Source organism: Chamaea fasciata, unplaced genomic scaffold (assembly GCF_029207755.1).
Source record: "Chamaea fasciata isolate MVZ Bird 193981 ecotype frontalis unplaced genomic scaffold, bChaFas1.0.hap1 SCAF_27, whole genome shotgun sequence".
In the NCBI taxonomy this organism is placed as follows: Eukaryota; Metazoa; Chordata; class Aves; order Passeriformes; family Sylviidae; genus Chamaea; species Chamaea fasciata.
In genome coordinates this window covers 656,967-771,436 of record NW_027094112.1, presented here as the reverse complement: position 1 = coordinate 771,436, position 114,470 = coordinate 656,967, and the positions used below count along the sequence as shown (strand labels likewise).

Below are 114,470 nucleotides of genomic sequence, written 5' to 3'. Positions count from 1 at the left end.
CCAGGGGACCGCCTGCCCGGGCAGGTGGGGACGTGGCTCTGGGCTGGCTGTGGCACCCGATGGGACGCGGGGAGGTGGAGGGGAGGTGGGAGCCACCCTGGCCAGCGCCTCCCCGGCAGTGACAGGCCACTGGAAAGAGCAGCGGGACAACTGCGAGGGCGGGGGGGGGGGGCACTCGGTGCCAACGCCGCTGCCAGCGCTGTCCCCGAGCCCGTGGCTCTTTGGGAGCGTCAAGCCCATTGTTCAGCACCCTGGAGCAGCCACGCTCCTCCCCTTGCCGGCAAACGAGGGGTGTCTGTCACTTTTTTGCCCCCCTCCACCCCCCGCCCGCCCTTTTGCACCAGAACATCCCGGGAGGATCCGATGGCCCCCGTGCCCCCCATGTCCCGCCCGCAGGGAGCCCCGTGAGCCACAACCGGGGTGACACAGAAAGAGGGGTTTGCCCTGAGGTTGTCGCCCCTTCTGTGCTTCCTGATGGGGCCTTTGGGTGCTCCTGCCAAGCCCAGGCACTTCTGGGGTTCGTGGGGTGCTCGGGGTGCACCCAGCGTGGGGAGGAAGGTGAAGGGGCACCCATCTTGCAGGGTCACCCCTTCGGGGGGCTCAGGGCTGTGTTGGGGATGGAGCAGCCACGCCAGCACTCAGCCCGGCCAGAGGGCTTCATCACCTCCCCAAAACCACTGTCTCTGTGAATCATTTCAGCTTTTTCAGTCCCAAAACACCCTGGAGAAACTTCCCAGTGTTGGGGTGGCTCCAGTGGAGCTGCAGCCCCTGCCTTTCCCAGCCTGGAATCCCATGGGAATCCCCTTCCCTGCCCAGCCCCTCAGCCCTGTCCTCTCCAGCATCCTCCACAATCAGCACATCCATGGCCAGGCCTGCAGCCCTGACACCCAGGGAAACAAGTTCCTTGGATTGATTCTGCTTCTCCCTCCGTGAGTTTCCTTTCCTGTGTGAGGCTGAGGGAATAAGGCAGAGCAGGAGCCATTTCAGCTCTCCAGGGAAAACTGGTGCAGGATGAGCTCCATGCAGGGGGTGCCAAAAGTGTGCTTTGGGAGGCATAACTTGGATCTCTTCAATTAAAAACCAGGGCTCTTCTGGCTTGGAGGGGATAAAGGCGAGGCAAGGAGGGAGGGAAGAGCCCAGAGCCATACCAGGGATGGGCACAGGGCAGGACTGGCACTGGGAGCCCACGGGGAGCTCAGCCGCAGAACAACAGCCACGATCCAGGGGCACAGAGTGTTCCCTGTGCATCCCAGGGTCACTGGGTTTGGCTGGTGGGGACAGCAGGGACAGGGACAGGGACAGGGACAGGGACAGGGACAGGGACAGGGACCTCCTTCTGCTGTGGCTGCAGGGACTTTCCACTTGCTCTGTTGGTCACAGCAGGGAATTCAAGGGATGTTTGGTGGCTCCCAGCAGCTGCCCCAAGCCCAGCCCTGTCACCTCGGGAAGACTTTTCAAGCTGCACAGGTCCATTTTTGCTTTTCCCAGACCAAGAGCAGGCCTGGGGGGAGGCTGGAGACCCTGGGATGTGTCTCCTGCCCTGTGGGATGTGGGGACTCTGAGGATCCCCAGCAGGGCATAGGGGCACAGTTCTGTCTGCAAAACCAACTAAATCCCAGTGGGAGCACGGGGCGTCCAGAGGTACTGACAACACTGATCAGGGTGGGGAAATGTGTCCTTGGATTTCCAGGGTGGAAGTAGGGGAATGCTTGGTCCAGCCTCGGGGACCCTGGGGTATTTGAGGTGCCTTGGCTTGTGGTGCTGGATCCACCACAGGGTCACAGGATCCTGGAATAGTTTGTGTTGGAATGGACATAAAAGCTCATCCAGTCCCACTCCCTGCCATGGCGGGGTCAGCTTCCCCTATCCCAGGGTGCTCCAAGCCCCATCCAACCTGGCCTTGGGCACTGCCAGGGATCCAGGGGCAGCCACAGCTGCTCTGGGCACCCTGTGCCAGGGCCTGCCCACCCTCCCAGGGAGCAATTCCTGCCCAATCTCCCATCCAGCCCTGCCCTCTGGCACTGGGAAGCCATTCCCTTTGTCCTGTCCCTCCATCCCTTGTCCCCAGTCCCCTTCCAGTTCTCCTGCACTGCCAGCGCTGTCCCTGCCGTGGGACTGGCAGTGTCCCCTGGGCAGGCAGGGACTGGGCAGAGCCGGAGCTGCCGCACAGGGAAAGGTGGGAACTCCCGGTGTGCTGGGACACGGGGAGGGCGAATTCCCCGAGCTGTAGGGCCGGGACCATCCCGGAGCGGGATGAAGGAGCAGACGGAAGCACAGGGCACCCTCTGCACCCAGGCAGGGAGTCGTGGCAGCTCCGGAGGAGGGGCAATGCAGGCACGGAGAGCAGCATCAGGCACGGCGCTCCCAGCCTTCGGCCCTATTCCCGTCCCATGGCGGATTAACCCGCACGTGGCCGGCGCTGCCGGGCTGTCCCAGCTCTTCCCGAGCGGCCAGAGCAGTGTGACTCTTACCTCGCCCGCTGGGGCTCTCGGAGCCGGGGTCAGTGGCCGCTGTCACCCCCGGGTGCCCCCGCTTGTGTCGTGCCCCGCGGGGACACGGCGCTCAGCGCTGCCACCCCGGGCCGCTGTCGCCGCTGTGGAGGGGCCGCAGTGCCACCCTCCGGCTCCAGGCAAAACACCCCGGACAGCGCTCCGGCCCTGCGGGGACACTCGGGACATCGGGGACTCGGTGGGTGAGGACGACGCCCGGCTGGGGCACTCCGGCCATGCTGGAGAAGGGATGCGGGAATCCTGACCTCGCTCGGCCTGGGCTCAGCCTTCCCGAACACAGACTCAGGATGGTTTAGGTTGGATAGAACCTCTAGGATCATGAGGATCTTTGGAAGAAATTCCTCCCTGTGAGGGTGGGCAGGCCCTGGCACAGGGTGCCCAGAGCAGCTGTGGCTGCCCCTGGATCCCTGGAAGTGTCCAAGGCCTCGCTGGCCAGAGCTTGGAGTAGCCTGGAATAGTGGAACGAGTCCCTGCCCATGAGCTTTAAGGTCTCTTTCAAGACTTTAAGATCTCTTTCTGTGATATTTTGCAGCTGCAGGGCGTGGTCCATGCTGGGAGCCTTTGGAAAACCTTCCCTGCAGGCTGAGGGTGATTCCCAGTCCCCTCCTGGACCCACACTGGGTTCTTGTCCTGCAGGTGTTCAAGTCCCATGGGGTTCCTGTCCCATGGGATTCAAAGCCCAGCACACTCCAGAGGTTCATTTGGGGGTCAGTTATCACCCCAAAACCCCATCTGCAGCTGGAAATTGGTGCAAATCCAGAGTTTTTCCAAGTTTTATGGAAACAGACATTCCCACTGAGCATCCCCAGTCCTGGCTCAATGTGCTGCTGCCTCATCCCTGCCAATCATCCCATCCTCATTATGATGGAGGGATTCTATTCACCTCTGGTCCCTTCCTGGCTGCAGACAGGAATTTATTTGGCAGCTCCCAAGCTCCTCTGGAGGGTTTCTGGTGATTCAAGATGTGCTGGCTCTGGAGGGTTTTTTAACGGAACATCTCCCATCTCACCTCAAATTGTTTCCCTCTCCGTGCCCTCCCAGATGGGATCTCTGGAGATCCTGCAGTCTGGACAGGGACCAGCGTGTGGGGTTTATTTAGGGAAGGACATGTGGCACCACGGAGAAATGACAACCCAGGCAGGGTGAGCAGCGAGGCCGGGATCGGGTGGCTGCGGTCTCAGGAGCATGGGAGAGGCCAGGAAGTTTGGAAAAAGGGCATTTGGGGCCTCTCTCGCTCCTGGAGGCACCGTCTGCCAGGCCAGGAGCTCAGTCTGGGACCATGGAGGATGTTCACGATGGTGGAACAGGCTGTGGGGCGGTGGGGGCAGCTGTGACCCAGAGGGGACAGGGCACCCCAGAACCTCTGGGACAGCTCGTGCTGCCCCCAGCTTGAGCTCTTCCTCACCTTCCTCCTCCATCGCCTCTCTGTGAGCTTCACCAGGCAGGGGAAAAGCAGAGATTACCTGGGACCTACTTCCAGGCATTCCATCATGGGCGAGATTTTCCTCCTGCAGTACCCCCAGTCCCAAATCCTCCAGGTCTGTGGAGCAAACCAACCCTCTGAAAAGCGAGACTGGACCTGGGAATGAGATTTTATTGGCAAAAGCCTTCCTATCCCTGGAAAGTGAACCCCAGGGATGCCAGGTGAGTCCCATTCCTCAGTGCAAAGGACTGGGAGAGCTCTCCTGCCAAGGGAACATCTCCAGTTCAATCAACTGACACAGGAGAAAGGGAAGCGTTTTGGGAATTGGGGAGGAGCTGGCTCCTGAGGCCACTGGGGGTCTCTTGTAGAGGTGTGGGGTTTTGCCTCACTCTGTATCCTTCCCCCGTCCCCAGGGTGGCTCCTGGCTGTGTTTAGGAATCTTCTCAGAAGGGAAATGATTTTGTAAACCAAGGAAGGGGGAAATCATCCATCAGTGCATCCCTTCAGTATTGGGGCCACTCATTTTCCTTCAGTGCAAACAAAAACCACCAGCTGTCCTTTGGCAAAGGAGTTTTGCATTTCCTTCCCAGTTTCAGGCAGAAAAGTGGAGATCTTCCCTTCCCTTTGCCTGACACTCTGCCCTGAAGCAGTGAGAGCTGCGGGGGTGAGGTGCCAGCACAGGGTACAAGATCCACCAGCACTGAGCAGGCAGAGCCTCTCCCATTGTTGTTCTCACCACCCTCTGAGGGTGTTAGATCCAGAACCTCCAAAATCGGGGTGGGGTGGGTCTTTCTGGGACCTCAGCCATGGAGCTGCTCCTCCAGCAGCAGCACTTCCCTAGAATGCTGTCCTGCTCACGCTGTGAAGTCCTGGGTGGCCAGGTTGAAGACGTTGCTCTCCATGGACCTTTGCCACTTGCCCCAGTTCCTCCTGATCTCAGTCTGGACCTGCACCAACACCACGGGCAGTGCTGGCACCCAGGGACACCAGGCAGCACCCCAGGGAGGGGACTGGGGGGGCAGGGGGTGGAGGAACTGTCCCTGTGCCCACGTGTGGCTTTGGGACACTCTTGGGGTGGCCCTGTGCCCACTGTGGTGCCCAGGGTCAGGGTGGGGACACACACTCACCTCCCCATTGAGGAAACAGTAGAGCAGAGCCACCAGGAAGCCCTGGAGAGGACAGGAAGAGCAATTTTCACCCAGAGGAAGGGGCTGGACCCCTCTGTGCTCATCTTCTCCCTGGCTTTCCCTCCTCCCACTCCTCTGACCCACCGCAGGGCAGAGGAAATCTGTGCCAGGTTCTCCAGGCCCAACTCTTGTGGCCTGCTCCAGGTGTTTGGGGCCACCCTCTCTCAAAAGAGGCCAAAGCCCCACCTCCCAGGGGCTCCTGGTGGGATTTGGGGTGGGCCCACGGGGACTTTCCCTGCCCATCTCACCTGGTAGGAGCCGAGCACCAGCTCGAAGTAGAGCCGGGCATCCACACCCACGTGCCTGGGGAAGAGCGCGAACACCACGTAGTGCACCCCAAAGAGGGGGATGAGGAGCAGTGTGGACTTGGTCAACCTCCTGTGGAGAGCGACAGAGGTCTGGGTGCTCCTGCTGCCCCACGAGACCTCCCCAAAATCTTGGTCTTAACCCCAAGTAAGTTCTCTGTGAAAGGCAGGTCTTGGAGGCTCCAAGGTTGTCCTCTGTGCTCCTCCAAGGAAGATCCCTCTGCCCTGGGACCCCAGACCCCAGGGCTGGCACAGCCCTGTCCCCTTACATGTACTGCTGCTTGTGGGTTTTGCTGAGGTCTGGGCATCGGATCTTCTGTGCCAACATCCTGGTGACGTTGAGGAAGATGAGGAAGTTCACCTGTCCCAGGAAGCCACGTCTCAGGCTCTGCGCAGCCCCTGGCTGGGTGCCCAGGCCGTGTGGGAGCCCTGGCTCTGGGGCGGGACTCTCAGGGAACACACTCACAAATATGGCCAGGAGGATGGGAGCCTTGATCACCCACCAGTACAGGCTGGAGTAGTCATCCCAGCACCTACGGGACGGGAGAGGTGGCTGTGGCACCCACTGGCACCTGTGTGTCCCTGCTGACCCCCTGCCATTTCTTTGGCCCAGCCCCCTGACCTCTTCGCACCCCTCTTGCCACGGGACCCACCAGAAAACAGAAATGACATTTAAATAAAGTGCTGGCCCAGTCCTCCCCTCCTGAGCATCCCATGTCACAGGTTCATTTCCCAGGACTTGGACGGGGGCACGTGGCTGAGGTGGCCTGGAGAAGGCCAAGGGACAGCTGCTCTTACCCGTGGTTGTCGTACCGGAGCCTGGTGAGCACCCACACCCCAACTGTGACCATGGGGACACCTGCCAGGACAGCACACAGCCACAGATGGTCCCTGCAGTGCTCTGGGAAGCCCCTGTGCCACCCCTCTGTCCCTTGTCCCGAGAAACATGTGTCCAGCTCAGTTCTGGATATGGCAGGAAGGTGACAACCCTCCCACCTTCTCCGGGAGAAGGAAATGGTGCCCACTGATGGTGCTGTGTCTGTGTCACCTCCTGGCTACCACCCAGCCCCCGTGCCCTGACATCACACCCAGGCACCTGGGCTGGGTGTTCCCAGCCCCAGGAGGGTGTGGGAAGAAGGGAAGACCCGTTCTGGGCCAGGCCATGCTTGCCCAGCAGCTCTAGAGTCTGGGAGGAGCAGGTGGGTGCCCACCAAAGCCACGCAGGAGATGTTGGGGTGGGGACCTGCTGGGAGCAGCCCTGGGGACCTCTGGGCAGGTGTGTCTCAGATCAGGCCATTCCCAGGTGGTTCCTGCCCGTGGATGTGCAGGGATGTCCGGGACATCCCCAGGCTCACCCCAGCCGATGAGGATGTAGCCCCAGGTGTAGCTCCTGTCACAGGTGAAGGTGAGCAGCAGCAGCGTCTGCAGGTACAGCCCCTCCACCAGCAGCCAGTAGAAGTTGGCCAGCACTGAGTACTGGAAGAAGGTGATGGCTGCTTTGCAGGTCACCTGCCAGGGGAGGACGGGGGCTGGTCAGAGTGCACCACACCCTGTCCTGGGGGCACTGGAGGTTGTCACCCCCAGCTCGGGGTGCATCAGACCCTGTCCTGGGGACACGGGGGATTATCACCCTCCCTGTCCACCCTCTTGAGGACACCTGTGATGACCTCTCAGTGATGACCTCGCAGTGCAGCCCCAGGGACTCTGCCCCGGACCCTCGTGTCACCTGCACCAGGTTCTGCTGTGCCTGTGGCCCACGGGCAGGTGACCACAGGCTGGTTTCGTAGGACCTTTAAAAACCCTCTGGTTGTGTCCATGGTGTTCTCAGTGTTGTTATCTTCATTCAGGGATTCCTGTTTTGATTGAAAACCTCAAATCTGAGCGGTACCTGGTGCTGGTGGGGCTGTGCTGAGCTTTAGCCCCACTGGGGCCACCACTGGGGCCACCACTGGGGCCACCACTGGGGCCACCACTGGGGACACTCAGCCTGAGGCCAGCAGCAGCTTTGAGGACAGAACTTGTTCTCTGCACAGAGGGAAATGCAGAAGTGCTGAACCCCCCCCAGGGTCACTCATGACAGAATTTCCTCCATCTCACAGCCTCTCTCTCTCCTCTTTGCAGTGACAGGTCCACCCCAGGTCCCACCAACCCCTTCCCAATGAGCCCCTGTTGCTCTTCCTGCCCCATTCCCAGGCTGTGGTTTGGGATTTACCGTGGACATTGTGCAGTGGTCGATGGACTCGTCCGAGAAGAGGACGCTGTCCTTGATGAACACGGCGGTGCCCCGCAGGATGAAGGAGGTGAAGAAGTGGATGTGGATGGAATTCCTGGTGCAGTGCAGCTTCCTGCAGGAGGGAGAGATGGGCTGGGCCCGAGCAGGGCAGAGAAGGTGTTTTGGTGTCCCCTTCCCTGGCTGGAGCCCAGCCCAGGGATCACTGCTGGTGATAGTCACAGAGCCATGGAGAAGCTTTCCTGCTCTAAAACCAGGAAGGGCAGGGTTGTGCTGTCCTTGGGGCTGCTCCGGGACAAGGGAACTTCCCAGAAACCTCTGGAGAGCCCAAATCTGAGGGACAAGGAGATCTGCAAAGCCAGAACTCAAGAGGGCCTCCAGGGAAGGATGATGCCCCCATTCCTCTCCTGTCTTCCCAGTTTTCCTGTTGGCAGGGATGGGTCCTGGCTGCTCCAGGAGGGGACAGGCTGAGGACAGCCATCCCTGCTGGCATTTATGCCATGTCCCTCCAGCCCAAGCAGCTGGAGCAGCACCCAGCCCTACCTGAAGCAGGAGAAGATGCCGATGGCCAAGAGCAGCGCTGCCATTGACGTGGAGTAGCCGCAGGTGTAGAGCACCTTCATGGTGACAAAGTGGCCTCTCTGGAAGGGACAGCACCCGCAGAGTGAGGGGACGTGGACTGGGAGTGCTGGTGTGGGACAAGCAGGGACAGCCTCTCCCCAAGGACGGGGTAACCCCAGGAGCAGCCCCGTGGTTCTTTGCCCGGCGGGCAGCGTGGGGAAGGGGGACATGGGGACAGCTCCCCACAGCCCTGGGGGTCCCACGTGCCTTGGCCTCAGTGTCGTTGTTGCTGCCAAGCGTCTCCAGCTGGCAGGCGCTGTGGTAGGGGGGGCTGGGGAGGCTCCAGCCCCGCTCGGTGCAGTTCCTCTGGATCAGCCCTGCAGGACAAGGAGGGACATCAGCGGAGCCACGGGTGTCACCTCTGATGGCACCCCCAAAACGCCCGGCCTGGGACAGACCTGAGTGTCCTGGCTGTCCCATTCCTCCCAGATCCCACTGCTCCTTCTGGATCCCCTCACTGCCCCTTCCCTCCCCCATCCCTTCTGGATCCCATCTCCCCCTCTGGCCCCGTGCCTGGAGCTGCCAGGAAAACTTTGGGCAGGTTGTGAAAACAAGCACAGACCCCTCCAGCGGACATGAAATGGGAATTAAGGCTATACGAGACTTCTTTCATCCTGTAAGGGCTCCATCGAGTCTCTCCTGAGCTATTCCTGCCCCAAAGGAAACGTTTCCCAACCTTTTCCAAATTGCTCCTGTCTGAGGAAGCACTCGGGGACTGTGGAAGTGCTGGGATGCTCCGGGTGGGAGCTCTCCTTCCCAACACTCCGACGGGGATGGAGACAGCTCAGGAGCATTGGGATGGTGTGTGGGAAAGGAGGGCACCGAGCAGCAAGGGCACTGTCCTGGTGTCACCAGGATGGAGGATGAGGTCCCCAAGTGCTCCACCCACAGAGGGATGGAAGGATTTCCCCAGGTGCTCAGCTCGGGATGTGTCCTGCTGTGGCAGCTCCCCAAATCTCCGCTTTCCCTGTCCCCTGCTTGGGCGGCAATTTACACCCAGGACATTCGTTTTGGAGAGGCAGGAGCTGTGGGGTCAGGGGGAAGGTCTGGGGTGGCACAGGAGGCCCTGGCAGAGTGGGTGGGTCCCATGGGACGAGCGATCCCCGCTGGACTCAGACCTTTGGACTTCTTGAAGACGTTCAGGATGTCGGGACAGGCGACAGCTCGGGACTGGCCAAGGGGCAGGGCGGGCCAGCAGCTCACCCCGTCCCACTCCGTCGGGCAGCCTGGGGAGGGAGGGACGGTGGTGACACCAGGAGGGGACGTGCGGGTGACACCGCAGCCCCCTGCGGGTGACACGGCTCCGCGGCCGCCGCTGTCCCCCCGGGCCGTGCCCCGCAGGAACCGGGAGCCTCCTGGCTCTGGTCCTGGGAACATCCTCTCCTGGCCCTGGGATCCTCTTTTAGGACCTGGGAGTTCCTGGGGCTGCATCAGACCGACCTCCTGCGGGAATACCATGGGTGTGGGATGGGCTGGGATCTACCCATGGCTCCTAAAATAATCCAGATTTCTGCTGGATTTTTGTGCCTGGAGGCTCAGCTCGGGATGTGTCCCAAGGACAGGAGGAAGTCATGCAAGGCTTGCTGCGAGTGGTCAGCTTAAACAACTTTTGCTTCCCTAGCCAGCACAGAATTTCTGTTTAAATCGCTCCAATTTTCCTGGGAATGAGCATGGCCAGGCAGATTCAGGGCCTGGAGGAGTTTGTGATGCAGCGGCCCAGGATGGGACAAGGACATCCCATTCCAGGCCAGCTTCTGTCCCAGCACAGCTCCATCATTAACCATGCAGATCCACATTATTCACCCGGAGCCACGTCCATTCCCAGACAGGGAATGTGGAATTGGACAAATCCGATGAGTTTCCTCTGATTTCAGCCTGGAGCTGTCAGCCCAGGCAGGGAGGGATTTGCATCCACAATGCCAAAGTGAGGCTTGATTTTTGCTCTGGAAAATCAGGGAAGTGAGCACAGGATTGGGATCATCACTGAGAGCTGTCACTTCATTTCTTGGGGTCTTGAAAGCAGGGAATCATGGAATGGTTTGGGATGGAAGGGACCTTAAAGTCCACCCATTCCCACCCCTGCCATGGCAGGGACACCTCCCACTGTCCCAGGCTGCTCCAAGCCCCAGTGTCCAACCTGGCCTTGGGCACTGCCAGGGATCCAGGGGCAGCCACAGCTGCTCTGGGCACCCCGTGCCAGGGCCTGCCCACCCTCCCAGGGAACAATTCCTGCCCAATCTCCCATCCAGCCCTGCCCTCTGGCAGTGGGAAGCCATTCCCCGTGTCCTGTCCCTCCATCCCTTGTCCCCAGTCCCTCTCCCGCTCTCCTGGAGCCCCTTTAGGCCCTGCCAGGGGCTCTGAGCTCTCCCTGGAGCTTCTCCTCTCCAGGTGAGCACCTCCACCTCTCCCAGCCTGACTCCAAAGGAGCCTTTGGAGCATCTGCAGGGCCTCCTGTGGAATTTGGAGCCCCCACAGTCCAGAGGATGCCACAGAAATGGTGCAAGGAATAGAAGAGCTCTGCCATGAGGAAAGGCTGGGAGAGCTGGGGGTGCTCACCTGGAGAGGAGAAGCTCCAGGGAGAGCTCAGAGCCCCTGGCAGGGCCTAAAGGGGCTCCAGGAGAGCTGGAGAGGGACTGGGGACAAGGGATGGAGGGACAGGACACAGGGAATGGCTTCCCACTGCCAGAGGGCAGGGCTGGATGGAGATTGGGAGGAATAAGGAGATCCCAGAGTCCTTCCACCCTGTCCATGGGATCTGAGCCAGTCACACTCCCCATGCAGGCACAAGCAGGGAGAGGGATGAAGGCAGCTCAGGTGGACGGGGGGCAGCAGGAACCCCAGGATTAATCCAGATTTTAATTATGCATTCCCGCTTCTCGGATATTTTCCTGCAGTGATAGTCCTTCCCCTTGGCTGGCAGAATTCAGGTTGCAAAATGGACCTTTTCCAATCAATTTGGCTTTTCCCTGCTAAGCTGAAGGATAAATTACTTTTCTGCAGAGTTACTTAAGCAATTATGCACCTTCATATGCATTTATTGCTTAATTTTTCCAGAGCTATGAGATGAAACCCCTGGAATGACGCATTCCTTATTCTCCCGGGGACAGTTTTTGCCCAGGATTTGGGCCATTCCACTTTAGGATGGCAACTGAGATGCAATTTTAAAAAGGATGTCCAAAAGCAGCACTTGAAAATTGGTTTTTCAACCAAATAATTTGTTTAAAATCCCAGATATGGGAAAATTGAGTTCTTAAAAAAAAATGTTTGGAGTAAAATTTACTGAATTAGGAAGAGGAGCAGATGTGAGAAGGTGACACCACAGAGTGACCCCAGTGCCAGTGGCCACAGCCCTGCCATTGGTGCAGGGGGATCGAGGGGGCTCTGCCAGGGGCATGGACCCATCCAGCACTGCCACATTCCATGAATCCCACCCTGTGGGGATGAGAAGGATCCAGGGAAACCTCAGAGCCCCTTCCAAGGCCTGAAGGGGCCCCAGGAGAGCTGGAGAGGGACAAGGGATGGAGGGACAGGACACAGGGAATGGCTTCCCACTGCCAGAGGGCAGGGCTGGATGGGAGATTGGGCAGGAATTGTTCCCTGGGAGGGTGGGCAGGCCCTGGCACAGGGTGCCCAGAGCAGCTGTGGCTGCCCCTGGATCCCTGGCAGTGCCCAAGGCCAGGCTGGACAGGGCTTGGAGCAGCCTGGGACAGTGGGAGGTGTCCCTGCCATGGCAGGGGTGGCACTGGGTGGGCTGTAAGGCCCGTCCCAACCCCAGCCACTGGGATTCTGTAAATCCACCAGCACTGAGTTCCCTCTGTTGTTTGTGTTCCTCAATCCCCTCTATCCCATTCCAACAGCATTTTTTGGGCTCTCCAGGGATTCTCCTTGACCTTTGCCTTGGTGCTGCTCTCCATTTCCCTGGAAATCCCTCCTTTTCCATATCCATGCGCACTCTGCAATCCCCTGCCATGGGTCACCCTCCAAGGAGCCCTCAGGAATTCCTCCCCTGCTCCCATGGGAGCTGATCCCAGGTTCAGCCTCACCTTCCTGCCCGGGGAGTGCCGGGGTTTGGCTCTCACTCTGGATCCTCTCCAGACATTCCACTTCTCGCTCCTGGAAGTGGAGGACGATGGAGCAGTCGGGGTGAGTCCCTCGCACCTTGGGAGAGGGGGGATAGGGCAGGCAGGAGAGTCACAGAATTGCAGAATTGGGTTCATGGAATTGTGGAAATGGAATCAGGGAGTCGGGTTGGAAGGGACCACAAAGCCCATCCTGTTCCTTCCAATCCCAGTGGGATGTGGGCACAGCAAACCACACATTCCCAGCTCTGGGGTTTGTCAGCACAGGGGATGGAACACTGGGGGGAATGTCCAGATCCCAAAAATGCGAGAGATGGGGTGGCTCAGTGTGCAGGAATTGGACTGTCTGGGAATCCCTGCTTTGGGATTTGCCTCCCCAGCTCAGCTGGAGAACCAGGAGACTGAATCTGAACGGTGAGCAGGCCAGAAACTTTGCCTGTCCATTCCCATGTATCCCTGCCCACTCCCAGACATTCATGTCCATCCCCAACTATCTGTGCCTATTCCCAAGAATCCATACCTGTTGTCAATTACCCATCCATGTCCATTCCCACATATCTTCCCATTCCCAAGCATCCCTGCAGCATCTGGATTCAGGGCTGGCTGGGACAGGGGTCTGGGGCCAAGGCCTGGGCTTGGGTTGCCGATTGTTTTAGGTGAGGGGGCCAGAGGTGTAAAAACTGGAGAAACGGAGGGATGAGGGTGGATCCGTGAATTTCCCAACAGAGGGAAGTGTGGGGCATTGGAGCATCCCCTGGCCCCCATGCAGCCATGCAGCCCCTCCTCAGGGTCCCTTCACCTCCCCCAGGAGATTTTGTTTTCTTTTCCTGCTGAACACAAGATTTTAAGGGAATTTCCAGCCTGGAAAAGGCCGGAATGGGGATGGTTCTGGGCACAGCACTGGGAAGGACCAGGAATTCTCCTCCTCCGTCCTGCCAGTAATGAAGGACATGGACGGGACAGAGGGGTTTTTCTCAGCCCGTTTTAGCTGCAGAGCTGCTGAGTTTGATTTGTTATTTCTGGCAGCAGGGCCAGGATGCTGGACCAGGAACAGGGAATGTGCAGGGCCCCCTTACGAGCTCCCTGCAGGGCAGGGAATTCCTGCTGTGCCTCAGTTTCCCCCCCGGGAAGAGGCCTGATGCCATCACTCTCTAAAACCCTCCAAGCCTCCAGTGCTCTCACAGCCCAGCTTCCCTTCCCTTCCCTTCCCTTCCCTTCCCTTCCCTTCCCTTCCCTTCCCTTCCCTTCCCTTCCCTTCCCAGCCCATTCCCTTCCCTTCCCAGCCCATTCCCCGGAGCAGCCTGTCCAGGTCAGGGGTGTTTCACTCACTCCGGCAGCACAACCACCCCCCGTTCCCGCCATTCCTGCAGGGATTTGGTGCCAGCCATTCCCATGGCTCTGTCCTGGGATGGGGCTCACCCACCGTTGTCCTTGTCCCCTGCACCGCCAGCCATCCCTGTGCCTGTGGATGCTCCCCAGGGAGTTCAGGGCTCCTCCAAGGGGTGTAGGACACTGGGCTATGTGGGATGGAGGATCCGTTCCCAAGGGACCATCCCCAGGACCTGAACCCGCGGGACCTGACCCCACGGGGGCTCCCTGAGCGCTGCCCAGTCCTGCGGGCTGCCAGCACCACCCTTGTCACCATATTGTCCCCAGGAGCTGTGGGAAAGTCCCCAAGGGGAGCCCGCAGGTCATCCCCCGGGTCAGGAACATTACAGGTGGGGATGGGATGGGATGGGATGGGATGGGATGGGATGGGATGGGATGGGATGGGATGGGATGGGATGGGCAGGAGGACCCTTCACTGCTCCCGGGCCCTGGGGTGGCTGCCCTGGGGCCACTGCCAGTGCCCCCCACCCTGTCCCCGCGTTGTCCCCAGGGCCACTCACCTGAAGCGTGGGGAGGAGCAGCAGGAGCAGCAGCGAGCGGAGCTGGGGCGGCTGGCAGGGACCCCCCATGGCAGCACCCAGGGAAGTCCCGGTTCTGTCCCCGAGGGGTTGGGGACACCCTAGCTCCTCCTTCACGAGCCGGGGCTCCGGGGGTGCCCCAGCACCTTCCTGCCCTCTCCCCTCCGCCCTTCCCAGCCCCGTGTCCCTCAGGACCCTTCCCTGCCGCGGGTCTCGGCGCCGCCCGGGTGTCCCTGGCCCCGTGGCCGTGTCCCCGGCGGCGCTCGGCTCCGTCTCTCCGCGAGCCTGGATGTCACCGCTCCGGGATGTGGGAGCTGGAGGCTCCTCCCTCCGCTCCCCCTGCCCACGCCGGGGTTGGATGGAGCAGCTCGGGAGGGACCCCCCGGCTGGCGCTGTCCCCCAGCAGCCCCCGGCCCCTCGGGGCCCCCCAGGCGGGGACACCGAGCCCTCCCCGGCTCCTTGGGTGCCGCCGAGCTGGAAAACCGCTGGAGAAAGGCTGTGGGAACCGGGGGTGCGGCCGGGCTGAGGTGCAGGGCTCCAAGGGTCACAGCCGTGCGCACGGCGGGGACACGGACGCTCCAGCCCTGCCGCAGCGCCGCTCTGCCGGCCCCGGGGTGACCGCAGTGCTGCTGTCCCTGTCCCTGCCCTGTCCCCTGCCTGCCCCATCCTGCCTCTCCTCCCTGGGACACCCCCGAACCCCGCTCCGATATTCCCAGAAAATCCTGGGCTGGGCTCTGGGTGTGTGACAGCCCCACGGCCTCTGCAAATTGACCCCAACCCTGCCCAGCCCTGCGCTTGGGGCCGCGACTCGGGTGTTTCCGTGTGTGCCAGGTGTTGTCACCTCCGTGCCAGAGCAGAGCAGGGAAGATTTTGGGGAACGCCAGGAACAACCTGGGGTGGACACAGAGCAGGGAACACCTGGAGCTACATTCCTGGATCTCCCCCAGAGATGGGGCTGCACTTGGATCCAGACCCTGGATCACCTGGGCTCTTCTTACAGAAAAAAATAAAATAAATTCTGTGTCTGTAAATATATAAATATGCATAAAATAGATATAAATATGTATTGTGGATATGTAAAATAAATCTATTTATAGAATTCTCCCTTCTGGAAAGCCCCAGCCCCCTCAGCAAGGGGAATTTTGACTCAAACGTCACCATTTTAATTATTTAAATAATGGGACCCCAATTTCCGGGGAGACTTTAGGGGTCCCATCCCCGATGTTGGGGGGGGGTCTCTATAGGTCCCATCCCCCGTTTTGGGGACACTTCTGGGGGTTTCTGGGAGCTCCATCCCCAGTATTAGGGGAGATGTTTAGGGGTCCCATCCCCAGTTCTGGGGGAGTCTCATTAAGAAGTTCTCTGTAAATGAGATCACCCTAAAGAAGGCGGATGGAGGAACCGGGTCCGCAATAACTGTCGTTTGCCGAAATGCGGAGGCAAAGGCGGAGCCCGAGGTTCTGTTGACACCAAAGCTGCCGAGGCCGGGCCAGGTTCATTAACATCTGAAATGGAACCACTCAAATGAATCGTTTAGTTTTCCAGCAGCCCAGAAACTCTTGGGACGGACCCTAAGGCCCGAATTAAACCGTCCCTGCTGGAAGAACCCCCTTGGCACCACCCCCCGGGGCTGCTCTGGGGGGGCGCTGGCCTCCCGGTGTCCCAGGTGTCCCCACAAGGCCCCTTTGGGGCCGTCTCGTGGCAAAAGGGCTGCGGGCTTTGTCCCCAGGCTGGGAGGAGGCCGGCCTGGTTGGAAGGCCAGAGGAAATCGGGAAAGCATCGCTGTGGGATGGGAACCCCTCTCCCCTTTCCCAGGAGGATGGAGAGCCCCAGGGCTCCTTCGGGTGGTTCCCAACCCACACATTCCCGAGCTGCTCCCGAACTTCCTCCAGCGAGGAGGAGCTGGGACAGGCGGTGGTGGCCTGACCTCCTTCCCGGTGCGGGGTGACCAGCCCAGCCCTGCTGGCCTTGGGACGTTGTCCCCTTTGGCAGGAGCAAGAGGGAAAGAAACGAGGACAAGCTCTGGATTGCAAAGCCCGGACCCAAATCCTGCCCGCTCGGGGGGTCCCATATGGGGTGGCGGTGTCCATTCATGTGGCAGTGACAGTGGCAGTGGTGACAGGGAGACAGGACAGGAGGATTCGCCTCGGGCACACGGCTGTGGTGTGGCAGCACGGCCCCGGTGGCGCGGAGCGGCGGTTGTGTCCCTGCCGAGGCCCCAGGGAATGTCCCCAGAGGCTGCCCCGCAGCCACGGGCGTTCCCATTGATCCCGCCGGGAATTAGGGATGACTCCGCTGTTTCCAAAGCAAAGGAAGTCACTGACGGGACTCCTCCTGCAGGTGACAAACGCTCATTTAGGGAGGGCTGGGATCACTGATTGTGCTGCCTCCGCCCCACCAGGCATGCATCCAGGTGAGGCCACCGTCACCGCCCCCGCCAGCTGCCTCTTCCTGGATTTTGGGCTCCGTGGAAGGAAACAAGTCTGGGAAGGGAAATTCGGAGGAAGAGGAGCCCTCGATGGCTGGGTGACAGCTTGGGGACGATGAAGATCAAAGCACTGGCAGCGCGAGATCTCCTGGAAAGGGAAAGGGGATTTTTTGTAGTTATCGTTCAAAATAAGGAGCTCAAACCCGTTCACAGTTCCGGACACAGAGAGCGTCCCCAGAGGTGTGTCCAGAGTGCCTGAATGTGACGGCGTGATGGTGAACAGCCCGGGGGACAGCAGCTCCCACACCGCCACCCCACAGCTGGGGTTCGTCCCCGTGTGCAGTGACAAACTGCTCTGGGACTGGTTTTTGGAGCCCCTGGGAGGCGGCAGGGGCTGGGGGGGGTGTGTTGTCTCAGCGGTGCTTTCTTCATCCCCGAGTCTTGGGCAAGGCTGATCCTGCCGGGGTTTCCTCACCTTGGGAATCTCTCTGGCTCCGCTTGGTCTCCTGGGAAGGGAAGTGGCACAAGGGATGTGCTGTCAGCTCCAGGGCAGCCCAGGGCTCGGTTCCTCACCTTCCCGGTGTTCCCGGTGCTCCCGGTCTGACCTGTCACCATGCCCTGCCTCTGCTCTGTTATTCTGCCTGAGTTGGTTGATGCCCCGCAGAGAGGGGCTGGATCCCACTGATCCCATTCCAGGAGCTGTAGCAGCACCCACGTGGTCCAAGGGGTGGCAGAGGGTCCCTGTCCCTCCTGTCCCCATTCCAAGGCCTTGGTCCTGAAAAGCAAAATTCCTGGTCCAAAGCCCAGCTCCTGGGACTCACCCTGTGCCCCTCCCTGGGCTGGGTGTAGGGGCGAGTTTTGGAGGGTTTCCAGAAGAAATCCCAGAGGTGCTGCAAGAGAGGGGCTCCAGAGCTTCCAAAGGGAGCAAATCCTCTGCTGGGCATCCTCAGGGTGTCCTTGGAACTGGGTGGCTCTTGCAGGGGACAGCAGGATCCATCCCCACGGAGCTGGAGAATCCTCTGATCCCTCCTGGGTCTTCCCAGGGGATGTTTTATGTGTCCCCACCAAACACTCCAAGGTGGGAACACAAACCTGTCCAGGGCTGTCACCTCTCCCAGTGTGGGTGTCACATGAGGGCTCAGCAGAGGTGGCACCTCCAGCTGGGACATCATTCCTCCCTAGGGAAGATGGCCTGGGCAGTGTCCTGGGCACAGCACAGCAACAGCTGCCATTGTCCCCGTCCCACCTGCCTCAGCATTGTCACTTCCCTCTGCTCTCCGGGCCAGTTCCTGTCCTGTCACTCAGGTCCCTCTGGCCGTGGATCCTCCTGCTCTTCCAACGGGCCTGGAGCGCTCCCTCCCTGGGACTGTCCCCACCCTGACCTGCAGCCCTAATTCTGTGGCCCTGGGCTTTGAAGAGGTTTAGGAGTTGGGCTAATGGGATGTTCTGGGGGAATTGAAAAGGGACAGGGGACAAGGGATGGACAGGGGACAGGCTGGGGTCAGGCACAGCCCAGAGCTGAGCCCGGCCTGAGCCCTGTCCTGCTGCCCAGCACACTCGGGGCCAGCCTTGCTTCTGCTTGCTTTGGCTCAAGAAAACTTCCCCAAATCCCTTCTCTTTCTTCCTTCTTTCTCCTTCTCCTTCTTTCTTCTTCTCCTCTTTCTCTCCTCCCCTCTCTCAATACTAACCCCCCAGAGGGGCTCAGGCTGCCATGGGGTGGCTGAGGACATTCCAAGCAGGTCCCTCTCACCCTGCGTGTCCCACCCCCGGCACGAAGCTCCCTTAGACTCCTCACCCCCATGCCGATGCCTGAATCCCTCCTAAGGGGAGATAAAATCGGGATCAGCCCAGCCGGGCTCTGCCAAAACGGGCAGGAAGCAACACAGTAATTAAATGGGCAAATAATGGGAATTTAGGATTATAACAAAAGGCAGAAAAGCAATCCAGAGGGGGTCGGAAAAATTAGGAACACGGAGAAAAGTCCAATCAAGCAGAAAATAGCCCGGACTGGAGCCAAGGGCTGGGGGCTGAGGCTGCTGGGCTCCGAGCCCGGGGGGAGGATTTTGGGGGGGTCTCCGGTGCCGTTCTGGGGCAGAACGAGAGTTTTGGGAGAGATCTGTTCCCGAGCAGAGCTGGCCGCGGGCTGCAGCCCTGGGAAAAGCTCCCAGATCTGCACAGGGACACGGCAGGTCTGGGATGTGATATCCATGGAAATCTCCCAGAGGAGCGACCTGGGAATTGCGGCTGCGGGGGGGACGTGCCTGTGGCTGGGGGACCGGGGGGACAGAGTGGATTTTGCTGGAATTCAATGTTTCGTGCGGATTCCCCACTCCCAGGATTTCCTGGGATGAGCCGGGGACACGCTGAGGTTTCTGCCAGGGGGAAAGCAGGAGCTCGTTGTGCTCTGCTGGGCACAAATCCCCTTGGGAATATCCTGGGAAGGAGCCGTGCCAGGGGTCTCTGGGGCTCCCGTCTCAAATACTGGGGAGATTTTGGGGGAGGGTTCTGTGGTCCCCACCCCCAATTTTGGGAAGACTTTTGGAGGTCTCTGGGGTTCCTACCCAAATTTCAGGGAAGATGTTTGGTTCCCACCCCCGGTTTTGGGGAGATTTTGCCGTGGTTCTGTGACTCCCATCCCCAGTTTTGGGGGGCTTTCTGAGGGTCTCAGCCCAAGTTTTGAGGAGGCTCCAGCTGTTCACTCTCAGGTTTCCTCGGGGAATGCAGTGGTTGGTCACTGCATCCCTGGGGACGTGGTGCAGGGAGCTGGGAGACAGCCCCGTGGGACCCGGCGGGGTGACACGGACATCCCAGGGACCCCAGGTGGCACCGAGGCTGTGACATCCTGGGGACAAGCCCTCAGGTGACACTGAGGCTGTGACATCGGGGGGAGCAGCGCTGGGGTGACACTGGGGCTGAGTGATATCCCGGGGACCATCCCCAGTTTTGGGGAGACTTTGGAGGGCCCAACCCATATCTGGGGGGAACTCTGGGAGTCCCATCCCAACCGTGGATTTAGGGGTCCCAGGCCAATTTTGGGGAGACTTTTGGGGGTTTCTAGGAGTACCATCCTCCAGTATTAGGGGAGATGTTCAAGGGTCCCATCTTCAGTTTTACAGAGGTCTCTGGAAATCCCATCCCCAGTTTTGGGGAGACCTTGAGGAGGTTTCTGTGGTTCCCAACCCAAATTCCAGTTGAGAATTTTGGAGGTCTCTGGAGTTGCCACCCAAATTTTAGGAGAGACTCTGGGGGTCCCATCCCCAGTTTTGGGGAGATTTCATTAATCCAATGTTCCCCCCCCCCCCCCCCCCCCATTCCCTAATGAGGCTCAGATCCCATTAATTACTCCTCTCACTCCCCTCACCAGGAGACACGAGGGTCGGGGACACGGCCCAGCCCCGTGGGGACACACGGACACCCCAGCCCAGCATCCCCAGGACCTTTCCCGGGGATTTCCTGCCGGGAAAACCAGCCCGGGGACATTCCTGGCGCGGCCAAGCCTCCCTCCGGGCAGGGTTTGTTTCTCCCGGGAGCCCTGGAGACGATCCCGGCTCCCGCCGCAGCTCCGCTGCCCCCGCACCCGAGCCATGGCGGGCGGAGCGGCCGGGGACCCCCGCGGGCTCTGCGGGGACCCCCCGGCAGGGCCCTTCCTTGTCCCCGGCAGGGTGAGCCCCGGAGCGCCCCTGCCTCTGGATTTATGGGATAAGGGTGGAGGGGGGTTGCGGTCGGGGGTTTGGGTGGGCACTGGGGTGCTCTGCGGACCCCGAAAGGCCATCCTTGCACAGGCACCTGTCCCCAGGGACTCTCCAGGCCTGGAAGTCACCCAGGATGGGAGGCCGGGATTCCTGGGAAAACCAGGGGAGAGCAACCATTCCCTTCTCCAGGGCTCCCGTGCTGCTCCCCCCGGGCCACCTGCTCCTCCCGCCACCAGCCCTGTCCCCTCCTTTCTCGCCACCACCCCCGTCCCCTCTCCTCCCCGCCACCAGCCGTGTCCCCTCTGTCCCTCCTGCCCCGCTGCCAGGACGCTGAGTTAACCGGGAATGTGCAATCCCGGCTTTTCCTTGCCCTCCTGCCCTGCAGCTCCGCGCCGTGGGATCGCCCCCCGGAGCCGTTCCCGTGTCGCAGCCGCCGGTGCTGATCCTGCAGCAGCTGCCCGGGCCCGGGGCCGCCCCCGCGGGACCCCCGCCCGTCCGGGGAGGTGAGTGCGGGCAGAGCTGCGGGAGGGCAGCGCCGAAGCCGGCTTGACTTCAGCCGCGCCTTGCTCCCAGCCTTTTCCAGCGTGACAGGCAGCGCGGCCGAGCCACGCTCCGGAGCGTCCGTCCCCTCCTTGGATGGATGTGCGGCCCCACGAGACGAGATTTTTCGGGGTTTTACCAAGTCCTGGCTCCTGGGGAAGAGTTTGGGGCTGGTGTTGTTTTGTTGTGGTGGTTTTTTTCTTTTCTCTCTTTTCTTTTCTTTTCTTTTCTTTTCTTTTCTTTTCTTTTCTTTTCTTTTCTTTTCTTTTCTTTTCTTTTCTTTTCTTTTCTTTTCTTTTCTTTTCTTTTCTTTTCTTTTCTTTTCTCTTTTCTTTTCTCTTTTCTTTTTCTTTTCTTCTGAAATTCACCTGTTTTTGTTCTCCAAAGCCCCATTTCCTGCAGGCATTCCCAGGGAAAGCCAGGGTGCCACGGGCCCCTTGGATTTGCGAGGTGGGGTTGAGTGGGAGAGGAAGCCTGGGCTGTGCCACTGTCCAGAGGGGCTTCACCCGACCTCGTGCCCCCAGAATCATCTGGGCTGGGGGGGCTGGCAGCAGGGCCAGGGGGCTGTGGTCACTGGGGACAGCAGGGACAGGGACTGTGGTCACTGGGGACACATTATGGGCAAAGTCACCTTGTGCTGTCGGGAGCGGGAAGGTGGAGCTGTCCTTAAAAATCCGGGGAGGAAAAAAGGTGCTGAAAATCAGAGTGGAAAGAAAACAGAGACCCAGTCCGGGCCCCGTGGGATGGGTGGGATCCATTCAGAGCCACCTGCATTCTGTGTCCCACCCCTGGGTCTGTTCCTTGCTGCTGGAGCTGGCTCAGCAGCGTCCCAGGATGTGCTGGAATGTTCCTGGCTGCAGGAGCAGCCACCTCCTGGTGTCCTGGGAGCCCAGCCTGGCAGCTCTGGGATCTGGCACATGGAGTATGGGGTGGTTCAAACCCTTTTTTACTCCAGGTCATGGAACCAGGGAATCCCAGAATGGTTTGGACTGGAAGGGTCCTTAAGGATCGGCCAGTTCCAGCCCACTGCCATGGGCAGGGACACCTTCCACTGTCCCAGGCTGCTCCAAGCCCTGTCCAACCTGGCCTGGGACACTGCCAGAGATCCAGGGGCAGCCACAGCTGCTCTGGGTGGATGAAGCCAGCAGGATCTCAGGGGAATCCAGCAGGTTTATGGGAATTTTCCTGGGGAATTTCATACCTGTAGAAAATGGGGATTTTTTGGGGGGCTGCAGAGCCCGATTTGGGGCTTCCTCTGTATGGATTGGCCTCAGCAGCCACCCTCAGTGTGGCCATCCGGCCACGGGGACAGGGACACTGCTCTGGGCACAGCTCGTGTGGAGCCAGGCAGGGGTGAGAAGGCACTGAGCACCCCACCCTCCTCCTCACCCGGATCCCAGGAGTGGGGATTGGGGTCCTGGGATCATCCACATGGTGCAGCCCCAGCTCCTGCCCCTTTGGGGTGCTCTGAGCCCTGTGCAGAGAGCAGAGCTGACCCTGGCATGCTCTGGGCCACCCCAAGGATGCTCCCTCTGCCAGCTGGTGCTTCCCAAGCCCCTGAGCACTTCAGGTTGGAGAAATTCTCCCCAGAATGGGTGGAAAGTCAGGTGCCTCCAGGCCCAGTGATCACCCCTTGTGAGCCAGCCCAGCTGTTCAGTCACATTTGCAAGGAAGAAAAGGCTCAAATACGGCAATTTTTCAAGCTTTATCCAAGCAAAATAATCTTTAAACACCACACGGGGCTTCCAAACCAGGGTGGGGGAATTCTGGCTTTGCTCCCGCTGCTTGGGAACAGGGAGGAGCCTTGGGGCCGCCCCATCCCAGGCACTCATCCCAGGCTCTGCTCCTCCTGCCCTCCCTCTGCTCCCTCTGATGCAGAATCTCCAATTCTCCGGCAGATTTGATGGAGTTGATGCTGATCCAAACCTCCCAAATGCACCAGCTGCTGATGCACGGCCTGGCTGTGGCAGCTCTGATGCCCCTCGGTGTGGGGCCGGCCCCAGCCCCCGCCCAGGTGAGGCTCAGGGGGTCCGGGTGGGCAAAGGGACCAAGGAGGGGGCAGAGGCACCTTCCCAGGGCTGTCCATGGGGGTGGGATCACCTCATCCTGCTTTGGGACCCTCTGGGTGCAGCACCCGGCTGGTCCCAGCCCAGCTCAGAGCAGCCTTTGTGGTTTTGGGGCTCTGTGGTGGTTTGAGCCCCAGCTGTGACAGCTCGGAGCCCATCCAGGGCCTCGGGCAGAGCTTTAGCCCAGCTGGGAAGAGCCAGGACCCTCTGGAAGCATGGCCCAGTCAGGCAGGAAGGCCCTGCAGGGGCTGCCATTTAAAAATCCATCTTGAACCAAACCCATATGAAACATTTCACCTCCTTGGGGAGGACAGTGCTGCTTTTGGGGCAGGGCTGGGCTGTGGCAGCCGCTGAGCTCGCTGCCAGCTGGCACCTCTGGGCCCTCACCAGTGTCTCAGACGGAGCAGAGAGGCTCTTCCCACGGGCTTTTGGTCCCACCTGTGGGGCTGCCACCCCGCTGTGTCCCCAGCAGCCGCTTTCCAAAGCCACGGCGGGGCTCTGTGTGGGGCTGAGCCCACAGGGCGGGAGCAGCCGGCTGCCATCCAAGGGAAGCGGCGCTTTGGGAGCCCCGGGGCAGCTCTGCCTCTGTCCGTCCCCGCAGGCGCTGGCGGGGCCTTCGCAGGGCGAGGAGGAGGAGGAGGAGGAGGAGGAGGCCGTGGTTTTCCACCATCACTACATCCCCTGGCCCGCCCCCGGCCCGCGCCCCGTGCGCTTCCTGCGCTCCTCACCCGGCAGCGAGGGGTGAGTGCCGGGGCTGGGGCACAGGTGACAGCACCTGAGGGACACCATCAATCCATCACTGACCCGTCCTTGCCCCTCTCCAGCAGAGCTGTGCCCCCCCCGCCGCCCCCCAGTGCCACCGGGACAGTGGGACCCGGCGTCCCCCCAGCAGAGGGTAAGGACACCCTGGGGGACATTGTCCCCACGGCCCCCGACAGCAGCAGCTTTCCCTCAAGCTGCCGTCATCCCCGGCTGAGCTTCCCTGCCCCCTGTCTCCACCCCACCCCACCCCAGGAATGGCCGTCAGTGCCCCTTCTCCCCACAGAGTACTACAGTGCAGAGGAGCAGGCGCTGTGAGCTCTGCTCCCCTCCATCCCGAAGATCTCACATGGCTGCTCCACGATTCCCATGGGTTTGGGGTGACAGGGCAGAGGTGTCCCAGCCCTGTCCCCGGCCCCGGTGACACCCCGATCCCAGCTGGGCGCTGTGCCCCCGCCAAGCCACGAGGCCGGGGTGGCACAGGCTGTGCCTTGTCCCGGTGCTTTGGCACGGGGGATGTCCCCAGCCCAGGTGGTTCCGGCCCTCATCAGCCCCTCCAGCTCTCAGTGCGGCATTGCCTGTAATTAATTTGCTTTGTTAAGAGAGCGCCCTGCTGTCGCTAATTAAGCATCTGTAATTACATGGGCTGGTGGCTCCGTGCCTGAATGCAGGGGCTCCCTCGGGGCTGGGGGGGCCCGGGGCCTCCTGCACCCTGTGGGGGGGGGTCTGTCAAAGCCTGGGGGTGCTGGGGTGGTCGGGGGGCTGGGGGGGGGTCTGTCAAAGCCTGGGGGTGCTGGGGTGGTCGGGGGGCTGAGGGGGGGGTCTGTCAAAGCCTGGGGGTGCTGGGGTGGTCGGGGGGGCTGGGTCTGTCAAAGCCTGGGGGTGCTGGGGTGGTCGGGGGGCTGGGGGGGGGTCTGTCAAAGCCTGGGGGTGCTGGGGTGGTCGGGGGGCTGGGGGGGGGTCTGTCAAAGCCTGGGGGTGCTGGGGTGGTCGGGGGGCCCTGTTAGTGCCTGGGGCTGCTGGGTGTGTGAGGGGGTGCTGGGGGGGTCTGTCAGTGCTTGGGGGGTGCCGAGAGGAGTCCTGGGGGTCCTGTCAGAGCCTGTGGGGATGAGGAGGTGCTGGGGCCGGTGCTGGAAGCTCCAAACTGGGATCTCCTGGCTGAGCACAGGTAGAGCTGGATCGTGGTGGGGATGTGGTTGGGAGAGCAGCCTGGAAGAGGGGAATCATGGAGTTTCCCAGGATTCAGAGACCCCTCTGCCCCCCAGGAAGCACAAGGAATTGGGGAGTGAATGCTTTTGGGTGCTGGGAGCTGTCCCCTGCTGTGCCCTTAGGGGGTTCCTGCAGAGCTCCTGGCAGGAGACCTCAGGGCCGGTGGTCTGGAGCTCCGTGGATGCAGAAAGGCACCTGAAACCCCCTCCTTGGCCTGCCCTGCCTCTCCTCTGCCCAGCGGAAGGCAGGATTTCCCTCCCCTGTGCTCTGCAATGGGCAGATCTTCCCCAGCCCGGCTCCTGGAGAAGCTCCCAAACGTGGAGCAGGAGGATCATGTTGGATTCCAGTGGGAGGATCCAGCTCCTCCAGCTGGGAGGGACAGGAGGAAGCATCCAAAAGCCAAGCTGGGATTATGGGAGACCAGGCAGGTGCCCCCCAAGGGTTCCCACATGGACACAGAACGGGAAGGAGGTGAGGAGTCACCTGGAATGGGCTGGACAGGAAGGGTGGGCTCATCGAGGGTGACCCAATCTTTGCTTTAACATGAGAATAATGAGAGGAATGGGTGGGTGAAGCAATGGGCATTGCAACACCCCTGGTGGATGTAACCCCAGGGCTACTGGTCAAACTGGGGCACCCTCCTGCATGGCCAGAGCCTGGGGACATCTCTGTCACCTCCAGGGAACAGGGGAAGGCGTGGGTGGGAGAGCAGCCCTGGGCACAGCAGGGACAGCCGTGCAGACATGTTGGGCTGAGGGCAGGTCCTGCCAGCTGAGGGGCAGCGGCGCTGGGATGGTCCCAGTGGATGTGACACCTTCCCAGGAGTGGCCTGGGAGGACTGGGAGACCCCCAGAGACCCCGCAGGGGTTGTCACGGGGAGGCACGAGGGGATCTCACTGCTCACAGCTCCTGACCCAGGCTCAGGTCTGACCCGATGGCTCTGGGCAGCAGCACAGGGATGTCCCTCCTTTCCCCATCCCTGGAAGTGTCCCAGGCCAGGCTGGACAGGGATTGGAGCCACCTGGGACAGTGGAAGGTGTCCCTGCCCATGGCAGGGGGTGGCACTGGATAGGCTTTGAGGTCCTTCCCACCCAAACCGTCCTGGAATTCTGTGATTCCCTGATTTGGCCCATGGACCAGCGGGGCTGGGAGATGCTGCTGGGGGCTGACACCAGCCCAGTGTCCCTGCTGTGACAAGAACTCGGTTCCAGGAGTTTCCACAGGGCTGGCCTGGATCGTCTGTGCCCAGTGCAAGGCACCAGAGCAGGAGGAGAGGTTAATTATGGCCTGTGCTAATTGCAGCCATGAAAACACCTAATGTAACACAGCCCCTGGCTGCCAACTGGGCCAAGGGCTGGCACCTCCTGCAGCCCGGGCTGGCAGCGGCGGGTGGCAGAGCTCAGCCCCCAGGCACTGTGGGAACCTTGGGGACAGATGCTGGGCCTTGGGAGGGGAAGGGCAGAGGAGCTTCTGCTTCCCAATTTGAGAAGGGATGGGGGCACTGGTGCCACATTCCTGCTGTCATTCCAGGTGGGAGATGTCTTCCAATAATCTGATGCTCTGCAGGGTGAGGTTTGGGTGCCAGCAGGTGACTGTGAACAGCCTGGCTGGGGTGATGGCCATGGACCAGGAGCAGCTCCTGCTGTCCCCACCAGCTGAGACTCCCTTTCCCCGGGCTGGCATCCCCGTGGCCAGCAGAGATTCCCGGGACAGGGACACTTCGTGTGCAGCAGATCTGATCTTATCAATCTGGAGTCACTGCAATGGCTTTTAACAGCCCAGGAGGGCCCTGTCCGTGGTGACATCTCGGGTGACTCAGGGTCCCAGTGTGACTCACAGCCACTCTCCACCCTTGGGGGGGTGTCCTGCTCCACCTGAGCCGCTCCATCCCCGGGGATGAGATGCACAGCGAGCCTTCCCCTGGGCCAGCCCCGGCCGCCCACGCAGGATGCTCCTGATTCACCCGGCACGCTCCCGGCAGCCCCGGCCACATCCTGACCGTGGGCTGAGCTCCGGGGCGGCACCATGGACCTGCTGCTGCTGCTGCTGCACGGGCTGCTGCTCCTGCCCCTGGCAGCGCTGCTGCTCTACAGGTGCAGCCCCCGCTTCCAGTACCTCTGCAAGGTGGCCTTCTTCAACTGCTGGATCGTGGCCATGGCCACCCTGCTGTCCCCCTTCGCCGCCTTCCGGGGACGCTCCGTGGAGAACATGAAGTGAGTGTGGGCTGGGGATGGGGAGAGCTGGCTGGGGCTCGGCTCAGGTGGAGGAAATCTCGTGGTTTGTGGCCACAGGCTCTGTCCTGCCCTGGATGGAGCCACAGCTGGTGGCAGAGCCCTGGGGCCACGGCGAGGGCGGTGGTCACATCCATGGGGCAGTGAAGTGCATCCTGCGGTATGGGAGGTGCTGGCTGTGCCCAGGGAGGGCCACGCCGTGATGGAGTTGGGATTTGTGGTCCCTGAGGGCTGAAATAACATAGAAGGGATCATTCCGGGTCATGGCAATGTTGAGGCCATCACCTGTGTGGGTGACAGGGAGGGCTGGAGGTACCATCAGGGCAGGGGGCAAATACACCCCCAGTGCCGTGTCGCTGGTTTTGCCCATGGGAGACCCGAGAACAGCACTTTGGCAGAGGGACTGAGGGTGGAGAGGCCCTGGCACAGGTGATTCCATGGCTGCCCCATCCCTGGCAGTGTCCAAGGCCAGGCTGGATGGGACTTGGAGCAACCTGGGATAGTGGAAGGTGTCCCTACCTATGGCTGGGGGGTGATACTGGCTGGGTTTAAGGTCTCTGCCAACCCAAACTATTCCATACTTTTATGGTTTGGGATGTCCTGGTGCCATCAGCTGTCAGGGGCACAGCCGTGTCCCTGTCACAGCCGTGTCCCTGTCACAGCCATGTCCTGATCACAGCTCAAGCTCCCGAGGGTGGAAGCAGGGAGATAACATCAGTGAGTTGACATCGCTGTGCAACACCGGAGGAAGGTCAGGGTGTTGCAATCCCGTTGCTGGATTCCTGGGCAGGATGAGCACACCAGGAGGGATGTTACGATGTCACAGGGAAAACATCCCAGCTGGAGAGACTTAGGAATTGTGTGGAGCATGGTTGGAGGTTCGGTGTTATCAGTGGGAGGATCGCTGTTATCAGTCAGACGTTCGCTGTTATCAGTGGGAGGATCGCTGTTATCAGTCAGAGGATCGGTGTTATCAGTCGCAGGTTCGGGGTTACCAGGGGTGGTGCAGCCTCTCCCAGGTCCTTCCCGGCTGGAATGCTGGGTGCACACAGCATCCAGGGCTGCTCCAAAGCCAACGCTTCCGGCCTGCTGGAAATCCCCGAGGGAAGCAGAGTGACTCACCTGCCTTATCAGCGCTGCCTTATCTCGTCCCACCAACACTTCAGTGCCCGGCGCAGCACGCTCAGCTCCCTCTCCTCCGAATCCCAAAGCCCGCGGCTGGGAGCGGCTTCCCTGTCATTAGCCCTGGCTTTGGGGCACTGCTTCTCCTCGGCTGCTCAGGGATATCCCAGCCTGCGGCTCCCGAGGGATGGGGGCGATACCACGGACCCCCATCCTCCCTTCTCACCCCTGCCTGGTGCTGAGCCCTTCCCTGCCCCCTGGGGGCAGTGGCAGATGTGGGGACCCTGGCACAGACCCTCTGTGGATGGACAGTGCCCCATTCCAACACCGACGTGTCCCAGGATTTTATCTCCATGGCTGCTGGAATCCCTGGTGCTCCCTCCTCCCTCCATTCCTCTCGTTATTCTCATACTGAGCGTCACCCGTCGCTGCCATCCAGATATTGCCCTTCCTGTCCAGCCCTCCCGGGATGTGACACCTTTTCCTCTCAGATCCATCTCTTCCCGACACTGCAGGCCCGGTGGAGAGATTCGCGATTCCCCTAAGGAATGTATCCGGGCTGGTTTTCCCTTCCCCCTGCAGCACAAGGCTGTGCAGGGGCTGTCCCTGCAGTCACCCACGTCCCTGGGGATCTGCCTGTCCCTCTGCCACCCATCCCCGGTGCTCATCCTTCCCCAACTCAGCTCCCCTCAGCCGGGATCCGGCTCTGGCTTCAGGAGTCTGGGATGTGGATTTCTGTCCACACGCGGATCCAGCTGAGCACATGGGGAAGCTCCCCCGGGAAGAGAGAGTTTGTCCTCGTTGGGATGTGAAGATCCCATCCCCTCCTTCTCTCTCTGCTTTCCCATCATCCCTGGATATCCAAATCCTGTTTTTTCACTCCCACCCTTGAGAGTGACCTCGTGCTGGTCACTCTCCCCCCCCCCCCCCCAGCAGCTCCTTCTGCTCTGAGCCAGGAGCCGGGCCCCGCTCAGGTGGGAACCAGGTGAGTTCCGAGCCTCACAGGCTGCGAGTGTGGGAGAAATCCAAGCATCCCTGAGCCCGGGTCCAGCAGAGCAGCCGCAGCCCGGCCCAGCCCGCCCGCCCCGGCCGCTGCAGATCCGCTCCCCACCCGTGTCCCTCCGCCTTATCTCGTCCCTTATCTCCGGCAGGCTCCTGCGCGCCGCGCTCCTGCCCCTCAAGCGCTTCTACGGCATCAGGATGCGGGTGCGGGGCTCGGAGCGGCTGCGGCTGCCGGGGCCCTTCGTGATCGTCTGCAACCACCAGGCTTCCCTCGACCTCATGGGTGCGTGCGGGGCAGGGGGGACCCTCTGCGGGCTCCGGGGGGGCTCCAGCATCGCTCTGGGGAGTCAGCACCGGGATTAGGGCTGAGATGTGTGGTGGGAACGGGCCAGGAAAGCTTTTGAGACAGGGCTGTGCTGCAGGGAGAGGAGGGACAGCAGGAGGTGATGTCACAGGGTGGTCCTGGGACTGGGGACAGCCTAAAGTCCTTTAAGTCAAGAGTCAAAAAACCCCAACCTGGTCCTATATTAGGGTATAAAGGATTAATTCTGTGCACTGATGTAATTTGGGCTCTCCAGAGGGTTCCTCTCTGCAGTCATCACCTCTCAGGGCTGATTGAGCTGCAAAACTTATTCCTGATATCCCGCCAGTTTGTCCAACCTGGGAAGTTTAATTCCAAGCACTAAATAATCTTCCAAAGTGATTTTTGTACTGCAAAACTTACTCCTGATATCCAGCTGGTTTGTCCAGCGAGGGGAGCTCAGCTTCCAATCAGTTTTCCAAGACGATTTTTCTGCTGCCCATCTCATGGGGCTGGGAAGGCGTTAATGTGTCATAGTTGTGGGTTGGCTGTAACATGTCTTTCGGGTTTGCTGATTTCAGGGCAGATGTAGTGCAGGAAAAGGGGTGGGTGCAATGAAGGGCCTGAAAAGTAAGATCACTTGAATAAGAAATAAAATAGGGCCAATGCCCAGAAACCAAACACAGAACTCTCAGGACAAAAGCTGTATGGGGCGAACTCCCCAGACCAGAAATGAGGGGGGAGTGGCCATGTACAGGCTTGGGGGTAGAGGGTTCTAGAAACATGATCAAATATGGAACATTGACAACCAATAGCAGAGCAGAACTTAGGTTCATTAATGTAATAACTGCAAAGGCTCCTGGGAGGAATCTTCTAGCTCACCCTACATGAACAAAAGTCTCCCAGGGCTTGAAGTCGAGACCTGGAGTGTCAGGGGTGAGACTTAGCTGGCGCTGTGCCCGTGTCAGGCTGATGCCCACGGTAATGGATGTTATCCGTGCCCCAGGAATGGTGGAGGTCATTCCCGAGCGCTGTGTGCCCATCGCCAAGCGGGAGCTGCTCTACCTGGGCACGGTGGGCTGGGCGTGCTGGCTCAGCGGCATCATCTTCATCGAGCGGCACCGCAGGGACGCGGCCATCGGGGTCATCTCCCGCACCGCCGGCACCATGCAGAGAGAGAACGTGAGCACGGCTGCCTTTGGGGGGGAACGGCCCTGGGGTGAGGGAGTGTGGGCAGGACTCATCTGGTTGAGGGCCGGGGTCACCTCTGTCTCTGTCCCCTGCAGCTCCGTGTGTGGGTTTTCCCGGAAGGTACCAGGAACCTGGGCAGATCCATGCTGCCCTTCAAGCGTGGGGCTTTCCACCTGGCCGTGCAGGCACAGGTAAGAGCATCCTTATGGTCAAAGGTTGGACTCCATGGTCTTGCAGGGCTTTTCCAAAATGATTCCTCCTTCTTTGGCTCATCCTGGATGGAGTGGGGTGGGTGTGAACCCTGGGGCAGAGGGATGGGGGGGGGGTTTGGTCCCCAGGAATGGGGGGGGGGTTGGTCCCCAGGAATGGGGGGTTTGGTCCCCAGGGATGGATGTAGTGCTGGGCAGCACCAGGGAGAGACAGGCAGGAGCAAAATTCCCTCCTGGGGAGGATTCTGTCAGTGGGACGCCCCTGACCCTCCATGTCCTGCAGGTTCCCATTGTCCCCATCGTGATCTCCCCGTACTGTGACTTCTTCAGCTCCAAGGAGAAGAGATTCACCTCGGGTAAGGGATGGACAGGAATTCCCATGGCAGAGGGCAGGGCTGGCACTGGGGGTGAGGCACCTGGGGGGTGTCTGTGGGATGCTGAGGGGTGGGGAGGCAGCTGGGGTGCAGACGGGTCGAGGGAATATCTGGGTTTTGGTGGGATCCTTGAACACATCCCTGGCTTTTCCCCCCTCTCCCAGGGACCTGCACCATCCAAGTCCTCCCCAGGGTGGAAACGCGGGGCCTGAGCCCGAAGGATGTCCCTGAACTGACCGAGAGTGTCCACCAGGCCATGGCTGAGGCCCTGGCTGAGATGTCCAAGGGCGACCACGGGGACCAGGACACAGAGCAGCCTCTGCTGCGGCAGGGGGAGGACAGGGGCAGCCCCCAGGGCCAGGGGGACACAGCCGGGAGCAGCCAATAGGCAGAGGGAGCGAGTCCCTCGGGGACAGCAGGGAGGTGTCCCTTGTCCCCTGAGGAGGTGTCCTGCAGCCCTGCCACCGCCCCGGCAGGACGGTGCCCTAAGGGGAGCAGAGCAGGGCAGGATGGGGACCAGGCAGCACCCCCGAAACAGAGCAAGGTGCCCCCTAAAGCTCCTTGTTGTGACTGTGCATTCCCTGGATCTCCCTCTGCCAGGCCTGGAGCTGCGGCTGTCCCCCAGGATGGCTCCTGCCTGCTCTCTGGGCAGGGCAGGGATGCTCCAGGCAGGGCTGGGCGTTCCCAATCCCATTTTCCACTCCTGGCTGTTGGGTTCCCCATGGATTCTCCTTCCAGAGGCTCCTACAAGCTGGAGATGCTGTTTGGGTGCAGCCAGCTCTGAGGAGGGGCACAGAGTGTGTGGCCTGGGGCGGGGGACACGTGGTCCAGGGGAGGTTGTCGGGTGGGGAGAGCATCCTTGGAGCTGAGCTGTGAGCCAAAGGTGGGACATTAAAGAGTGTGGAGCTGGTGCCGTGTCCTGGCTGTGCTGAGGGCGCTGAGGGGGGTCCATCTCCTCAGGGAGACTGCATCCCTGCACATGGAGCATCCCCATGGCTTCTCCAGGCCTGGTGTGAGGAGCACATGGCAGGGTGAGGGTTACACTGCTCTGGGTCTGTCCCTGAGGGAGAGCTCTCCCTCCCTCAGTAAATGCACAAGAAGAGCATCCTCCCATTCCCAGCAACACCTGGACTGGGCCCACCTGGAGGCGCCTCTCCGTGGGCTCTGAACCATGATCCATCTGACAGCTGGATGGTTCCCTGCCCGCAGGCAGGAATTTGGGATCTCCTGGCTCCTTCCCAGCTGAGCCGCTCCTGTGCCAGCACCCCAGGGTGGCAGCAGGACAGGGATGGGGCAGGTTGTGGCTGTCCCTTTGTGGGGGGCAGGGTGGGCAAGCTTTCCCCTCCCATCCTGGGATAAAACGTGCAAACCACGGGCTCAGAGCTCTGGTTTGGCATCATTCCTGCTCTCAGGAGCAGCTGGATTATGGAGGAAATCCTTCAAATCTGTTGCGATCGTCTGGCACCAAACAGCAGAGAGGCTTCCCACGAGGGACAACCCACGGGATCAGGAGATGTCACACGGACATGGCCAAGGACATAGGAAGGTCCCATGTCCCAGAAAAACTCCTTAATCCTTTCCTGCTTCCCAGGATCCCCAACAGGTGCCATGGTCTGTCATCTCTGAGCTGGCCTGGGGGTGCTTTGGCTGCCCAAAGTTTGGGTTTGGGGGGTTAAGCATCAGTAGAATCGTGGAGTACTTTGGGTGGGAAGGACCTCAAAGCTCATCCAGCCCCTGCCATGAGCAGGGACACATTCCACTGTCCCAGAGTGCCCCAAGCCCCACCCAGCCTGGCCTTGGACACTGCCAGGGATCCAGGGGCAGCCAGGGCTGCTCTGAGCAAACCCTTGTCCTGCCTGGAGGGCCGGGGCCCAGCCAGAGCCCTCCCTGGATTTTCCCCTGTCAGTGGGAGGTGAAAGCTTGAGGAGAAGGAAAGAACCTTGGAGCAGGGGCTCTGGGAACAACTTGCTGTTTCTGCTTCTCCAAGGCCTGCCCTGCCTGGCTGCCTTGGTTGCCCAGCCCAGGAGGGATTTCACAGCCGTGTGGATGTGGCACTCGGGGGTGGGGGTCAGTGGTGGCCTTGGCAGTGCTGGGTGGTCCATGAGCTCCTTGTCACGTCCAACCACGCCGGGATGTCTGGCAGGGCACTGACCGCGCTCACATCCTGGCAGGATGTGCTCCTGCCTCGTGTCCTTGGGGGTGGCAGGTCCAGCCCCCTCTGGCCACCCACAGCCTGTGGGGCAGGTCCAAAGGGCAGGGAGGTGGGCACAGCCTTGTGTCCAGCAAAACCTGAGCTGGGCAGGTGTGGGGACAGAGCCGTGGTCACCTGAGATCCCATGGGAAGGGTCAGCCCCATCCATGGCTTCCTGTGAGGCCCTGGCACAGATTCCCAGAGCAGCTGTGGCTGTCCCTGGATCCCTAGAAGTGTCCCAGGCCAGCTTGGTTGAGGCCTGGAGCAGCCTGGGGTAGGAAAGGTGTCACTGCCCACGGCAGGGGCTGGAAGTGCTTTAAGGTCCCTTCCATCCCAAACCTTTCCATGGTTCCCACACCCTCAAAGGGAAGGGAACTGCCAGGCCCCAGAGCAGGGGATGTGCTCAGGACACCGTGGGGCTGTCGTGGAGCTCCTCAACTGTCCTGAATTCCCACCAGGACAAAGGGAAGCAGCTCGGCCCTGCCCTGGCAGGTGTCCAGCTCCCACGTGTGGAATGGAAGCAGATATAGCATTGCCACATCCCAACACTGTCCTGTTCCTCTGCTCAGACTGGATGAAACTGGAGGAAACCGGGCAAAAATCCAGCCTGGGACGTGTGATCTGCCCAAATCTGGTTAAATTTGAAATACCGTAAATTTTCTCTTTCTGAGAAATCACCCCCAGCTCCCAGCCACTCCTGATGTTGTGCTCCCCATTTTCATTGTCCATGTGTTCCCGTTGCCTCCTGACATCATTTCCCAGCAAACCTGTGTGGAGGTGGCTCCTGCCCCAGACTGGAAGTTCAGGGACCTTTCCCAATATTGCAAAAATCCCTGGGATCCTTGACCCCCAGAAACTGTGGGCAGAGGGCAAACATTGCCTGGACTTTATCAGCGGGTGCTCGGGGTTCCTCTGCCAGCCCTGAGTTCCTCGCTGGATGGGACACAAAGGTCCCATTTCAGACGCAGACCCAGAGTGATCCAAGACCTGCAGGAGGAGGCCGTGGCTGCTCCCAACATCCACATCCAGCTGGAGACACGATGGCTCCAGCCCTTCCCATCCTCCTCACCATCCTGCTCCTCTCAGCCAGGGCCTCTGGAGCGCCGTAAGTCCCCTCTGTGTCCATCTGTGCCGGCTGGGGTGCCTTTAACCTTGGCTCCCTGGCAGTTCCTGGTGGGACTCAATCCCTGCTGTGCCCGGATCGCTGCCCAGAGTGGGAACGCTCAGGCTGGGCGTTCTCCCTGCCCAGGAGCCCTGAGGACACGGCCCTGGTGACTCTGAGGAGTTGTTGTGCCCTCACCTGCAGAGCTGAGCTGAGGAGCCAAGGGCAGCCCAGAAGCAGAGAGGGAAGGCTGGGGGGGTTCCTGTGCTCCCAGGGCTTTTCCAGGTCTCCGTGGGGCCCTGCTGGATGTGCCTCAGCCCCAGGGCTCTCCTGTCACTTGTCCTTGCCAGGAGTTATGTGGTGGTGTCCCCGGCCGTGCTGTACCACCCTCACCCTGCCACGCTCTGGGTGCACCTCAGTGACCTCCAGGGGCCCGTCCAGGTCCATGTCCAGCTGCAGGGGGACAACGGGACCCTGCCCATCACTCTGCTGAGGAGAGAGGTCCTGGAGCCTCATCTGCACCTGAATGTCACCTTCCCTGTGAGTGTCACCCCAGTGTCACCCCAAGGCAGTGGGGAGCAGGGAGGGGCGGCCCTGGCTGGTCTCCAGGCCGTTTCCATCAGCTCCACGTGGGGCTGGGAACAGACGTGACTTCCCCATCTTGTGGCAGAGTCTCCCCCCTCACTGTGACAAAACGGCTCCGATTGTCCCGTGGCTGGAATGGCCCCGCCTGCAGAGCTGCAGGGTGCTGGGGGGACGCTTCTGCCCAGCCCCTGGCTTGGGGAAGGTGTTCCTGGGGTGAGGAGTGCTCTGGGTTCCGGGAGGGAGCCCGGGCACCATCCTTGTCCTCACACAGAGCCTGCTGTTCCCCCTGCAGGCTCCAGCCCCCGCCAAAGGGAGGGAGGAGATCGTGGCCCTGCACGTCTCGATCCAAGGAGATTCCCTGGATGTCTCCGAGTCAAAGAAGGTGATGCTGAGAGCTCTGAACCCCGGGATCTTCATCCAGACGGACAAGGCTGTCTACAAGCCTGGGCAGGAAGGTGAGGGGGGCAGGAGGGACCACCCTGCCCTGGGGGACCGCCCTGGTGGGGGAGAGAGGTGAGGAGGCCCAGCCTGGCTCCTGCACTGCCTAGAAATGGGAGGGATTGTCCTGGGATATCCTGGAATGCCCAGCACGGGCACAGGGCAGTGCCAGGGCTCGCCGGAGGCTGTGCTGCCTCAGGGGCAGTGCAGGGCTCAGGGTGGATTTCCATCCATCTTCCCAAGGATGAAGCTTCCTCCTTCTCCGTTTCCTTTTGCAGTGAAATTCCGAGTTGTCTCTTTGGATAAAGACCTGACCCCCAGCAACCGGAAGGTGAGAGCGGGGCTCAGGGCTGGGACTTGGGGAGGTGACAAGGGCTCCCTGCAGTGTCCCAGCCAGCCGTGGGAGAGGTGTGGGAGTCACCTTTGCCCTTGGGAATGCCGCCCCGGCCAGCTCTGCCCGGGGAGCTGCCCCCGGGGGCAGGGATGCCCTGTGCCGATCAGGGGTGTAGCAGGATCAGGAAGGAGAAAGCAGAGGGCACGTGTGACACGGGAATGTGCCCACGCCAGCTCCCAGTTAGGGCTGCAGCCCTGGTGACTGGGACGTGGGGAATGTGCTGATATCCATCAGACACCAGGAATACCGGCAGGCCCAGCCTCTGGCACCCCTGAGCAATCACTGAGGTCCCTGGAAGTGCAGGATGTTCCCAGATTAAAGGGGTTCTGCACCCTTCCTAAGGCACTGGGAGATGCCACCTCTCTGTGCCAGGCTGGCAGTGCCCTTGGCTCATCCCTGCCACAGCCAGGCTCAAAATCCATCCCGAAGCATCTCGAGGGCTGGGAAGTTGACAGCATCCCACAGAAAACCCTCCCTCTGCCCCATCCATGGCTGCACCCACCCTGGTGAGACCCCAAGGAATGGAATCGCTCCTCTGACCATCCTCTTTTTGCCTTCCAGCTGCCCCTGGTGTTCCTGAAGGTCAGTTTGGGACACGCAGGGAGTGGGGTGGGCTGGGGAGAGGGGCACAGGACACAGCTGGGGGCTGTTTCCGGGCTCCCCGGGCGCTGATCCCGCGTGTCCCTGCGCAGGATCCCAGCGGGAATCGCATCGCGCAGTGGCGGGAGGTGGCCCCTCGGCAGGGAATCGTGGATTTGTCCGTCCCGCTGGCCTCGGAGCCGGCCCTGGGCACCTACACCATCAGTGTGGAGGGGAAAAGCCATTCCTTCATCGTGGAGGAATACGGTACGTGGGGTCCGGGAAGTGGGATCCCACCACGGGCAGCAGGCCTTGACCCTCTCCAGCCACTCAGGAGGTGTTGTCACTGTCCTGGGAGTGACCACCCCGTGTCCTTGTGCCTGTCCACCAGTGCTGCCCAAGTTTGAGGTGACCATTCATCTCCCCAGCACGCTGTGGGAGAACGATGAGAAGTTCCTGGTGCAGATTTGTGGGCGGTGAGCTGGGAACAGGAAACGGGAGATGGGGGGATCCAGCAGGGTGGGCCCCCTGGCACAGCCTCTCCACTGTCCCCACACAGCTACACCTACGGGAAGCCCGTCCAGGGAAAGGTCCAGGCCGGCTTGTGCCTCACCCAGAGGCCCTGGTATTACCAGAGGACGGAGACCTGCATCCAGGTTACTGGGCAGGTGAGCCGGGCAGGCTGGGACTGGGGGTGACCCTGGGATGGCTCCTTTCTGGGAATGCTGCTGACGGGGTTGTTCCTCCTTCCAGACAGAGAAGGACGGCTGCTTTTCCACAGAGGTTTCATTGGCTGCCTTCAAGAAGTCCGTCTCGGAGATGAGGAAGGAACTTGAAGTCAAGGCGTCGCTGGTGGAGGATGGGACAGGTGGGGATGGGGTGTGGCCATCCCTAGCTGCTCCCAAGGGATTGGTCTTCTCCAGGAACTCCCAAAAGCACTGCTGGGATTTAGGGGTGCACATGCAGGGATGGGGTTTGGGTGGGAGTGTGAGTCAGGTCAGCCTGGCAAGACTTGGAATTCCAAGCAGAGGAAAAGCACCTTTCCAAGATCCAGCAGCTCTGCCGGTGCTGGGAGCTGGGTCCTGGCAGCGCAGTGTGGTTGGGTTCACCCAGGCTGGTGGGGTGGCTTCACCTCTGAGCTTGTCCATCACTTGCCACCTCGTCACCCTGGGGGAGCCTGGCCTGGCTGGAGAGAAAGGAGAGCAGGGATTGTCCCTGTGCCCAGCGGCCCCAGGGGGCCCCTCATGGTGGTGCTCTGGTGAAGAGCCTTTCCTGAAGTGTCTGCCTGCAGCTGCACCCCGGCTTTAGGTTTGAAATATTCCACAGGGCTTCTGCTGCTCTTGTAGGAGATGCAAACCATGCTGGGAGCTGCAGGAGGAAAGCCCAAACGTCCAGGGACCTTTTCTGCGTGGGGACAGGGGCACTGGCTGCAGCTAAGCTGTGTCCTGTGTCCCTGCGACACCCTGAGCTCCCCACTCACTCTCCACAGGGCTGGAGATGAAGAGCACCAAGAGCTGTGAGGTTTTACCCAAAACAGTCACGGTCAGCTTTGAGAACCCTGACCGCGTCTACAAGCCCGGCCTCCCCTACACCGGCACGGTAACGAAGGGTCCCCTCTCCCTGCAGGGCTCACCTGCCCCCTGGTGCTCCCAGCCCCGCTCCTGCCCTCCCCCAGCCCTGCTCTGCCACGGCTGCAGCTCCCACAGCCCGCGGCATCTCCCCTTCCCTCCGGGCACAGATCCGGCTGCAGAGAGCCGACGGCTCCGGGCTGCCCCAGAGGGAGGTCCTGCTCTCGGTCCGGAACCAGGGGAAAGAGGAGACACAAACCCTCCTGACAGACAGCTCAGGGAGAGCCTCCTTCCAGCTGGTGGCCTCTGGCTGGAGTGAGAGGGTCTCCTTGTCGGTAAGTGCCCCACCCGTGTCCCCCCCTCAGGGATCCCGGAGCTGCTCCCTCCAGCGGAGAGGGGCCTTGGAGCTGCACCAGCCTCGGGGGCTGCTGGGTGGATTCACCCCCTGATTGTCACCTCAGGCTGAAGTCAACAGGACAGCTGGGAGCCAGGAGGAGGACTCGGCAGTCACCTACCGAGGTGCTTTTCTGTCGGTCATGCCCTACTCGTCGAAGAGCGCGAGCTTCCTGCACATCCGTGACGTGGAGGGGGAGCTGCCCTGTGGCCATTCCCAGCTGATCCACGTGGATTCCATCTTTGGCAAGGAGGCTTTAGGCAACGAGCCGAAGAACCTGGATCTGGTTTTCATGGTGAGCCCCAGCCCAGGGAGAGAGGGCAGCAAGAATCAGGGCGGTTATGTGGGAAGGGCCACATCTGCACACGCATTCATGGTGGTGTCTCCAGGGACAGGACGATGAGCAACCTGTCCTGGAGAGACTGAGGGACCTGTCAGAGGAGGTGGCTGCTGCCACTGTTCAGCCTGCATCCCCATGGGAGGTGTTGGGGGGCTGGAGACTGGGCATGGTCAAAAACCATCCCAGAACTCTCACTGGGGGTCTGTCCAACATCAGGGCACTTGGATTCCACACTCAGCATCCATTTTGTTCTCACCCCCTCCTCTGCAGGTCGTGGCCAAGGGGACCACTACCAGCATCTTCAGGAAGGAGATCACTGCAGAGCCTGGTACGTCCCACGGCATGGAGGGGCTGTGCGGGGCTCTGCTCCCCGTGCCTACTCCTCACAGAACCGTGGAATGGTTTGGGTTAGAAGGGGTCTCCAAGCCCACCCCATTCCACCCCCCTGCCCTGGGTAGGAACACCTTGCAGCCTCCCAGGATGCTCCAAGCTCTGTCCAGCCTGGCCTTAGACACTTCCCGGGCTGGAGCAGCTGCAGTTTCTCTGGGTAACATCTCCCCCCTTTCCATGGCCCAGGACAGAGAGTGTCCCTCTCCCTGGAGCTGCCCATCGGGCTGGAGCTGGCGCCCATGGCCAGGATTCTGGTCTATGTGGTGCTGCCCAACGGCGAGATGGTGGCTGACACCACTGAGCTCCACGTGGCCAAGTGCTTCCCCAACCAGGTGAGAGGAGGTGGGTTGTCCATGGCTGCCTGCCTTGGGATCCCTCCTGCTCCAGATGCATCACGATGTCACGGTCTCTCAAGCTCTCAATCAATTCCCTGATCCCCAAACCCTCTGAGAAGAGCCCACCCTCCCTGTGGCTCGGTCGTGCCCCTCCACGGGGGGTGACTGCCCTCTGTCCCTGTCCCCTGATGTCCCTGTGCAGGTGAAGATGGCGTTTTCAGAGGCCAGGGCCCTGCCTGGGGCAGCACTGAGGCTGCAGCTGGGGGCTGCCCCGGGCTCCCTGTGCGCTGTCCGAGCCGTGGATCGCAGTGTGCTGCTCCTGAAGCCCGAGGCTGAGCTCAACGCCGAGGCCGTGAGTGCTGACCCTGCCTGGGGCCCCCCTGCAGCCCCCGGAGCAGCCTGGGCTGGGGGTGGGAGGACACTGGTTCAAGTGTCCCTCACACAGACCCAGTGCTGCGGTGGCTCCCAGGCAGAGCCCTGTGCTCCAAAAATGAGGTTTTTGCACGTGTTTATTTCCAGGTCTACAAAGCATTGCCTGAATTCAACTACCCCCAGAGCATCCAGGATGAACCATTCTGTCACTTTTACTGGCGGGACTCCAAGATGGAAACCTACCAGTTATTCCAGGTGATTAACTACCTGGGCCTCCTGGTTCCTCCCCACATCCAGGAGCTTCTCCCAAGTGCTGGGAAAGCCACACCTGTGGCAAAGGACAGACCTGCCAAGCCCAAGCTCCTTCTCCACTTGTTTTCTGTGGCCCCGGGACTACTTGCTGCTGGAAAGGGGATATTCCTCCTGCTGGCTCTGGGAGTTGGACAACCTCTGCCTTTTCACAGAATGCAGCACTGAAGCTCTTCACCAATGCCAAGACCAAGGAAGACTGCCCGCCCAGGATGCCCACATTTGGACTCGCAGGTCCTGGAGGTGAGCACAGCCCTTACGCTGAAAAGAGCGAAGATCTGGTGGCCAGTCCTGGCTGCTGTGTCCTCAGGGGGACTTGGAGCCATCCAGAAAATACCCTTGGCATCAGAGAGGATGAAAGAGGATGGAAAAAGATTTTGGTCACCCCTGTGCTAGCCGTAGGCGAGGTCCAGCTGAGACCTGAGGCCCCCAAGTTCTGCTTCGCCTTTTCCAGGAGTGGTGGCATATCGCCATTTCTTTGTGGAAAGCGTTCCACTTGTGGGAATGGCCAGCCCAATCATTCCAGCCATGGCGGAAGAGGATGTGCCCCCAGAACCCCGGACGTATTTCCCAGAGACGTGGCTGTGGGACCTGGTCCCTGTGGGGTGAGAGAGGACAGTTCCCAAGGGAAGAGGGTTGGGGACCTCAGTACTCCTTCTCCCTGTGGGATGGCACCAGCAGTGTCACAGCGGTGCCGCTCAGGCGATGCCACCAGCCGTGGTGGGTTGGCCTCACGATGTTCTCCACGCCTCAGGGAGGGCGGCTCTGCCGAGGTGATGGTGACAGTGCCCGACACCATCACGGAGTGGGAGGCCGGGATGTTCTGCATGGCCCCACAGGGCCTGGGGCTGTCCCCTGCTGTCACTGTCACGGCCTTCCAGCCATTCTTCGTGGAGCTGGCGCTGCCCTACGCCGTGGTGCGCCACGAGACCTTCACCCTCAGGGCCACCGTCTTCAACTACCTGCGCCAGTGCCTGAGGGTGAGCAGGGACGACGGGCAGGGGACCCTGGGGGCTGGCAGGGGCGGATGGAGCTGTGGCCATGCTCTGGCAGCTTCAGGTGAGGCCAGGGAGGTGACCCTGGCTCTGGGGGCTGGCAGGGGCTGATGGGGCTGTCACCGTGTTCAGCCGAGGCCCAGGCAGGTGACCTCGGCTCTGGGGTCTGACGGAGCCACGGCTGTGTCCCACAGGTTCAGGTGACGCTGGCAGAGTCACCGGAGCTGGAGGTGTCACCAGGCGCAGGGGACACCTACAGGGGCTGTGTCTGTGCAGATGAAGCCAAGACCTTCCAGTGGGGCGTGCGAGCCACCAGCCTGGGTACAGAGCTGTCACCAGCCCACCCTGCTGCCCAGGGACTCTCTCAGGGGATGGGGTAGGGTGAGCAGGGAGGGCAGGGACCCCATGGGACCTGGGGACTTCTCCCTTGCTCCACTCCCACCCTTCCTGGGGCCCCCCAGCCCAGTCCAGGCAGCCCCACCCCAAGCCCAGGGGGCTGTGCTCCGGTTTGGGGCCTCCCTGCAGACTGAGGTCCATGTTTGCACCTGCAGGGGAGGTGAACATCACCGTGAGCACCCAGGCCCTCAGCTCCACCGAGCCCTGTGGCAACGAGCTGCCCCTGGTGCCAACCCAGGGCCGTGTGGACACCGTGATAAAGCCCCTGCTGGTGCAGGTCAGAGGGTTGTGGAGGAGGAAAATGGGGTGGATTTGGGAGCATGGTGCAAACGGCCATTGGGGGGCAGTGGGAGAGCACCCAGACGTGAAGCCAGGGGTGACCCAGGAGACAGGGGACAGGCGGGTCCCTCCTCCTGACTGACTCTGGTGCTGCTTCCTCACAGCCCGGGGGGATCCTGGTGGAGAAGGCTCACAGTTCCCTGCTCTGTCAGGAAGGTACGACTGGCCAGGAGCGTCCAGCAGTGTTGTGGGATGTGGGCCAGGGGTGCCTGGGCAGGAACGGGGTGGGTGAGGCTGCCACAGGACAGGCCGGGAACAGCTGGGCATTCCCACTGTCATGGGCCTCCGTCCCCATAGGTGCTGAAGAAGTCTCCTTGGAGATTCCAGCCAATATCCTGGAGAGCTCCCAGAGAGCCCACGTCACCGTGATGGGTAAGGGACAGGCCAGGGGGCCTGGGGACAACAGGTGCTGGTGGCAGGGCCACAGCTGATGATGTGTCCCCCTGGGACAGGTGACATCCTGGGCAATGCCCTGCAGAATGTGGACAGTCTCCTGGCCATGCCCTACGGCTGTGGGGAGCAGAACATGGTTCGCTTTGCCCCCAACATCTACATCCAGCAGTACCTGGAGAAGACCGGGCAGCTGCTGCCGGACATCCGCGCCAAGGCACAGGGGTTCCTGCAGAGCGGTCAGTGGGACCCTGACCCCCTGCCTGGGAGGGACACCACTGTCCCACAGCCCCCTCGCCACTCCACCTGGCTCCCCTGGGCACAGAAGTAGTGCCCTGTGCCCCTGTCCTCCTGCAGGGTACCAGCGGGAGCTGCAGTACAAACACGACGACGGCTCCTACAGTGCCTTTGGGAACAGCGACAGTGAGGGCAATACCTGGTAAGGGGCATCTGGGGCTCCTCCTGGCACCCAGGGAGCCCCAGTGCTGACCCTCAGCCCTCCGATGTCTCCCTGGCCCCAGGCTGACGGCGTTTGTCCTCAAGTCCTTCGGGCAGGCCCGAGCCTACGTGGCCATCGAGGAGCGGCACATCACGGACGCGCTGCGGTGGCTGCAGCAGCACCAGAGGAAGAGCGGCTGCTTCCGCAGCGTGGGCAAACTCTTCAACAACGCCCTGCAGGTGGGGCAGGGGCTGGGGTGGGGACCCAGAGTGTGGTCTGGGCAGTGCGGGTGTCCCTGTGTTGGTGTCACAGCCCGGCTGGACCCGTGTCCCGCTGTCCCCGTGCAGGGCGGTGTGTCGGACGAGCTCTCGCTCTCGGCGTACGTGACGGCAGCGATGCTGGAGCTGGGGCTGCCCACGCTGGTGAGGATGGATCTTTCTTCCCCACAGGGACTGGAGGGGTTGGGACAGCTGCTGGGACAGGGGATTGGCCATTCCAGGCCACCTTGCAGCACGAACTGGGCACAGCAGCTCGCACTGGGCAGCACTGGGGTCTCTGAGCGACTCCCATGCCCTGGGCTGGCTCCTGACTCCGCTGCCACGCCAGGAGCCGGCGGTGAGCTCAGCCCTGAAGTGCCTGGAGGATTCTCCCACGGACAACCCCTACACACAAGCTCTGCTCGCCTATGTGTTCGGGCTGGCGGGGCTGCGGGAGCAGCAGCAGGCGCAGCTGCAGCGCCTGGCCCAGCACAGCGTCAGTGCAGGTACTGCCCAGGCTGGGCACCACAGACAGTGCCACCCCTGAGTGGCAGGTACTGCCCAGGCAGGGGCAGTGCCACCTCTGGGAGGGACCCCGGCCCACAGCAGGGGCTGAGCTGCTGCCCCTGCTCCCCCAGAGGGGCAGCTCTACTGGCAGAGGGAGGGGAAGGCTCAGAAGCCCTCCGAGCTGTCCTGGGCTGCAGCTGCGCCCGCAGAGGTGGAGATGACAGCCTATGTCCTGCTGGCCTACCTGTCCCAGCCCTCCGTGTCCTCTGCTGACCTGGGAACAGCGTCCCAGATTGTCCGCTGGCTCTGCAGGCAGCAGAACCCCTACGGGGGCTTTGCCTCCACACAGGTACCGGCCCGAGGCTCCGGGGGCTGCTCCAAACCGGCCCCTCCTGGGAGCTGTGCTCAGGGGTGACCCTGGCACTGTTCCCGTGCACAGGACACTGTGGTGGCCCTTCAAGCCCTGGCCAAATACGCTACCCTCACCCACGGCAGCAATGGGGACTTCACGGTGACAGTGACATCGCCCTCGGGGACAGCGCAGGACTTTGTGCTGGACAGCAGCAACAGGCTGGTGCTGCAGCGCGCGGCCCTGCCCGAGCTGCCGGGCACCTACGGGCTGCGGGCCCGCGGGCAGGGCTGTGCCCTGGTGCAGGTGGGCGCAGCCTGGGCTCCCTGGCCTTGGCCCTGGCCCTGTCCCCTCGCTGGCCTCACCCTGCGCTGTCCCCTAGGTGACCCTGCGCTATAACGTGCCCCCTCCTCCCAGCCCGGGGGCTTTTGAGCTGCGGGTGGAGACGGAGCCGCTGCCAGGCACACAGAACCCCCAGTTCCTGCTCCGGCTCTGGGCACGGTAGGCACTGGGGCTGTCCTGGGTTTGGGGAGGACAGGAGCAGCCAGGGACGGAGGGAATCCCCAAGGCCACCCCGGGGCTCTGTCCTTGCAGGTACAGCGGGGAGCGTCCTGCCACCAACATGGTTGTCATCGAGGCCAGGCTGCCATCAGGCTACAGCCCGGACAAGAAATCCGTGGTGGAGGTGAGGAGCCCCCTGCCCCCCTCTGGGATACCCCATCCCAGAGGTCCCTTCCCCCAGGGGCTGTGGGACACAGGAGGGACACCTGCTTGGGGTGCTGGGCACTCATGGAGCAGCTGTGGCCCTTCCTGAGCTGTGTCCCTGCAGCTGAAGGGGCAGAAGCTGGTGAAGAAGGTGGAGGTGCAGCCCGACCAGGTGACAATCTACCTGGATCAGGTGAGATGGGGACAGGAGCCCTGGGACAGGGGGGGTTTCCCCATGGTGGGTGGCTGCACCTGCCCCCTGGGCTGTCTCCACAGCTGAGCAAGGAGGAGGAGACCTTTTCCTTCCGAGCCCAGCAGGACTTTCTGGTGAAAAACCTCCAGCCGGCCACCGTGTCCCTGTATGACTACTACGAGACAGGTGAGCCCTGCAGGGCCGTGTCCCCTGGCCCTGCTGCCACCCCTGCAGCCCCAGGAGCTCAGTGGGGTCTGGCTGAGCTCCCAGCTCCCGCTTATGAGCTTTGGCTCATTAAGGGAGCAGCTCCTCCCAGGCCCATGGTCACCAGCCCTCCCATTGCAGGTGACCGTGTGGATGTGGCCTACACTGCACCCCCCAGCTCAGGTAGGGGCTGAGCCTGCCAGGCCAGGGGTCCCCCCACCCTCGGGACCCTGATGGGGACCCACCCACCCTGGAGGGCCACCCTGGGCTGTGCTGAGCCCCAGAGGAAGGTGGGCAGGGAGTGAGTGGGGACAAAGGAGTTCCATCCCTGAGTCCTGCCCTGATTGTTGGGGATTTGCTGGCCAGAGCTTGGGGGCAGAGGGCAGGGAGGGCCCAGGGGTCCAGGTTGGGGCCGCAGGAGGTGCTGTGCCTCTCTGAGGGGGCCCAGCCCCCACCAGCCCTGGCCCTCCTGCAGCGACCCCCTGGAGCTGCCCACCCAGGGGTCTGGGGTGACACAGGGGATGGGACACGGGGCTCAGCCCGGGGGTCAGGGGCACGCAGGGGTGGAGGTGGGGGGTTGTGGGCACTCTCCTCTCACAGCAGCCCCATTTTCCATTTTGAAGAGGAGCAGGAAAACGTCTGACTTGGCCTGGAACCTGGCAGCCCATCCCTGCCCCGCCCCAGCTCCGGCGGCCACCGAGGACAGGGATGGCTGAGGGTCTCTGCTCCCAGCCTGGCCGTGGTCCTGGCCCTCCACGGGGGCAGGAGGTGGCCCAGAGACCCTCCCAGCACCACTGGCCCCCAGCAGGGCCCCTCTGGATAGAGCCACAGCTGCCCCATGGCAGGATGTGCAGCCGAGGGGCTCCTGCAGGCCCAAGGACACACGTGGCTTCTCCAGCCCTGCCACACCATGGACTCGGCTGAGCAGCCACAGTAGGAACTTCACAGGGACACCCCTGGGCCACCTCCTGCCACCCCTGCACAGGGGCTCTGGGGTGCCAGCTCTGGCCTCTCCCCTCCCCGCAGCACCTGAAGAGGACCCAGAGCTCCTCCCTCCCTGCCAGAGCCTTCCTGGCAGGTCCCCACCACCCCTCACCCTCCCTGGGATCCACAGTGCCACCCCAGCCTCCTCCCCAGCAGTGACACAGCGCCAGTGTCACCACGAGGGACCTGGGGACACTCCACAATGCCAGCACAAACCAGTCAGGTGCCTCTTGGAGAGAAGCTAGGGCCTGGAGGACACCAGCCCCTGGCCTGGGTCTAAATAAAGCCATAGAGTCAAGCACTTCTTTACTCTTGGTCTTTCTTTTCCTTGAGAGTCCCACCCAGAAGAGGGTGGGGACAGAGGAGACAGGGCGGCTGCTGTGGCCTGGGGCAGGAGGTTAAAGCCAGGAGAGTCATTCCCTCTCTGGGTGGGCTCCTGAGGCACAAGCAAGTGCACAGAACACACCCAGCAGTGCCCTCTCTGCCTGTCACATGGCACGAGGGGACATGGCAGTGCCAGCACGGGTCCTTCACCTCACCCAGGTGCATGACATAGCCCTGGGCAGCCTCACACTGGGGTTAAACTCTGCTGTCCCTGAGCAGCCGCTCCGGGCAGAGGCACCACTGTTCTGCCACCTCAGTGACAACTCTGGCCCCGGGATGTCCCCCAGAGCCACACCCTCCCTGGGGACAGCTGGGGCTGGCGTGGATGCTCCTGTGATCTCCCCAGGGGGGTCACGCAGCGGAGCCAGCCCGGTGATACCTGGAGCTGTGGCCAGGGCCCAAATGACCCCTCCGTGCCCCAGGTGAGGGCACCAGGCACTGTCACAGCAAGGCACAGACTGAGCAAGGCGTGGCCACGCCTCAGCCCTGTCCCCAGGGCTCCTGAGGTAGCAGGGGGGCACAGGAGCCCCGAGCTGAGTCCCTTGCTGAGGGTGGAGCCACTCCCACCTCACTTGTGGCGCTTTTTCTTCTGCTCTTTGCGCTTCTGAGCCCTGACATCCTTCTTGAGGCGGCTGTCGACCACCTTGAACTGGCCCTTGACGCCGGGGGGACGCCGCACCCGGGGCCCCACGCCCTTCTTGGCCACCAGGTAGGTGACCTGGCGCTTCTCCTTGGCCAGCCCAGCCTTCTTGTAGATGCTGCAGGAGGACAAAGGTCAGAGTTTGGCCGGGACAAAAACCAAACCCAGTGCTGGGACAACATCGAGTCCCGCCCCTCCTCTGGTGCTGCCACCCCTGGGTCAGCCTGGCTGGGGACACAGAGCTGTCCCAGTGGCTGCGGGGACATGGCCCCACCAGCCAGCCCAGACACAAAGGGAGGAGCTGGATCCTGGCCTGGCCACTCACCGGCGCAGCTGGGCCACCTTCTCCCGCTCCGAGATGTCCACAGTGCTCACCACAGCCTCGGCCTTCTTCTTCATTTGCTCCAGCTTCTTCAGCATCTGGGACACAGCCAGAGGGGACATGGGGTCAGAGGAGGGACATGGGGCCAGAGGTGGGACAGGGGAGCCAGAGAACGGATGGGGGATCAGAGGAGGGACAGAAAGTCAGAAGAGAGACAGGGGAAGCAGGAGAGGGACAGAGGGGTCAGAGGTGGGACAGGGGGGTCAGAGGGAGGACTGAGGCCCTGGGAGAGGAGTCAGGGCACCCCTGGTAGCCCAGCCCCACTCACCCTCCGCTTCTTGCGGGCCTTGGCCTCCGCCACCTTCTTGATGGGGCGGGCGTTGATTTCCTTCCAGCGCTGCCGATAGGCCTCCACCGTCTGCTTGTCCACGGGCAGCTGCCGGCGCCGGTGCTGCCGCTCCTCCTCCGTGAACCACTCGGGCAGCTCCCCCTCCTCCTCGTTGTAGGAGTACCTGGAGGGGCCCCGGTGAGCTGTGAGCAGGACATGGGGGCCCCAGTGCACCTGTCCCCGCTGGGGAACACGCCCTGCAGCCCCCAGGCCGGTACCTGTTGAAGGAGTCGTCGATGAGGTCCCGCCGAGCCTTTTTGGAGGTGGCGATGACAGAGCCGAGGGCCAGGCCCTCTGCATCCAGGACTCTTTTCACTGCGGGACATGGGAAAGCTTGGCCTGGCTGCAGCCCTGGGAGCACAGTCTGTCCCTGCTCCCATCTCCCACCCCTCCCGAGGGACCCCCATGGCCCCACACTCACCTGGGTTCTCAATGGGCACCACCTCGAAGCCACAGGGCTCCACACGGCCCCGCTTCCTCCCCACCGGTGCCAGTGGCCTGTGGAGGGGATTGGCAAGGCTGGGGTCCCTCAGCTCTCCGGGACTGTGGAGCTGGGAGGACACCCCAGAGCTCCCTCAGCCCTTACCTCTCATCTTCACTGCTGCTGTCATCATCACTGCTCTGCTCCTCCTGAGCGTCACTGGCATCAGGAGCCGTGGCTGCTGCAGGGGTGGGCTCAGCTGGAGTCTCCTCCTGGACCACCTTCTTCTCCTTCTGCCCTTTCTTTGTTGTTTTTTCTGGGAATGGGAAGCACTGGGTGAGACACAGCCAAGGCAGACCCTGCCACAGACACTCTTCTAGAGATCCTGCTCATTGACACTGCACTAATGACAGCTCATTAGTGACCCAAGCTAGGAACAGCCTCTGGTCGAGTGGGAAGTTTTCCTGCCCATGGCAAGGCTTGGAACTGGGTGCTCTTTAAGGTCCTTTCCAACCCAAACCATTCCATGCTGCTGCTCAGGGCAGCATCTCCATCGTGGCTGGACCCAGTGCCCCACACTGGGCTGGGGGACTGTCCCCTTGTCCCCTCACCTCTCTGAGCCTCACGCTGCCTCTCCGCCAACATCTGGGCCTGTCCCAGCTCCAGCTTCTCATCCGCATCATCCTCGATGCCAGCGAAGGCGTCCTGGGATGGGGAACAGTGGGCTCAGCCCCAGGGAGGGGGCTCAGCCCCAGGGAGGGGGGTCAGCTCCAGGGAGGGGGCTCAGCCCCAGGGAGGGGGCTCAGCCCCAGGGAGGGGGGACAGCTCCAGGGAGGGGGGTCAGCCCCAGGGAGGGGGCTCAGCTCCAGGGAGGGGGGACAGCTCCAGGGAGGGGGGACAGCCCCAGGGAGGGGGCTCAGCCCCAGGGAGGGGGGTCAGCCCCAGGGAGGGGGGTCAGCCCCAGGGAGGGGGGACAGCCCCAGGGAGGGGGGTCAGCCCCAGGGAGGGGGCTCAGCTCCAGGGAGGGGGGACAGCCCCAGGGAGGGGGGACAGCCCCAGGGAGGGGGGTCAGCCCCAGGGAGGGGGCTCAGCTCCAGGGAGGGGGGACAGCTCCAGGGAGGGGGGACAGCTCCAGGGAGGGGGCTCAGCTCCTGGGAGGGGGCTCAGCCCCAGGGAGGCGGGTCAGGGTCAGCCCCAGGACAGTCCTGGGAAGCTGCTGGGGCTGAGGCTGCTCCATCATTCCTACCCCACAAGTGGGACTCACCTTCCCAAACCACAGGTTGGTCTGTCGCTCCTCCAGCACTGACTTCTCCTCCAGGGGCACCAGCAGAGGATTCTCCACTTCCTGCCCTTCCTCCTCCTCCTCTTCCTTCTGCTTAAACTTCGGCCTGTGACACGGAGCAGCAGGATCAGTGTCCCCAGCCCTGGTTGGGTCCTGGAGCTGAGGAGGTCTCTCCCCTGTCCCCTCTCACCTCTTCCCACGCTGCTCCCGCTCCAGCTTCCGCTGCCGGGCCTCGATCTCCAGCAGCTCCTCTGGGTCCAGGTCACTGGCCAGGGACACGTCATCCTCTTCGTCGTGATCCGACACATAAATGTCATCATCCCCAGGGCTGACCTCCAGCAGGGCATCGGCCGAAGCCATGTCCCCCCGGGACAGCTCGTCCAGCAGCTGCAGCACAGGTCACAGTCACACAAGTGACACGGGTGACAAGGCAGGCCCTGCCCCGCCCCCGGAGCTCCCCACACACCGGGGTCCTGTGGATGCTCCGCAGGGAGAACATGCTGGTGTCACCATCGTCGGCAATGGACACTCCGGGCAGGTCCATCTTCAACTCCACACGCTCCCGCTGCTTCCGCTGCTCCTTCAGGATCTTCTTCTTCTTTCTGCAGGAGGCAGAGGAATGAGGCCACACCGTTCCCTCCCCACACAAAAACCCCAGAGGCTCAGCCCCTGCCACAGCACTGCCAAGCCCCTGTGAGGGGTCCCCAGTGCTGGGACAGCCTGGAACAGCTGCTTCAGCTGCCTGGTGGGGCAGAGGAGCCCAAGGACCCCAAATCCACAACGCCCCCTCCAGCAGAGGGACAGGCTGACACTGCCACCCTCTATCCCCACGGCTGCAGCCCCATCTCTCCTCCTCTTCCTACCTCTTCAGCTCCGCCAGCTCCTCAGCCTTCATCTCTGCCAAGGCCAGCTCCACCTCCTCTTGCTCCTTTGCCTCCTCAGCAGCTGCAGCTTTTGCCTCCATCTTCTCCTTCTTCTCCTCTTCCCTGCTCTCCTCCTCCTCACCGGAGCTCAAACTGCCAAAAGGAAGGAGCTCAGCAGAGCTGTGCAGGGGACAGTCCATCCCAGCCTGGGCACAGCCCATGCCAGCCTGGGGACAGTCCATCCCAGCCTGGGGACCGTCCATCCCAGCCTGGGCACAGCCCATCCCCGCCTGGGCACAGCCCATCCCATACTGGGGACAGTCCATCCCAGCCTGGGGACAGCCCATCCTAGCCTGGGGACAGTCCATCCCAGCCTGGGGACCGTCCATCCCAGCCTGGGGACCGTCCATCCCAGCCTGGGGACAGCCCATCCCAGCCTGGGGACCGTCCATCCCAGCCTGGGGACAGCCCATCCCAGCCTGGGCACAGCCCATCCCAGCCTGGGGACAGGCCTGCTCCTACTTGATATCCAACTCCTTTGCCTGCTCCTTCAGCTTCTTGGCCAGGAACCGCCGCAGCTTTGTCCTCCAGTTCAGCAGGGCCCTGGGTGGGGTGGCAGCTGTTAGGGACAGCCAGCAGGCCCAGCTGGGGGGTGTGGCTGTCCCCCAGGCCCAGCTGGGGGCTGTGGCTGTCCCAGTGTCCCCCAGCACCTGAGCTCCTTGCGGCCCAGCACTCGGATGTCCCTGCAGCACTGGCGCAGCTCCTCTGTGGTGGAGCTGTGATTCTCCAGCTCCCCATCCCCCAGGGTGATCTGAAAAAGGAAAGGGATTTAAATCCCAGCCTCCCCTGCACAGGACAGGGACAGGGAGCCCTTCCAGGCACGCACCTCGTTGGCCTTGGAGAGGAAGTCCACGGGGTTGGGAGCCTTGAGGAAGTCCATGAGGGTGAAGCGGTGGTACAGGGTGGTGTCACCCTCAGCGTAGCCTTCAGCCTGGGGAGAACAGGGGCTGTGGCAGCCAGGGCAGGGGACAGGCAGGCAGACAGCACCAGCCCTGAAGGCTGGATGGGGTCACCTAACTCATGTCTTGCTGCAGTGGCCACCTGAACGTGTCTGTGGGTTGTACTTGAGAACTTTAGAAACTGTTGCCAACCTCAGCCTGAGCTGGAACAAGTCACCGGCCCCAGCCCAACAGCAGCTCCCAGCCCTGCCTCAGACACAAAAGCTGACAATGACAGGTTTGTGTCAGCTCTGCGCTCAGCTGAGGCCACCTGACACAGATTTAGAGTCCTAAAGCCACCCCCGAGGAGCACAAACCCCATGGCCAACCCCTGCAGGGTTTAACTGACCCAGCCCCAGTCACAATCCCCACTTCAGCACTGCAGCAACTTAAGGCTCCAAATCTCCCCCAAACTGCCTCATCCAACACTTCCCAAAAATCTTTCATTTTTCTAAACGATTTTAATTATCACAACCTCTTCAAGCCCAGTACCATTTGTGCCTGGCCTTGCTCATACCTTGGGCTTCTTTTTGTTGACAAGCTCACTGACAGATTTGGTGGGAACCTCCACATCCTTGAAGGCGTATTTGGGGTCAAAAAACTTGCTGTCGATTTTGTCTGGAGCCTGATAACCTGGGATGGAGAAATCAGAGCCGTGAGACACATTCCTTTGGGATGGAGGAACTAGAACCAACCAGAATGGAAGGATCAGAGCCATGAGGACCATTCCTCCCGAGATGGAGGAACCAGAGCCAGGAGGGCCATTCCTCCTGGGATGGAGGGATCAGAGCCAGGAGGGCCATTCCTCCTGGGATGGAGAGATCAGAGCCATGAGGGCCATTCCTCCCGAGATGGAGGAACCAGAGCCAGGAGGGCCATTCCTCCTGGGATGGAGGGATCAGAGCCAGGAGGGCCATTCCTCCTGGGATGGAGAGATCAGAGCCATGAGGGCCATTCCTCCCGAGATGGAGGAACCAGAGCCAGGAGGGCCATTCCTCCTGGGATGGAGGGATCAGAGCCATCAGGGCCATGTCTCCTGGGATGGAGGGATCAGAACCATCAGAGCCATTCCTCCTGGGATGGAGGGATCAGCGCCATCAGAGCCATTCCTCCTGGGATGGAGGGACCAGAGCCATCAGGGCCATTCCTCCTGGGATGGAGGGATCAGAGCCATCAGGGCCATTCCTCCTGGGATGGAGGGATCAGAACCATCAGAGCCATTCCTCCTGGGATGGAGGAATCAGAGCCATCAGGGCCATTCCTCCTGGGACGGAGGGATCAGAGCCATCAGGGCCATTCCTCCTGGGATGGAGGGATCTGAGCCACCAGCAGGTTCTCCCAGCCCCATCCCAGCTGCTCACCCTGGCACACCACAAAGATCTCAGCAGACTCGTTGCGGGAGGCTTGGGGCTTGGTGGCCTGCACCTTCTGGAAGAACTGCTGGAAGATCCACAGGAGGGGCTGGTAATCCCGGGAACGGAACACCTTGGTGATGAACCAGCCACCCTTGCACAGGAACTCACAGGCCAGCTTCAGGGCCATGAGGGTCAGATTAGCTGCAGTAGGAGAGAAGAGAGAGTGAGAGAATGACACTTCCCTGGGAGGGGGAAGAGAGGCTGGAATGGGTTTCCCAGAGAAGCTGGACGGGGCTTGGAGCACCCTGGGACAGTGGGAGGTGTCACAGTGGCAGGGGCTGGCACTGAACAGGCTTTAAGGTCCCTCCCAAGCCAAGCCACCCTGGGACTGTTTAAGAGCAGTGAGATGTCGCTGTCCCCGTGTCCCCACCCTGGGAGTAGGCGTCGTGCACCCAGCTGGCTCCCACGTTGGGCGCTCCATCGTTCAGCACCACGTCCACCTTCCACGTCTGCAGCTCCTTGCGCAGGGCCTGTGGAACAGGGACACCCGTTTGTCCCTCACCAAGGAGCCCACCCCAGGCCCTGTGACCCCTCTGCCACCACAGGGGGCCCGCGGAGCCCCGGGCCAGCGGGTGACGGCTGGGACAGTACCTGGCGGCACTTCTCGGTGGTGATGTCCTCCTGCAGGGTCACCACGTTGGGAATGGGCTTGATGGGCACCAAATCCACCCCTGGGTAAAGAAAGACACCAAACCCCCTCAAATGTGGCTCCACCCCAGCCCAAACGGCTTCCCCAGCCACCCCCTCCTCCTGCCAGGATCCCCTTCACCTCTCACAGCCAGGGACTGTCCCCAGCTCCTGCCAAACGCCACCACTCACCAATGATCAGGCTGGACACTGGCATGAACTTGGAAGCCACCTGAAGCCTGAAGAGAACAGAGAGGAGCAAAGCTGCAGCAGGATCCCAGGAGAGCTCTCAGCCCGGGGCTGAGCTCCCAGGCCTTGGGAGCGAGGCCAGGGACACAAAGGAACACACAGGACACGGCCCCGGCCGGCTGGTGGCACTGTCCCCGCTGCGGGTGGCCTGTCCCCACTCACCACCCGCCGGGGGCCGCACACAGGTCCAGCAGCGCCCGGGCCTTCTGCAGGAACTGGAATTTCCGATTGAGCTGCAGCAGCTTGAAGGAGGAGCGGGAGCGGAAGCCTGGGGGGAGCACAGGGTGGGTTACTGGGGTGACAAAGGCTGCAGCCCCCCTGTCCCCAGCGCCAGGCAAGGCCCTCACCCGTCTCCTTGGCCAGGTGGTAGAACTTGTCCCGCCGGCTCTTGCCCAGTTTGCTTTTCTTGCCCATGGTGGTGGCGGGGCGGCCCCTCGGGGGGGCTGGGATGTGCTGTCAGCCAAGGGCTCGGGCCTGGGGGGGAAAACAGGGCTGAGGGGCGGCCTGGGGTCCCCGAGGCAATGCAGGGGAGGCCTGGCTTCCCTCAGTGTCCCCTCAGTGTCCCCTCCAGTGTCCCGCGTCTCTTCAGCTCTCTCTCAGTGCTCCCCTCGTTACTCCTCTCAGTGCCCCTGCACTCCTTTCCTCACCGCTCTCCCAGTGTCCGCCCAGTGCGCCCTCGTGGCTCCCGGCATTGCCCCCTCAGGCCCACCCGCACCCCGCTGCCCCCGAGGCGATCCCGGCCCCGCTGTTCTCCCCTGAGGCCTCCGAACACCCGCGTCCTCGGGCCTGGCACCCCGTGCCCCTTCCCCGGCCCGAGAGATCGCCCCCGGGGCACCGACAGGACCGATCCGGACCCGGACCCACACCCCGATCCAAACTCCGCTTCTGATCCCGGTCCCGGTCCCGGTCCCGGTCCCGGTCCCGCCGCGTGCCTGCACCGCCTTCCCGGCGTGCCCCGCGCAAACTAGCCAGCTTCCGCTTCCTCCTGCTCTGGCCGCCATTTTAGGAGTGGCGCACTCCCTCCTGCGCAGTCTGCGGGCGGAAGAGAACGGGTCCCCTCGGAGGTGCGGGAAACAATAACGGGTCCGCTCGGTGGCGTGACCACAACCCTGTCCTTCCCCTCCGGTGCTTTACAAGACGGAGAAATCACCCTTGACCGTTCCAAGATGGCGGCACAGTCCCGACACGAGTGAGCAGCTATTGCGCATGCGCGCCCCGCCCGGCGGAGTGTTCCGGAGGAGGAAGTGACGCCATCACGCCGGGTGCGCAGGGGCTGGGCGGCAGAGGCCGGCGGCCGCCATCTTTGTTGGGGCCCGATGCCGGCGGAGAAGATGGCGGTGGACGGGCCCGAGCAGGTGCGGACGGGCCGGGACCGGGCTGGCACCGGGCTGGGGATCAACCGGCGGGGCTCGGGGAGGGACCCGGGGCGCTCCGTGCTGCCCCCGGGCTGTGCTGCTGCCGGGGCTGCTCGGGGCCTGGCAGCGCCGTGACTCGGCGGGTCTGGGGAGGCGGGACGGGCTCGGGACCGCGGGGAACGGGAGCTGGGGCTGCTGTGGGCACCGCTGGGAGCACGGGACACGGGGGACCCAGGACTCGGCTGGGGGGGAGTCGGGAAGGGAGTGAGGAAAGGGGGAACTGGGGGCTGGGAACAGGCTGGGATGAGGGAAAAGAGCAGCCAGGAGCCGGCCCGGCGGTGGCGATGGGGGAACCGCGGCCCTGCGGGGCAGCCCCGAGGTCGGTGGGGCTGCGGGGGTGTCTCAGCGCTGAGATCTGTTGTCCCAGATGGAGATGGACGACGGCAAGGGCGGCTCGGGGCTGCGGCAGTATTACCTGTCCAAGATCGAGGAGCTGCAGGTGAGCACAGCTCACTGTCCCTGTGCTGCCAGCAGGGCTGGTTTGTCCCTGCGGGCTCTGGGGACACGAGGTGGGGCTCTGCTCGGAGCCGGGGCTGATGCTGCCCCTGCCTCAGGGGCTGTCCCCATCCGTGTCCCTGTCCCAGGGGCCAGGGTTAGGTGGGATATTGGGCAGGAATTGTTCCCTGGGAGGGTGGGCAGGCCCTGGCACAGGGTGCCCAGAGCAGCTGTGGCTGCCCCTGGATCCCTGGAATGCCCAAGGCCAGGCTGGCCAGGGTTTGGAGCAACCTGGGACTGTGGGAACTGTCCCTGCCATGGCAGGGGGTGGAATGAGATGAGCTCTAAAATCTTTCCCACCACAAAGCATTCCATAATGCCAACGCTGAAAGCCACAGTGTGGGGTGAGGGTGAGCCCAGGGCCCCTCAGCAAAGCCTTTCCCCTTCAGCTCATTGTGAACGAGAAGAGCCAGAACCTGCGGCGGCTGCAGGCGCAGAGGAACGAGCTCAACGCCAAGGGTAGGGCTGGAGCTGCTCCTGCTCCCTTGGGGCTGCTGCTGGGGGCTCTGGGCTGGATTTGGGGGCTCCAGCCCACGGGGCTGGTGCTGAGCTGTCGCTGTCCCTGTCCCAGTGCGGCTCCTGCGGGAGGAGCTGCAGCTGCTGCAGGAGCAGGGGTCCTACGTGGGCGAGGTGGTGAGAGCCATGGACAAGAAGAAGGTGCTGGTTAAGGTACGAGGCTGAGGCGCCCCGAGGTGACGGGGCTGCACTGGGGGCTGGGGGACTGTCCTGTGTCCCCATGGGGGATGGGACAGCCTGCAGACGTGGGGTGGGATGTCCTGGTCCAGAGGAGCTCGTTGGGGTGGCTCTGCTGGGCCTGGGGCTGCCCCAGGGTGTCCCTGGCGTTGGAGCTCCTGGCTTCTGCTCCTCCTAGGCCACGTGGATGTCCCTCAGCAGGGAATCCCCAGGGAAATAACTCCGGGGGATGTTTGCTCCTTGCCAGGTGCACCCAGAGGGCAAGTTCGTGGTGGACGTGGACAAGAACATCGACATCAATGACGTGAGTGCCCCGGGGCTGCAGGGTGTCCCCAGGGCTGGCAGGGACACCCAGCCCCTGCGCTGTCCCCACAGGTGACCCCCAACTGCCGCGTGGCCCTGCGCAACGACAGCTACACCCTGCACAAGATCCTGCCCAACAAGGTGGACCCGCTGGTGTCCCTTATGATGGTGGAGAAGGTCCCGGACTCCACCTACGAGATGATCGGGGGCCTGGACAAGCAGATCAAGGAGATCAAGGAGGTCATCGAGCTGCCCGTGAAGCACCCGGAGCTCTTTGAGGCGCTGGGCATCGCCCAGCCCAAGGCAAGTGCTGCTCTGGGGGGTCCCTGGGCTGTCCCCTGTCCCCAGGCAGGCTCTGAGGGGCCGTGTGCCTGTTCCAGGGCGTGCTGCTCTACGGCCCCCCGGGCACAGGGAAGACCCTGCTGGCCAGGGCCGTGGCCCATCACACCGACTGCACCTTCATCCGCGTGTCCGGCTCCGAGCTCGTGCAGAAGTTCATCGGGGAAGGTAACGGGGCAGGGGCGGCCCTGGGGGACCTCGGGGCTGGCTGGGCTCGGGGCCAGGCTGAGCCCTGTGCCCCCCAGGGGCCCGCATGGTGCGGGAGCTGTTCGTCATGGCCCGGGAACACGCGCCCTCCATCATCTTCATGGACGAGATCGACTCCATCGGCTCCTCCCGCCTGGAGGGCGGCTCAGGCGGGGACAGCGAGGTGCAGCGCACCATGCTCGAGCTCCTCAACCAGCTCGATGGCTTTGAGGCCACCAAGAACATCAAGGTAAAGAGGCCAGCCCTGCCTGGGGTCCTGCCAGCCCCACAGTGCCCGGGGTGGTTACAGCTGTCCCCCTGTGCAGGTCATCATGGCCACCAACAGGATCGACATCCTGGACTCGGCCCTGCTGCGCCCCGGCCGCATCGACAGGAAAATCGAGTTCCCCCCTCCCAACGAGGAGGTACCAGAGCCACCCCCAGCTGGCCCTGTCCCCACCCTGTCCCTGGGAGCCATTCCTGGGCCCCAACCCTCCCTGTGCCCTTGCTCCAGGCCCGCCTGGACATCCTCAAGATCCACTCCCGGAAGATGAACCTGACTCGGGGCATCAACCTGCGGAAAATCGCGGAGCTGATGCCGGGTGCCTCGGGGGCTGAGGTGAAGGTGAGCTGGGGACTCTGGGGACACGGGGGCTGGCACGGGGGGCACTGGCTGATCTTCTCTCCTGTCCCCTCAGGGTGTGTGCACAGAGGCAGGGATGTACGCGCTGAGGGAGAGGAGGGTGCACGTCACACAGGAGGACTTTGAGATGGCCGTGGCCAAGGTGGGTGCCAGGGGAGGGTGACAGGGACACAAAGTGTCCTGGGTGGGGTTTGCCAGGAGCACACACAAGGGGATTGTCACCATGTGAGCGACATGGAAGAGGCTGCTGGGGCACACAGCCTGGCTGGACAGTGGCTGCTGAGCCCTCCCAGTGCAGGGCTGAAACTTGGTCTTGGGGTGGTTTTGGGGCAATTAACGCTCGATTTGGGCACTGAATGTTGGACCCACCCCTGTCCTCTCCCCCCAGGTGATGCAGAAGGACAGCGAGAAGAACATGTCTATCAAGAAGCTGTGGAAGTAACCTGTGGCTGCTCCTTCTGTGCTGTCAATAAAGAGCTGCTGTGGCCAGGCCTGGGCACTGAACTGGGGACTGATTTGGGGACAGGGTGGGGGCCGCAGGACACTGCAAACCCCCAGAGCTGCAGGACACAGCACACACCCCACAGAGCTGCTGCTAACTGTTTTTATTAGAAAAGATCCAAAATAGACAAAAACTGGTTACACAAGAGGCAGAGCAGGCACCCCTGAGCCCAACCCTGGGAATCTGTAAACGCCCCCCCACCTCGGGAGCCTGCAGGGGGGCAAAGGCACTTCAGTGGGGGTGGCAGTGGTGGCACTGTCCCCGTGGTCCCCTCCCTCCGCCCCAGTATCTCCAGTTCTTGGTGCCCCCGTGCCCCCACTGGCTGCAGGCTCCTGGGGCAGAGTCATCCCCTCTGCCCCCAACCCTCGTCAAGACAAGTGGTTAATTATGGAATTAATGTAAAACAGCGGGAGGGGAGGAAGGAATAAACTGATTGTCACAAACTGAACCCCAACCCTTGGTTCCGTATCCCCAGAGCAGCCCTGGGAGCTTCCCCGAGCCCCTGCAGAGCCCAGTGCAGGAAGAGGAACTCAGTCAATATATTAATTAATTAATCAAATACAAACCCACTGTACAAAACGCTGCCTTTTTTTTTTTTCCGTGGTTTTTTTTTTATATAAAACCTGTTCACAAAAATAGTGCAAAACGTCGGGGGCCGGGGGGAGCTGGCGTTTGGAATGACGAACTTTGGTTGAAGAGGGGCAGGACGGGGCCTGCTGGGCTCGGGGTGGGGCTGGCAGCTCCTCCGCCTGGGCACGGGCAGCGCTTCCCGGCTCCCGGAGGAATTTTGGAAGCGGGAGGGGAGCGGGGGAACCCGCGGGGGCTGCGCGGGGAGAGGCGCGATGCAAAGCGGAGGAGGCGCTGCGGAGGCTTGGGGGGAGCGGGGAGCCCGCTGTGCTCGGCCCGGGGAGCCCGGGGGGGCCCCGGGGGGCGGGGGGGGCTCCAGCCCTCCAGGCACATCGGGTTTGTGCAAGTGCTGTGGCTTCCAGTCGGTACCGTCCGGCTCGGGCCCCGCCCGCCCTAAGTGAGGCGGATCCCGAGCACTTGTTCCAGTTCCTGCCGGCGCTGCTGGACCTGGGGACACCGCGGCGGTCAGGGAGGGCCAGGGGACACTGCCCGGTGTCCCAGGGATCTGTCACTGCCGTCCCAAGCCCGGCCCCACCCCCGAGCTCACCTTGGCGAAGATGTGTCTGCCCACGGCCTCCTGCGCCCAGGGCTGTTGGTAGAACTCGGCCCGCCGCTCCTCCTCGGGGTTCCCGATCACATCCGTGATGATCTGACACAAACGGGCACCGCGAGTCAGCTCCACCGCGATCCAGATCCCTCCCTCAGCTCCAAGATGGACCCAGACCCCTCCCTGCCCCTCACTCTGCCCAGCCCCGGGGCTTCAGGATCATGGAATTGATAGGGTTGGAAAAGACCTTCAACCCCTATCCCACACCACCGTGTTCGCCACCGACCCATGTCCCCAAGGGCCACATCCACGGTTGTGAACCCCTCCAAGGATGGGGACTCCACCCCTGCCCTGGGCAGCTGTGCCGGTGCTGGACAACCCCTTCCACAAAGCAATTTTCCCCGATATCCAACCTAAACCTCCTCAGCAACTGTTCCCCTTTACCTTGAGGTCTCTCCTCTGGGATTTGATCCATTCCTGGATGAAATCCTGGGGGTTGTTGCTGAAGCTCAGCATGAAGTCCCTCTGTGTCTTCAGCTGGTTGATGGACTCGATGGTCTCATGGATCTGGGGAGGTGACGGGGATCAGGAGCTGTGTCCCCCCAGAGGACACTGCTGCCCCCGCCTGCAGGGCTGTCCCCTGGCAGTGTCCCCTCCCACCTTGGCATCCAGGGAGGCGATTTCCTGCTGGTTGGTGGTGGAGGCCAGGAAATTGCTCATCTGGGCTTTGAGGGGATCGTCCACCTCCACGTCGATGTCATAGCAAGCTGTCTTCTTCTGGTCATTGGGGTCCACACTGCGGGAATGGGGTTGGGGGACCTGCTGAGCCCCCACCTGGCTGGGGCTGGATGGACCCCTGACAGCAACACCAGTGCCCCAAGGCACCTCAAACTTGGTGGTTCTTCCCCTCCCAGGTAATTCGTGGAGACCTCAAAGCCTCCTGAGCCCCCAGCCCATGGAGCCTCCAAGCCCTGGGGACACTGCTTGGCCCCCTCTCCACCCATGGGACACTCCCAGCCCTTGGGGACAGTGCCTGACCCAATACCCACCCCATGGAGCCCCCCCAGTCCTGGAGACACTGCCCACCCCACTGAGAGCCCCCCCCCGTTATGGGGACACTGGACCAGTCCCCATGGACCCCTCCAGGGACATGCCCACTCCCCCCCATAAGGAGCCCCTCAGTCCTGGGGGCCCTGCCCACCCCATGGAGCCCTTCAGCCCTGGAGAATGCCAGTGCCCATCCAGTGCCCAGCCCCCAGAGGCCCTCCGTGGCCGTGCCCAGGCTGTGCCCACCTGATGGTGTGGTTGATGATGATGGGGTCCGGGTGCTGCAGGAGCCCCGCCAGCTTCATGGGGATCTCGGAGAAGCGCATGCGGACACAGTTGAAGATCTGGAGGGCAAAGCAGAGCCTTTGGCACCCATGGCAGGGTCTCCCCTCACCTGGGCAGCCAGGTGGGGCATCCCCAAGCTGGTGGTGCAAGCCAGAGCCCGGGAAGGGGCACAACCAGAGCCTGGAGAGGCTGTGGGAGCCAGGGAGAGGCTTCTCCCAGCTGGAGGAGGTGGGAATGGGCAGGTACCTGGCGGAAGTAGCGGTTGCAGTTGATGAACTCCTTCTCATGGCTGTCCTGCAGTTTGTTGTGTTTGATGTAGAGCCACAGGGCCTGCATGATGCTGGCCCTGGTCTGGGTGTGCACCCCCAGCAGCCGGGCCAGCCGCGGGTCCAGCTTGTACTGGGGGGGCTGTGGGGACAGCCGGGGTCAGGCACGGGAGGAGCCGGGATGGAAAAGCCCTCCCGGAGCAAAGCCCAGCCGGTGACCCACCCCTGGCCCCCTGCCCCTGGCACTGAGTGCCCAGCAGTTCCTGGGCACTGAAGGGATGGGCACTCCACCGCTCTCTGGGCAGCCTGTCCCAGTTTTTAACTCCTTTTCCATGGAGAAATTTCCTCCTGCTCGCCAAGGAACAGGCACTCGGGAGTGTCCCCCACAGCCCCCGTGTCACTGCAGCTCCATGCCCGGAGCTCCCTGTGCACCTTTTGATCCCTGCATCCCCCAAATCCCCTTCCAAGGCGCTGTCCCAGTTTTTAACTCCCTTTCCATGGAGAAATTCCCCCTGCTGCCCAAAGAAGGGGGGAGTAGTCTGTCTGGCCCTCGGGAGCGTCCCCCCAGCCCGTGTCACTGCAGCTCCATGCCCGGAGCTCCCTGTGCTCCTTTCAACCCCTGCACCCCCAAAGCCTCATCCAAAACCCTGTCCCAGCCCATCCCCACACCCCTGGCTGCCCCCTAGGTGGCCCCAGGCCGTACCTGGTGGTCCAGCATGAGCAGCAGGGTGCACTTCACATTGACATCCCCAGGACGCTTCACCTGGAAGCCGTCGGTCTCCTGGGTCGTGGGCATGCGGTGCCACTGCGAGGGACAACGGGGACACTGCTCAGGCCAAGGCCATGGAAGCCACCTGCCAGCAGGGTCTGTGTCTGCAGAGCTGGGCACAGCCACACAGCCTGGGGCCCCCCTGGCAGCTCCTGATCCCAGCGCTGGCAGCCCAGAGCTCTCCCAGTCCATCCCATCCCGGAATGTGCTCCAGCACTGGGATGGACTGGGGCAGTTCCAGCCCCGAGTGCTTTGGGCCCGGGGCTCCCACAGCTTCTGGATCAATCCTCAGGGAATGTGCATCAGAGCTGCTCCCAATGCCCCCTGGAAGGGGGATTCAGCCTCTCCACAGAATCTCCCAGGGTAAAAGCATGAGCTGGGTGCAGGGAGAGCTCCAGGCAGGAGCATCCAAAAAAGGTCTGATCCCTCTCCCAGTCACGGCTTAAACCCCCCGAGGACCCTCCAGCTCAGGGACAGGCAGGAGGGCAAATCCTTCTTCCCACACAGCACTGGGATGAGCCCCCGTGGGATCAGCGCCCACGTGGGGACCCATCTGTGGGGGAAAGCTGCCTCTGGAGCCACGTCCCTGCCCCACACAGCACAGCTCCAGCTCCGGCTGAGGACCTGCGTGTGACGCGTCTGCCAGGGAAGAAAATGCATCCCTGAACTTGAGCTGGGAAAGCAGGAGAGCATGGTCCCCATGGAACGGCTGGCATTGCCCCCAGCCCCAAAAACCTGCTCAGGCCCCGGGCTGGGAGCTGAGCATCCAGAGGGGGAGCAGCAGGGCCATGACCCCGGGTCCCACTGGGATCCCTTCCCACCTCACCTCCACCAGGTGATTGTCTGGCCCATAGAGCTCCTTGTCCAGCTCGATCACGAGGCTCTTGAAGAAGGAGGAGAACTTCCTCTTCTGCTTGCTGGGCTGCAGACAGGGCAGCAGAGATTCCTGATCCCAAATCCAGCCCCAGACTCCAGAGTGGAGCAGGGGCTGCCCCAGCTGAGCTCCCAGCACCTCCACATCGTTCCTGGATGCTCCTCATGGACCAGTGCTCCTCCTCCCATCACCTCAATCCCTCCTGGATTATCCTGATGGACCAGATCCTCCTCCCACCATCACTCCTTCCCTCCTGGATCCCTACGGTGCTCCCACCACCTCCTCATCCATCTTGGATGGTTATGGGACCAGTGTTCTTTCTCCCACCATCGTTTATCCCTCCCGACTCCTGATGGACCAGAGTTCCTCCCCCCTCCTCCATCCCTGCTGCATCCTCACATCCTCCAGCAGCTTCCCCTCCACACGGAGCTCCCAGGAGGCCACACGCTCCCCGCCCTCTCCTTCCTCCTTGGCCGGGGTGAAGGTGTTGGAGATGTAAATCCTGAGCTTCCGCTTTTGCTGTGGAATGGGAACAGAGAGAGGGATGCACGGAGTGAGAGGGGACTGCAGCACCCATCTCCACGTCAGGATGAGAGGAAATGGCATCAGGGGCAGTTTAGATTGGATAACAGGGAAAATTTATCCACAGAAAGGGCTGTGAACCATTGCAATGGGCTGCTCTGGGCAGAGGTGGAATTCCCCATCCCAAAAACATGTGGATATTCTACCTGGGGACATAGCTCAGGGCGATGGTTGGACTTAATGACCTCAGAGGATTTTTCCAACCTTAAGGATCCCGTGATTCCATGAATCCGTGACTGCCAGCCCCCCTCCCAGGCCACACTCACCGTCAGGGGTTTCTTGATGGCCTCCTGGATCTCCATCCTCTTGCGAGCAATGGTTTGGTCCAGCTTGCGCTCGAAGGCCAGGAGGTCCATGTAGGCCTGGGATTCTGGGACCAGCTCTCGGATCTGGACACAGGAATGCTCAATCCCAGTGCGCTGGCATGGGCTGGAGCCCCCACAGCCAGGGAGACACCAGGTGATGTGTCCAGCACCCGGTTCTTATTTTAAACCCAGCCAGGAGCCCTGCAAAGCTCTGCCCAAACCAGTCTGGAGCCTGCTGCTGTTCCCAGCAGCATTCCTGATGTCCCAGCATGGGATGGAACCCTGGAATCTCAAGAGGGACTCTTAGGGACCTCCTGAGATCTCCATCCCACCCCATTCCTGCTCCTTGTTTGCTCAGAGTCCAGTCCCACCCCAACCCTCTCCTGCCACACCAGAGGGAGAGACAGAAACATTCCAGGGTGGTTTGGGCTTGAACAGAAATTCCCAGTGGGCACAAGGGAACTCAGGGAGATCCTCCCTTTGCAGGGACCCCCATCCCTGCAGCAGCTCAGCTCTGTTCCCCGGGCTGAGGTGACACTCACCCTCTGTGGCAGCACCTTGTCAGCCATCTTCCTCCTCTTCACTCTGGGAAACAGGGAATAATTACAGCTCCCACAGGACATCCCACTGCCTGCCCGCTGGGGGATGGAGACTGGGAAAGGTTCTTCCCCCAGAGAGTGCTGGGCACTGCCCAGGCTCCCCAGGGAATGGTCCCAGCCCGAGGCTGCCAGAGCTCCAGGAGTGTTTGGACAGCGCTGCCAGGGGTGCCCAGGGTGGGTGAGGGGTCTGGGCAGGGCCAGGGGTGGGACTGGGGGTCCATTCCCACCCAGGATATTCCTGGGGGAAGGTGTTGGATGTTGGAGCCTGACACCAGGGAAGGAAATCCTGGAGCAAGTGGAGGTGATAACAAGGCAAAGCCAGGGCTGCAGGACAGAATTCCCAAATCTCCCCTCTGAAAGCCATCCCATTCTCCCAAGTGCTCCAAACCAAAGCCAGTAACTGCCTTACACCCAGCTCAAACCAAACCCTGCTGTGGTGGGGCTGAAATCCTGGGGAAACCCAGCTGAGCTGGATTCAGTCCTGCCCACTGCAGCCTCCCAGCATCCCGAGCCCACCTCAATGCCCAGTGAGCTCTCTAGGAAATGCTCTCCTCCTGCTTTCCTGCACGGGAGATGGGGCAGAGTCCAGCAGCACAGGGAATTCCCATCTCTCCAGCTGCATGTGGAGCAGCAGGATCACACAGGAGGGGTTGGGGGGACACTCAAGGAGAAGTCAGAGCCCTGCTCTGGAGCAATTCCTGCCCCAGCCAACCCCTCCTGCCCCCAGAGCAGCTGGCAGCCCCGAATCCCTTGACCCGCCAGCTGGGAGCAGGGAATGCCCGGGCAGCTGAGCCTGGCTGATCCCAGTCCCCAGCCTGGGATGGCTCTGATGTCCCTGTGGGTGCCAGGCTGCTCCCTGTCCAGTCCCCAGCTCGCTCTGGCTGTGCAGCACTGGGATGCCCCAGGAGGGATGAGGGAGCCACTGGAGCTGCCAGGGAAGGGAATGGGACCTCACCATCCATGAGCACCACGGGGTCCTGCCCAGAGATTCTAGGAACCAAAAAGCCCCCACAGGGAGGGACCAGCAGGGCTGTGAGCTAGTGAGGACCTGCTGGCAGAGCCCAAATGAAGAGTCCTGCCCTGACTGCAGCTCCAGGGAGCATCCCTCAGATCTGCCAGCCCCATCCCACACTTCCAGCCACATCTGTGCTGGCCAGAGCCACCAGAGACCCCTGGGAGGATGAGAAAGATCCCCAGGAGCTGCTGCTGGGGCCCCCATGAGGCTCTTTGGTTCCTGGCATGGAGATCAGAGCGAGGGGAAGCTGCAAAGTGAGGGATCTCTGCCCCCACCCCAAAACATCCCGTTCCCAAGCTCTGGCAGGTGCCAGGCTGGAGGAAAACCCTGCTGGGTCCCCAGCTCCACAGCAGTACAGGAGCTGTGGCATTCTGCATGATGTGACACTTGTGACACACTTGAGTGGGGACCTGAAGAGGCTTTGGGCTCTTAAAGGGGGTCAAACACTGCCTGGACAAAGCCCTGGGATCCCTGTCCTGAATGGAATTACATCCATCTTTTTACAGCTCTGTATCTGCAGTGACGTGTCATTGACATCTCCATCTGTATTATTTATATTTATATAATATTTCCAAAGCAGGGTTCTCCTGTGCTCTGGAGAAGTTTCCCAGCAGAAGATCCTGTTGGGACTGAATTATTGTGCCTGGTTTGAACAAAACAGCTCCTGGATTGGTTCAGATGGAAAACGAAGTGAAACACAACCCGGATTCATTGGGAAGCAGGGATGCAGCTTCCCGTCAGCACGGATTAGTGCGGCACTCCTGGGAATATTCGAGGAGCTTGGAGCACCCTGGGATAGTGGAGGTGCCCTGGGGTGGCCCTGGAGGGGCTTTAAGGTCCCTCCACCCCACCCATTCCGTCATTTTACAGAATGACCCAGCAGGACCCCCCGTCCCCCCAGGGCACTCCCTCCTGGACGGGACGTTCCAGCCCTTACCCTCTCCTGGGGGTGGCCATGGGGGGCTGTGCCTGGGGGGTCAGCAGGCGCTTCCTGAAGGGATCCATCATGGCCTGGGGCAGGCCGGGCCTCAGCGGGGTCGCTGCTCCGTACGGGGGGGCTCCGGGGGGTCCCACCTGCAGCCCGGCCATGGGCATCCTGCCCCCGGGGGGCATCCCGGGGCGCTGCTGGAAAACAGGGACACCAGGGTTAAACAGGACCCTCACCGTGGTGCCACCCACCCTCTGGGGCCAGCCCTTCCCGAGGGTGCACTCCGGAGCAGGGAATGACAGCAGGAGCTGCAGGAAGTGATGGGAAAGCAGGCACAGGAGCCCTGGAGTGCCGGGAAGCCTGGCCTGGCAGCTGTGGGGCCAAAGTCAGGCTGGTGGCCCCGTGCCACCACCCCACAGCTGCAGCAGCACGAGGACACTGCCAGCAACATCCCCACCCTGGGGAGCTCGTGGGCTCCTCTCTGGAAAGCAGCACAGGACGGGGGAGCAGGGCAATCCCGCTTCCTCCCACAGGCAGGAGGGAAGTGAGGGATGGAGGAGGCAGCAGCCAACTCCCGTCCTTCCCCTTCCAGGGACACGCACGGGGAATTTGGGAGCCACGGCACAACCCCGAGGGGGCCCAGCCCCGGCAGCTCCTCTGCACCTTTCGAGCACTGATTTGGCAGCACCCACTGGTGCCTCGGGTGCCACCAGATTATCCTCCCCGGGGACCATCGGCCCCAGCCCCCAGGACCCCGCAGCCGCCCCTCCTGCTCCTCCCTGCTGCACCTCGGGGCTGATCCAGCAGCTTCCTGCAGTCCTTTGATCCTCAGCTCCCCCTGCCAAGGTGGGAGGCTGGGAGAGCCACCGAGCCAGTGGAGCAACATTTCTGCCCTGGCCCAGGCTCCCGACGTGCCAGGACATCCCCACAGCCCCGCAGGGCAGCGAGCCAAGGAAACACCTCATTCCCTGCACACACGGATACCTCTGGGAGCAAACCCTGGCTGCAAGAGGGCTGGGAATATGGGATGCAGCCGGCCTGTCCTCCACAGCTCAGAGCTGTAGCAGGGCTAGGTTTGATGGAGCTGCAGCCTAAAAAAACCCTAAAGAAACACCCCAACCTCGGTGAAAAGCTGATGAACACAGCACCGGGAGTTTGAGCTGCTCCGGGTGCCTCTGCCAGCGGCGGATCCCAAGAGGAGACGTGTGTTCCAGGCAGGATCAGGGCAGCAGCAGGGCCCCAGGATTAGCCGCACGTGGAAGCCCGAACCCCCCCGGGCCCAGCTGAGCCCGTTACACAACAACCAAGCACCCAGGGCTCCGGAGCCTTTGGAGCAGCAAGCCCAGAGCGCCTGCTCCGGCCCGCCCTTCCCCAGGGCCCGCGGCTCCTTTCCCTCCTCCCAGCTCCCAGCTGTTCCTCTCCTCCTGCTCAGCCCCATCTGCGCTGCTCCCCGTGGCTGCGGCAGCGGCGCCGAGGGCCAGCGGGGCCCCTCTGAGCACCACCAGGCCAGCACACAGCTTCTGGGGTTTATCAACAAGTCCCCTGTGGCAGGGCCGGCTGGACCCACGCCCTGTGTGCCACGACAAACCGCTGTCAATGCTCAGGGCTGTGGAACCTCTGCGCGACCAAACTTGTGCCGACACCTGCCAGGGCTTCTGGAGAATACAGAAACGCCAAGAAGGAGCCGGGAAACTTTTAATTTGAAATTCCTGGGTCCCCCGAGCAGCTCAGTGCAGAGCTCAGGCTGGAAGCACTCCATGGAGCCACCGGGAGCAGGGAAACCCTGCCCCGGGTGTTTTTCAGTGCCTGGAAGGCCAGGGAGGCTCCACAGCCACAGAGACATTCCCTGTCCTGGGAATGCTGTCAGGAGCTGCTGGGAGCTGACCCGGCCATGCTCAGCTCCTGTCCATGCCCTGTCCTTTGGCCAGGGCAGCCCTGAGGTCTCTCCTCCCTCCCTCTGCCACTCCATGGAGCACATTTCAGATCCATCCCTGAACGTGAGAGATTTGGAGGCTTCAGAGTGTCTTTGACAGTTCCACGTCTTTGGGCAAGATCCAATGTGTCCAACTGCTCTTTCCAGGGCTCCATTGAGACAATTCCATCAGCAGGGAGAGGTTCAGCACAAAGATACACAGATTTGTCCCACTTTAACTACACCATCACCTCCCAAACCATCAGCCACAGCAGAGCTGCCGGGAGAGCGACCTCCAGCCCACCAAGGACCCGCACTGGGCCGTGTGGATGAGCAGTTAAGGGGAGGGCAGAACCCTCCACGCGGATTTTTCCTCTCGGTTTACTCTCAGGATTATCAAATTTGCAACAGAGAAGGCTCTTGGCTCAACCAGCCACCAGCGCCCAGGGCAGACTTTGCTCCCAAAGCCTTCTCACACAAGCCCAGCCTAAAGCCTCCAGCCAAGCCAGGAAGCAGCACCACAGCCCCGGGGTGAAGCCCATCTCCAGCCTCTTTTGGAACGCCTGGAAATTCCCAGGACGAAGAGGGCTTAAGCTCAGGAAATTTGATTAAAGCAGCTCCAAGCAGGGGCTCGCTCCTGCCCAGCACCCGCTGTCCCAGTGCCACCCCCGGGCCCGCCCTGTCCCCTCCCCTCGGAGGGGCGGACAAAGGGCAAACCCTGCGAGCTCAGCGCCAGGAACAGCCTGGATCCCATCCAGCGCTCCCCGCGGAGCCTCTGGAAGCGGGACAGCAAACAGCAGTGTCTGCTCCCTGCCAGGGATGGGGCTGCCTTCGGGGTTCAGCCCAGGTCACCGCACAGGCCACGGGCCTTGGGGCAGCTCTGCTCGGAATCGGCCCCCGCTCAACCCAACGGGAGGCTGGAAGCATTCCTGAGGGACGTTTGCTGCCATGGCAGGAGCCCCCGAGCCTGCCAAAGGGCCCTTCTCGAGGAAGGGCAGCCCAGAAATCGGGGGCTGATAGCGGGAAGGAGAAGCAATAAATCCCAGGATAGATCTGCAGGAAGAAGTTGGGCCGGAGAGAGAAGTTGAGGCAAAGCAGGAATTCTGCAAACAGCTCCAGAGGCTCTTCGTGTCCCTTCCAGGATCCTGGCTCTTCCCTGCACCCCCCAGCCAGGGAGGAAGGCTCCTCCCCGCATCCATCCTGTCCTGCTCCAGGACCCAGCCCTCTGCACACTGACAGGGAACCAGGGAGCCAGAGCTCACATCCAGCCTCAGCCGGGATGATCCTGTCCTGCTCCAGGACCCAGCCTTCTGCACACTGACAGGGAGCCAGGGAGCCAGAGCTCACATCCAGCCTCAGCCGGGATGATCCTGTCCTGCTCCAGGACCCAGCCTTCTGCACACTGACAGGGAGCCAGGGAGCCAGAGCTCACATCCAGCCTCAGCCAGGATGATCCTGTCCTGCTCCAGGACCCAGCCCTCTGCACACTGACAGGGAACCAGGGCTCACATCCAGCCTCACCCGGGGCTCTGGAGCACAGCCTGGCCCAGCACCGAGAGCCCTCCCTGCAAGCTCCTTCCCTCATGCCCAGGCAGCAGCACTTCCCATCGGGTACAGAAACAATCCCTGTTCCAACAGGATTCCAGCTCCACATTGGGCTGGGCTCCAGGAGAGCTCTGCTGCCCAGGACCTTGCATGGATTGGATCAGGATGAGCCCCCTGCACACCTCAGAAGGGTGATTTTCCCCTTTGTTCCTCCTTATCTGTGAGCAAATCCCTCTTGGGAGGGTGCCAGGGAGAGCCTGGGTTGGTGCTGGCACAGACCTTGAGCTGGGAGGTGCTGCTGGGATGGAGATGCTGCTGCTGCAAACCCTGCTGCAGCTCCCTGCAAGCTCCCCAGTTCCCCCACACTTGGAAAACCTCAGGGTTTGACACAGGAGCAGCTCCAGGAGCCAGATCTCAGCCGTAAAGCCGACATGAGGAAGTGGTAAATCAAAGGGAGAAGGGCACAGCACAGGCACAGCCCCCAGCAGATCCAGGACACATCCTGGAATGCCTCCAGCAGCAGCAGAGCTGTCTGGGCTGGACAAACCTGCCTGCCCACAGCCTCACAGCTGGAGCCCTGCATGTTCCAGGGCAGGGAAAGGAGAGGTCACAGGGATTCGGACCCCACAGGGGCAGGAACAGCAGCAGGAACAAGGAACAAAGGTGCTGGCTGCTCCTGGGAGCTGCGGGAGGCTCTGGGGAGGAGCAGAGATGCCCGTGGTGCTCCTGCAGGGCCCAACTTTCCGGGAACGGCCTCGAGGGCTCCCCAGAAGGCCCTGTGGGAGCACAGGGAGCAGCAGCCCTGGAGGTGGTGTTGTTCCCCCGTCACTGTCACGTTTCCCAGGAGCAGCAGAGCGTGCCTGGGCCCTGCTCTGCCCTCCTCCCCCTGCTCCAAAGGACAGTGTCCATCTGCTTTGGATCAGTGCTGGAAGCAGCTCCAGGCTCCGGCTCTGATGAAACCTGCCTTGGAAAGCCTCTCCCTTGGGAAGGGTGGGGTTAGCCAGCACAAGCAGCTTTAATGCACAAGCAGCTGGAATAGCTCCAGCCCTGGCTGTTGTCCCCTGGCCCCCTCCAAGCCAGTCCCAACCACACCATGAGCAGGAACACGGCTCTCCCTGCGCCCAAAGGGGTGGATTTCTCCCGCTCTACGCCCTCTCCAGCACGTCCAGGCCTCCCCACAACATTCACCTGGCACAACATTCCACAGTTCTTCAGCTCCTCTGTCCCGCTGCCTCCATGGATTTCTCCATGAAGCACGACTTTCCTTCCCCCTGCCATCTGCCCCGGGTCAGGATCACAGAGCTGCTCCCAGGCTCGGGAGTTCTGAGGCTGCAGCAGCCTCCTGGCCCAGGGAATCCAGGCTCTGTCTTCCCAACACGTGCCAATCAAATCCATTTAATGGGGATCATTAATTCTGCACCAGGGAAGCATCAGCTGGGGGTAGCTGCAAGGCCAGAGTGCTGAAATCCAAGGTCTCATCCCACACGGATTCACACTGCTCCAGGCCACGGTGTTAAACCCAAAACTTGGGGAAAACTCTCCTAAACCTGAAACCAGTAGCTGAAAAACCAGGAAGGCTCCTTCTCGCTGAACTTCCATGGAACTCGGCCGCTGGGGCTCAGCCTGGGCATCCTGGCTGCTCTAGGGCCAGGGATCAGTGTGGGGGATCTGCCCACACCCCCCACCACGCCTGATCTTCCTGCTCCTGGAAAAAGGCCTCTCCTTCCTGCTCCAGGCACGGCACCGGCCCCTGGCTGCTCTGGAAACACCAGCTCCCACCAAAGGAGCCCCTCGGATTCCCTGCCGGGGCTGCCAGGAAATCCCCAGCAGGCACACAAGGATGTCCAAGGGACGAGCATATGTTTAATAATCCCCAGATTAGAGTCCCTAAGCCCTCGCTGGCCTGGCCAGGGCCTCTTCTGTCTCCTGGTGCCCAAACAACGCAGCTCTTCCTAAAACTGGGACAGAACCAAGCCCTGGGGGGATGGCAGGGATAGGAGGGGCTGTTTTCCTCAGCCTGGGAATTGCAAAACAAAGGGCAGACCCTCTGGATCCTCTCCTTTCCCAGGCTCAGGGGGAGGCCACTCAACAGCAGCCCTGGGGCTGGATCCAGCTGTGCCAGCGGTGCTGGACTCTCTGGGGACATCACGGCGGGGACATCACCCCCTGCTCCCGACACCTGCTGCCGCCCCAGCCGTGGGGGAAGCAGCATCTGCCAGCCTGTTTACCCGCCTGCTCCCAGCTGGATTTTGCACCCTGGACATGGAAGGTCAGGCAGTGCCCCCGCCTCGAGTTACCAGCGGCTCACACTCGGCCGGCTCAGCTTCCAGCACCATTTTCTGGCGTTCTGAAAGCAGCAGGAGGAAGTTGTTTTCTTCTCCCGTGTTAAGGAGCCGGAATTTCCCTGAGCTGGGTTTGTTTCCTGAGTTTTAAATCATACGAATCAGGCACAGCTCTGGGGGAGGCAGCAGCGGGCAAGGAGAATGTGTTGCACAACTGGGCTCCTCCATTTCCAGCCTGTCTGGAAAACTGAGTTTTACACCTGAAAACTCATTCCCAAAATAATCAGCACGAGCTTGGGAGAGAACTGAGAAGCCAGGTGTGCAAAGGGGAGCAGGAATGTGTGTCAGGCTACACTTCTTACTGCTGGAATAGCAGAGAAACATGGAATGGTTCGGGTGGAAGGGACTTCAAAACCCACCCAGTGCCACCCCTGCCATGGCAGGGACACCTCCCATTGTCCCAGGCTGCTCCCAGCCCCATCCAGCCTGGCCTTGGACACTTCCAGGGATCCAGGGGCAGCCACAGCTGCTCTGGGCACCCTGTGCCAGGGCCTGCCCACCCTCCCAGGGAACAATTCCTGCCCAATCTCCATCCAGCCCTGCCCTGTGGCAGTGGGAAGCCATTCCCCGTGTCCTGTCCCTCCAGGTCTTTGGACACACAGTTCTGACTTCCTGAATTTACTTGTAAAAGATGCCAGGCTGAAAAATGAACGATTTCACGTGCTTTTTGAGGGCTGCTCATTGTTTTGATTAACTTTACCCAACAGTACCGAGCGCCTGCTCTCCTCTTCTACCACTAACCAACACCTCGTCCTTCCGGAGGACACACCGAGAAAACTCCGAGGATACTCCGAGGTTACATCGAAGCTGCACCTGCACACCACGCGTTACCTCCGCCTTAGCCAAGGACACAGACGTGTTCCCGGCGGGTCCGTGCGGGGGATGGGAAGGGACGGGAAGGGACGGGGGGGCTGCGGAGAAGGATCGGGCCCGCGGCCCCACGGGAGCGACCCCGGCCCGCCTGTCCCTCTGCGGGAGGGGACGGGCTCGGCCGAACTTTCACCGGGTTTTGAGGGTGCACAGTGGGAGCAAGGGAAGGGAGAGGTGTCCCGACCAAAAAGGGCACGGCAGAGCGGCTCCACCGGGGGTCCCGGGCGGGCCGGGCCAGCCCCGGGCGATGCCGGCAAGGCCCGGCCGCGCTGCCCCGGGAAGGCCCCGCTGGCCCGCCCGGCCCCCTCGGCGCTGGCCCGGGCCCGTGGGTGTCCCCGCGCCCTTCCCGCCGCCCCGGGACGCCTCACCTGGTACTGCGCGCCGGCGGGGCCCATGGCGCGGTAGCCCGGGGCGGCGGCAGGCGCGGGGCTGGGGCCGCGCAGCAGGGCGGTGCCGGGCCCCGGGGCCGGCGGGGCGGCGGCGGGGGGCAGCGGGCTGAGCGGGAAGGCGCCGCGCCCGGCCATGGCGGGGCCGCAGCGGACGGGACGGGGCGGCGAGGCCCCGGCGGCGGCTCCGAGCGTCGGCGCCGGAACGGGAACGGGAACGGCTGCGAGCCCGCCGCCCCAGGCCCCGCCCCCAGAGCGCCTCAGGCTCCGCCCCGACAGCGCCTCAGGCCCCGCCCCCAGAGCGCTTCGGGCTCCGCCCCGACAGCGCCCCAGGCCCCGCCCCCAGAGCGCCTCAGGCCCCGCCCCGACAGAGCCCCAGGCCCCGCCCCCAGAGCGCTTCGGGCTCCGCCCCGACAGCGCCCCAGGCCCCGCCCCCAGAGCGCCTCAGGCCCCGCCCCGACAGGGCCCCAGGCCCCGCCCCCAGACACAGCCGTTGGCATAGCCCCGCCCCGCCTCAGGCCCCGCCCCTTCTCGGGCTCCGCCACCGGCCGCTCGCACACTCGGGAGCTCCGCCCACCCCAGCAGAGGCTCCGCCCCCAGCGCGCTCGTGGAACGTAGCGTGCGTGACGTGATGGTCCCGGCGGGTGTAATGTGTGTGTGATGTACACGTGTGTGTGATGTACATGTGTGTGTGATGTACACGTGTGTGCATGTGAGTGTGTGATGTACACGTGTGTGTGATGTACACGTGTGTGCATGTGTGTGCACGTGTGTGTAATGTACACGTGTGTTCACACGTGTGCATGTATGCGCACACATCTGCAGGTGAGTGTGTGTGTGCCAGTGTGTGCAAATAAATGTTTGTGTATGAACACCTGTGTGTGTGTGCGCGCGCATGTATTTGTGTTTGAGCACGTGTGTGCATCTCTATGTTTATGGGGCTATGTGTGTGCAGCACAAGCCCTACAGCTTGTGCAGGCTTGCACATGTGTGGAGGTGTGTGCGTGCGCCTTGATACGGGTGTGTGTGTGACACAGATATATGTGTGACACGGGTGTGTGAGTGAGATGTGTCTGTGCAGGTGTGTGTGTGACACAGATGTGTGTGTGACACAGATGTGTGTGTGACAGAAGAGTGTGTGACACGGGTGTTTGTGACACGGGTGTGTTTGACCCGTGTGAGTGACACAGGTGTGTGGGGGTGTTTGCACACCTAACGGGGTGAGGGCTCGTGTGTTCGCACCTCAGGTGTTTGCACACACGTGTGTGCAGGTGTGGGACACGGGGGGACGGGCATAACTCGGCTGTGGGTGTTCTCGGGGGTCCTTGTGATCGCGGGGGTCCCAGGGGTCTCTCGCGGGGGTTTCAGGCACACGCGGGTACGGAGGTCGCGGTGCTCCCGGGAGTCAGGAGGTTCTGGATGTCTCGCTGGTCCCGGGGGTCCCGGCTGTCACGGGGGTCTCTGGTGTCGCGGGATCTTAGTGTTCTCAGGGGTCCCGGTGGTGGTCCCGGGGGTCCCGGTGTTCTCAGGGGTCCCGGTGGTGGTCCCGGGGGTCCCGGTGTTCTCAGGGGTCCCGGTGGTGGTCCCGGGGGTCCCGGTGTTCTCAGGGGTCCCGGTGGTGGTCCCGGGGGTCTCGGTGTTCTCAGGGGTCCCGGTGGTGGTCCCGGAGGTCTCGGTGTTCTCAGGGGTCCCGGTGGTGGTCCCGGGGGTCCCGGTGTTCTCAGGGGTCCCGGTGGTGGTCCCGGGGGTCTCGGTGTTCTCAGGGGTCCCGGTGGTGGTCCCGGGGGTCCCGGTGGTGGTCCCGGGGGTCTCGGTGTTCTCAGGGGTCCCGGTGGTGGTCCCGGAGGTCTCGGTGTTCTCAGGGGTCCCGGTGGTGGTCCCGGGGGTCTCGGTGTTCTCAGGGGTCCCGGTGGTGGTCCCGGGGGTCCCGGTGTTCTCAGGGGTCCCGGTGGTGGTCCCGGGGGTCCCGGTGTTCTCAGGGGTCCCGGTGGTGGTCCCGGAGGTCTCGGTGTTCTCAGGGGTGCCGGTGGTGGTCCCGGGGGTCCCGGTGTTCTCAGGGGTCCCGGTGGTGGTCCCGGGGGTCTCGGTGTTCTCAGGGGTCCCGGTGGTGGTCCCGGGGGTCTCGGGGTTCTCAGGGGTCCCGGTGGTGGTCCCGGGGGTCTCGGGGTTCTCAGGGGTCCCGGTGGTGGTCCCGGGGGTCTCGGTGTTCTCAGGGGTCCCAACTGTCCCGGCCGTCCCTGGCGTCTCGGGGGTCGCGGCTGTTCCACGGCGCGGCCACCAGAGGGCGCTGCAGGGCTGCGCTATGAGGTCGGGGCGGAGCAAAAGCCCCGAAATTCCCCAAATTCCCAAATTCCCGTGAAATTCCACAGTCCTGGCGAGGACCGCCCCGGGCCTGCATGGAATGAGGGTTCAGGGCCGTGTTTCCAAGCCCTCCTGCTCTGCAGCCGCACCTGGACCCTCCCATAAGCGGGCCTGAACCATCACTAAAACTCTTTGGCAGGGCTGACACCTCAGTAAGCGCAATGAAACTGTCCCGGGGCGATTTGAGCCGCTGGTAATCCTCAGTGAAATCACGGGAAAGGCTGGAATTTCTGGGTGCTGCCACAGGGCCCTCAGAGATGCTCAGGGCCCACTCCATGCCCAAGAATTCCTCACCTGCTGAGTCCATCCCCAGGCTTGCGTCACACCCTCACTGCAGGTGTAGTGGCTGTCTCTCATCCCAGCAAGTTTCCCCATGGTTTTGGGGAGGTTTCCAGGCTTTGGGGGCAGTCTGTGTCCTGCCCAGTCCCTGTCTGTCCAGTGAAGGCCTCGGGATGGGCAGGAAAAGCAACAGTGACGTTCCCCTGCAGTGGCTTCACCACGACATCCCAGGCAAAGGGCACAGGCAAACCCCGGCTGCAGGTGACAGCTGAGCCTCCTCACAGCATGGTTGTCACTGCAGACCTTCCCCTGAGTGAACTGCTGAGTGTTAAAGGTTGGAAAATTCTCCTTTCTCCCTTACAGGGCTCAAGCCCTTTGTGGGATTTGTCCCAGTCTCATTCCTGGTGGCTCCATGGGACGGCAGTGAGGACAAGGGTTCACTCCCTGCAGGGCTCCGCTCTTCAGTCACTGAGATGATTTCCCTGCTTCCTTTAGAGGGGACTGTGCTGGGCACTGCTTCCCTTTCCCACAGGAAAACCATTTTCCAGGATCCACAGCTCCTTTTCCCACTTGTAGGTAAGAAAAAAAGCAAAACCCAAAAAAACCCCCAAAACAAACAAACACAAAACAAAACAAAAAACCACAAAAAAAAACCAAAAAAAAAACCCCCAACAGCAGCAGCAGCAACAACAACAAAACTAAACTAAACTGGAGAAACCTCTCTTCATGGATTTTTTGCTTTTACTGAAATGTAAGCAATGCTTCCGAAGAAAAATAAACTGGAAACCAGGTGGGCAAGGACAAAGCTTGAGCTGAGCCTGATTTCTCTCTCTCCAGGCAGGCCCCAGCCATCCTCCTGGGATGCAGAAGAGATGGGATTCCAGGGAAATCAGGCAGGGACTGTGAGGATTAGGGCTTTATTGCTTTTCCAGCTCTGTTGTCATTCCTGTTGTCATTCCTCCCATCCCTGCATGGCTGAATGACCTTCAGGAAGCTGCTTTTCCCCCCTCTCTCCTCAGCTTTCCTGCCCCTGCTGGAGGGGAACTGCTCCATCCCAAAGTGCTGCTGCCAGCTAGAGATTCCTCGGGCAGGGGCAAAGGTTCCCAGAGAACCACAGCTCCTTTTTCCCAGCTGGAAAACACTTCTGGGAGTATTCCCAGGCCTCAGCAGGGGCGTCTTTGCAGTTGCTGTGCTGCCTGCAGCACCTCCCTGCTCCACTCCACTGCCAGGGCTCATCAGGCACTTTGGAAAAAGCCTCCTTCCTGTTTTCCCTCCCTGCAGCCTCTGGAGCTCCCAGGAACACCAGACTCCATCCTCTCCCCTTACTCAAGCGCTGGTTTCAGTCTCCTCCTCCTGGGATGTTTTCCAAGACATGGAGACCCAGCAATGAATGGCTTTGCTGGAATTCCTCTGGAAATGAGGAACTTTCCCAGCACCCAGCAGGTGCCAGCTCAGGATAAAGCCAGAGGATGCTGATTAAAGGATCATTTCTGTGGTGCTTAAAGGTGATTACCCTGCCCTCTTCTCTGCTGAAATTAGGCTGAAATCCAATTAACCAGACCCCGTTAACTATCGTAGGTGAGGCTCTGTGCTTCCCTGGGAAGGTGCATGTTCCTGGCTGGCTGCAGGGACCAGGGAATCTTCCCCTCTGGATGAAAAACCAGGAGCGTCCTGTGCATGTTTTTCATTTAAATCTCCCTTTTTCAGGTCGTTCCAAATCTCTGCCTGTGGCCACTCCATACCTTGGGGGTGGAAGGAGGATATTCCAAAAAAAACACTCCTAGGGCTGGAAAACTGTCCCAGATGGTGGAGGAGGAAAGCAGCAGGGTCCCAATTGTTTGATGATGCCCTGATCCTGCCAAGGAAGGGCCTGGAGGCCTGGGCCAGGGCAGCTGCGGAGGTTCCAAACCAAGCTGTATTCCACAGGGAGGATTGAGGGCTGCTATGGAAGCACCAACACTTCCTGGGCTCTGCAGGTTCTATGTCAGGCTTTATTTCTTGGAGCAGATGGATGGCTGCAAGCCTTGGATGTCTCTCCATGAGCTGAGCCCCCTCCCAGGGTCCAGCGGCTCCCAGGAAAGCATTAGAAGTAGGTTTGGGGGATAATGGGCTAGAGATGGCTCTGGGTCCTGAGATCTTGGCCATCCATCACCCTGTTGCTTCCAGGACAGCTCCATGAATCCATGGACAACCCCCTGGTTTTCCCTTCTGGAGGGGGGACATCTCCAGGGACAGTGTCTCCTCCCAGTGGATCAAGTGGCTTTGTGGTGCCCTTTGACATTTCAGGCCTCCACAGCTTGGGCTGAAACCTGGAGAGGGGCTTTTGGATGGAGGGACAGGACACAGGGAATGGCTTCCCACTGCCAGAGGGCAGGGCTGGATGGAGATTGGGCAGGAATTGTTCCCTGGCAGGGTGGGCAGGCCCTGGCACAGGGTGCCCAGAGCAGCTGTGGCTGCCCCTGGATCCCTGGAAGTGCCCAAGGCCAGGTTGGACACTGGGGCTTGGAGCAGCCTGGGACAGTGGGAGCTGTCCCTGCCATGGCAGGGGTGGCACTGGGTGGGTTTCAAGCTCTCCCAGCCCAAACCATTCCATTCTCCCAGTGGTGTGGAGCAGATTCCAAGCTCAGAGCACGTCACTCCCCTCACCTGGGCAGGGTGCTCCTCCTCATTTGGGAAGGAAATTCCCTGCTTTTCATCCATCCCCAGCCTGGCTGCTGCACAGTCTCCATCCAACCACAAGCCTTTGCCTATCCCAGTGTATCCCAGTGTATCCCAGCTGCAGCTGGTCCAGGTTGGGACACAGTTCTCACACCAGGCACATGATCATACTTCGAGTTACCACCCTGGTGACTCAGGTTTTAAATGATTCCGCTGGGCAGGGAAGGTTTTCCTGTCAGGGAAAGTCAAAGGGATGTTGGGAATTCATCTCCTGATTCCCTTTGAGGGATTTCTCTTCTCCCCACAGGGCTGTCCCTGGGCACTGGAAGCCTCCAGGGTGGCTCTGGAACCTCCCAGGCTCCATCCATGCATGCTGGGCTCGGGATGAGTTGTGTTGCCTGGAGAGTGGGGACAGCCCCTCGCTGTTCCCTCCATCCCCTGGGCCAGGGGGCAAAGGCAGGGCTTGGGGGGTGGGTGAGGTTTGGTACCGTGGAACAGAACTGGGATGGATTTTCCAGTTGAGGCAGGAGGTTTTGAAGGGAAAAGAGGCAGCAGCAGAACCTCCAATCACCTGCTAAATCCCCAAATCCAGGGCACCCCATGCCAGGAAGCTGCACCTGCTCTGCCAGGGGTGCTGGGTCTCCTGGCACATTCCTGGCACCAAGTCCAACCCTGGTGCTTCCCCCCACACCCCGATTGTCACTGGGAGTCACCCCAAATCCCCCCTTCCCTTCCAGCCACGGGGGACCTTTCGTGACCCAGAGCTCCCGGTGTTTAAAGGTTGGGTTGGTCCCAATGGAAAAGTTCCTTCCCTTTTCCCAAAAACACCGAGGAGACACGTTCCGGGCTCAGCCCCTCGGTAAATTGGGGCACAAGAGGGCACTGAAACACCACCAGGATCGCGAGCTACAACGTCCCCTCTGCCCCTTCCCCCGGGCTCAGGGCAGAGCAGACACATCCCGAGACTGCCCTGCCTCACCCCATGGAATCCATGTCCATCCTGGGCCCTTCCCTGGAATCACATCCCCTAAAGTGAGGGGAGCACGAGCAGAGCTGGGATTTCTGGGGCCAGGACCAGAAAAAAACAATCAAACCCCTCAGGATTTGCAGGGTTTGAGGTCAAACATCTGCAGAACAAAATCCCCTTCACCTGCTGGGATTGGAGCTATTGGGAATCAGGGGCTGGAGTCATTGGGAATCAGGGGTTGGAGTCAGTGGGAATCAGGGGCTGGAGCCGGTGGGAATCAGGGGCTGGAGCCATTGGGAATCAGGGCTGGAGCCATTGGGAATCAGGTGCTGGAGCCATTGGGAATCAGGGGCTGGAGCCATTGGGAATCAGGGGCTGGAGCCGGTGGGAATCAGGGGTTGGAGCCATTGGGAATCAGGGGCTGGAGCCGGTGGGAATCAGGGGCTGGAGCCATTGGGAATCAGGGGCTGGAGTCATTGGGAATCAGGGGCTGGAGCCGGTGGGAATTAGGGGTTGGAGCCATTGGGAATCAGGGGCTGGAGCCATTGGGAATCAGGGGCTGGAGCCGGTGGGAATCAGGGGCTGGAGCCACTGGGAATCAGGGGCTGGAGCCATTGGGAATCAGGGGTTGGAGCCATTGGGAATCAGAGGCTGGAGCCGGTGGGAATCAGGGGTTGGAGCCATTGGGAATCAGGGCTGGAGCCATTGGGAGTCAGGCCTCAGCTGCGCTTCACAAACCTGGCAGCTGTTAATTGATATTAATCTCATCAATGCAAATCATATTAAGCTCCCTGGACCCTTCCCAGTGGCAGTGCTGATGATTCCCTATAAATCAAATTTAGTGGCCCATAAGCATTGGAACATCCCACGGCCATTTTCACCCTCCTAAAAACCCATCAATTGCTGCCTGCCTGGATTAGAGGGAATAAATTCTGGAATTTATCTCCCTGCCACGATCATGGACAAAACCACATAAAAGAGACACTTGGAAGCTGCTTTTGTGTTGATTGTTACGGAGCTGCTGCTCCTCGGCTTCTTCAAGCCACTCAGAATTGGCCATAATTGAGGGATTTAAAATCCTTCAGTGCTTAAATGATAAAGTTGTTGCTTTTCCGAGCCCTCAAACACCTCTGGGAGCAATTTTCGTGCAGGTGAGGAGAAAAAAAACAGCTTTGTAAGGATCGGGGTTTGGGAAGAAGGAAAATAAATCCCTTTATTTTCTATTTTTAGGGATGGGGGGAAAGGAGAAAGGATCTAATGGGGGGAAAAAGAGTTTGAGCTGTTCAGCTCCTCTTAAAGAAGACTGGGAGGTGTTCTTATTCCAGCAGGTGCATCCCTGGAAGAGCTGAACATCCCGTGGGATAAGGAGATAAGGGTGGCTGGGAGGGAATGGGGGGAGAATGGAGGTGATTCCCACAGGGAGAGGTTCAATACATCTGCAGGAAGAGATGGGATTTCCTGCAGAGCCTGGAGGGTTTGGGAGCTGCTTCCTTCCCACAGGATTTACGGGAATGGAGCTGGGAAGGTCCTGAGGTTGAACGCCCCTGGGATGAGGAGGAAGGGGGGAACCAGGAGACTGTGAATCGTTGGATGTGTCCGCCTGGTGTTGGTGTCCTCACGCCAGGGACAGGCCTGATCTTCCTCCAGGATGCCCCTGGATCTCAGTCCATCCTTCCCTGGACGTTCCCTGGACACGCTGCTGGGATTTGCTCTGCAGGAGATGAGCGTGAGGACATCACCTCCTTAAGGGACAGCCACTTCTTGGTGGCTTTCCCAGCCACGAAGTCACACGGGAGCTGCAGGTGGCTCTGTGTCCCTCCCAGCAGAGCTCTCCTCTCTCTCCCATCTCCTCTGCTTCCTCTTTTCCCGCTTTTCCTCCCTCCTTCTCCTCCTGCCTGGCTGAGGTTGGAGCATCTCCCCTGTCCTGCTGCCCCTCTCTGCTCCCTGCGCCTTCTCCTCCAGGGCTGCTCAGGTGCTGGAGCTCCTGTTTCCATGGCAATAGAGTCTCACCAGCTCCAGTCTCCTGCACAGGAATGTCCCTGCACAGGAGCACTGCTGTCCCCTCCTCCTCGGGGTGGAACCCCCAAGTGAAGTGGCCACCAAAGCTCCCTGAAAGCCTCAAATCTCGGTGTGGTCACCCAGGCTGGGGACAAAGGCCCAGGGCAGGGCTGTCCATGGCTGGTGGCTCGTCCCTGGCCCAACCCAGTTGGGTTTCATGGGGGTGTCACCGTGGATGGTGACACCTCCTCCCCGTGCTTGGGGGCAGGGAGGGTTTGAGAGGGTTCCCAATCTGGATTTCTCCTTTGTTTCTGTTCCAAGAGCACTGAAGTGACTCCAGGGGGATTATCCATATTTTCCAGGAGAAATACCCAGGGATGCTTCCCTTGGCACATCTGTGGGTGGGACAATACCCAAGGGCAGGACGTGGCCCCAGAGGACATCAGGGCTCATCTTGGCCATGTGGACACCCTCCCAGTGGTTTGCAGGGGATGTGGGGTTTTCCTGGGATGTCTCAATGCTGGAAATTGTGGATGGAAAAGGGAGGGATCCTGCACTGCCCCAGAGCACACGGAGGGGCTGGAGGGCATCGCCTCAGGGGGGAGCGGAGCTCCGAATCCAGCAGCAGTCAGGATCCAGCAGAAATCAGGAGCCAGGATTTGTACCCAGGGAAGAACCCTCCATGGGAATGGAGCCGCAGGAATCCAGACCTGGGTCGGGAGCCCAGCCCGGGTCTCCCTGGATCCCTGGAAGCTGTCCCCGCCCATGGAAATGGGTGATCTTTAAGGTCCCTTCCAGCCAAACCATTCCGTGACTCTCCGGTTCCATATGCTGCCAGCCTGGAAAAACTGGCTTTTCCCACAGCCAAATCCAGCTTTTTCCGGGATGAGCTAAACTCTCCTGGACAGCGCAGATGGAGCTGGGCTGCCGCTGCATCCTGCTCCCTGCGCCGTCACTTCCCGGAGCACCCGGGGCTCTGGAACAGACTGATCACAGGCAGCTCAATCCTGGTGTTTAATCCCAGTTTTAAATTGTAAAAACCAGGAATGGCCCCATGGCGGGGGCGCCCGGCTGTCACCTCGGGCCGGGGGAGGCCTGGCTTTGATGTCCCCTCAGCTCTGATTGATTGATTGATTGATTGCTCTTAATGAGCGCTCCGAGCCCAGCGAGCGCTGATTGCCCTGCTAATGATGTCCCGACTGCCTTGGCTTATCCCAGCCCGGTGGGAAATGCTTGGAGTCTAAAGGTCGGGAATGGGAATGTCATGGTGACAGCATCATCTCCTCAGCTGGATGTTTTCCAGGGGCTATTCCTGCATCCCACCAACTCCTGCTCCACCCTGCAGCACCTCCTGTCTGGATACGGGGTGGGCTCTTCCCATGGACTTGGAATTCCGGCGAGTCCTGGCACACGGAAACTCCTTGGAGCAGCACAGGGAGGGATTGATCCCATTTTCTGCTGTGCAGTCATTGCAAAGATGGAAGAGAAAACGAGGGGGAATTGGTTCTCCGTGGATTTAATATTTCTCAGGAAGGGGAAATGCTCAACAGGGTTTTGAGCCGTGGAATTGTTTGGGTTGGAAGGGAACTTAAAGCCCATGCAGTGCCACCCACTGGGGCAACTTCCACTGTCCCAGGATGTTCCAAGCCCCATCCAACCTGTCCTTGGACACTTCCAGGGATGGGACAGGCGAATATTCCTCATAAAATGCCAATGAGCCTTTAACTGGCCACATCCCTGGTTTCTGTGTGTTGGTGGCTGCTGTCTCCAGGAGCCCACCCGGACCCATTGGAGCTGCTCTGCCCGGGCCAGCTCGGGGCCAAAGCCCTTTCCTGGCTGATCCTGGGGCTTCGGTGACTTGGATTTGTCACCTCCCAGAACGAATCCCCTCTCAGGGCTGAGCAGGGGGCTGTGATAAGCAAGGAAGAACTTGGCCCTGGCAGCTTAAAATATCACCTGGGATTTTGGGATCCTGTGGGATGTGGGATGTAAGGACAGCAGGGCCCGGTCCCCATCCATGGGTGGTAGAGATCCTGCAGATCCTGATGGGCTGGTGGAGATCCTCCAGCTTTGTGGAGGTTCTTGGCTGGATAAAGAGAGCCCCAAATTCATGCCTTGCCCAAGACTTTGGTGGTGACTTGAGCTGGTTTGGAGCGAGCTGGAGATTTCCTCTCCCTCTGGAGGACACCAGAAGGAGCTGGAATTCCTGTGGGATATTTTAAGGGCACAGCAGTGCATGAGAAACCAGGCTATGATTTCCCCTCCTCACAGAATACCTCTGTTTTCTTTTTCCTTTTTTTCCTATAAATATGGATTTCCCCATTATCCCCATAAAAGGGAAATCACTCCTCAGACCCTGCCAGGTGACAGATGATGGCAATGACTTCCAGAGGTTGGTCCTGCTGTTAGGAATATCTCCAGTGGATTTTATTTGCCTGTTCCCATCCCTCCTGCTTCCTTCAGCAGAGCATTCCTCGCACAGACTGGGAAGGAAGGCAGGGATGGGGCTGGGTCAGGGAGTCACACTCCAGGTGGTCCAGAGCCTTCCTTCATCCCCTGACAAATCCCCAGCTCCCTCCAGCCTTAAAACCTCCATAATTAGAGCCTCTCCCAAAGACAAACAGTGCCCGGGAAGATTTATCATTTCTGCTGCTGTAATTACCTGTCAGGATTAAAAGAATGGCCCTTTCCAGGGAACGCTGGGCTTGTTCTTTAATTAATTAATATGCAGCTTGTCACGCAAAATCAAGGTCATCAAGATGGAGATGGAGATGATGTCCCAGCACTGCTGCTCTTCCACAGCCTGGCAGAACCCAAGGGGGAGAGATTGGAGGAGAGCGGGGAGGGTTTATTTGGGAATCTTGCTCCTCATGGGCCCCATTGAGCCAAAAATGCCTTGTTAATGTAAATGATATCCTTCCAATTGAGACTCTGTGGCCTTAGATGGGATATTGGAATGGAATTCCTGGCTGGGAGGGTGGGGAGGCCCTAGCCCAGGTTGTCCAGAGCTGCTGTGGCTGCCCCTGGATCCCTGGAATTGTTCAGTGTTGTACAGAGCTTGGAGCAGCCTGGGACAGTGGGAGGTGGCCCTGTCCATGGCAGGGGTGGCACTGGATGGACTTTAGGGTCCCTACCAAACCATTCCAGAATTCTGGGATGATTCACTGTCCCTTCAACCTGGGAATGCTCAGGGGAATTGCCATGGACTGGTTTGTGCAGGAACACATCAGGACAAGGTTTCTTCTCCCAAAATGTTCTTGAGATCTGCTGGCTTTGGAATTCCTCTCCTGGGACTCTGCAGGAGGAGTTGGGAGACCTGGGCTCATCCAGCCCAGAAAAGGCAGCTGTGGGAGATCTGAATTTCGGGTGTCCTGAAAGCCACCAGGCCCCATGTCTGAGTCCTTGCTGGGCTGGTTCCTCCTGGAGAAACAGCCAGAAAACTGGGATGTCACAGGGGCATGAACCAATCCCTAAATTCAGGCATTGCATGGATACATGGGAAGAGGATGGATCTGTCAGCATGGCAAGGACAGGGATTTTCCCCATTCTCCTGGTGGGATGTGACTGCCCCTGCTCATCCCCCCACTCCAATCCTGGTGTATCCCAGAATGTTTCGTAGCCTGTTACCTTCTGCTCCAGCCCTCTGGATCCCTTGGGATGCTGCCGTCCCTGGGCAGGATTATTTCCCTTGAATCACAGACTCTATTAGCATGAGGAATTGCTGCTGCAGCTCTGGAGACAAATGTTCCTGTTCTTCCTGAGAGGGATCCGTTGGGTTGGGATTGCACTGCCCATAAATTATGGAGACAGGCTCAATTCCAGCTGCTTTCCCAGCCCATAATTGGGACTCCATTAGAAATTGTAAACATGGACTTCGGGATATAAATGCTCCTTTAAATTCATTGGAGTGGGGAGGGATGGGAGGGGGAGAGCAGGGAGCAGGACAAACAGACAGGGAACAGGGAACAGGGAACAGGGAAAGGGAACAGGGATCAGATCCTCCAGCACCAGCTCCAGGGGATGAGGAAGGGGCTGTGGAGCAGTTGTGGGGGAGTTTTGGGGCAGATCCTCAAAACATGTCAATTTTTCTCCATTTCTGGAGCAGCACACAGAATCCCAGGATCTCTGAGGTTGGAAATGCCCTCCAAGGTCACTGAGTTCAAGCTGTGCCTGTTCCCCACCCTGACCCCAGCCCAGAGCTCTGAGTGCCACCTCCAGGTGTTCCTCAGGCACCTCCAGGGATGGGCACTCCAAACCTCCCTGGGCAGCCCCTGCCAAGGCCTGAGCACCCTTTCCAGGGGGAAATTCCTGCTGATGTCCACCCTGAGCCTCCCCTGGCCCAGGCTGAGGCCGTTCCCTCTCCTCCTGTCCCTGTTCCCTGGGAGCAGAGCCCGACCCCCCGGCTGTCCCCTCCTGGCAGGGAGTTGTGCAGAGCCACCAGGTCCCCCCTGAGCCTCCTTGTCTCCAGGCTCAGCCCCTTTCCCAGCTCCTCAGCCCCTCCTGGGGCTCCAGACCCTTCTCCAGCTCTGTTCCCTTTCCTGGGCACCCTCCAGCCTCTCAGTGTCCAGGATGGATCCTCCTGGCCCCTCAGTGGGATAATCCCGCTCCTGGAGCTGCTCCTCCAGGCTGGCCCTGGGACTGTCCCTTGTTCCCTCCATCTGGAGCCACCCCCGATCCCAGGCTGGGCTCAGCATCTCCTTCCCATCCCAGGCTGGAATGTCTGGAGCCTCTGGCCAGCACCAGGCTGGAGCTGGACGGTTTCTCCAGGAAATGTGGGATTTGATCTGGAAAAAGAAATAACTTCCAAAAAACCATAACCTTCTCCTGCATTTGTTATTGGATTCTTATTCTTATTCTTATTCTTATTCTTATTCTTATTCTTATTCTTATTCTTATTCTTATTCGTATTCTCAGCTGTTTCTGTGCATGTTTTCCTCCTGCTGAAATGCCAAATTCCCATCAAAAACTTGATGTTTAGCCCTCCCTTGCCTTGATTTCTATTTCCAGCCATCCCTGCCTGTGTTTCCCTGGAGATGCTCCAAGGTGTGATTAGAGCCATGCAGAGGTGACGGGGGCAGCTGGCTCGTGTCACCTCCTCTCCCAGCACGCGGTGACCTGGGTGACATTTATTTAATTTATTATTGATTCATGGTTTGCATGGACAAAAGCCTTTGAGCCGTCCGTGGGGCTGAATTCCTGGGAAAACGATCTCCAAAGGAGCTGGGAACCTGCTGCTGCTGCAAGAGGCTCGAGGAGAATCCTCTGTGGGGGAGGAAGTGGAGGGACCGGGATGTTCTGAAAGTTCTGGATGTGCAGGAGAAAACCTGGAAATGCAGGATGTGAGATCAAGGTCCAGTGTGGGACCTGGGATGGAAAACAAACACAGATCCATGGGAAATTTGGTTTCCTGGTGCTCTCCCAAAAAGCGCTCAGGGCTGTTTGGTGTCCACAAATCTTTAATAATTCCAGGGAGATGTTAACTACCAAGGGTTAAAAGGGGCCGGAATCCAGCAGGGAGAAGAGCAGGAATGCTCCTGGTCCAGGCAGGAGATGGGATCTCGGAGCAGGATGTGGGCAGGACAAGGTGTGAGGGTGGCTCGGGATGTCCCCAAAGCACCAGCAGCCCCAGGAGACAGCAGGAGCTGTGGGGGGGGCGCAGCTGGGGACATTCTCCCTCTGCTCCTCTTCCCCAGGCAACCATGGACCATGGGGACATGGGAACATGGGGACATGGGGACAGGGGGACATGGGGACATGGGGACACAAGGACATGGGGACACGGGGACATGGGGACAGGGGAATATGGGGACATGGGGACACGGGGACATGGGGACACAAGGACATGGGGACACAGGGACACAAGGACACAGGGACATGGGGACAGGGGGACACAAGGACACGAGGACATGGGGACATGGGGACAGGGGGACAGGGGGACACAAGGACACAGGGACATGGGGACATGGGGACATGGGGACACAAGGACACAGGGACACGGGGACATGGGGACACAACGACATGGGGACATGGGGACACAAGGACATGGGGACACGGGGACATGGGGACACAAGGACATGGGGACACGGGGACACAAGGACATGGGGACACGGGGACATGGGGACACAAGGACATGGGGACATGGGGACATGGCGACACAAGGACACAGGGACACAGGGACATGGGGACACGGGAATAGAGGGACATGGGGACATGGGGACATGAAGACACAAGGACATGGGGACACAGGGACACAGAGGCAGAGGGACATGGGGACCAAGAGACATGGGGACACGGGGACAGAGGGACATGGGGACATGGGGACATGGGGGCATGGTGATAGAGGGACATTGGGACATGGGGACACAAGGACACGGGGATAGAGGGACATGGGGACATTGGTCTGAGGTGCCTCTGGCACGAGGATCCCAGGGAATGGTGGGAACCCAAGCCAAGGAACATTTGGACAAGGCTCCTGTCGGGATTGTTGGGGTGTCTGTGCAGGGCCAGGAGTGGCGCTGGATGATCCTTGTGGTCACTTCCACCTCAGAATATCCCATTTTTCCATGATTTTCCATCCCTCCTTGGCTCGGGGACCAAGCTAGAGTGTCCCTGCCAGCATTCTCACGGAGCTGGAGGGAGAGGCAGGGATTGGAGGCAGAATTAATTCCCTGCAAACACGGGGCACTGATCATTGACTCCTCGCCTGGATTAGCATTGTTTATTAATTAGATAATGGATAAGACTTCCTGTGAATCTTTGTTCAAATCCCAGCGAATCTGCTGGGCAAATATTGATGGCTGTGAGCACCAGGAGCAGAGCAGAGCTCAGGTTTATTAGGAATAAATCAGCCTGGACAAACCTAATTACATTTTGGATGGAATTGCTAAATTAGGGGCTGGAGATGTTCATGGATCCTGGTTTTAGTCAAGTGCTCATCTGGGCTAAGTGCGAATCCCTGGGAAATGTCACTGCAGGGATTCAGGGATGGCCATGGGAAGAGTGGGATCATGGCAAGGACGAAAGGGGTGGGAACTTTCTTGATGCTGATGTTGGTGCTGGGGTGGCCCAAAGGCCAGGCTGGAGCACCCCGAGACAGGGGAAAGTGTCCCTGCCCATGGCACTGGGTGGGTTTTAAGGTCCCTCCCATCCCATTCTGGCATTCTGGGATTCTGGATTTGTGCCGCATGTGAGGATGTGAAAATAAACCCTGGGATGAGGGAACAATCAGGAAATGAACACATTCAGCATGGAGGGCTGGTGGGGCATGGACACCCAAAGAGGGACACTGGGAGACAGTTGTCCCCAAAAGGGGCAATGTTTATGGAAACCTAGAGGAAACAGATCCAGAATGGATCACATGGCAGCTGGGCACACTGGAGAAGGAAGGGATGTTTGAGCATTTATTTCCTTACATTTATTTTCATCCCTTGGGAAAGCCTTTCCCAGGATCTCTCCGATCCTTTGCACTTCCTCAGCCAAATCCCTCTCAACGGGACCAGCTCCTTCCCGCGGCATGCGGGTGAAGGCAGCCGGGATCCCGGCGGTGTTATCCCCCGGCCCCGCCGGGAAGGCCGCGATGGGAGCCGGGGGTTCCTCAGGACACGGCGGCTGCTCCGCCCGGGATCCTGCGGGACAGGGCATCCTGGTCCCGGTGCCAGCCTGATCCCGGTGCCAGCCTGGTCCCGGTGCCAGCCTGATCCCTGTGCCAGCCTGCTGGGAGAGCGCAGGGACCGCGGCCTCTCCTGGGCCTGGGATAAAGAGCCAGCGGGAATGGCCAGGAGCATCCCCCAGAGGGAATTCCCGGGAGCATCCCCCAGAGGGAATTCCCGGGAGCGTCCCACAGCGGGGGCGGGCAGGACGCGCCGATGGTGCCGCTGAGAGGCTGTGATTTAACGGGGCACGGTGACCCAGAGGGACATTCCTGCCTCACCCCACGTGGACACGTTCCTCCTTCCTTTCCCTACCTCGGCCATCCCAGCCCACTCTGGGGGAGGCTCATCCAAGATCCTTTTGCTTCCTACAGTGCTGATTTACAGGTGCGAGAGCTGGGGGTGCTCACCTGGAGAGGAGAAGGATCCAGGGAGAGCTCCGAGCCCCTGGCAGGGCCTAAAGGGGCTCCAGGAGAGCTGGAGAGGGACTGGGGACAAGGGATGGAGGGACAGGACACAGGGAATGGCTTCCCACTGCCAGAGGGCAGGGCTGGATGGAGATTGGGCAGGAATTGTTCCCTGGGAGGGTGGGCAGGCCCTGGCACAGGGTGCCCAGAGCAGCTGTGGCTGCCCCTGGATCCCTGGAAGGGCCCAAGGCCAGGCTGGACATTGGGGCTTGGAGCAGCCTGGGATAGTGGGAGGTGTCCCTGCCCGTGGCACAGCGGTTGCACTGGGTGGGTTTGAGGTCCCTTCCCACTCCCATCCATCCTGGAATTCTTTCTCCTTGGTGAGGAAGCTCCTAGGGGGGTCGGGGCAGGATTCCTCTGGGATCCAGGGATGTTCAGGTGCTTTGTGCCAAGTGGAGCAGCAGCAGAAGGAAGATCCCATCTCCTGCCAGCTCTGCAGAGGAGAACTCACCCTGCCAGGTGGACACAGGGTCCCGTCCCCATGCTGGGGAGTCCCAGGATGCTGAGCTGTGCTTTGGGGTATTTGGGGATACCCCAAACTCTGCCCTGGATTTCCTGTCCAGGTTGGTTCCCAGTGCTGAATTCACCTCTGAGCCACAGCTCTGCCTCTTCTCAGCTCCCCAGCTCTCCCTGCTTTGTCATTCCTGGATTTTCAGCCCTTGGCACTCACTTTCCCTGGAACGAGAATCATCCCCCCAGAAATTCCTGGAAGGTTCTGTGGCATTTTTTTCCGGACTTTCTGCTCTTTATCAAAAAGTCCTGGAAAATCTGGGTTGCCACTCTTGGCTGGCTTTTAAATCTTTGGCAGACTCCTCTTCGTCCCTTCTTTTCTCCTCCACCCCAAGCAAAAAGCTGAAACCAGTCTCGGAAAACTGAAAATTTCATTGTTTCTTCAGACCTTTCTTTCCTAACCCCCAGAATTTTGTTGGCACCTGCAGAGCAGAGTGATCCTGGCCCTGTCTTGCTCCTGGGATTCATCCATCACCCACTGCCAAGAAAATCCTTTCTCCAGGTTGGGAGGAGCCATTTTTCCCATCAGTATTTAATGTTGGATAAATTCCCCCGAGCTCTGGGCCCGGAATTTCAGCAGCTCTGGATAGAGGATGCGAGGGAAGTCTGAACTGATAAGGAAAAACATTCCCAGGGGTTCAGCTGCATCCTGGGAAGGCAGATTGTCCTCTGTTCCTGCTTTTCACTCCTCTTCTCCTGCCTTTTGTCCCTCTGCTCCTTCCATTTATTCCTCTGCCCCAAACCCGCTCTGTGTTTGTGCTGAGCACCCACTGGGGAGCAAATCCGCAAAACTTTGGGAGGTAAATCCAGGGTGGATCAGGCTCTTTCCCCCCAGAGTAAGTGACAGGACAAGAGGAAACCTCCCCAGGCCAGGCTTTGGATGGATTTCAGGGGGAATTTCTCCACGGAATGGGGAAAGGTTGCCCAGGACAGGGCTGGAGTCCCCATTCCTGGTGGGATTTAATATCCATGTGGGTGTGGCACCTGGGGACAGGGATCAGTGGTGGCTTTGGCAGTGCTGGGGGTGGTTGGAATTGGCTTTAAAGGAATTTTCCAACCTAAGCAATTCCAGGAAATAGGGAGCAGCAGAATTCCCTGGGATAAGTTGGTTTGTAGCAGGTTCTGGAGTCTAGGGGCCGCCTGGACATGGGATTCATGGAATTAAAGTGGGAATGTGGCTCTCCCTCTTCTGCAGCACCTTTGAAGGGAGCAGGGGCTTTTTTCTGCTTTATAAAGTGAAAGAGAAAATGAAGCAACTCTTTAAAATCAGCCCAGTTGTGTTTGAACTCCTCTGTTTGGGGCCTCTGAGCATCACCCCGGGTTCTGCTCTTCCTGCTCCAACTCTGATTTCAAGGAAATTCCTCCTTCCGTCATCTTAATATTCCTTTGGTCTTGGAAAAATGCATCTCAGGAAGCTGCTGGCAGGATTTTGCCTCTTGGGGCAAACCTGCCTGAAGGAAAAAGTGATCCAAGAGCAAAAGCTCCGGGTTTGGTTTGATAACAAACAAATTAAACAACTCAATGTGGATTTTGTTCCTGCCACGTCAATAAAAAAGAAGGAGAAGAAAGGGGTGGGACTTTTGTGGGATGAGCTTTCTCGGAGTTCTTAGAGGGGAATGGAAATGGTTTATGTTTTTATTTTGTTATAAGGTGTTTGCAGGGATGGTTGGAACAACTTCGTGTAGGGAGTTGGAGGTGGTGGTTGTGGCCACAGAGGGAATGTTCTCAAAACACAGAATCTTCCTGGGAATGGGGATTCAGAGAATTCCAGAATTATTTGTGCTGGGAGGGAACTTAAATCCACCCAGTGCCACCCCTGCCACGGGACACCTCCCACTGTCCCAGGCTGCTCCAAACCCCAATGTCCAGCCTGGCCTTGGACACTCCCAGGGATCCTGGGGCAGCCACAGCTGCTCTGGGAATTCCATCCCAGCCCTTCCCCTCCCTCCCAGCCAGGAATTCCTTTCCAATATCCCACCAAAGCCAAAACCCTTCCTTTGGACTCTCCCCTTTCTCTTTTAGGGCCACTCCCAGCACTCCAGGCTCTCCCATGCTCCTGTGGGATCATTTCCCTCACATCCCACCCGCGGGGTGGGCAGGCCCTGGCACAGATCCCAGAGAAGCTGTGGCTGCCCCATCCCTGGAAGTGTCCAAGGAATCCTGGACACGACCCAGGACCATCCATTCCTGTGGATCCCAGCATCTCTGCTGGGCCCCTCCCGAACTTCTTTGGACAACTCCGAAAGGAAAGATGTTGTTCCTTCACTGCATCCTTCAGGCTTTCCTGCGAACTGTAAGAACCACAAGGGAATCATCCCAAATTCTGGGATGATACTTAAGGCCCTTCCAACCCAAGAACATGAAAACCCCTTCTAACCTGGAAGTTTCCGTGGAAGAAAAGCTGGAACTGTGGCTCCTGGGACAGTCTGTCCCCCATCCTCTGCCTGCTGCAGCCCAGCCCATCCATGGCTGGAGACCTCGCCCATTAAATTTGGAGGGAGTTTGGGATCAAACCATTCCCTGGTGACATCCCAGTAGAGCTGAGGGGCAGGGGAGCTCCTGCAGCTCCTGCTGGCTTCATCCCAACATTTTTCAGCAGAGGAAATTCTCCCCGAGGGTGCTTCTCCAGCATTTTTAGTGGCCTCACGTAAGGGAAAGTGAGGGAAATGTTTAAGGCAGTAAAAAATAAGTGGGAAAGCGTTTTTTGGGAGCTGTGAGCTGAGGATGAGGCCTCATTTCAGCAGGAGCACAAGAGAAATGGAATTTAAGCTGCGTTTTATGGGAAAAGCAGCAGGGGATAAACAGTGGATCACCTTACTCCAGTCACTGCTTCCCCGGGAATTGTGCTGGGGGTCGGGAAGAAATGGGAACTGCAGGGGTTTGTGTTTCTGCAGGGAGAAGGTTTTGAGTGGCTTTTAACTCCGGGAAGAGCATCCCCTCCTTTCTTTGGGAATTCTCCTGATTCCCATCAGCTCTTGGAGGTGAGCCCCCAGCAAGGACTCCCCCATCAGCGCCTTATTAACATCCTAAGCTAATTATATTCATTAACAAGAGCCACTGAGGGACACCCCTGCAGGTCCCGGGCTGCTGTGACCTGAGGGGACCCCGCAGAGGGAGGGGACACAGGCAGGGGACAAATCCCGCCGGTGCTTCCCGCAGAATTCCTGGACAGCCCTGGATAACAACTCCCCCACATTCACACTTCCCAGCCCCCCAGGCCTCCCTCAGTGATGTCCTAACAGGAATTCTTTAGGCCCGGCCGGCCTTGTTTGGAGAGAATTCTGATCTGGGAGAGGCTCCCACTGAGATTGGGGTGGGACCACCGCTTCCAGGCGGAACAGAGGGGATTTGGGATGCCCTGCTGGGCTTTGTAGGGTCTTCCCAGGCCAAGGAGCTGCTCTGGGGTGAGGGAGAGGAGAAGGAGCTGAGGCAGCTGGTGCTGGGCTGGGCAGGGCTGTCACCAGGCACTGGTGGCACTGGTGACATCTGGATGCGGACTGGTGACATCCAGATCAGCTGGCCTGAGGTGGCCTTGGCTATGGGATGTTGGGAACCTCCCTGGCCACGGGAGCAGGGCTGGGATCCCAAACCTGTGCCCCAGCTGTGCCTCTGCTCTGGGAATCCTGGGAAAGCTCAGGGCTTTCTTGGTCCCAGAAGGTTCCAGAAGTCACCTCTGCCAAAGGGATGGAATCTGGTTGTCCACAGGGAGCCTCTGTCTCCTTCCCAACGCTCCCAGCCTTCATTTGCCTCTGCAGCCCTTTCCTGCCCTCATGGATAAGAGATAAAACCCTTTCCCTCCTCCTCTGCCCTGGATGATCCATGGAGAGCCCTTCCCCAAGGGCAAATCCCTCCCCAAACACACGGAAACCTTTGTGGAGCCCTCGGGATGTCTGGCTGGAGTCAAACTCAGACAGGAGTTTTCCACCCAAGAACCCCATTCCAGGGGGGTAGAAGCCAGTGGAAATCTGCTGCCAGCCCCACAGATCTTGTGGCCTCCAAACCCAGCATTATTTAAGTAAAACAATAATTTCAATCAGATTCCTGACCGCAAATTTGAGCAGGAAGCTCCCATTTCTCCCTCGGGTTGGGATAACTTTCTGTGCTTTGCACAACAGCTCAGGGATGAGCTCCACTGAGTGGGGCTGAGCACAGGATCAGGGGATGTCCTGAGCTGGGAGGGATCCACAGGGATCAACCCCTCCCAATCCTGGCACTGCCCAGACACCCCGACAGTCCCACCCTGGCCTGGGAGTGTTGTCCAAGCCTTGGGCTGTGACCATTCCCTGGGAATGATGATCCCTAAGGTCCGAATTAGGGTTTGGATTCCCTGGTGAGGTTTTCCTCGGGTTTTCCATGTGGGAGATGAGTTTTGGGAGCCAGGGATGAACAGGGCAGCCCTTGCTCAGGTACTGGAGCTCTTTGGGATTTTCTCCTTTGTGCTCCACTTGGGTTTGCCCCGGTTTGTAAACTGCTGGTCTCTTTAGAGGCTTCAGTACTTCACATTCCATGTGGGGAGAGCTCTGGGATGGTTTTGCTCATGGAAAACAGGGCAGATGGAGTTGGGATTCAGCCATGTGAGAAACAGCTGGATGGATTTAGGTGGGATTTTGGAAAGGAATTCCTGGCTTTGAGGGTGGGGAGGGGCTGGGGTGGAATTCCCAGAGCAGCTGTGGCTGCCCCTGGATCCCTGGCAGTGCCCAAGGCCAGGCTGGACACTGGGGCTGGGAGCAGCCTGGGACAGTGGGAGGTGTCCCTGCCATGGCAGGGGCGGAATGGATGGGCCTTAAGGTCTCTTCCCACCCAAACCATTCCAGGATTTGAACCCAAACCATTCCAGGATTTGAACCCAAACCATTCCAGGATTTGAACCTCTGCAACAACAAAACAAAAGCCCCACGTTGTTCCTCGGCTCTCCCTGTCCTGGTGATTCCCCTTGGGAGCACCCACAGCCGCTCCTCCCTCCGCAGGGAGGCACTGCAGGAACTCCTGGAGCCCAATCCTGCTTCAGCCGCTGCAGCATCCCAGGAATTCTCCAGGATTTTCCCCCTGGAGCAGCCACAGGAGTGAGGGGTGCCCAGTGACCCCTGCATCTCCTGCAGCCCCAGGTGAGTTCCAGCTGCTGTTTGGTCATTCCAGGTGGAGGCAGCACAGGAATATTCCTTCTTTCCATCCCTATTTCCATATGGATTCCTCGGGAGCTGCCAATTTCACTCCTGATTTTCGCTTGCTCAGTGAGCCGTAATGGGGAAAATGGATTTTTCTTTAATGAGGTTTTTTGTTATTTATTTGTTAAATTCCCAAGAAAACAAACAGCTGGGAGCTCTGCCAGGCTGGAATTGGTTTTCTACTGGATCTCCTGCCTTGCTTGCGCTCCTGGAGGTCATGGAAAAATAGGAGACGAGCACCAGGAGCTACAATTTTGTGTCCTGGATGTCCTTGCTGTATGAATAAAGGGAGGATTTATGCTGAAGGAACATTTTGGCCTCCAGTTGAGAATGGGGGAACAGCTCCCAGATTCCCAAACTCTGACCCAGAGTACCCAGACCAAATCCACCCTGGATTTTCCACTCCAACAGATCCTTTCTGGAGCGAGCGGATCCTCCAAGGCTCCAAAAAACCTTTAAAAACCTTTAACTACAACCCCACCCGGCCTGGGGGGGTCAATCAGTCCTGTTAAGGACTCCCAGTGGTGCATGTGGGGCTTGTTCCCATTGTCCTGTGAGGGGACAAGGGACAGTTCCAGGTGTCCCCAGATCAGTCTCTCCAGGGAGAAACGGGAGCTTCCTGCTCTTATTTGCGTTCAGAAATCTGATTAAAATTAATGTTTTACTTAAATAATGCTGGCTTTGGAGGCCACAAGATCTGTGGGGCTGGCAGCAAATTTCCACCGGCTTCTATCCTGTGGAATGGGGTTTTTGGGTGGAAAACCTGGAAAACTGGAGGTTCTGTGTGAAAAAATGCTCCTTTTATTTCAGAGGAATCAACTTTGTGCACAAAGACAACAGCCCCAAAGTTTGAAGGCAGGGAGCATCCTTTGATTCCTCGAAAAAGTTGGATGCGAGGAAAACAAAGGGAAGCAGTTAAAAAACTGGGATGGGGAAGGGCTGGAGAGGGAGATGGGAGCTGTCACCAAACGTCCCCAAATCAGCCTTGATGCCACTCCCTGAGGAATGGCTTTGGAAGGACGAGGAAGGGGGGGAAAACGGCTTCTTTTATTTCACTCCAAACCCATCCTTTGGTCCTGAATGAAGGAAAAACATTTTATGTGTCCAGAGAGACATGAGGAATGTTTGTATCAGAAGAATCCTTCATCCTCCAGCGGGAGGGAACAGGGAACTGGGGCAAAACTGGGCCTGGAAAGCGACAGAGATGAGGGCAAAGCTCCTCCCGCTTTAGACTAAATCCTTTAGCAAAACGGAAGGGAAGAACATTTCTGAACCAGAGCACAGAAAAATGGGAATGTTTTGCTCGGAGTGAACGATCCAGGGCAAAGCAGCTGTTTTGGGAGACATTTGATGTAATCAGACCCTCAGGTTTGTGTTGGGAAAAATTGGCAGGGACACGATTACAGCCAAGCCCTTGGAATCCAAGAGGAAAACAGAGGGAAGGGAATAAAAGTAGTGTGGGAAAACCCTGGAAATGCCTCCCCGCTACAGCCTGCTCAGGGACCGGGATTTCCCAAGGTTTTTTGGGGAATTTACACACTGGGAATGCCCCCTCCTCGGAGCACCTGGGTGGTTGTGGTCCCTCAAGGCTTCGGTGGCTCTGCCAGGCAAGGCTCAGAAATGCGTCCTTGGGATGTGTCCCTGGACGTGGGACCCCCAAAATGGGTTTTTAAGGATCCTCTTTGTGTTGTCCCTCATTTGTGTTGTTGCTCATGGAGGTGGGGTTGGGCCAGGTGCCCTTTAAATGTCCCCTCCAACCCAAACCACCCCGGGATTCCATGGTTCTGGGATTCTGGGATCTTTGGGAATGGGGTCTCTGTGTTCCTGGCCTTCCTGTCCCGCCCTGAGCACCCTTGGGAAGCGTCACCCCAGGGCTGGAGCTCTGAGCAGGCTGGGCTGGGGGCACAGGGGGTTTTGCACATGTTGGGGTGACCTTGGCTGGATGCCACCAAAGCCTCTCAGTCCCCTCTGCAGGACAGCGAGAGGAAATCAAAAGGATTCAGGGGCTGAGAGGAAAGGAGGGAGAGATCCCTCCCCAGTCCCATCGCGGACACAAACGGACGGAACTTGGGGATGTTATTTGAATTTATTCCCAACAAAATCAGAGCAGGAAAAAGAGCAGCAGAAGGAATCTCGACACCTCCCTGCCAGCCCTCCCTCTTTCCTGGGCTCTCCCTCCTCCCGCCGGCAGCGCAGGGAGGTGGGAATGGGGCTCGTGGTCAGCTCATGCCACGTCCCTGCTGCTGCTGCTGCTGCTCAGGGGGAGCGCTTGGAGTCCTCTCCTCCCTGCCCGGTCCTTCTTCCCTCTCCCCTTGTCTGTCTTCCCACTCCCTGTGTCCCTCTTCCCTCTCCCGCTGTCCCGCTTCCCTCTCCCCTTGTCCCTCTATTCTTCCTCTTCCCATGTCCCGTTTCCACAAACTCCTGACTGGGACTAGGACTGGGACTGGGACTGGGACTGGGACTGGGACTGGGACTGGGACTGGGACTGGGATTGGGACTGGGATTGGGACTGGGATTGGGACTGGGATTGGGACTGGGACTGGGATCGGGACTGGGATTGGGACTGAGATTGGGACTGGGATTGGGATTGGGATTGGGACTGGGATTGGGACTGGGATTGGGACTGGGACTGGGATCGGGACTGGGATCCTGCAGCACCCAGCACTGGGACCCCCAGTCCTCTTCCCATTTTTTTCCACAACCCTTCCTGAATTTTTCACCCCGGAGTTTGGGGGGATTTTGCACATTCACAGCTCTCATTCCCTCTGAAATTATGGATGGGGATCTACAACCTCTGTTCCAGCCTAACAATTCCTGCTTTATTACCAGGATCAATCAAATCAAAACCTGATGGCTTCCAAATGTTCTCCCTCCTCGCTCCTGTTGTAATTTCCTTGTTTTTTATTAGGAGAGACAAGTTCTGGCTCCGGGAGATTTCCCTGCCAGTAAACAATGCCATTAAAAACAAATCAGGAGCCTCGTTGTCTGTGGATCCGGCAAATTCCTGCGCTCGGCTCCACGCCTGCCACCGCGGGATGGGGACAGGGCGGGGGGTGACACATCCAGGTGGTGTCCAACGGCTGCTCCTGCTGCCTTTGGGGCTTTTCCCTGGACCTGTGTCCCCGAATCCCGGCTTTGCTTCTCCAACACAGCTGTGCCGGCCTGGATGTGTGGGATCAGGAGGTGCCTCGGAATTTGGGGACGTCACTGTCACCCGGGGGGGTCGGACCCATCCTTGTCCTGACTCTACAGGGGCTGAGCTCCCCACGTTTTGGGGATCCAGGATTTTCTGTCGGGATTCATTCCCTCCTTTTCCTGGGGATGATCTCCTCACGTTTTGGGGATCCAGGCTCTTCCCTTGGGGTTGATTCCCTCCTTTCACAGGTCTGATTCACATTTTGGGGATCGAAGCCAGGTTCCTCTGCTCCAAAGTGCTGCTGATCCCTGTTTGGGGATCTTAAAACTCCTTCCAGTTGGAAGGGCTGAGGAGCCCGGGATGCTCTTCCCACAGCCCCACTCCATGTTTGGAGTGTCGGGCACTGGGGGGGACTGGAACACTGGGAAAGGATCCCTGTCCTCTTCCCAGTCCCTGCTTTTGTCCCTCTCTGCCTCTCCAGCCTTTGGGATCTGTCTGATCCTTGTCCCCTTCCCAGAGGCTGATCCCTGTCCCTTTTCCAGGTATCTGATCCCTGTCCCTTTTCCCAGTGTCTGATCTCTGTCCCCTTCCAAGTGTCTGATCCTTGTTCCTTTTCCCAGTGTCTGATCTTTGTTCTCTTTCCCGGTGTTTCATCCCTGACCCCTTCCCCTCTGGATCCCTGGGCACAATTCCCTCCTCCCAGGCTGCATTCCCATCCCAACGTGGGAATTTTCTCTCACAAAGAACCAGGCAGGAATTTGGAATATTTAATGTGCACTTTAGCTACAGACTGGGAGCCCCTTTGGAATGTTTTTTCCAGGTCCTGGCAGAGCATTTTGCAGTCTGGCTGTGAGGGGAGGGCTGGGAATTCTGTGCAGGGAAAAAGGCACTTCCCAAGCTCCTGAATTTTTCATGGCTGCCCCACATGACAAAGTGCTGCTTGTAAATCCATCCATTATCCCTTATTTTCTCATCCATAATTAAAAAGCTGAATCCTGTTCTCAGCCAACAAACAGGGGATTTACAGGGATGCTTCCCCCTGGATCCTCACAGCCCCTGGAGCAGCTCCTTCCTCCTCAGGCTGCTGCGGGGGGTGACAGGGCCCCTTTGGGGACGGTTTTCCACGGCTGCAGCTGGAGAAATCCCTGCTGGAGGTGGCTGAAGGTGTTCCCAAGGCTTTGCCCTTCTCCCAAATCCTGTTCCCACCCTTCCTGCTTTCTGCCTCCAATCCTGGCCTGGGGCTGCTCTCAGACTTCGGTTTTTGCGGATTTTTCCTGCTCCAAGGGCAGCTCTGGCTCAGCGCTGTCCAGCCGAGGCACCCCAGGGTGCTGCCACATTCCTGCCGCTGCTGAGCCATGGGAATGGGAACTGGGCACTCCCTCGTGTCCCCGAGCTCGGGGGTAATCCATGAGTGAGCTGGAAGGTGACAAATTCCAGTGCTCCCATTCCTTATTTAGAGAATCCTGATGGCAAAAGGCTCCGGGGGGCTTGGGAAGCCCTTTGCCAAGGAGGGGGATGGAAAAGGGAATTCGGTCTGGTTCAATGAAATACTCCGTTGGAATGGAACTTCTGGGTTATCCAAATCAAAGCAGCTTCCCAGGATCTCGGGAAATCCAAAACCGGGAAAATCCAACTGTGCCTCTACTCCCAGTGCTTGGAGCTCTTCCTGGGGATTCAGGGATTTGGGGGAGGTGGGATCCAGGCAGGGTATGTCCAGGGGGCAGTTAAGAGCAGAGCAACGCCATGAGGTGTTCCCTAGAGGGCTCCTCTCCAGAATCCTTCATCCCACATTTATTTTGGGATCAGGTTGCTGGGATTTTCCCGGTGGCTGCTTCCCTTCCTCTGGACATTCCCGTGCCAGCCCCAAACCCTGCCAGGGTTATTCCTGCAGATCCTGCTCATGGGAACAACCCCACGGTGCTCCTGCTCCCGGAGCAATGAGCTGTGGTTGGATAGTGAAATTCCCATCTGGGAATTCAGGGATTACAGTCATTAATTACACTAAGGAGCAAAATCCCCTCAGAGAGCCTCTGGATGAGCAGTGTCCCCCCCGGAATGTGGGAAAGCAGGACAAACCTGCACCGCACAGTCCTAGCCCTGGGCTTGGGAAAGGCCGTTGGGTTATCTCCAGGAAGAGCCGAAGGTGGGATCTCCCCACCCGGTCCTGCTCCACTTTGCTCCTCTCCTGTCACGTTTTCCTGCAGGAGACTGGGGGGGAAAAGGGATTTGTGCCCGGCAAACTTCCCCTGCTTTGCCCGAGGTTTTCCTGCCCTTTGCCAAGTCCCTCCCAGCAGCACTGGGACTCTCCAGGGAAAGACACAGATCCTGGAGGGGACCCAGCGGGAATTTCAACCAGGCTGAAGGAAAGGGAGGATGAAGCAGACGGAGGAAAAGCTGGGAGCTGCTGCACTTCCTTCCACAGCAGCTCATCCCTGCGGGGAGCCAGCCCTGCCCTTCCCTCGGGAGCAGCTCCACAATCCAACAGAGCGGCGCTGGCCGTGCCTGGAGTGCGGAAAACCGGGAGCAGCCCCGATGGGACAGAAACGGGGGATCAGCCTGTGTGGAGCAGAAATGCAGGAGCAGCCCGGAATGCACAGAAACGTGGGAGCATCCTGGCTGGAGCAGCAGGATGGTGGAGGAATGGCACAGGAACATCCTGGATAGCACAGGAGCGGGGAATCCGCCTGGATGGCACAGAAATACGGGATCAGCCCGGATGGCTCAGGAATGTGGGACCTGTCCCCCTGCAGGGCCGCGTTTGGGTGAGCAGGACCCACCCCGGAGCCTGGAGCAGCCCCGGGAGCTGCCCTGGAGGGATCCCAGATTCCAGCGGCTCCAGCTGTTCCGGCACAGCCGTGTCGGGAATCCCCGAGGGAGAAATGAAGGAATGATTTCAAGCGACGGGAATGGCAGCGCGGTTTTGTTGCAGGCACAGAGGGAGTTTGGGGAGCCCCTTGGGGAGCCAGGCTGCGGGAGGGACACAAATTTACGGAAAAAGGAATTCTTGGAGGGGGTGGGGAGGCTGAGGGAGGGAAAAACGCGAAGTTAGGAGCAGGAATTCCCCAAATCGGTGACCTGGGAGTGGTCCCTCCCCGCCCACCTTCACCCCAGAGCTCCGAGGAAATCCCAGGGGTGTTACTGAGGATTCCAACATTCCGATCCTTCCAGGAATGCAGCTGGGATGAGCCTGATCTCCCTGTTCCAGCCCTGCTCCACAGTTTCCCTGGGCGAACCCCTGGATTGTCCTGATCCATGGCTCTGGGTGTGCTCCAGGGCCGCTCCCGAGCTCAGGAAGAGCAGGAACCCCGCAGAGTGTGAAGATGATTCCTTTAAGGAGGCTGAGGGATATTCCTGCCTGGAATTACAATGGAGACGCCGGGAACACACAGGGAGGAGGGGAGGGAAAAGCTTCTGAGAGCTTAAAACTGGAGTCAGACACAAACCATGTTAACATGGATGTGCTCAGACACAGCCGAGGAAACAGCGACTGCAGCTCCCAGAAATTCCACGAGCGAATGGATCATCACTGAGCTCTTGGAGTGGAGAAGGCAACAAAACCTTCAGAAACCTCCAAGGGGTGGGAGGGGAATCACCACAGAAATTCCCATTGGGATGGGATTAGGATTGGGGTTGGGATAGGGCTCTTCCCACCCAAACCAACACAAAACAAGGACGATTTTCCTGCCAAAAATCCCCATTAATTGCCTCTAATTGCTGTCCTTGCCGCAGGCTCAAGGGGAGGAGCGGGGAAAATGGACCATGGAATGTCCTTCACAGCTGGTGATTCCTGGGAATGATGAAGTGCTGCTCCTTGGAGTATCCTGCGGGATGGAGGAGCCTCCTGAATGCTGGGAATGAAGGGGGAATAGGGAGAGGTGCTTGGGTGACCTTGAGCGAGAGGAGGCGACTCCAAGAGCATTTCCTGGCTGCTTCCCTGGTCCTTGTGGGAAGCAGCCGTGCGAGCTGCTCAGGGAGGTGGTGGCTGGGCCATATATCCTGGGAATGTGCTCTGGCCTGGGCTCCAGCCCTCTCCATGCCAGGCTGAGCTCTTCCATTCCCCAAAAACGCTGAAATTTCTTCTTTCAGAAAATTCAGAAGGAATTTCTTCAGAAAGTCCTTCTCAGAGCCGGTTCTGCTCCTGATTTTCCGCCTGAAGCATTCCCATGGGATTTTCCTCACTGTCCCAGCCCTGGGGCCCTGCTGCCCAGCACGGATGATCTGGTGCTTCACGCCCTGTGGGGCTCCAAGGGGGATGATCCCTTGGGATGGCAATTCCAGCTTTGATGCATTTGTGGTTGAGGTTGAATTTCCTGAGCTCCAGCTCAGCCAAACCCACCAGTCAATCCCACTCTGGATTCTCCTGCCTTGTCAATGAGATTTTCATCTCCCACAGGGACTTTTGGGGTTTTTTTTCATTTTTTTTTCCATCAAGATTTTGGGGTTTTTGGGAGCTGATGGTTGGCTCCCATCCCTGCTCCATCCCTGATCCCTGCTCCATCCCTGCTCCCATCCCTGATCCCTGCTCCATCCCTGCTCCATCCCTGCTCCATCCCTGCTCCATCCCTGCTCCATCCCTGCTCCCATCCCTGCTCCATCCCTGCTCCATCCCTGCTCCATCCCTGCTCCCTGCTCCATCCCTGCTCCACCCCTGCTCCCATCCCTGCTCCATCCCTGCTCCCATCCCTGATCCCTGCTCCCATCCCTGCTCCATCCCTGCTCCATCCCTGCTCCATCCCTGCTCCATCCCTGCTCCATCCCTGCTCCATCCCTGCTCCCATCCCTGCTCCATCCCTGCTCCCATCTCTGCTCCATCCCTGCTCCATCCCTGCTCCATCCCTGCTCCCTGCTCCATCCCTGCTCCCATCCCTGCTCCAACCCTGCTCTATCCCTGCTCCATCCCTGCTCCCATCCCTGCTCCATCCCTGCTCCATCCCTGCTCCCATCCCTGCTCCATCCCTGCTCCATCCCTGCTCCATCCCTGCTTCCATCCCTGCTCCATCCCTGATCCCTGCTCCATCCCTGCTCCCATCTCTGCTTCCATCCCTGCTCCATCCCTGCTCCATCCCTGCTCCATCCCTGCTCCATCCCTGCTCCCTGCTCCATCCCTGCTCCATCCCTGCTCCATCCCTGCTCCATCCCTGCTCCATCCCTGCTCCATCCCTGCTTCCATCCCTGCTCCATCCCTGCTCCATCCCTGCTCCCATCCCTGATCCCTGCTCCCATCCCTGCAGATCCATCCGACACCCAACAGGGGTGGGATGCATCTGCCAGTGCCTTTTCCACTCCTTTCTCTTTTCCTTGGAATGTGCTCCAAGCCAGCATGGGAGCAATTACAAAGAATGGAGCTTCCCTTTTCCCTGTAAAATCCTGGGGCAGACAGCAGAGCTGGGACCAACAACTTCTCTTGTTTTTCCTCCTGAATCCCCGAATTATTCTCACACGTTTTCCTGATCTTTATCACCTCTATTTTTTTCTGGAAAAGGAACCCTTTATCCTGATGCGTTTGGAATTGGAAACGAAATCTCCTCCCATCCCTCTCCATCAGGGCTCCGGGCCCTTTCCCAGGCCCCTCAAACCCTCATTTGTCCCTGGGGGTTTCTGAAAATTCCCAGGGCTCTCCCAGTGCTGGAGAAGCGGCAGAGCAGCCCCTCAGTGCCTGGATCCAGGGATGAAGCCACTGCTGACACATTTTGGGATGCACTTGGATGGAAACGGATTTTCTTGTTCCACTTTGGAGCCAGTTAAAGCGAATCAGTAAAGGAAAAGTTCTAATCCCAGAATCCCGGCCTGGTATGGGTTGGAAGCAGCCTAATGATCACTGAATTCCCACCCCTGCCATGGCAGGGACACCTCCCACTGTCCCAGGCTGCTCCAAGCCCCAGTGTCCAGCCTGGCCTTGGACACTGCCAGGGATCCAGGGGCAGACACAGCTGCTCTGGGCACCCTGTGCCAGGGCCTGCCCACCCTCCCAGGGAACAATTCCTGCCCAATCTCCCATCCAGCCCTGCCCTCTGGCAGTGGGAAGCCATTCCCTGTGTCCTGTCCCTCCATCCCTTGGCCCCAGTCCCTCTCCAGTTTTTTTTCCAGGCCCCCTTCAGGCACTGGAAGGCCTCAGGGTGGTCACCCCAAAGCTTCTCCTCTCCAGGCTGAGAAATCCCAAAACCTCATGGTGAGGTTTCCAACAGCTCTGTCAGCAAAGAGATCCCGGCACATCCCAGAGACCCCGGCACATCCCAGAGACCCCGGCACATCCCAGAGACCCAGGCACATCCCAGAGACCCCGGCACATCCCAGAGATGCCGGCACATCCCAGAGATCCCGGCACATCCCAGGGACCCCGGCACATCCCAGAGATTCCAGCACATCCCAGAGATCCTGGCACATCCCAGAGATCCTGGCACATCCCAGAGACCCTGGCACATCCCAGAGATCCCAGCACATCCCAGAGACCCCGGCACATCCCAGAGATGCCGGCACATCCCAGAGATCCCGGCACATCCCAGAGATCCCGGCACATCCCAGAGACGCCGGCACATCCCAGACATCCCGGCACATCCCAGACATCCCAGAGATCCCGGCACATCCCAGAGATCCTGGCACATCCCAGAGATTCCAGCACATCCCAGACATCCCAGCACATCCCAGAGACCCCGGCACATCCCAGAGACCCCGGCACATCCCAGAGATGCCGGCACATCCCAGAGACGCCGGCACATCCCAGAGATCCCAGCACATCCCAGAGATCCCGGCACATCCCAGAGATCCCGGCACATCCCAGAGATCCCGGCACATCCCAGAGAAGACAGGGATGCAGCGGAGCACGGCCATGGCACCACTCCCAGCCCACCCAGAGCTGTGTGAGGACGTGGTGGGAGGGGAAAAGGAGGAATAAGGGATGAGGAAGAGCCCTGGGGAGGCTTTTCCTGGGATCTGCCCTCCCACTGGGGATGAGGAGGAACGACACAGCCTGGCCATTTCCACAAGACCAGCTTTAATATCAGTCAGGAGAAGGAGGAGAAAGCACAGAATCCATGAATGGGAGGAGAAGGAAATTCCAAAAATCAGAAGAAGAATTGAACGAACCCGACCCCACCCACTGCTCCCGCACGCTGCGGGCACAGGAGCAGGACTGGGATGATCCATGGGGAGCCCCTGTGGCTCCTCTCAGGGATGCTCACCTTGGGCTGGGCTCGGGGTTCAGCCCAACCTCCCCCAGGGGAGGAGAAGAGTCCGAGAGCGGCGCCTTTTGGCTCTTTTATCCTAAACCTCTCAGCCTACGGCGGTGGGAATGGAGAATTCTGGGATGCTCCTTCTGGCACTGAAACCCAGGGACTGCAAAGAGGAACAGAGCTGAGAGAGGCAGCTGAGGAATGCCGGGGCCAGGAGAAGCCCTGGCCTGCAGTGCTCAGGGTATTTGGGATGCTTCCTTTGGCATTTCCTGCTGCTGCTGCTGCTGCTCGGGCTTGGACAATCCCAACAAGTGTCCTGTCCCTCCACCCCGTGGGCCAAGGCCCTCTGCAGCCCTCCTGGAGCCCCTCTAGGCTTTGGAAGGGGCTCTGAGGTTTCTCCTCTCTGAGCTTCCCTTCTCCAGGTGAACATTCCCAGCTCTCCCAGCCTGGGAGCGGCTTCCCAGCTTGGAGCCAAACCCCCCAAGGAGGAAAGGACAACAGGAGTCAGGTCCAAGGCGCCTCTCACTTTGGGCAGAGTATATTTAGAATTTATATTTTTATATTATTTTTATATTCTTTTAATGCATAGCAAGTTTTTCTTCTTCTTTTTTTTTTTTATTTTTTAATAGATTTTTTAAAATAATTTTTTTCCATAATTTTTTTTTCTCCAGTATTTTTTTTTCCCAGTATTTTTTCCCAGTATTTTTTTTTTCCCCATCTTTTTTTTTTTTTTTTTTTTTCCCCCCCCGGTGCAAACCTGAGCTGGGTCCCTGTTTTCCCTGTGCAGTTTTCCTTCCTGGGGATGGGCACTGTGGTGGGGAGGGGTCAGCAGGCGATTTCCTCCAGCGTCCCCAGCGGGGCCTGCAGGGGCACGGTCACAGTGTGGCTCAGGCTCTCCGAGTGGTTTGGCACTGGATCACAGGTGCTCTGCCGATGGAAGACCAGGGAATGAGTTCTCCCACAGCTGCTGGGTGCCCCCCGGCCCTCCCACATTGCCAGGGACTGAAACGGTTCACGCCTCAAACATTAAGGTCAACATTCCCCCCAGATTTGACCGATCCATGAAAAAAAAAAATTGTGTCTCGTTGCTGTCATTCCCAGAAGCTCTCCCTAAGCATTTCGGCTGGAAACTCCAAATTCTTGAGGTGCTGACCCCCCCCTTTGTGAAACTCTGAGCAGAGGGGGGAAAACTGGATTTTGTTTGAAATTTCAAGGTGTTTTGTTCCTGATAAAGTTTTGCTCATTGTAACAAGGATTAGATAAAGGAGCCACAACCACAGAAACCTCCCTGGAGAGCTTTGGGCTGGAAGTCAAACTGCTGGGATTGGAACAAGGGAAACCCATCCTTCAATCACCTCCAACAAACAAGGCTGAGGGAGAGGAGTGAGCCCACAAGAAACGCAGCAGCGACTCTTCCCTGGCTGGGTTTGGGGTTGTCAGAGCCTGAAACAGCTCATCCCCCAAACGCTGATATGAAGGTTTGCTCATTGTAACAAAAACTGGATCAAGAAGGCGAAGAAGCCTCCCTGAAGATGCCTGACTGCGACTTGTGACTGTAAGTCAAACCACCAAGTTAGATAAAGGGAAAATCCACTCTTTGATCATCTCAGGCCTAGGAGAAGAACCAAACGCGGCTGAGGGAGAGGAATGCATCCAAGAGAAAGCCAAACGCAGCAGGGACTCTCCCCTGGCTGGGTTTGGGGTGGGGGACACCAGAGCCTGCAGGAGGCAGCTTCAGTCCCCCAAAATGAGGGGGGGGGGGAGGTTTTGGGTGTCCCTCTGGTCTGAGGTGGTGAACACCCACCCTCCCTTTACCCTCAGCTGTGGCACCCCCAGTCCTGGGAAGGCCAGGGGGGCTCACATCCACGGGATCTTTGGGTAAGAAGCCGCTGAGGGGGTGTCACGATCCGTCCGAGCCCCCCAGAGCACCGCCCAGGCCATTCCTGCAGCCCTGCGGGACTGCACGTGGCGCCCCAAAGCCGGAGAGGGATGCGAGGGACCAACTCCACCCCGCAGGGACGTGCCCGGGCCTTCCCGCCCAGCCTGAGCTGCACGGACCCATCCTGTGCTTCTGGGGGCCTTCAGCACCTCGGGCGGCTGGACACCATCCCTGGAGCACTGCTGGGATCCACGGGTCATTGTTTTCCTTTTTCTGGCCCTGTCACTCTCTTTCTGGTCCACCCACTCCTTTTCCAGTTCTTTCCCTCACTTTTTCTCTCTCCCTCTCTGATCTTTACCATCCAATAAACCTCTCCAGAGCATCGTCACTGGCATCTGGTCCTGTCTGCACCTTGCCTGGGGCAGAGGCGTCCCTAATTATAATTGTACTAACTGGATCCTGACACGTGGGCAGAGCTCCAGCAGCCCCAGGACATTTTCCCTTTTCTCCTTACCACGTTCTCGTCATGGCTCCCGTCCTCTTCCTCTTTTCCAAGAAGGTCCAATAACTTTTCCTTGATCAGCTGCGAGAAGACGGAGTCAGGGTTAAGGTGGGGAGAGGCTGCAGTGGGATAGGGAGCACCGGGATGTGCCGATGGGTTTGGGCTGCATTCCCGAGGCTTGGGAGAAGGAGGATGCTCCAAGGGCAAGGCTGGGAGAGCTGGGGGTGCTCACCTGGAGAGGAGAAGCTCCAGGGAGAGCTCCGAGCCCCTGGCAGGGCCTAAAGGGGCTCCAGGAGAGCTGGAGAGGGCCTGGGGACAAGGGCTGGAGGGACAGGACACAGGGAATGGCTTCCCACTGCCAGAGGGCAGGGATGGATGGAGATTGGGCAGGAATTGTTCCCTGGGAGGGTGGGCAGGCCCTGGCACAGGGTGCCCAGAGCAGCTGTGGCTGCCCCGGGATCCCTGGAAGTGTCCAAGGCCAGGCTGGACACTGGGGCTGGGAGCAGCCTGGGACAGTGGGAGGTGTCCCTGCCACGGCAGGGGTGGGATCCTTAAGGTCTCTTCCATCCAAACCATTCCAGGATTTTCTTACAAGGAATAAAACCCACAAATTTTCCATTTTGGGGACCCTTTTGGAGTTGAGGGAAAGCTCCCAGCTCTGCGAGCTCCATTTCCCTTCCCACCCCTTCCTCATTTTCCTGCTGATGCAGGATTTGGCTTCCAGGGAAACCCCACCAAACTTGGGAAGTGTTTTACTGGAAAACTTACGCTGGGAGGAAAGAGAAAGAAAAGCAACAAGGAGAAAGCTGAAATCCTGAAACGCCAAAAAACTGGGCCAGTTCCTAAGGAATGTGGATCCTGGCTGGTGCAGGGAAGCGTGGTGGGAATTTGGGGCCACGAGGACGGAGCTCAACAGATGATCACAAAAAGCCTCTTTCTGGTCAATATTTCCCCCAGATTTGACCAATCCATGAAAAAAAAAAAACAACCAAACCCCAAAAAATGTATCTGGCTGCTGCCATTCCCAGAATCTCTAAGTATTTTGGCTGGAAACTCAAATTTTTGAGGTGCCGACCCCCGGCTTTGTGAAACTCTGAGCAGAGGGGGAAAACTGTGGATTTTTTTTTTTAATTTCAAGGTATTTTATTCCTTTTTTCCAGCTTGGTGGGGGTTAAATATCTGGGAATGTGAAGATTCCCCTGCTGGGGCATCCCCAGGAAGCTTCTCTGAGAGGACAAAATGAATTTTAAGCTCAAATAAGAAGAAAAAAAACCAAAAAGTGCAGCAAAAGCCCCCACGTTTGACAAATTTCATCAGCAAATGTCAAAGAAAGGAGGAAAAGAGAGAGGAAAATCCCAGATTTGTGAGGTTTCTTATGGCCTGCTTAGGAAAAATCCCCAAGAAATCCAGGAAAAGGCAAATGTAATGAAATATTTGCGTATCTAGGCCGAGCTCTAAGTTCAGGCTCAGCTTTTGTTGCTCTCTGAGCTTTAGGCCTGGAATTTTTCCATATTTTTTCTTCCTGGTTAATGACACCAATGCTGGAGCTGCCAAGGAGGGACTGGGATGGGGGAAATTGTCTGAAAATATCAAAGTATAAAGTCAGCATTCCAAACAGAAATATGAAAATGAGAGGATTTGAAGTGAGTTCAGAGCTGGGATTGGGGGATTCCCTTCCCTGGAACGGGACGTGTCCCCAGCCCGGATTGGGACACGTTAAACCAACAGCCACGGAGAACTCTCACATCCCATGGGAATGAAACTCCCTGTGCCCACGCTGAGCTGGGGTGAGGGCAGAGCTGGATCAGGCAGCTTGGAAATACGGGATTCTGTGGGGGCTCTGGGATGCCCAGGGAACAGAAATCTGGGATGAGGGGCTCCAGGAGGGGAAATCTGGGATGAGGGGCTCCAGGATGGGAAATCTGGGATGAGGGGATCCAGGAGGGGAAATCCAGGGCTGAGGGGCTCCAGGAGGGGAAATCCCAGGGATGAGGGATTCCAGGAGGGGAAATCTGGGATGAGGGGCTCCAGGAGGGGAAATCCTGGGATGAGGGGCTCCAGGATGGGAAATCTGGGATGAGGGGCTCCAGGAGGGGAAATCCTGGGATGAGGGGCTCCAGGAGGGGAAATCCTGGGATGAGGGGCTCCAGGAGGGGAAATCTGGGATGAGGGGCTCCAGGAGGGGAAATCTGGGCTGAGGGGCTCCAGGAGGGGAAATCTGGGCTGAGGGCTGGGAAGGCCTTACCTCGTACAGGTAATCGAAGAGCTCGAGGATGGTGAGGATGCTGGCCCCGATGAACAGCCCCATCTGGCCACCAATGTCACCTGCAGGGGACAGCACCGTGAGGGCTCCCGGGCCCCGCGGGGCCCTGCCATCCTCAAACCTGGGAAACAATCCCCCCCGGAACAATCCCCCCCGGAGCCGCAGCGTCTCCAACGGCATCGGCACCATCCCGGGAATGGGCCCTGGCCCCTGGAATGGTTCTCCTGCCAATGGAGCCTGCAGCATTCCAGGCTGCATCCCAGGAATCCCGATTCCCCGTCTGGGGAAGGTGCTGGGAAGAATGAATGTCCCTGGAGCCAAGGGAAAACCCCAGCCTGGCAAAAAAGTGGGAAGGGAGGTGGCCTGTGTTTTTTTGGGACGCATCACCTGGCTTCTGCTTGAGTGTCCCAGGGTGGAGGAGGAACCTGAGGAGATTCCCAGGAATGTGCTGGGAAGGGAACTGGGATGTGGTGCTCAGGGAAGGCAAATCCATGGATTTTGCTGGAGAACAGCCCTGAGCAAAGGCATCCACGGGGGAGGGGGGGAAGGGGCCTTTTCCAGGGGTGTCCACGAGACACGGAGGGAGGAAAGAGGGAAAAAGTTTGGGAGCAAAGGGAGGACCCAGAATGATCCCAGGGGTGTTCTGGATTCACACCACAGGGAATCACCTGGAGACTTTGAGCCTGGGAAAAAGATTCTGGGATGAGGCTCTTCCTGAAGCTCCAGAGCCTTGGGAATGAGGGTGCTGTGAGGTGCAGAGGGGGTGTGGGTCAGAGAGGCTCCAGCACCCTCCTCTTCCTCCCTGGAATCCCTGGGAAAGCTCCAGGAGGTGCAGAAGGGCTCCTGAGGGGCCATTTAGCAGGGCCACCCATGTGAGGTGACATGGGGACACCTCTGTGCCCCAGGGGTGACCCAGCTCCAGCTTCCCAAGGTGCTGAGCACTCCCAGTATTCCAGAGGGATCCAGGGATTTGGGGCGGCTCAGGGAGAGCTCACCTCATCCCAAACCCAATGGGGCCAACCCCAGATCTGCAGCTGGGACCCCAGAGCTGGAGCTGATCTGGGGCTGAGCCGCTCGGGGGCTCCCGAGGCATCCCAAGGCCAAGGGCCCGGGCCTGGCTGGAAAAGGTGGGTTTGGAGCAGGGAAGAGGTGACGGGGAGATGCTTCTGGGATGTCTCCCAGACCAAAGAGAGCACCCAGCACCCACCCAACCCCCAATCTCCAAAATCGGGGAGCTGCAGGCAGGCAGGGATGGAGCGGCTCCAGAAGCTTCCATTGGGTCTCCTTCACCTCCTGCTGCAAAGGATGGATTGGGAGCAGGGAAGAGGTGATGGAGATGTGATTTTGGGATGTCCCTCCACATACTGCCCAGGGAGCACCACAGAGAGCCCCCAGTGGCCACCCAGCCCCAAAATCTCCAAAAAGGGGAGCAGGCAGGGATGGAGCAGAACCTTTCATGGGACACCTCCAGCCCTTTCATGAGGTGTCCAAAGGCCAAGGACTCAGGCCCAGCTGGAAATTGGAAGAGGCGACTGGAAAATGGATCTGGAGCAGGGAAGAGGTGATGGGAGATGGTTTTGGGGTGTCCTCCCCCCCACACTGTCCAGGGAGCACCACAGGGAGCAGAATCCCCCAAAACTGGGATGCTGGGAGCAGCCAGGGGTAGAGCAGAACCTGCCGTGGGGTCTCCTCCTCCATGAAGCAGCTGAAGGCCAAGAGCTCAAGCCTGGCTGGAAAACATGGATTTGGAGCAGGAAGAGGTGATGGGGAGATGCTTTTGGGATGCCCTCCATACCCTGCCCCACAGAGGGCACCCAGTCCCAAACCCAGCCCCGAAATCTCCGGAAAGAGGGAGCAGGCAGGGATGGAGCAGCTCCAGAACCTTCCCTGAACACACGGAGTACCCGTGGGGACATTCCTGGGGTGCCGTGGTGAGGTGAGGAGAGTAGAGACGGGGCCCTGCCGGGGGTTTCCAGGCTGTGGACCCCTCCCAGCACCCCTCTGTCCCTCCCAGGCCAGCAGAGACCCCAGACTGGCCCCAGGCCCCCCTTACCAAGTAAGGCTGCCACTTCATAGGCTTTCTTCTGCTCGATGGTCTCGTAGTTGAGTGCTTCAAAAAAAATGTCCAGCACGAGAATATTCTCTCTGTGGAAACGGGAAAAACATCAGCCCAGGAGGCACTGGTGGCTCAATCCTTTGGGCTAAAGGCAAAACTGGATTTTGGGGCTTTATTCCTCTTTGTCTGGATTGTTCCTCTCCCTGGGGTCCTCAGAACCCACAGAACCTGGAGCTGGTGCAGAGCAGGAGCTCAGGGCACCCTGAGGACTCTGGGAGCCTTTGGAACAGCTGGGAAAGGTTTCCCCAGAATTCCTCAGGATATTGGATCTCACTTTGCTGGGAACTCTTTTCTTGGATGGTAATTCCTAATTGTGAGGGTGGGCAGGCCCTGGCACAGGGTGCCCAGAGCAGCTGTGGCTGCCCCTGGATCCCTGGCAGTGTCCAAGGCCAGGCTGGATACTGGGGCTTGGAGCAGCCTGGGACAGTGGGAGGTGTCCCTGCCATGGCAGGGGTGGCACTGGATGGATTTAAGGTCCTTCCAACCCAAACCATCCTGGGATTCTACGAAGCAGAATCCAAAGGATCTGGAACAACTCTCACTCCCCACACATGGCAATCACATGCCCCGGGCTGGGAGAGCCCCATGGCCTGAGAACCTCCGTCCAGATGTACAGATCGGCACCAGGACCAGCAAAACTGGGAAATGTTGCACTTTTTTTGGTGGGACTGGAGGATTCCCACAAGGACAATCCTCAGAAAGGAACTCAGGTTGTTCTGCTGAGAAGAAATCAACCTCGTCCCTTCCAGGATTTCTGTCTGCTCTTCCCTGGAGGAAACCCCTGTGCTGGAGATGGATTGGCCAGGACCGGGCGTTCTCCAGACATTTCCCTCCCAAAACCCAAAGGAATTCAGGTCCTCCCCCACTCACGAGATGTATTTTTCTGACTTGTTGAACTTCTTCTCCAGGTACTTGGCCGAGGTCTTGCTGGGGATCTTGACCATGGAGAGCTCCTTGTTGTACCTGGTGAGGTTACAGGGGGTCCTGCAGATGCAGTAATTGCTGTCCTTCTCTGCCAGGAGACCTGCGGGGGGGCAGGCATGGAGCTCACGGAGCAGGGGCACGGAGCAGAGATTGTCCCTCCCAGAAAGGGGCCAAGGGGCCGCTCCTGGACATTCCTCTCCCAGTTCATCCCAGTTCTCATCACCTTGGAGAGGCTTCTCGCTGGAGGCCCCACTCTGTCATCACCAACAGCCTGGAGAACTCATGGCTGAGTCTCCTCAATCCAGACTTGGAATGGGCCCCTCCATCCCAGACCCGGCCCCGGAGGGGCTCCTGGGGCCCCCCGATCCCGAGGGTTTCTGCGCTCACGGAGCCCTTTGCCCCATGGAGAACCAGGAGAGACTTCATCCCAGGGTGCATCCGGCACTTCCCGGCAAGCTGGGGCTAGCCGCAGCCCCTCCCCAGGCTGCAGGTGCCCCGTCCCTGGCAGCAGGACCCAGGACTGCCCCGGTACTCACTGAGCGCGGGCTCTGCGCATTCCTTGTACTGCTCCGGGGTGCAGAAGGGAGCGTCCCCTGCAGGGACAGGACAGAGCCGTCACAGGGGGACACCGGGCTCTCCGTGGGCGCCCAGGGCCCTCCCCGCAGCCAGCGCACCCCGGCTGTGCCCACCTCTGCTGGGAACAGCCCCCAGGGTGGCACTGGAGCCATAAGAGCTGGGAGTTGATGACCCCAGAGGTCTTTTCCAACCTCAATCAGACTCAGGTCTCTCTTCCCTGCTTGCCCCTATTTCACAGGGAGCATCCTGAGCTGGAAGGGACCCCCAGGATCACCCAGCCAGAGCCCCCAACAACCCACCCTGGGCATCCCTGGCAGCGCTGCCCAAAGGCTCCTGGAGCTCTGGCAGCCTCGGGCTGGGACCATTCCCTGGGGAGCCTGGGCAGTGCCCAGCACCCTCTGGGGGAAGAACCTTCCCCTGAGACCCATCCCAACCCCCCTGTGACACAACCCCAGCCATCCCCGGGGTCCTGTCCCTGTCACAGGGAGCAGAGATCGGAGCTGCTTCTTCTGTGCCCCTCCCGAGGACACTGAGCTCACTGAGCTCTGCCCTCAGCCTCCTCTGCCCCGGCTGCACAATCCCGGTGCCCTCAGCTGCTCCTCGTGTGGCCCCTCCAGACCCTTCCCCGTCCTCACGTCCCCCTTTG

The 114,470-nt window shown here is 59.9% G+C and overlaps 8 protein-coding genes across 12 annotated transcripts in view; 4 read left to right on the top strand and 4 right to left on the bottom strand.

The window, feature by feature from the left end:
* Positions 1 to 4,759: 4,759 nt before the first annotated feature.
* LOC136301615 (vasoactive intestinal polypeptide receptor 1-like) lies at positions 4,760 to 14,313 on the bottom strand. Its single transcript, XM_066204742.1, has 13 exons — positions 14,245 to 14,313; positions 12,320 to 12,434; positions 9,395 to 9,502; positions 8,484 to 8,593; positions 8,199 to 8,296; positions 7,638 to 7,770; positions 6,781 to 6,934; positions 6,224 to 6,284; positions 5,892 to 5,958; positions 5,695 to 5,786; positions 5,369 to 5,498; positions 5,061 to 5,102; positions 4,760 to 4,880 (listed from the first exon to the last, which is right to left on the bottom strand). Exons 1-13 carry the CDS (start codon positions 14,311 to 14,313, stop codon positions 4,788 to 4,790), a joined length of 1,272 nt encoding a protein of 423 aa, XP_066060839.1. The 3' UTR covers positions 4,760 to 4,787.
* A 5,961-nt stretch (positions 14,314 to 20,274) lies between these two features.
* On the top strand, positions 20,275 to 24,361 carry PRR29 (proline rich 29). Its single transcript, XM_066205219.1, has 6 exons — positions 20,275 to 20,352; positions 20,768 to 20,885; positions 22,821 to 22,936; positions 23,590 to 23,729; positions 23,813 to 23,883; positions 24,034 to 24,361. The coding sequence occupies exons 1-6, from the start codon at positions 20,275 to 20,277 to the stop codon at positions 24,063 to 24,065; spliced, it is 555 nt and encodes a 184-aa protein (XP_066061316.1). The 3' UTR covers positions 24,066 to 24,361.
* Positions 24,362 to 24,812: 451 nt separating this feature from the next.
* LOC136301764 (1-acyl-sn-glycerol-3-phosphate acyltransferase alpha-like) lies at positions 24,813 to 32,286 on the top strand. 2 transcript variants are annotated; one of them, XM_066204960.1, is made up of 8 exons: positions 24,813 to 24,915; positions 25,079 to 25,427; positions 26,487 to 27,169; positions 29,461 to 29,594; positions 30,619 to 30,794; positions 30,899 to 30,994; positions 31,296 to 31,368; positions 31,551 to 32,286. In XM_066204960.1, exons 3-8 carry the CDS (start codon positions 26,982 to 26,984, stop codon positions 31,772 to 31,774), a joined length of 891 nt encoding a protein of 296 aa, XP_066061057.1. In that variant the 5' UTR covers positions 24,813 to 24,915; positions 25,079 to 25,427; positions 26,487 to 26,981; the 3' UTR covers positions 31,775 to 32,286. The 2 variants fall into 2 exon arrangements, with proteins under 2 accessions (XP_066061057.1, XP_066061056.1); XM_066204959.1 differs by having other exon boundaries at positions 24,813 to 25,427.
* Positions 32,287 to 34,514: 2,228 nt separating this feature from the next.
* Positions 34,515 to 46,442, top strand: LOC136301624 (alpha-2-macroglobulin-like protein 1). Its single transcript, XM_066204751.1, is given in 37 exon segments — positions 34,515 to 34,534; positions 34,536 to 34,682; positions 35,030 to 35,219; positions 35,557 to 35,719; positions 35,981 to 36,033; positions 36,658 to 36,678; positions 36,789 to 36,942; positions 37,067 to 37,151; positions 37,235 to 37,343; positions 37,429 to 37,543; positions 38,165 to 38,274; positions 38,414 to 38,578; positions 38,705 to 38,932; positions 39,248 to 39,305; positions 39,554 to 39,699; positions 39,905 to 40,054; positions 40,222 to 40,329; positions 40,539 to 40,626; positions 40,838 to 40,988; positions 41,138 to 41,363; positions 41,573 to 41,699; positions 41,930 to 42,051; positions 42,218 to 42,269; positions 42,411 to 42,485; positions 42,566 to 42,742; positions 42,861 to 42,942; positions 43,025 to 43,181; positions 43,290 to 43,364; positions 43,549 to 43,705; positions 43,838 to 44,055; positions 44,146 to 44,361; positions 44,438 to 44,556; positions 44,650 to 44,740; positions 44,885 to 44,953; positions 45,037 to 45,139; positions 45,299 to 45,340; positions 45,781 to 46,442. Coding segments are annotated over 37 exon segments (4,389 nt in total). The 3' UTR covers positions 45,801 to 46,442.
* A 14-nt stretch (positions 46,443 to 46,456) lies between these two features.
* Positions 46,457 to 54,695, bottom strand: FTSJ3 (FtsJ RNA 2'-O-methyltransferase 3). Of its 2 annotated transcripts, XM_066204752.1 has the most exons (22): positions 54,597 to 54,695; positions 54,078 to 54,204; positions 53,893 to 53,998; positions 53,674 to 53,720; positions 53,446 to 53,525; positions 53,225 to 53,324; positions 52,801 to 52,995; positions 51,957 to 52,072; positions 51,328 to 51,432; positions 51,152 to 51,252; positions 50,964 to 51,044; positions 50,442 to 50,594; positions 50,045 to 50,180; positions 49,769 to 49,965; positions 49,561 to 49,684; positions 48,908 to 49,001; positions 48,462 to 48,612; positions 48,297 to 48,373; positions 48,094 to 48,190; positions 47,816 to 47,999; positions 47,491 to 47,585; positions 46,457 to 47,283 (listed from the first exon to the last, which is right to left on the bottom strand). In XM_066204752.1, exons 2-22 carry the CDS (start codon positions 54,142 to 54,144, stop codon positions 47,094 to 47,096), a joined length of 2,496 nt encoding a protein of 831 aa, XP_066060849.1. In that variant the 5' UTR covers positions 54,145 to 54,204; positions 54,597 to 54,695; the 3' UTR covers positions 46,457 to 47,093. The 2 variants fall into 2 exon arrangements, with proteins under 2 accessions (XP_066060849.1, XP_066060850.1); XM_066204753.1 differs by lacking the exon at positions 54,597 to 54,695 and having other exon boundaries at positions 54,078 to 54,433.
* A 294-nt stretch (positions 54,696 to 54,989) lies between these two features.
* On the top strand, positions 54,990 to 58,295 carry PSMC5 (proteasome 26S subunit, ATPase 5). Its single transcript, XM_066204818.1, has 12 exons — positions 54,990 to 55,085; positions 55,513 to 55,584; positions 56,030 to 56,099; positions 56,212 to 56,309; positions 56,581 to 56,637; positions 56,709 to 56,939; positions 57,017 to 57,143; positions 57,221 to 57,411; positions 57,488 to 57,586; positions 57,676 to 57,786; positions 57,860 to 57,946; positions 58,193 to 58,295. Exons 1-12 carry the CDS (start codon positions 55,047 to 55,049, stop codon positions 58,244 to 58,246), a joined length of 1,236 nt encoding a protein of 411 aa, XP_066060915.1. The 5' UTR covers positions 54,990 to 55,046; the 3' UTR covers positions 58,247 to 58,295.
* Positions 58,296 to 58,394: 99 nt separating this feature from the next.
* SMARCD2 (SWI/SNF related, matrix associated, actin dependent regulator of chromatin, subfamily d, member 2) lies at positions 58,395 to 73,417 on the bottom strand. Of its 2 annotated transcripts, none has more exons than XM_066204816.1 (13): positions 73,188 to 73,417; positions 66,160 to 66,347; positions 64,151 to 64,193; positions 63,570 to 63,692; positions 63,121 to 63,240; positions 62,674 to 62,769; positions 61,782 to 61,883; positions 61,059 to 61,220; positions 60,774 to 60,871; positions 60,141 to 60,276; positions 59,925 to 60,047; positions 59,481 to 59,582; positions 58,395 to 59,380 (listed from the first exon to the last, which is right to left on the bottom strand). In XM_066204816.1, exons 1-13 carry the CDS (start codon positions 73,341 to 73,343, stop codon positions 59,327 to 59,329), a joined length of 1,503 nt encoding a protein of 500 aa, XP_066060913.1. In that variant the 5' UTR covers positions 73,344 to 73,417; the 3' UTR covers positions 58,395 to 59,326. The 2 variants fall into 2 exon arrangements, with proteins under 2 accessions (XP_066060913.1, XP_066060914.1); XM_066204817.1 differs by having other exon boundaries at positions 66,160 to 66,344.
* Positions 73,418 to 105,346: 31,929 nt separating this feature from the next.
* LOC136301925 (acid-sensing ion channel 2-like) overlaps positions 105,347 to 114,470 on the bottom strand; it is a 70,693-nt gene continuing 61,569 nt past the window's right edge. The window contains exons 5-11 of one of the 2 annotated variants that reach the window (XM_066205178.1): positions 113,785 to 113,841; positions 113,195 to 113,348; positions 112,262 to 112,353; positions 110,191 to 110,270; positions 107,958 to 108,026; positions 106,322 to 106,491; positions 105,347 to 105,727 (exon numbers count right to left, since the gene is read on the bottom strand). In XM_066205178.1, coding sequence (XP_066061275.1) covers positions 106,390 to 106,491; positions 107,958 to 108,026; positions 110,191 to 110,270; positions 112,262 to 112,353; positions 113,195 to 113,348; positions 113,785 to 113,841 — 554 coding nt within the window. In that variant the 3' untranslated portion in view covers positions 105,347 to 105,727; positions 106,322 to 106,389. Of the gene's footprint in view, positions 105,728 to 106,073; positions 106,492 to 107,957; positions 108,027 to 110,190; positions 110,271 to 112,261; positions 112,354 to 113,194; positions 113,349 to 113,784; positions 113,842 to 114,470 lie in introns of those variants that run through there. The other variant, XM_066205177.1, reaches the window with a different exon arrangement.

Excerpts from the sequence above, each read along its gene's own strand:
- LOC136301615 (XM_066204742.1), bottom strand. The coding sequence starts at position 14,313 with ATGGGGGGTCCCTGCCAGCCGCCCCAGCTCCGCTCGCTGCTGCTCCTG. Across the intron at positions 5,959-6,223 it reads CTCCGGTACGACAACCACGG|GTGCTGGGATGACTACTCCA; the intron begins GTAAGAGCAGCT and ends CCCGTCCCGTAG. Across the intron at positions 5,499-5,694 it reads ACCCACAAGCAGCAGTACAT|GAGGTTGACCAAGTCCACAC; the intron begins GTAAGGGGACAG and ends CGCTCTCCACAG.
- PRR29 (XM_066205219.1), top strand. The coding sequence starts at position 20,275 with ATGGCGGGCGGAGCGGCCGGGGACCCCCGCGGGCTCTGCGGGGACCCC. Across the intron at positions 20,353-20,767 it reads CCTTCCTTGTCCCCGGCAGG|CTCCGCGCCGTGGGATCGCC; the intron begins GTGAGCCCCGGA and ends CCTGCCCTGCAG. Across the intron at positions 20,886-22,820 it reads ACCCCCGCCCGTCCGGGGAG|ATTTGATGGAGTTGATGCTG; the intron begins GTGAGTGCGGGC and ends ATTCTCCGGCAG.
- LOC136301764 (XM_066204960.1), top strand. The coding sequence starts at position 26,982 with ATGGACCTGCTGCTGCTGCTGCTGCACGGGCTGCTGCTCCTGCCCCTG. Across the intron at positions 30,795-30,898 it reads GCACCATGCAGAGAGAGAAC|CTCCGTGTGTGGGTTTTCCC; the intron begins GTGAGCACGGCT and ends TGTCCCCTGCAG. Across the intron at positions 31,369-31,550 it reads GGAGAAGAGATTCACCTCGG|GGACCTGCACCATCCAAGTC; the intron begins GTAAGGGATGGA and ends CCCCTCTCCCAG.
- FTSJ3 (XM_066204752.1), bottom strand. The coding sequence starts at position 54,144 with ATGGGCAAGAAAAGCAAACTGGGCAAGAGCCGGCGGGACAAGTTCTAC. Across the intron at positions 53,325-53,445 it reads CCACCGAGAAGTGCCGCCAG|GCCCTGCGCAAGGAGCTGCA; the intron begins GTACTGTCCCAG and ends CCTGTTCCACAG. Across the intron at positions 50,181-50,441 it reads GAGCTGGCGGAGCTGAAGAG|AAAGAAGAAGAAGATCCTGA; the intron begins GTAGGAAGAGGA and ends TGCCTCCTGCAG.
- PSMC5 (XM_066204818.1), top strand. The coding sequence starts at position 55,047 with ATGCCGGCGGAGAAGATGGCGGTGGACGGGCCCGAGCAG. Across the intron at positions 57,412-57,487 it reads AGGCCACCAAGAACATCAAG|GTCATCATGGCCACCAACAG; the intron begins GTAAAGAGGCCA and ends CCCCCTGTGCAG. Across the intron at positions 57,947-58,192 it reads TTGAGATGGCCGTGGCCAAG|GTGATGCAGAAGGACAGCGA; the intron begins GTGGGTGCCAGG and ends CTCTCCCCCCAG.
- SMARCD2 (XM_066204816.1), bottom strand. The coding sequence starts at position 73,343 with ATGGCCGGGCGCGGCGCCTTCCCGCTCAGCCCGCTGCCCCCCGCCGCC. Across the intron at positions 64,194-66,159 it reads ATGGCCACCCCCAGGAGAGG|AGTGAAGAGGAGGAAGATGG; the intron begins GTAAGGGCTGGA and ends CCTGTTTCCCAG. Across the intron at positions 63,693-64,150 it reads ACAAGGTGCTGCCACAGAGG|ATCCGAGAGCTGGTCCCAGA; the intron begins GTGAGTGTCACC and ends TCCTGTGTCCAG.